Below are 136,966 nucleotides of genomic sequence, written 5' to 3' on the forward strand. Positions count from 1 at the left end.
GTATGCTTACTAGATATGTACTAAGTAAGTACTTAAGAAGTATTTGCTTGTGAAAGAAGTAACTCAAGCTAGTAATTTTTTTGGAATGGAAGTCAAAAATTAAACATGTGGTTCTCTCAAGTTGTGAAGCCGTGGTTAAGATCCGATCTTTGGATCAAGTCTAGCACCAAAAAAAAAGTCCGGAATGCAGGTTAAACCTACTAGAGCGAGCGGACAACCTTGTTTAGGTATTTCTTTTCGGTAGAATTCACGCCGTTGATATACGTAAAGTACACATGTCCATTCCATGCATGAATTCCTTGGGGTTTGCCGCCGAAGAACCCTCGAGGCGGGTTTGGAGAAACAGCGAGCCGTGTCGATGCATCATGCTAGGTACATATTTTAGAAATTTAAACTGAATAGGTAGCTAGTATTGCATCTGACCGGGCTTAAAGAGGATCGAGATTTGGCTTTTTCTTCTTCTCGGTTTCGCATTTGGTGGAGTTGGTGGATTGCAATTTTTTTCCAAGATCTGGAGACCCCTGGGAGAGAGACGTCATTTGCAGGGTGAGATGTGGGAGATTGGATCATGGACTGTTCTGTTCCTTGTTGGATTTTATAGTTGCATGATGCAGCCGATGCAATCTTGCGCGATAATCGATAAGTTAACTATGAGTGAATTCATGAATTGTACCATCGACTAGCACTCCGGTGTCATACTCGGGCCATCATGCGAATAACTAGCCCGAGGCGTTAGCTCAAGTCCTCGAGGAACCAAAAGTCGTAATATTTCCCGATACCACCAAGCTCAGCCAAGACTATTAGTATTGCTTTCTTGGTATTTAACAAACTGTGGCGTCACAGTTCCTAAATGTTGGTTGACAATGCGAAAGTGATGACATCATTGGGAGGCGGGCAAAGCCACAACCCTGCTTTTGATCAACTACCACACACAACAACACAGTATAGTATCGACGTCAGGGTCCAAACCACATGGCCAATATTAATCCGGGGACGTCATGTAAGGACCCTTTTTTTTTAATAATAAAAATACGTTTTATTGGTTTACGAGATAACCGGTCTATGTCGTCAAGTCGGTCATGCTAAGTGGATAATAATCTGGGGGAAGGGTCTGGTCCGAGCTTGTATTAATATTATAGAAGATCGTTCCTTGTTGGTTAATATTAATGCAGGGCCGACGCAGAGGTTTCGTCATATCTGGATTTTGATTTGATATTGATATCGATATCGACGTCGAAATGTCACTGTCAAAATGTATATTTAAAGAGTCCCATATCTCTCGGTAACTGATCCGAATTCTATATAATATTCTATATACATACATATCTATCAAACCAAGATAACATATCTTTAACCCTCAAATCAAATCAAATCAAACCGATTATCCTTTTTAAAAACTATAAAAACACCTACCAAAATGCCTTACAGAAGAACTCATCGTACCCGTCCTGTCGGTGGACACACTGCCGTTCGAACCACTCGCACTAAGCCTACTTTGATGGACCGACTTACCGGCCGTCGTCGAGGTCACACTACCACTACAACCACAACCACTCGCTCCTCGCGTCCTCGTCGTGGCCACCATCACCACACTCATGCCACGACAGCCGTCGCACCAGTTCATCATCAAAAGAGAAGACCAGGATTGGGTGATAAAATTAGTGGTGCTTTGATGAGAATCAAGGGAAGTTTGACTAGAAGACCAGGATTGAAGGTAAGTTTCTTATGATTCAAGAAGAAAAACTACAACATCCGAATTAAAAATGCTGATGAAAATGTTCTAGGCTGCTGGTACTCGTCGTCAGAGAGGTACTGATGGTCGTGGAAGTCATCGACGTCATTACTATTAGAAGACCTTGTCTCGGTCTGATTATTCATGAGTGTTTCGACGATGATAGAGAAGGCTACTGGCTAGCTTAATCACCCGACTTTTCAAGCTTCTGCATTTTTGTCTCCTCTTCATTTGTCTCTTCATGAGTTCTTTGCCTTTCTTTTAGCCTTTTATTCTCTTTTTTTTTGCACTGGTTTTCTGTTCAAATTGCAATTTACGAAACCTTAATATTGCCACCGAGATCGATGAACCGAAGACACGATAGTTCATTTAATGTGTACTTAATGACTCTCATAATACCATTTACTCTCATATCTACCCTAACAATATCCATCAGGAAAATAATAATAAGAATAGTACACTCCCCCAGTCGATAATTTGTACCATCGGTATACCATTCAATCGAGAAATGGGGGTCGTGTGCAGAATACAGTTAGCCCAGGCAAATTTTATGTAATAGAAATCCATTTAGGCGTGTTACACAAGGCTAGCTAAAAGGTAGTTAGGTACTATCTTTATTAATCCTATCTTTTCTTTGCCCAAAAGAATTTTAATTATATGGAAGAAAAAGACTGCTAGAACAAAACGCATGGTGGTATTGTATTTAGGCTGTTATACCTGAAACCCTTGAACATATGCGTCTTTTAAAATTTTTGGTACTTTTGTGATATCACATTTTTTTTTTCTTTCTTCGTTTTTTTTTTTGTTTAAGCTCACATTCTACCTATCGGCAGGCGTGGAATCGCGATCGCTACCCTGCCGTCCGCTGCAAGATGAGCACATCCCGTTCCCGCTGACTTTCCCGCCGGGTACTTGCACTTGATGCTTGTTATTCCACTAGTTGCTTGTTAATGTTACCCCGCTAGCTGCTGTATTTCTGTACACCATTGGTATTGTCGACTGGCCCCGTAACCTCAGTAAAAAAAAAAAACCTCATATAATGTAGCCCTAGGCTTGTATTTCCGAAATCCGAAATCCAAAATAGAAAAATGCTTGTTTTCATTGTTCCCCCACCTGATTTTATAATCCTAGACGGGTGCTCTTGTGATCATATTATTTCAGTATTGCTTTAAAACCATGATCGTATCCTGTATGTTATACAAGATTACACAAAATTTAAAAAAGGATGCACTGATGAGCTGGACTTTTATGGTTATTCTGGGTGCTGAAATACATATCCATATCAATATTCCCCCCATCTTTAGCTAGTACGTATAAATGTGCAGGTAAAAGTCAGGAATGTACGGTGATACGGCATAGACGAACGTGCAGATCTAGACCATGTCCAAAAAACTAACTAAATAACTGCAAAGAAGACTTTCCGGAATAGATACTGCAGCGTGGGGGTGTCCCATTGCATAGACTGTACAGTGCATTTGTATCGCAGGAGAAGGGGCATACCTATTGCATTACCTTCCGCCTATGTACTCGAGTACATACTTACATGTAATATTATGCGTGGGGGAAGGGGAAAAAAAAGAAGGTTGCCTATGTATACATGTAATGCGTGGGAAGATTTGTCCGCTGGACCAATGATTGGAAGAGATGATGCATATAGAAGGGGGGATGAGGGTTTTTCTCTCCCAAGAATCTGGGAAAGGGAAAGGGAAAAGGGTGGTCAGAAGGTTTCGTGTAACGTAACCCTAGACTTGCGCTTACAGCCCGGAGGTCCTGAGGCCGACGGCTACGGGCCGAGGCCTGGTTAACGGCAAGTGCGCGGGTCGCGGGGACAGCAAAGATGTTGAACTGGACAGTTAGATGCAAAAATCCGGCAAAGGTTTTCTGCGGCAGTGGGGAACTGTTGGCTTTGCATGATGCAACTAGAGGTACATACTTGTGATATCAATTATTTATTTTTCTGAGAAAGGTAGATACAAGTGACTTTCACGTGCAAAAAGTATGGTAATGGAACCCGTGAGGTACAGACCTGCCCTGCTTGGCTTGATTTTCTCTCTATTGGCGCTCAAGCGGTACGGTTCACTATTCTTTCAACATCATCGATCTCCTTCACGACGTTAGTCAAATTCTCGTACCCGTCCTTCGTAACCAGCACATCGTCTTCAATCCTGACACCTCCTACGGTCCAATATCTATCCAAAACCTTCGTGTTTATGTACTTGTTGTGCTTTGGGTTTTCCAAATAAGGCTTAATAATGAATTCGCAAAAGTACACTCCAGGTTCCACGGTGATAACGGCCCGCTCCTTCAACGGTATGCGAACTCTTAGGTACTTATACATCGGATCTGGGTCGGAGTAGTTCGGGTGACCGCCAGTGTCGTGTGTATCCATTCCCATATGGTGACCTAGGCCATGTGGAAGGAAAGCACAACTGGTACGGTTCTCTAGGATCTCGTCTACAGTCCCATTCTGGAAGATACCGAGATCGAGGAAACCTTGGATGAGGATTTTGTGGACTGTCTCGTGGATTGTATCCCAGAGAACTCCAGGTTTGATCATGGCGAGAGCATCCAGTTGCATTTTGAGGACAAGCGAGTAGATTTCTCTGGATTCTTTGGTGAATTTGCCGTTTAGTGGGAAGACACGGGTGATATCCTAAATGCCTATTTAGTTTCCTGATATAGCCTCAAGTGGCGAAGGAGCGGGAGATTACAGATGCGTAGAGATCGTACTCGCAACCGCCGTCGATAAGGATATTCAACCGATCGCTGAACGCCTGGTTGTTGTGGATGTAATGCAAGGTTGCAGCATTGGTGCCGGAAGCAATGATGCTGTCGTAGGCCTGTCGTCTAGCTCCACGTCGAATGCAATTCTCCAAAACTTTTGAACGTGGTTAGCGACCATATTTCTTCGATTTGGATGTAGAACGTACATATTCCTTCAAGTTCATGCTCAAACTTGCAAGTTTTCGCTGCCTTCATCAAAGCCACATGTGCGCTACCACTGATTTCGTTCGCATGCTTGATAAGTGCGACTTCATAGTCATCCTTATAAACTCTACACTCGTTGATAGCTTCCTTCAAGTCCTTCGAGAGCTTCACCGTCACACCCCCATCTTTTAGAAGTGTAACACTTTCCGAGACCTGGCCTGGAATGACCAAAACCTCGCCCTTCAAGTCCGCCTCTAGTTCATTAGAGTACTTCGCCGAGTCGATGTCGAACTTATTTTTTGCACCCTCAGCATCCAACGGTAGTCCACTCCACATAACCTCTTCGGGGTTAATAGGCGGGATATAGAGCGTCAAGAAGTCCTTAGCAACATCATAAGTCAGATAGCAGTCTGGGAGGGCACATCCTGACAAATAGAAGAAGTATCGGCGCTGGTGAAACGGCGCTTCTTGGTCTTTGTCTTCCTCCAGGCGAGACTTTTGAGATTCAAGGTAGATGGTGCCACTGGTGAGTGAGAGGTGTTTGGCGACAGCACGTGCGTGGGCTTTGGCGGGGTACTTGTGGGTGGAGAGGTACTCCGAGACGGAGGTTGGATGAATCGTCATCTTATCGGATCGTGAAGTTAACGTTGCAGTTTTCCGAGTGAAGGGCCGTGAAATATTATTCACAAGGGCTTGAGATTTGAAGCTTGGTCTATCTATCTGATATCTTACCCCGCTGAGCACTTATATAAACCGGATTTGATTTGAGACGTTAGTAAATTTACTGACAATCATCACGGGGCAATCGAAGGCTCGCAACATGAACGTGCAACATGCAAGGGGCCAGCTACATGTGTGTGCTCATGTGCACGCAGACTGACCTATCTAGAGTTGTTAAGATCCTGATGCCTATTACACCTCTAAAAGACCTTCTGCAACAGGAAGTAGAACGATAGAGCGATAACATACAGCTCGAAGAGATTTCGGGATGATCTGAAGCTTATCGCTATCGTTCGAGGTCACATCCCACCAAATTAAGCCGTTGGTTGCCGCTTTGGGCGGGATCGGTAGACAACACGCATTTTACAACAAGCGCCCCAATGTTGCATATGTCGATGCAATGACTAGTCTCCGTTCATGCTGAAAGAGAAATCAAGAGGTCTCGGTAGATATATGCAGAGTGACTCTTTTAGAGTATCTATAGCACAGAAGACTATAAGTAATGAGCAAACCCAAAGTTCAAGCAAACTTGGGTGATGTAGGAAGTAGGCTTACAGTCTGTCGCTAGCCGACATCTGTGGTAGGTATGTTAGTGTATAGCTCGCTTGTTCGTTCCTTTCCTTTGTTTCAATTCTTGAGCTTTAAGTCTATGTATCGCTAGAATACCAATGCTTTGTTCCGTTTCATATGCAAGTTTCAAGCCTAAAATGTTTGCTACAGATATACATCATAGCTTAGTAGTGTCAAGCTTCTTTCTCTTCTAGTGTCCGTTTCGCAATGTAGCTTTTGCAATCCCAGACATATATATCGGCAATATGATCGTCCCTTTAACTAGAGGTCGGAATATATACGCCCCATGAGCTACTGCAAGGGCTTAAAGTGATAGCTATGAGGCCTAGAGAAAAGATCTTCACATATATACACCGTGATATTCAAATACCATATTTTGGTTCGAATTAGTACTACACAAGGGACCGCCAATTTCATGTCATTCTCAACCTGAGTCGCACTACTTGAGGAACCGTGGTGGCTGTGGTGGTTGTGGTACGACCAACTGCAATACATATCTTGGATTAAACCCCGATTAGAATAGGCAACAATGATCCGAATAAGGAGTAAGGAAGACTTCTTCATTGGCGGTACATCTCCATGGCTTAGTCAAAATAGACGTCGAAACCGTAAACAGTATATCGGTACATGGCAAGAACAGAATCAGTTACAGTTCCTTAAAGGAACTGGCGTCCCACAATTAAATACCTGGGTTATTGAAAATATTGAAAATTTGGAGGTTAAAGAGGCCAGGCTGAAGAAATCCAAACCGGACGACGGAGCTTTGATCGACGAGGCTGACGTACCTAAGCCGTCACCTCTTGCTCAATATCAGGTACCAGAGCAGTCGATTGATGAAAGACAGAATGGAGGCGTGAATACTATCATCCCTCCCCGGGCAGTCTCTAAGCAAATGAGGAATGAAAACGAGGAGGACCTAGGGATTTACTTGACTTTAAGTCCAAAAGAAAAGGACAGAAACGCCATTAATAAAGCATGCTACGAGAATAGGAGCCTGCCAATTCATGAGGAGCAGGATGTAGAAGAAGAGGAAATTAATGCTTTGCAGCTCAGCGAAAGTCTCATGGAGAGCCACAGGCAAAGCATCGGCAAACCAGAGGGACCTGAAAATTCACAGGCAAGGTTGAAAAATCGTTCCCCGTTCAACGATTTCAATAGCATAGAAGGGTGTTTTTGCAATATTGAACCTCACACACCCCCCACAAATCAAAATCCACAATCATCACCCTCATCAACCAAATTCTCACTTACTAAAAATATACACCCCTCATCAAGTATCCAGAAACACCCTTGGTTGTCCCCTCGGGAATCAGAAATGCCCGTTACTCGCGCCTACAAAAGAGCGGCCGAGGTGGCCGGCGTAAATTTTGAGGAGCATGTGAGGGCCGATTTCCAACCGAAGCGAATCAAAGTCAATGATGGGCAAGACAATTATAACCCCCCAGCTGCCACTAGCAAGCTAGAGAAGAAAACGCAGAGGCCACAAAGTAAGTACTGGCTCATTAACTCGGGGGTTGAGGATATATAGATATATAAGTACCTAGGTACGTATCCGGAATACTGACCAAGTATTGCTTAGGGGCGAGCATGCATAGAAACCAGATTAAAAGGACCACCTATTCGCCCTCCATGGTGCATGTTCAGAGTGATGGTGTCGAAGGCGGAGACAACGGCATTGAATGGGCTATTGCTCTGAGCAACAACCTAAACTTGACTTACACGCACGGAACCCCTCCCGCTGCTGCGAATGAAGCATCTTCCCCCATCAATATTCTATCTAAGCCACATTCAATCATGCCCCGTCGACAACCCAAAGAGCTACTCTCTAGCAGACAGCCAGCTGTGCCAGCTGATGTTAAGGCTACACATCAACCAGCTACTGCCGCTTCTGATATGTTACCTCCTTCGTTGTCAGTCAGTGGGACTCCTGAGAATTCACAGCAGCAACAAGCGAGACACCTCCATTCGTCAGAGAGATCCACGACTATATCAGAAATCACCGACGAAGAAGAGGCCAAGGAGAGGAAAGTACTTGTCCCGGATCGTGCTGCCGTACAGAGCCTAAACCGACTTTTCTTCACCCCTCGCCCCGAAAGACTTCTTACTCGCGAGGAGATGTCACGCTTCTTGGACCCAGATCTCCTCCCTCGGTTCAACCCAGCATTAAGAAGGCCTACAAAAAAGTAGAGCTTTGGCTGTGATTTACCAGTACTCGAGACAATTGCAATGATAAACGTGGATTGATGGTTTCACTTTTTGCTATCGCTGTCACAAACCGGGTTTATACACCCAGCTTCAGCAACATGCAGAGGATGCTGTACAGCTTCTTTATTCTTTCCCTTGACTAGCTAGGTTTCACGGATTGGAAACTCGGTAAAGGATTTTCACAAACATTTCTTTCTAAAATGCAAAGTCTTGATACTGCTCTAGAGGTGGTGTACGGCGTTTCAAGCCCTTCAAAGGTTTTCGCAAATTATTTGTTTTACATAGGAGCAGGGGTTTTCGCAGTCTCTATATTTAAAGACGGCCAGAAATTAATTAAGCCCTCTCCATCATACGCATATTCGTATCTACGTAGTACTTTCACTCCTTTACAAAAAAAGATAACCGTAGATCAATGGCGTTTCCTATAATTGCTAAAATATTTACCTTTTTCCGTGCAATATTCTCTTCGAACGAGCCAAAACATGCGGAAGAAGTTACGACCCCGAACCAAGAAACGGAAGCACCTATCCCACAAAGACAACGGGCACCGAGACTCAATCCAGTACGCCTATCTAATGGGACGATTCCGTTTATCCCAGCTCTTCCCTAGAAAAGGCAGAGTCCCGAAGAAGCAAGGACCCTAGAGTTTGCCTAAGTTGCACAATGCAAGGGCTTCTATGTAGATCTAGATATCGTCCTTCTAGTCATAGACACCGGTACCAGTATTCGCTTATGCAGGCACAGCATCAAATGCAAAGCTCCCAAGAGAAGCAAATGCACACAAACGGTCTTGGCTAGCTGCGTCAGAGAATAAGTAGTACTTAAGTATGTACAGGAAATGGAGGCCAAATATCATATAAGTCGCCCAGTTATTTGTTTTTTTAATAGATCAGCCCTACAAAGATAATACTGGCTGTTCTTCATCACTTAGGATTCGTACGTCAATTGGATGTGTTGCACATTGCATGGCCCTTGACGTCAGACCGTCGATGAACTCGAACCCAACCTGAAATTGGACTGTCTATCTTCACTTAATGTATAGAATTTGCCCTCGGTATTTTGGTGGATCATGTACTATCATTGCTCAAGAAGTGATTAGTGGGATAGGAACACCTTAGTAGGAATACGTTTACATGCAGAATGGTACTCTGTATACGAACTTTTATAAGTCGGCTGTTGCATATTAGGCCTGGCCAGACGGCGCCACGGCACTGTCCGGGGAGAACCTGTGACGTTTAGCTTACAACATGCATCTTGTATTCATGAGTTCGATCTCGACGTGTTATAGGTCTATGACTCCGTATATCTTAAGACCTTCAAATGTAAGCTACTCTTCTCGAGATGATTCGTCTTTTGAGTACGGAATTTATCAGAATTATCCTTTCATATTCAACGTAAATCGAATATTCAAATACGATATAGATTCGTAAATTAAATTTATGGATTGTTACTAGTTCTGTTTCGACATCCCGCTACCCGAATCCTGCTTTCACCTTCTCGAACTAAGCTATCACCCACCAACTCGATCACCAATATCAATACGTAGTAACTTAAGACCGGTAGACATCTATGTCTAGCCGATAGGTATCATGAACCCCTAACAATTTATTAATATCTGTGGCCAGTAACAAAAAGGGATAGATACATATATCAACAAGAGTTAGCTCGGGGATATTTATCCTAACTTGAAACTTGACAAGGCTTTTCTTATTAATATTTCCGATCTTATTCCAGTAGAAAGAACTTGTATTAAAACGTTGCATCAACTCCGGTACCGGTTTGGCGACGAAAATACAAAAATGAACTCGACCTGCCCTCCAGTAGCAAGGCTCAAGAAGAAGCGACGTACTCCTACGAAACATCCTCAAAATATTTTACTTACGAACGGGAGATTTCCTGTTACGTTGGATTTAGCCCGACAGCTCAAGAAATGCGGACATACCGTCTATGTCGTTGATTGCATGCACTGTAGGTTGTTTGTTTCTTGATACACGCCCCCAGAGTTGTACCTATTGACCCTTTTTGAAAAGATATCAAAGCTGAAGCTTACTTGGTTCCATCCTAACAGACCATGTCGCCAAATTCAGCAACGTCGTTCGTCAGTCCTTTCGAGCTCCAGCTCCTCGTGACGACGAAACAGGCTATCGAAAAGCTGTTAGCGAGATCATTCGCAAACATAACATACACTTAATTATCCCCATGCACGAGGAAATCATACATCTAGCGGGGTCCAATGACGTCGAGATCATAAAACGACTACTATCACCACCGAAGCACATTATCCTACGGTTACATAACAAATGGGAATTTTCACAGTGGATGGAGAAACTAGGGTTGGGAGTACCGAGACATTATCTCTGCGAAAGCATAGAGGATGTCAAGAATCTACCGAATTTGGATAAAATCGAATACGCGTTAAAACCAGTATTCGGAAGAGCTTCGCAGTCGGTATATCATTTGAAACCTGATAAGGACTTGCCGTTGGACAAATTGGATATGAAAAAGAAGTGGGTTGCACAAGAGTGGATTTATGGGGAAAGATATTGTTCGTATTCGGTCATCAGGGATGGCGTTGTAGCTGCTTTTTCGTTATACAAGGTTTTGGAGACTATAGATGGGAGTTCATGTGTTTATTTCAAGAGCGTGGAGCATAGAGGGATATATGATTATGTTACTAACGTTGCGACGGAGCTTAGGCTTGAAGGTATCCCACCTGTTACCGCTCCTTTTTTTACCCAATCATCTAATCTGGTCAACCGTTGCGTAGGGATTAAAGGAGTTTTTCAACTAGCATTCGATTTTGTTGAAGAGCTTCGTTTGGAAACTAAAGACACTGCGGAAGAGCCAAAGCCAGGCGACACGCGGCTGGTATCAATTGAATGCAACCCGAGGAGTACATCAGGAATCCACCTCTTCGCAGGCAAAACAGACCTCGCGCTCTGTTTAACAGATGATAACCCTAGAACGGTGGTAGCGCATCCTAAAGCCAAACGACAAGTATTTCCCGGCATGATGATGTGGGAACATTCGGATGCAAGTGTAAAGCAGTGGCTTCGGCATATGGGAAGATTGATGGGGAGCAAAGATGTTGTGTTCTCCGCAAAGGACTTGCTGCCGACGTTGATGCAGCCGTTTCTGTTGACATCGTATTATGAAATTTGTCGTGAGAAGAAGTTGAAGTTGCCGGATATGTTCCAATTAGATGTTACTTGGGAGCCTGGTAGTGAGGAACTCAAGGAGGTTTATCAATTGTCAAGAGAGGATAGGAAGGGTTGGGGGCATAGAAGGTAACTGGGATGGGAAAAGGGCTATATTGGGAGAAGCGGATGGGGTCGGAGTTAAGTACTATTATCCTGGGACTAGATAAATTTTTATACTCAAAATGCCTAGTACTTCAACGAGCATTTAAGCGGCATACGGTTATCGTTAGTTTGGTTCAAGATGTATTAGACTTGATCTTCAACCCTCTTGTAAGTTTGGAAATGATATATACCGAATACGTGATACCTGGCTCTAGCTCTGTGATGAACATTATATCGATAACTATCAAATGGTAGGCGAGAAGTCATAAACCAATTTTGAAATAGGTATGATGAAAAAGTGTGATATAGAGCTAGATAGAGATTTCATAAGACATGCTCGTGCTGGCATCTTATGCAGGAGCTAAATATAGCTACTAGCTAGGCCTTTGGGTCGGCAAGTATATCAAAGAGCTCAGCTAATATATGAGGAGATGTTAGATTCGGCCTCCATTATCCCACCACATTGATTGGCCAATTACAAAATCCGAGCTTCCGCAGCAGCAATTAATTATGGTTTACGAGATAAGAGCTTCGGCTCTCTCTCTCTCTTTTGCTTTTTTTTTTTTTTTCCTTGGGGGGGGGGGGTAATCAAATAGGATTAGTTACCAGAATACTGGGAATAGATAAGGGTGGGGCCTGTGCCGACAGTGGGTGATGCCATTGTGGTCATCGATGTGATGATGTCCGCGTCAACCAAACTCGGGTTAGAAATCAGTGCAATGTATGTAATCTGATGAATGGACTGCAGTAGGTAGCACAATAATACAACCTGGGCACTGACCTGGTCTCAATTGGAATGATATTTTATCACAAGGTGAAGAAGCTGAACCCTTGACTTTTCAGGACGTCTTTGCTAGGTAGGTTCCGCTCCAAGCTTCTGTCCATCTTAGCTTTGAATATGGATACCACCCATGAAGTAGTGTGTATAATCATGTTGCAAGGCTGTCGGCATCGTGCTTTTTTTTTAGGAACCCCATTATGCATTAACTTCTTTTGGAAATGATATTGATGTCTCAATTACGAAGGGATCCTTGATCGTACATGACAAAGTTCTCATGCATCCTTCCGATAAAAAAGAAAAAGAAATAAAAGGTACTATGTACATTGGGCATGCCGGCTCAGCACCAGGATTTGAATGGAAAATCTTCTTGTTTTTGTGTAGACGGCAGAATCGATCATGCAGGACCCTGCTGTATCATGGAGTCGATGTAAGAAACCCCTACAATACTCCGATAAGAATTCATTTGATAAAAACATCAAAAGGGTGATATCCCCGCTCTTCTGATGCATCAACGGGTTAGATATAAGGGAAAGGGGCAATGCAATGAAATGAACGACAGTAATTTCCCGTCCTCGCACTGAGGTACTTGCGGCCTGAAAGACGCCACGAAACTTAAGGGGGACGCGGTATGGTTGGATCTGCAGACACGGCTTCATGTGACTGCGCTAGCTACTAGAAAGAACATCGGTGTTCCTTCTCCTTGGAGGGCTAATCCTGGCCGCCTTGAAACAGTTGGTTCGCTTCGTGCAGCCAACTCAGGAAGAAGAAAATGTTGTTGGCTCTCTGACGAATATCCAATCAGAAAATCTGCCCTTCAAGCCCTGTATTTGGTATGCAGTGCATGTTACTTCAATTGAACGTTTTGTCCCACCACGCCGGCATTCAACATGCTCGGAGCGGAGCATATTCGGGGTATGTCTGTAAAACTTCAGGTTCGACAAGATCGAACGTAAAATCCCTTGAAGGAAATGTAATCTTCATGTAGATCAAGTGACGGACTGAAGCTCCAAAAAAACCGAGTCATCATGTGCGTTCGCGTTCTCAACTAAGTGGAACGCGTGTGAGAACGCGTATCTCACAATCCCTGTAAGCACAAAAGGTGGGAAGCCGGAACCAACAGGCTTTGTAGCTAGTGTGTAAGGCGCTCTAATAAATTAGCTACTACCGAGGGGCTACCATCTGGTGGGGGATCGAATTCAACCATATGATAACTTGTGTGTGCGAGGCATGGTGCGTAACCACTGAAGACAGCACCTAGAAGCATCCACAACTAGCACCAGAGCTCGAGCAGCTTCTATTCTCACTGGCAGTTCGTTGGCTTCTTTCCGCCATACTTTTACCGACCGAAGCAGAGGGTGATTTGATGTCATTCTTCGATTTTCTAAACGGTTGAGTTTCATGGGCTCCACAACCGCCGATGACATTTCCAATTAGTTTTCCGGAAAGGGCATGGAGGCTGAATATTGAATATGGGGATATGGGGAGTTGGTGCGGACCGGGACCAACCATGAAGCAAGAAGGCACCACCATATCACAAGCAAGGATTTAATATTTGTTTTCCCCACCCGAGAAAAAAGGAAAACAACCATGAGTCTTGCAATCGTAGGTACCACTCCCGCCAAAATGCAAGGGAAGGTACCTTCGTGTAGGTGTGTCTGTATATATGTCACTTTCGACCATCCGAAACTCTTCTTTCTTCTTTTCCTTCCTTAAGCTGTTTCCCTCCAGCCAACGCGCCATAAAAGTTCCCTTTCCCTCCCCTTCAAGCTAATATAAAGGGTACCTCTCGAAAGTGGATAATAGGAGCCGGTTGCCCACTTCCCTGGAAAGCTCTAACGTCCTGGAGAATTAGACATATATATCTGATTCCCCGATGTCGAGCCTGGTATTGTGCTAACCTGCTACTATCGTCTACAGTCGGGAGACTGTTGCGTTGATCTTGTTTTTCTATCCATCTTTTTTCACGCTGGCTTCCTAACCGGCCATCTGGTTTCATATCCAACTGCCTCTGAACTTGTTCAGAGCATTCACACTCATTTGCGAGGAGAGCTACGACGAGTCTGTCTAAATAAAATAAAATAAAAATAACATACATCTCCAGAAAACCCCGTTCATCTCCCAAGTAAGTCGAGTCGATAAACAATCTCGCGATGTGGTATTTACATATTACTGTCCTGTGTAACATGCCACGCGCCCCTCCAAAATCCTAACTGGACCTCCAAGTTTTATACGTTTAAGGCAAAGTCTAACTCGGCTTGTACCGGGCTGATATAGAATCCGCATACATGCCTCCAATAACCCCCCGTCAGTTGAAATCATGCCTGTCATCGTCGTCGTCCCCGTCGGACTTCTCATCCCCGGCGGACTCATTTTTGGCGAACACCCCGGCGATCACCGCGACTCCTCCAACCCCATACTCATCAGGAGGTAGTCCATACTATACCACACCAACGCCGGCTGCAAGGCGGCAGAAGAAGTCTGTCCGTTTCCATCCTGAAGCAGAAGTTAAGGAGTTTAGACAGGTTAGAGAGATCAAGGAAGTTAGGACACGGACTTCCTCGTCTAGTTCCACTTCCACTTCCACTTCCACGAAGCGCAAGTTTAGGGAGGAAGTAAAAGTAGAAGAGAAAGTAGTTGATCATGTTGAGAGAAGAGTGTCGAGGAAGGTTGAGAGGAAAGAGGAAGTCATAGAGGTTAGAAAAGGCAAAAAGAGAAAGGAAAGCCAGGATGAATCCTATTACTACGAGAGCACTTCGAACGACATCATGAAGAGTGGTATCACTGGATTGGGAATCACAGTTGATGGCTCTTATGGACCACCGACAAAGGCACCACCAAAGGCTCCTTTACCCCCGCGGCCCACAAAACGCGAGAGGACAAAATATTCCCAGTCTCCGATCGTCAAATCCGAGGAACCAAAACTAACATGTAGCTTTGATGATTCGACATCAACATCGTCGTATCCAAATATGAGTTTCGGACAGGCCCCTCCTGCTTCCGTACCGACGGAGGAATCATCTTTCACCGAGCTAGCTAGCTACCCTCAAGTCCCACGAATCATGAGTGCTGGCTACTCGTTTACAGAACAACCAGAGCAAGCGGCATGGTGGGCATACCAGGAGTTAGAACCGCAGCCACCTGTTGTTGCAGCAGCGGCATCTAGGCCATTACGCCGAAAACGTTCCTTCGAGCCTAAAAGACAGTCTTGCGAAGGCGTTCCACCTACTAGCCCAGAAATTGTCGATGTAGAGTCCATGCGATCCCGTCGTGGATCGACGATCAAAACTAACTACTCATCCACAATTCCCTCTGAGTATGCGTACAAGGAAGCCAAAGTTGAAAAACCGTCTCGGGTACCTTCTCGCCGACGAAGAGAAGAGGAAAACTGGGAAGAGCAATACCGAATGGAAAGTCTCAAGAGACAAGCACGCCAAAAAACCCGTGATCGCGAGGTCAAGAAACATTCCCGCTCCGACCGGTTTGGATCTTTTGACCGCGATGCTGGGTCCGGATACTTTAACAACACGGTCCCAAATTACTCATTTAATGCCGGTGATAGCAACGAAGGTTACTTTTAACCTTGCTCGAATCCCGTTGGGACTATTTGGGCTTTTTATCTCCCTCTGTATATATATCCTAGGTTGCTGCCATGATACTTATCTTTGATTGTTTTTCAGGTTTCTCTCGATGTTCCTTTGAGTTTTGATTCCATCCCAACCCTCAAGTTTAATATTTCTCCGGTGATTGTGCCTAATTCGCACGATCTACCAGATAACTTGAAGCAGGGTATATTTACCACAGGGCAATTATTCTCGTTCCTGGTCTGTCTGTCACCTTTTGTCTCTTCTGTTCTTTCTCAAAAGCTCCGTTTTGCAGTTATTGGTCACCAGTTTACAGTACCGCCAGTCTAGCTTTTGATTCACATATATCTTTATGTCACGACCCTGAATTCTCTTGTTAACTTTGTTTTTTTACGGTTTCTTAAAGTTAAGTCCTTCCTTGATGTCTCTTCTATCCTTTGCTTCCACAGCCATTCACTCTCATGACAACTTTTACATCCTTTAATACCCTGGAGGCTGGTCTTTCTTTCCTCTAGCCATCTTCCTTTCTTCCAAGCGGCGTTCTTCTGACAAAAGTATTTCATATTTCTGCCTTCTTCCTTAGTCATGTCTCCTTGTTGCGAATTCACATGTATCAGTTGGCAAAGTTCATTAACTACTAACCTTCACAGCGACACAGCATCATATTCTGATCTCTCTCGGGTCTACAAAAAAAAAACTTGATCCCTCTATTTCTTCCCGGAATCTTTTGATATTCTACTGTCATACTTTTTTTTTGTTTTGGCAATCACGCAAACGGCGTTTCTAACTTTGAATAGTGTTCTCATTGAATCCTGCCGTTTTCCTGTCCCCGTTTCTATATTTGTCGTATTTTGCTTTACCTGGGAAGAATCCTTCAACGAGTTTCCTTATTTCATAACCTCACAATCATATCCCTGCGTTAGTCTGTTCTTTCCTTTCCCCTCAATTCCCCGAGCCTCTGTTTTCCTTATGGATCGGTGTCGAGCCAATAGTTCAAGGAGGGATAAACGATCCAGAATAACCAAAGAGACATAAAACATCTCTTCCTCAACAATCCCCCCCTCTTCTTTTTATATTTTTTTATGGTGGTACTTCCTACTTCCCAAGATACACGAGAGTATGAAAATACCCCACACATATGACCAAGCTTGTCTGAAACCGATATGTGGGGTATATCATAGTATTTTAAGGTGGTGAGGAAGGGTGGCAAGGATGTGGAGAAGCTACATCTATTCGTACAGTTGGTAGAATAGAATGTGAGGCGATGGGAGTGGTGTGCCTTTTTCAGTTCCCTTTTGCAAATAGAACTTGGCTCGTAGGTACTTTATGGGTCATCTACTGTAGGTCTTTGACCTAGTGGGAATTGAATAATAGGGCAAGCAGTGGTGGTGGTGGTGGTGGTGGTGGTGGTGGTGGTGGTGGTAGTAATTTGGAAGGCAGAGACAATTATCTTATGGTAGTTTAGCTTAGCTTAGATACAATACTATCATCATTCTGCCTTTTAATTATTTTGCACCCGAAGCAAACCTAATTAGTGAATGATCTTTGAATACTAGGTATGTTTTTCCTGATTCCGTGGGGTGTTTCGACGGCTTAGCCGCATAGACCTTTCGTATTTCTCTGATTGAGATAATCAATCAGTTCCACATATTATATATATATCGGGGCGCCGAACTAAAAAAAACGTGCTAGGAACGAGACCGGTACCGACCGATGACATCGAATTTCGTCCTATAGTGGATTTTTAGTCGCTTTATATTCATTATCCGGCCTTGTCTCCTTGCGTCAAAAGCGAAGTAGCACATGTCCAGGTGTCTCAGTCAGATGTTGGGCAACTATACAGAACTAACCGGATCTGGTACAGTTGTATTTCCTATTTAGGATAAGTTCCCGTACCCTTTTCCATAAGAAGTATGGTTCTTACGATCTTTGTGTTACCAAAACAATACCACACTGCGTTGACATTTGACGGGTGCCAATTTTAAATCTGCAAGATCAGGTCACAGGGCGCGCCTGGGTTTGGATACAAAAAAGTAGGTGTCCTAGCGCCCTAGGAATACGAATTACCACCTACACCTGGAAGGAGTCAACTGTGGCACAATACTCTAAATACAGAACCTTGCTGCTATATATACACAACTGATGTATATTTTATACAGCGATGAGACCGCATTGCTGGCATGCTAAGATTGACCATTGGGCTAATAACTCGGCTTTTTCTGAAATAGTATTAATATATAGGTTTTTACTATAGTTTGTAGACTTAGAAGAATTTATTGTAATATAGGTTTGAGAACGCTTTGAAAAGGGTAAATGCGTAGAAAGGAAAAATACCAATCTCAATCCAAGATAATGGTAGACTATGGCTTCACGAAGACTATTATTTAATTTACGATAACCCAAGATAAGGATTAAGCGAGAAAGCCCCTGTTACAGATGGAATGAAATTCACCCGCCAGGCTCAACAAAAACAAACTGCCCGTACCCGCTAGCCTGTCTAGCTTCTGCAGCGGGCTTGAATATCGAGTAACTCGTCTATTCAGCTCTGTTGTGCTTTCTATTGGATTACCATTTTCTGGCTGGGTATTTAAGGCCGTAACGCGTAGGCTGGTCTGGCTTGTACTACGCAATAGGTAGGCAGGCTTGTTAGAAACCGTTACGATGTGCAGAGGACGCAATTTTAAGCTTTGTTGGCCCATGTTATAGAAAATAGAGCCCTGTATGATTTCCCAATTGGAGTAGTTCGTTCGCACTATCAAAGCGGCTGTGCTCGACTTACATGGATTTTCGAGCCGAGACCTGCATATTATTACCAAACAGATCATTTAACGGCGGGATCATATGTTGTTCGCAGATACGATACACGGCGAATGGTGTCAGAAAAAATCGCCTTGGCGAACTTATACAGTAGCAGCTCAGCCCCTGGAATCCCGAGCGGCAAAATATACTTTCTCATGAAAACAGTGGTTCTCCTTAAGACATTTTCGAGTGAGAATAGTCTCCAGATTTTCGTTCTTTAAAAATTTAACTACTTAGTATCGGGTTTGCGGTTCGATCTTTAGATTCATTTACGCCTACGACTACTTACCTTTACCCCCCTGGACCAAACGAAAGTTACCTGGATTCGAGGAAACGTTTTACTCGCACGATACTATTCTCGTGGATCCTTCGTGTGTCGTACAAGATTTCTTGGGGGGGTCGCCGAGACCTTACCGCGGCGGAGAGATACAGGAAATTGAAAGCTTAAGTTTCGCTTAGGGCGGAGGCCACGAGATGCCAACATCTGATGTTTACACTGAGGCCCCTACGGCTGATTGGGATCTGGAGATTCTAGACGCAGGAAGCGGAGGTAGAGGTCGAAGACATTCAGAAGAAACACTGATAGCAAGATCGAATAGAACTTCTAGCGGCCTGGGGAGTTCGCCCGACCGTGGAAGAAAACGGTCGTACGGAGCAGGGACCTTTAGCTTTGGTTGTCTGACTGGCTCGGGATCTATACCTAGAGGGTACGATGTCTTACATTTAGCACGCCAAAAACTCGCCGATTTCATTATTTTTCTCATCCCAAGTTTCATTTCCTCGTGGTACGCTGGTACGATCACCAAGGCCACAATTTCGCCGACAGCATGGCTAGATGGTCTTCGTGGGGTCGCTTGTGTTGCTGTTGTTATTCACCACTACGCCTATGGGTTCTCCAAGAACCTAGAATACCCATATGACGGAAAAGGGCAGACTGGCTGGCTTCAGTTGCCCATCATCAAGCTCATTCATCACGGACCGCCAATGGTCAAGATATTTTATATTATTTCGGGATTCGCTTTAACCGTAAAAGCCGTTCGGATCACTAGAGTCCCAAGGAAAAACACACTCGACAGCCCAGCGCTCCTACACAATCTTTCATCGTCAATATGGAAGCGCTTCTTGCGATTGTTTATCCCATGTGCCGGTGGTTATCTTCTATGTTGGTTGATGGTATCCGCAGGGTTGTTTGAGATTTACCCCGCGGACACTCATCCCACATGGATCACAGGAACTATTGAAAGACGGCCTCCTATGAAGGGTAGTCTATGGGGTCAACTAGTATATACCTTCTGGGATTTTTATGCATTTGCTTTTAAGGTTACTTTCCTCGGTGCTAGCGATGAAAGTTACAATACCGATGTGAGCTAAGAATACCCCCTTTGATATATATATATATCAGAATCGCCAGCTTTCTAGCTATCGTGACATATACGAGACAGTTCGACAGCTAATAATGCCGATACGCCCAGGTTCACCTCTGGACTATTCCCATTGAATTCCGATGTTCACTTCAACTTTTTATCATTGTAGTGGGTGGCTGCACGCTACAACGATGGCTACGTGTTTTCTGTCTCCCGATCCTATGCGCCTATACACTTTATAACAATGCATGGGGACTGTCGCTTTTTGCATTCGGCTACTTCCTCGGTGAACTACATAGCGACAGGGTCATCGCCGTCTCTTCTCCTATTCCTGCCTCTACAAAGGAGATACCGGAACGCTTCCTGCGGCTTAAGGGCATTCTTCGAACGTCTCTACTTACGTTTATGGTTACGGCGGGTCTATACCTCGCCAGTTATCCACGTAAGATGGAAGCCGGTCAAAAATCGACTTCGACGGGGTACCAATTCCTTTTCCCTTGGACGCCGTCTAAATACCCGATAGGCGGTGTGAACGCCCGCTACGATAAATCCCACGACTTTTGGCAGAGTATTGGGGCCATATTGATTTCTTGGGCATTGTTGTATATGCCCCGTGCTCAGAGGTTGATACTGTCTAACCGTCCCGTGCAATATTTTGGGAAGATCTCGTTTGCTCTATATGTTATGCATGGGCACGTTCACCGGTCTCTCGGGTATTGGATCGTATTGACGGGATCCAGATTGACGGGGATAGTTCGGTGGAATGATAAGTCTGGGCAGTGGGATTTGATATCTGGACACGATCAAACCCACTCTATGATCGTGGTTATTGGGTTTTTCTTTATTACTTTTCCGGTGACGGTCTGGTGGGCGGATGTTTTCTGGAGAGGAGTGGATATGCAGAGTGTGCGATTTCTACGGTGGTTAGAGTCGAAGATCACGATTGAGAAGTAAGAAACAAACGACCTAATTATATATTTTAAAAGGTCTACGGTAGCACTAGTACTGTTTATTATTATAACTATTTGGCTTAGCTTGGTTAGGGCGATTCGATTCATGTACAATTTTAGATTTGGAATATGTGTAACGTTGACGTTCAGTGGTTGGGTGGTTCACATGGTTTGGTTTATGAGACAACGTTATCCACTGTTACTTACATGACGTTGATTCTTAATTTTCGTTAAAAGTGCCCGGGTTCGCTTTGGTGCATACGAAACACTTTATAGTTAAGTTGGACGAGCCAATTTTTTTCTTTTCCTTCTCTTTCCTTTTTTCCTTTTTTGTTTTACGGGCATCCATTGCATTTTGGAGATGTTTGGATCTATATACACAAAGGGAATACTAGCTTTGTAACTGGCTGGAATGACCAACTTCCGCTCATCCGGTGGATTGCATATATGTACTGTAATAGTTAATAAGCTATTTAATCAAATAATATTTTTTGAATTCGACATCAAATTTCAAGACCATAACTGTGCCTGTATGCCATTACCGAGTAGGTAATTCACCCGGCCGGGCTTCCAACCTCTAATTAAGACGCGATAGCTGCCCGGTAACACGTATACTTACCAATCCGAATAATCCGACAATGTCCGCATGCATATCCGATCTAAAAAAAAAATATAAAGAAAAAACCTAATTCCACAAAACCGGAGATCTTGAGTCCGAGTTTTGCATGGGAAAACGTGGTTCCTGAGCTTCCATGCAGCGTACCGGACTAATCGAGACCATGGTTTCAGGTTCAACGGCGCCACGGCCCGCAAAATACCACAACGCCACCCATGCCATTGACCACAAAGTGGCCCTTGCAGGCCCTCGTTTCCAATCGTCTCCACTGGATAGCTGCACTAGGACTACCAGATCCAGATCGTGGGCATGCTTTTTGTCAATGCATTGGGTTCCAAATGTGGGTAATCGGGTCTTAATATAAAACTTGCTCACTGTCTCCGGTGCGTATAGCTCCAAATTTCCCAAAAAGAGAGATGGAAGCAGTGGTTCCGCTCGCGTTCTTGATAACTTTGTCTGTATGCATACATAATTGCTTAACAGGTGGGACGGTTTAAGCCTTCAGATTTTCTATGGCGCTGAGGATCTCATGGCCTGGTCGGATATCAATCCGAGCGGGAATACTTCAAAGGGGACCGGATCTGTTGTGACGAATATTAGAGACCTCTAGCCACCTAGTTTAGTTATTTAAGAGCAAAAGGGCCCAGGTTCCATACCACCGGTTGGCCGAAAAGATCAATATCCTGGATTCAATCAAGACCTTGCGCTAGAACAGCATCAGTTGTGATATTCGACAATGAAGAGAAATACTCTTGCGGCTATCGCCCTTGGGCTCACCGCCTCAACCGTCTCTGCTCAGAGCGGAGCATGGCAACAATGTGGTGGTGTGCAATACACAGGTCCGACGACTTGTGTCTCCGGTTACAGCTGCAAGTATCTTAACGATGTAAGAATCAATTGCTTCAAATAAAAATATAGATGGGATATTAGGCTTATAAGAATTGTAGTACTACTGGCAATGTATCCCCAGCGATCAGGTGGGAACGACGACCACCACCACTCGTGCAAGCACTACCCCCGCCACGACAATCAAGACAACTACTACCACGACTACCACATCGTCGGTACGAACTTCGTCGTCGTCCTCTTCGTCTGTGAGGACAAGTTCGACGACTACGAAGTCAACCACGACCTCAACCAGAACCACTACATCCTCGAGCGCCACCGCAACATCGACTGGTACTCCTGGAATTAAGTACTGGTTTAGTTTGTAAGTTGCATATACAAGATCCCTGCTACGGTGCCATCTTCGAATATCTTAAAACTAACAAGATACAAGTGGTGACTCCTACACCCAAACCGGATTTGACCCCAATGGTGTTCAACCAGCAATTGGAAACCCACTTGGAAACCCCCCTTATCCAGGTTGGACTTCTGCAAATGGTCCAAATTGGATCGATGTTGCTACTGTTAAATACAACCGCTCCTTGGTTCTTACCTATAACCTCGCCTACGGTGGTGCCACCATCGATGCCAACCTCGTTCAACCATACGCTAGCAATGTCCTCTCGCTCACCGACCAAACCAACCAATTCCTCACCTACTATGCCAACAAACCCGCTAGCGCTCCATGGAGCTCGTCGAACACACTATTTTCTGTATTCATTGGTATCAACGATATTGCCAACTCGTGGTGGAAGCCCGATTGGCTTACTTTCGTTGATACCTTGTTGACCGCTGAATTCGCACTTGTCGAGAAGATGTACAACTCCGGTGGTAGACAATTCTTGATTTCCAACATCCCTGCTATTGAGAGGACTCCAATGATGTTGGCAGATACCCAAGCCGCAAGAGATGGACTTAAAGCAGCACTTGCGCTGTGGAGCACCAAGTTGCAGACTTATATTACCAACTTCAAGGCTACACACTCTGGGGTAAGAAATAATTCTCACCGTTGCCCCCCCAAACTTTACTTTCCAAGGGATACAGCTGACATAAACTCTGCACGTTTGCTTTTTTTAGACTACATTCTGGTTCTACGACTCATACGCTGATTACAACACCGTCTTGAATAACCCAGCTACCTTTGGAATGAACCCCGATGTCACTCTATACGGAAACGACCTTACCTATGCTTGGTCTAATAACTTCCATCCGGCAGTTATCATCCAGGACTATATGGGTAAGAGGGTTGCCGACCTCCTTGCCTCGTGGTGGTAAACACACAGCACCCAAGTACCTGGCTTGGTCGCTTCAGATTGTAAATAATCACACATTTATCCAAAATTTGTACATACATACTTAGGTACTTACTTAGTATATATACCCTTATTAGCACCCTGAATGAAGTTCATGTTGTCAACATTGCATTGTTTTTACAACATGTTGCATTTCGTTTTGTCCTTAGCTTTTGGTGTTGTGAAAGCGCCATGAGGCTAGTAAAATTAAAAGCCATGGCACTGAACTGGCCTCGTTGTGATAGCTTTCGGCTTGCAACCTTCATATTTGATCAACCGAGACAGATATTGGTTATTGCAATATCGATTCCCGAGTATTCATTCAAATCCTTCGTCGAGAGTAAATAATAATTTTTCCATGCTTATTTTTAAATAAATCTATGTACTCAAATAGATAAGCTGGTTGACCTCCTCGTGTCATATATTCCAAAACGATTAAGTGCTGTAACGTATGGACTTATATTATGCATGTATACGCTTCTCCCGCAAGGATGCCATGCGCTTGCCCACTAGCTCTTTGCTTCTGCGCTATATACATCAGAATACCTACATTCCATGCCATCCCCAAGGTTTGGAGGCGAAATATCTTTGTTTCAAAGGTTCAAAGATGCGCGCGCCTGCTCGCTAAAATGTTGCACCCGCTGAAGGGGGTTCTACTTGCATGTAGGTAGTTATAATAGCGCACGATCGATAAAAGTATATGATTCCCTCCCACTTTTGTTCCTTTTGTTACTTAATTCGATTCATCCACCTCTTTCCCTATATTATTCTCGGAGAACTCTTTTACTCTCTCTCTCTCTTCCTCTCTTCTCGTCGTAACATATACCTTCATATATATTTGATACAAAACCAAAGGCCTCTAAGATTCTTAAACCCCATTTCCTCCTGGTGGAATACCAAAAGTACTCGTGATCACAAGCAAACATGGCAGCCAAAGTCAATAACAAGACTCCATCTAAACCCCGGGGTAAAACGCCCAAACCACCTGCAAAAACTCCATCCAAGACCTCAGCGAAGACTCCAGTAGAGACTCTGCCGAAAACACCAAAGACTGCCACCCGTTCCTCTACAAGAATTAGGGCCCTTAAATCTACTTCAGGAGTTGCAGGAGATAGTGATGAAGAAACCACTGTCAACAAAGAGCATGAGCGAAGTGAAACTAAAGAAGATACCGAAGATGTAGAAGAAGAAGAAGAAGAGGAGGAGGAGGAGGGGGGGGGGAGGAGGAAGAGGAAGAGGGGAACGTGGAAGAGAAGTCTAAAAACTCGAGAGCCAAGTCGAGGCCCAATACGAAAACTGTACCCAAGGCTTATGCCGGCACATCTAGAGTAGCCTTCAAGAGAAACGGCAGAGGCATCAGAACAACAGGGAATGAGGAAGCTGAAGAAGCTGCTGCTGAAGAAGAAGAGGAGGAGGAGGAGGAAACGGACGACGACGAAGTAGAAAAAGTTGTTACTGAGAAGTCTGTTAAGTCAAAATCAAAACCGAAGACAGCAAAACTCGATGGGGTCTACGGTCGTGCTCGAGACCTCGCTAAAGCTGGTAAGATTTATCCAGATAAAATTGCCGTTCATTCCAAACAGACACTCAGAAATTTGATTCCTACAGACAAAGAACATTCCGAGGCTAGAACGACCCAAGAGTCTAAGCGAAAGCCCGACGAAGTCGATGAGTCTGAGGTAAGGAAGTCGAAGAGGAAGAAGAAGGGTGACTCCGAAGAAACAGAGGTTGATGAAACCGGGACCGTTGAGTCCAAAGAAAAAGAAGAAGGTTCAGAGGAAATAGAAGAGGAGGGAGAAGAAGAGGAGGAAGAGGAGGAGGAGAAACCGAAACCGAAGCCAAAGGGTAAAGGGTCGAAGCCTAAGGCGACGTCCAAGAGTACGACTACACTACCAAAGCCGACCACCAGCACATCCAAAGGGGTCAAGAAATCAAACAAGGGCAAAAAATATCGCAGAATGGTTGACCGGCTCGTCGAAGAGGCTAAAGCCACTAACTTCGGGACCAAAAGCAAAGGATGGCCTGCCAGCAAGACCCTACGAAGTGGCAAACGTTATTCCAAAGAGTAGGGTTCTGGCTCCGTCCCCCATTTAAGCTTCCATCTTGTCAGACTTCTACATCGCCTCACTTCCCATCACCGCCATCTCCTATGTCGTCTGTCACGTTTCCTTCGCGAAGCTTCGTCCTCAGCCATTCAACCACGAATTTTGCATCTTCGTCAATTTGTTCGTTGCCATTTGTAGAAACTCCGGTGGAGCTCTCCCCATTCTGGTCAGCGACGTCTTCGCCCATTTGACCGAATAACCAAGCTTCCTTGAGAGCTCTGGTGAGAGTTAATAGATCCTCGACTGTCTTGATCTGAGCGAAAGAGAGTAAAGTATGTTAGTACGACATGATACCATATCTGGTAAAGTATAAAGGTCCTAGATATAGATATGAAAACCAAAGGATTGGAAATTCAGAAGAAAATGCACGAAAGCTACGAACCATAGCAGCAGTATGAACTTGGATTTGGTGTGTTTGGGTCGCAGCCATAGTTAAATCGGCGGTATCCTCCTGTTGCAAGTCAGAGTCTCAGATGTACTACAATAAATAATAAAGAGATCCATACCGTAGCAAGCTCAATGATATTCTGAAATTTCAGGATCAAGGTGTTTTGGTACCCGTTCAGCTCTGTGAAAGAGAAATCTGTTAGCAAGATAAAAATATCAACTGGAACGCAAACAAGCCGTTTGCCTGCTTGTCTGACTAACTAGATATTCCGGCAGCCGATTGCGACGGTGCGGTATATGTTGGGTTCTCCATCGTAGCGCGATCCAACCCCTTGATCCCTTTGCAGTATCTCCTTGGGAGTATATTTAATGGTTAAGCCGTACCTAGACGATATTCGTGGTGATGGTGAGTGGTGGATGGTGGTTGACTTGTGGAGTGGCTATGGAGAAGAAGGTTAGCTGCGGGAGTTCCTAGTCTTCCTTAGCTTAGCAGAACCACACATTCGGGACGACCCAAACCCATCCCAACCTCACTTCATCTTAATCATCATTCTCGAAATTCGCCTCGAAAAAAGGAAAAAGAAAAAAAAATAAGGGAAGAGAAGAGAGGGGAAGAGAAGGAACCTTTCATATGAAGTTCGAAAACAATGTCGACCGATACCCCGATGTAGGTTTTTCCATAACCGATGAGCTCTGTCGGCGCGATTGTATGGAATCATGTACTAACATCCGCGCTAGAATCGCGTCTGCCATCGTCATCCCTCCGAACGCGACACAACCCTCACCACCTCCTTCCTCCCGCCTCAAACGCCGTGAATCATCCGATGATACCCCTACGGACTTCGTAAACCCAAAGCGTACCCGTCTAGCTCCAGGTTCTGGTCAAGATGAGAAATCCCGCAGTCAACGCCTGTTCGGCTCCTTCCTCGGCAACCTCGGTCGAGTGTCGCAGGATTCTCGAACTAGAAAGCGACAAGAAGTCGATGCGAAGATGCAGGAGAAGATGAGAGTGCAGGAGGAAGAAGATAAGGCTGATTTAAAGAGGAATAGGGAGTTAAAAGAGGAGGAGAAGAAAGTATTTGCTAACCATGCTGTAAGGGCGCCGCCCCAACGTTCGGTTTTTGCAGTGTACGTGGTAGCTTACAGTGCTTGGTTATCGCACAGGCTCAAATCCGGCGAAGGAATGAAAGCCACATGGCGAACTTTTTGGCTACAAAATCAAAGTCTAAGATTGTACGAGAGAGAGACCCCCTAAATATGGTATGTGACCTTTACTCTAACATCTTCAATAGTATTACCGTCCCTGGAAACTTCTCCGGTCGCAGGAACTTGTAATCGAAAAACAAAAAGAAATGGCAGCAAGAAACAGACCCTCGCCGACCCCACCCAACTCCGGGCACTTGATGGACGTATCTACAGCCCAGCCCGTATCACCCACCACCATTCGCGACCAAAAACGAGAGAAATCAGACGAGGAGTTAAATAAAGAAGATGTAACAATGCAGGAAGACATTCCAGCAGTTCCCAGCAATCAATATCAGAGTTCACGAAGACATTCAAAGGATCTGGGGGCTCCAAACAAAGAACCGTCACCTGTTCCAAGTGTACGGCCGGGGGGCGAGGAGGAGGAGGAGATGGTAGAGTATTAATTTATTCACGACTAATGAGCTTGTTCATGTCCCAATAATCCATCCGTTTTACTTTTATCTGGCATAAGTCCAGCCTCGTTCGCAAGTCCAGCGGACAGCGGACAGCGGACAGCATAATTTTAGGGTCCTCCAAGTGCCAAGGTGGTATCCAATCCACACCTTGTTCACGAGCGATGATTGAAAATAGGAAATATGGTGTTTCGGCGAAATTTTTTACATTGGTTTATTGTTATTTTTCCTCACACGTTTTCTATATCACGGGGAGGGGTGGAGTTTTAGTGTATGTACCTATAGTCACCAGTCGTAGTGTAACTGAAGGTCTCTTGGAGCTGCGAAACTTTCGGTGAAGTTTAAAAAAAAAAAAAAAATTATTATTGTCGAGTCGTTCTCGATATGCGATCCAAGCATCGTACAATATGAAAAAAGAACGTGCCCATACGCCCCTCCCGTCCCCGCCCCTCCCGCTGAATTGTGGTATCTCATACACGATATCGATAACAGATAACAGCAAACACCCGCTGAATGATAATGTGATATAACAGGCCATCCGATATCCCCAAACTAAAGACAGACATAAGCAAGAACCTAGGATAAAAACTACATCGAAGAATATTTTCCTTGACGCCCTCTCATAACCCGTTCAAGAAATCCAAACCGCAAGAAGCATTATTACGATAATGATAGATTACTCGGAGAGCCATCTATTGATTGCATAATTGTGTTCCTCGGGGACTTGCTTCAGGTGCTCCTCAGTAAGCGGCACGGTTTGGGATGGAGCTTTAACCGCTGTGGTCGAAAAAACCCGGTAACAGAGCTGAAATCCATGATTCGAGGTGACGGTACCATCCTAATCAACAAAGTATGTAATGAGTAAACGATAGAAATGTATAGCGATGGAGAGCAGTAAGATTGAAATCAAGAGCCAAACAATAAAGGAATCGAATCAAGAATATGGCTTACAGTTCCGACGCCAGCGACGGGGCGGCCGTTGGCGGAACTTGAAGGAGGATTTGCAATTGGAGCAGCCTCCTGGTTTGTGGGTTGAGCCTGCACACTTGGCATCTCGTCGAGTCTGATAAAAATACCGAGATACGTATTATATAGCTATACGTTCTTTGTTTATAGGACCTCCAGGCAGGATATATAAGGTGGCCTGGCTCGGTTGATTGTAGTTAATTAGCCCGAGTATATATCGAGATAATTAGATATTGTCCAAGTTTTCAATATGGCTTAGAGGCTATGAATAATATAGTGGGGGTAGATATAGTTATAGAGAAAGGGAGCTGGAAGAAGATTCGAATTCGCTGTACCGGACTTTATATAAGTTGATGTTGATGCTGATATCGATCGATGGTGATATCGATCGATGGTGATATCAACACTGGCCTGGAGATGTACGCAGCAATTGCAAAACGACCAGAGGCAGGTCAACCCCCCCAAGCCGATCGATCGATCTCTCATCGTATCAGTTGATTTAGGAGATTATCAGGAGAAGCTAGGTTCATGAACGCCGTGAATCATGAACCATGATCAGATGAAGAGTGCGAGTTACTCAGAATAGTGCAAAACGGAAAGAGCCCCTCTGGACCCGTCAGGGAACCCCAGCTGCAGCGCTGCAGCTCATCTCGGACGGATCCCTCGAATATTCACAAATGTTATCTTTTGGGACTGAAACTGTAACCGATATGTCGACTCGATATCATGATGACTTATGACGGGTTTTATATACCCTGGCGAGAACCGAATTATTAATATTGGCTTCGAATTCAGCTTTGGCCCTGCTGTACAACCAGCCGGAAATATGCCGGAATGCAAATATCGATACTTGTGCTGCGTAAGTACTCTCTTCCATCTGCATCGGGCTTGTCTCGTCTTATGCTGCAGTCGCTAATTATAATGCGGCCGGGGGGGGAATGCTCAACGATCATCAAATTTTGTCTCCATTAAACGATTTTACTGGGAAAGTTGAACGTGTTGAAACCACAGCGCCAAAACCCGCAGCTGCCCAACGACGTCGAGCTTCGAACTTGCAAGCTAGCAATTGCATCGCGCTCGCAAAAACAACAAATGTTTCTATTCCTCGAGCGCCTGGGTTCGACTCGAGGCTGGGTCGGGTAAGTAGGTAATTAATTACTTTCTTGCTTGTGTATGTATATGTAAGTACTTACAAGAGGAAGTTCACATTGCATTCAGGGAACCGAATATATCGAATAGGTCACATTTCGAACACTAGTGTCGGTTCGCATCAGCGTCTGCAATCTGTACAGCTGTCTGGGTTCGACTTTCGGTGACATCGTACCGACTGTACCGTTCCTCAAGTTGGCCATTAATTATGATATTCCTTGTTGATATCCACTGTGTGGGTGCCACCCGCAGAGTGAACCTAGGTGCCTGGGGCCGGTGAAAAAGGGTCTCATTACGAATGATCATGGCTGCACAGTTTGCAAGCAACCGACCCACTTCTGGTGGTGGTAGTTTAATTTCGGTTCAGCCAGCCCAACCAGCTGGGCCTTCAACATTACACCAACTTTCCTTCGGGTGGCCCCTTCGTCATCTTCTAATCATATTTAGGGAACTCTTTGCAACGGGAGGGGAGTTGATCGTGAACCAACATTCGACTGATCCTTCACTTATGACTCCGAAGGAACTCAGGAGGAAGAGTAAGAGAAACCCTCGGAACAGTCCCTCTTTGTTCTACGAGACGGCCATGGCCATGGCACGCATGGCACAGGATCCTCAATTTCCCATGCTGTTGCTTCCCGCCATTCCCAAAACCTGAAAAACAGAGTGATGCTTAACGTTAGATGCTTGCACACTTGCACAAACACAGAGGCAATCGATTAATTTGAGGCACCGAAAGCTGTATTCGTCTGATCCGTGGGACATGCCCCAAATATCAGGCTGTGGCCATGAATAGAGCTCTCTTGCCTACCCTTACCGTTCCAGCCGCCAACGAATCTAGAGCTGAAACGACACACCAAAGGAACAAGTTACACGTCGTGAGCCTTGGGCTGGAAAACGGCTTCAAGTTTTGTGGCACCCAGGAGGGAGCACTAACAACATAACGGAAGCTTAGCCTCGAATACAGACTGAGGCGGACTTGCGAATTTCCTGCACCGTTGGTGTCCCGAACTAACAGTCATCTCTTCTTTAATCTTCCTGAGAAATTGATTCGGGATCGATCGATTCCGGCCAGATCCAAGCACCTGGACTTGGTAGAGGCCCATTCCACAAGCTTGTACTTACAAGCGTGATACCGCACATGTATGCCCATACGGTCGTCACCATGATTATCGCGTACTGTATACTCTGGCCGGGTGGGTATTCTGCCCACGCTCTATCCAGTGACGCTAAAAAATATGGAATTTCGACGGGACCAACTGTATATACGTATGGCCATCCCTCAGAATCGGACCGAACCAAACAACCCTAGCGGCACGAATGAACCTCAAACTTCGTTATGGCAACAAATTTGCGCACAGCGAATTTAAGGCAAAAAAAAAACTCGCCGCGTACGCGCACGTTTGATCTGAAGCTGAATGTTGACTTGGAGGCTGCCAACCCGTAATTCTGAAGTGTTCGATATCAGAATAGCCACCGCTCTACGCATATATGTGGCAGATGAAACGATATGTTAGGCGTTGTAAGAATACTCTCAGTGCGTGCCAACTAACTCTCATGTCAGTAGACATATCACACTTAGATGTCTGCACCATGAACAGCTCGACCGAGCGCCGACGATGCCAATTCAGTATACCTCTGCAATATAATATAAGGATCCTACTCTCTCCCTCTGCGAACAGCATTCGTTCCCCAGGTTTCGAATATCTAAGGCTAAGCTTGTTCATATGTCTATTGCCCTAGTCGCAGAATGCATGCGCAATTACGCCCTAGAGGGCTAATTTCGCCATTGCTACTCTTTTTCTTGACTACAAACCTCTCGTTCATTGAAACTATAACTATTCCGGAACGGGGCGGGCCCTCACCTACGTCTATCAAACCCGTCACACATTTCGTAGGAAAACCAGAACCAGAGCCTACTACCATCAATGTTGCCACCACTTTATCGAAACGCCAGCTTCCACCAGAGGCTCTCAAGGAGTTAATGCAATCATATGGTGGCGAGGATGTATCATCAGTTCGTAGTGCCACGAAATCCTCAGCTGAAGCGCAGCACAGCAACAACACACTAGCGAAAAAAGTCGACGTACCTCCGTCGTTCTTTTATGGCGAGAAGGGGTTGATTGTCCGATGTCATACTCGTCACTTTGTGTACAACCAAAAGCCGTTTCTAGATCCCCAATTCCCTAATTTTGAACTGAAGCACTGGACAGATTGGAAAGCAAAGGGAAGTTTTCAACGTATGGACGATGTCATAAGGGTGCGGCAAGTTCGATGTTATACTTGTAGCTGTACTGGTGAGGGGGCTATGGTTACTAGTGACCATAAGTATTGTAGGGGGGAGCTTACAATAGCACGATGCATTTTAGTCTTTGGTAAGTTATACACCTCTCCTCCCTGCAGTAAGCTCTTTGCCCTGTTGCACTCGGAACCTGTTTCTATATATTAGGTTACTGCCAATTCAAATGCTAAATTGGTTAAAACGGCAACAGCCTGTTTTTGCACGGCTTATCTTACACGGCCGGCGCCTATCGAGGGTGCTGACGCCTCGGATTACCGTACCGCCCTAGACAACATACCTGCCACAGTTAGGAATCACAATAGGCATTTCAGTTATGAGTTCAATGGAGAAAGCCTTGGTTTCGATCCTAATACTCTAGGTCCCCCTTTACCCATGCTTATGCAAGATGACCGAAGAAATATCTGGCAACCCCCATTAGACGAACGATATGTAGGTCGACGACGACCAGGGCGGCCGGGGCCGGACCAAAGCATTCCGCCGCTTCCGCCGTTACAATGGGATGAGCCACCTTTGTCCCCGGGCGATGAATTTCAGCCACTCCCATTTGATTGGGGCGAAAACGAACCGTTCCCCGACGTTGCCTGGCTTGACCGAGGTTTCGAATTTAGTATGTACGATGGTGTACCCGATGAATATGGATACAATTACGACAGAATACGTCCCGAACCGAAGGACACTCGGCCGCCTAAACCTCGTCCAACTAAGTAGGGCCTTAAAAAATGACTCGGTACGCCAATCTACTTAGCATATCTTTTCCCTACCAATTCTCTACCCAATCCAGACTCTATAACATTATTAGATGTACATATAAACCTGAAACTAGAAGGAGCCGAGAACACTCGGATATCTATGATAAAGGTCTATGCTGATGGCAATATAGGAAGTAATTATATAACATTTGAAGATATCATGATACAAAACGGCGGGCTAAACTCAAACATACACCAAGTTACCCCATTTTACGGTTCATGGGTGAGCGAATATTCGAATGGACTACTGATAGTATAAGATCACGCAAGTTTTTCTTTCTTGCCATCCGATTTATTCGGTTTTGTCAATCTGATCGTATCCATGTGTCTTCGTTGGTTTGTGTTCATCCATTCATATATCCTCGTCGGTTCGCTTTCATCCACTCGTGTTCATTGATTCGCTTTCATCCATTCTGTTGCGCTATTTTCATTTTCCTTGATTTACTTTCATTAATATATATTCTCATTTATCGTCAGTCGCGAACTAATTTATATTAGCTGGTTTTTTTTAAAATAAATAAATAAATAAATAAAATACTATCGTCGTATCTTGCAAGCGCACATTGAAAGGGCAATCGCCCGATTCCTCCTAAGAGTCAATTAATTAATCAAGTCTTTCAGCATCATTGTACTTATGATTTCGACAACCACTTGAAATTTGGGGAATATCATACCTAGGTGGTATATTCTATTTGTACACTTGTACATACGTGGTCTCGTAAACCATATAAAAGACACGGCGTACAAACATACCTAGCTTCCTAGCTTCCGGGTACGGGTTTTAGTTCTAATTACAAAAGGCTAATCTCGAAGTTCGAACGTTCGTAGGTCCAAAAATGAAAACAAGTTACTATCGGGTTCCCCCCCCCCAAAAAAAAAAAAAGAAAAAAGGGTTAGCTAGACGTATATTCATACCCCCTTCAAACACCATGTAGTTTCAGTTCAGTTAGTTTTAGAATCAAGTTGAGCCGCTTGGAATCGAAAGCACCTGTGCATATATGCCCACAGGCAAGCCAGGCCTGTAAGTCATTTTTGCGGCTCGAGTGAATTCGTACGTATGTACCTAGGTAGATACTTACTTACAACTACTAGTAACACTATGACCGCAAACCCAAAATATGGGGAAACGTCCTCTTACATGTACACCCTAACTTTGCGAACAAACGGGAGAAAGAAGAAACGAATATCAATACCGTTTCGATGGTGTTAGTACCACAGCACGCAGGTTCACCCCCAGCAGGATCAGACTATCGATTAAAGAAATTGATGCTATATTCGCCCAGGAATTGGGTGATATCATCCCGCTTAAACGTTTCACGACCGGTTGTACTGCTTGTGCCCAAGCTAGTGTGCTTGAACCTGCCACACACTTGTACCTACGCTGCAATTGTTGGTCATGTTGCACATTCACAGAAAGGAGTTAAAAAAAAAAGGGATCTCACTCCAAGCCTCCCAAGTTTCGAGACTGTATCCCGCCAGTTGATCTATTTTTGAAAAGAATGCGTGCGTGCAAGAATTGGTTTCACGGGATCAGTTGTGCGGATTCGAGGCTATGCTCTTCCCTGCATCCGCAGGCCGCACCCCATCTCTAATGCAACTACAATGCAACACAATCGAGGACCTCGCAACACAAATTTGCTTCAAGACTTGTTGTATTTTTCTCGCTCCCAATTGGTCCATGGCTCCGTGGTCGAGGTAAATAAATTATGTGCTAACATGACCACTCGGAAGGGGAAAAAAGGCAAGTTCCCTTCATCCCAGGTCCATCACCCTAGAAGTTCTACTAAGGAGCAGTCGAAGCAGTCAGATTTTTCAAATAAATAGATTGAAGTTGTGTCTTATCTTACCTGACCCTAAAATATGTTGCGTGAGGTTCGCAACATTCCGTGTTGTATCTGTTGTAAAAACGAAAACGGTGAACAAGCCGCCCGCACGCAAGAGACCATGTCGATTAAAGCGCTTTGAAACCGCCCAACCGCGCGGAGAGGTCAGAGATTCTGTGTTGGCTTTGGGAACCGGGAACCAAGACCCGGAAACAACTTCGGTTGTTGGATTAGATTCTCTTTCGATATCGATCGCGAGCAAGAAGAAAAAAAAGAAGAAGAAAAAGAACAGGTGATATACTGAAATCAGCACCGAAGCCCTAAGTAAATGTATCTATGTATATCGATCTCGTGCCCCAACTAGACTAAACGACATGAACCACCATTCCCTCGGGGCACAATACATCTCATTTCGATCAACACCTCTAGCTCTTGAGGCTATCAGTCTTTGTCTATGGTGTACATCTCCCCACATATCTAGGATACAAACAACATTCCCTAACTGTCCAACGGTTGCACAGCCATGCCAAATACCTCTCTAGACCCAACCCATAACCTCCGTGTGGACAAGTTCCGTATTTCCTTTGGTCTGTAAACCAATAGTAAGGTGCAGGATCGATCCCCTCACGTGCATAACCTCCCATCAACTCCGTAAGATCATCCATGCGCATTGAACCTCCTACGATTTCGCCGACGCCAGGCATCAGGACACTGTTGCAAATCCAGCTCGTCAGTATCAAGTTTCTTCATCAAATATAAACAGTCTTATCACTCAAGAAAAAAAGGGGGGGTTGAGTATACGTACTCTACACTCTCCGTGACCCTCTTATCTGACTCGTCCCTCTTCATGTAAAACGATTTGATTTCTACTGGGAAATGTGTCAAAAAGATGGGGCGGTTGATCATATCGGTCATCCTCCTCTCCGCAGCTTCAGCGATATCGTCTCCAAATTCATGATCTTTACCCTCGTCTGTCTTGATGTCGTGTTCGTTCAACCACTTAATCGCATCCTCGTATTTCATTCTCATAAATGGTCTCTCAGGTACCTTGAAATCGGGGTTGAGCTCTTTGATAATATCCTTGCAGCTAGGATCTTCGAGAACGTAGTCGAGAACACGACTGATCAGTTCCTCAAGGTGGGAGAGCAAATCATCGAACGAAATAAAAGCTAGTTCACCTTCGATGTGGGTGTACTCGGACAAATGTCTGCGGGTAACGCTACGTTCTGCTCTGAAGCTCTCTTGGACGCAGAAAACGTCGCCGAGGGCAGGAAGGCAGGTTTCGAGGTACAATTGCGAGGATTGTGTCAGATAGGCCTTTTCACCATAATAGTTGAACTCGAAGAGGGTTGAACCACCCTCGACTTGAGTTTGAACCATGCATGGCGGGGTAACTTCGAGAAGACCTAGGTCTTCGAATGCTCGGCGGAAAGCACGAAGGACACCAGCACGGACTTTAAGAACTCCGGAGGCTTGTTCACCACGGAGGACTAAATGACGTTGGTCAAGTTTGATTTGTTGTTCCGCATCTGGGGCGACGATGTTGCCAATCGCAGCGTCACCACTTGGGGCTTTGCCAACCACAGTATAGTAATCCGCAGTCAGTTCGTGACCTCCGGGTGCGGTCTTGCCTTCCGGTAGGGTCTTGATAGTCCCGTAGATTGTAATTGTGGTTTCTTCGATAAATTGAAGTGCGTCGAGGGTTTTGATCAAATCACCTTCGAGAATGCACTGAAGGTACCCTGTTCCGTCTCGTAGGACAATGAAGATCATATGTGCCTGGACTCGGAGACGGTGAATCCAGCCGGAAACTTTGACACGGGTGTCGCGGTGGGCGGTAGAATCCCTAATTTTGATAGATTTGGCGATAGGAAGGCTAGCATCTTCCTTCAAGACAAAGGCTTTAGCAGCTTCAAGCTTAAGTCTTTCCTTTTCAGCCTTTTCGGCGACTTCTTTTTCTCGCTGTGCAGCACCGGCCGCTTCTTTGGCGGCTTTTCGGACAGCTGCCTCGTGGAGTTTCTTGGATTTCTTGAGGGCGGTTGGAGAGACGGGTTTGTATTCCAGCGATGGTTCCTCTGCAGGTGGGACTACAGTCTTGGACTTGCGAGTGTGGAAGGTGGTAGTTGGAGGCGGAAGTAGGGACAATGCGAATAGAAGAGTCTTGTAAGGGGTCTCCTGGGAGTTTGGAATGTCGGTGGAATCAACGCCGCCGTCTTCGTCAATGTAAACTTGGGGGGAGAAATGAAGCGTTAATGTCCATCGGCGACAGTGATAATAGTGGGGCTAGCAGATGAGTTTTCATACTTATTTCTGGGTGGGCAATCGAAAGGCCCTCGAGAGCCGAAGCTACAGTCCCGACTTCAGCCATTGCGAGGGTGGGTATGAGCCAGAGGTTGTGGTTGTGGCAATAGAGATGAAGTCGCAAAAGAAGGTGGTGATGGTTGTAGTGGTTATGCAGGGAGGTGCTTTAGGAGCAAGCTGTGGTGGGGCAGAACAGCAGCAACGGCAAAATTGTTGTGGTTTTTGACTCAACTCTATTTCACACGGTGCAATCCAAAATGCAACGACTATAATGTACGGCAGCACCGACGACGACGAGGTTGGTTATTGAAAATATTGGTTGATGGGAAGAAGTCAAAAAGAAGAATGCAATTATTTTGTTTCCCCCTTGTTTTAAAAGGTTGCAATTGAGTCACACGCTCACGGTTTCGAATGAGAACTAGCTCGATGGGTAATCTATTACGGGAAGAACAGCCAGCAGCCGCCAAAGATAGGACCCATGCATATCTTATCTTCTCAAGCCAGGTAGTACATGTATGTGTGTACCTACTTCGTTAGCCAGGTCTATTAATGGTATTCTATCGTACAACCACCTCGTCTTTCGGTTGGTATTTAAACCGAGAGTTTCACGTCAATGCCATATCATATTGTTGATACCACCTCTCCTAAGTAGGATCGCCTGACAAATACCCCTAAGTACTACGTATCCACTTGTAATGTTAAGGTACTTGGGCATAGGTAGTAACTACCGCACATACTTGTTCTATTCTGGAGTCAGTATATTGATTGTGACGGGCTTCCGATTTAAATGCGATAAATCAAGAACTCAATGAATGGAGGGAAAGAGAAACTCACCATGAACTTCTTATGAAAGTCCGACCTCAGAAGGTCATTTACAAATTCCTTCTTCTTCCCCTTCTCTTCCACCCCTCTAGCCTGGTTCCGAAAAATCACGTCGTCGTCCCACCGCCTCTTCACATTGAATGCTTTCGCATTTAATAACGGATTCCCCCTTGCAATATCTATCTCCCTCTGTGCCTCCTCCTCTTCCGCCTTTTCCTTTTCCTCTTTCTCCTTTGCAGCTGCCCTTTCCTTCTTTATTTTCTCAAGTTCTCGCATTAATTCCGCTGTTTCATCTTCACTGTCTTCGTCTGAATCATCCGAACCTGAATCCGAACCGTCGTCGCTGTCTTTATTCGAATCTTTATCCGATCCATCGCTGTCGGCATCCAAATCGCGTGACTCTTCTAATATCCTCCGTCTCTTCGCTTCAGGTGTTTCTTCGTCCTCGTCTTCATCGTTATCTATTCGTCCCTTCCGTGTACTCCCTGTTACCACACTTGTAAGATCGTCGTCGCCGTCGGCCCGTGAACTTGTAGTTTCGCCGCGAAGTTTGGCGTAATGTGCTGCCTCGGCTTTGAGTAATTCGGCTCGGAGGTCGCGTTTTCCATCTGCAGTACCACCCTGTCCAGGTTTTCTGTTGATGATTAAAAAAACCCCAAATTAGGAATCATCAGGTCGCACGAATAACCAAAGAAAGGGAAGGAAAGTAGGGTTTGAAAGGAGAGTGTCGTACGTACCGGACTTTTAGAGCCGTATGTGCTGGGAGAAGACGTTGATGATAGGCTGGACCGCGCTGGGTTTCCTTCCCAACTGCCTGTGATCAAAGTTTTTAGCTTGTCTGGATTGTCTAGGAGTCGGGAATCGGGTGTCGGGGGTTCCTTACAGGATCAAACGTGGGACGATGGGCTGTCGTCATTTTCGCAGGGGTTTAAGATGGATACTATTCGGAGGAGAGGCGGTGTTTTGGATCCGGAGTGGTGATGGTTCAATGGCGATGAATGGAATAGGCTGGTGGAGTTTGATGCGCGAGTCGATGGGAAGTTTGAGTTTCAAATAGCTCCAAACAAGCAACCAACCTCACAATAACTCAATGGCTTCCTAGTACAAAATCCCCAAGTCTATACAATGGATATAAAATATTTCGCTACCAGGATCAAGTTATTTATTTACCCTGACGATTTTCTCTTTCAAAGATACGATACAGTGCAGTGCGGTGCTAGTTGGAAGAAAAGTGGGCCAGAACTGCGCGACAACGCATTATTATGGCCAAGACTGGTCAAAGTCCAACAGAAACAACAACAGCCTCGGCTCCAAAACTTGGTTTAATTTTAAGCATGGAAGTACGTAGTACAGTTAGTTCGATATATACTCGAATTCGAAAAATCAATATTTCCAAAGAACTGCTCTGTTTTTTGATTCAGATTGATATGAAAAGAGACCATACACTGCTTTAGCTCTACTGCGAAATTCTTAGGGTATCGTATTACCAGGTATCCCTCCATTTATTTCAATATGTACTCCAGTTGGCCCTATCGGACGGAGATACATCCTCACAACGTATTTGCCATGCAATCATTTCCCCCCTTCGGTTTGGTTACATTAAAGCAATCCGTGTATATTATAGTACTACCCTAATTAAACTAAAGATTGGACCTGAAACCTTATAAGTTAATATGAAAGAATATATATTCATCGTCTAAATCAACCGTGCTAATATATTTATCTATATACCATGCCCCTAACCTCTTCTCGATCTATAGACAACCATATCTCCTGTACTTAATCACATCGCTCGCTCTATACATATACATATACATATACATATACATATACATATACATATACATATACATATACATATACATATACATATACTCATCTCGTGTCATAAAAAACCTCGACGAACCATCATACCCTTTAATCGTAGCCCATCTCTTCAACTTCCTCCGCTGGGGGTTCCTCACCTGTCTTGCCACCTGCCTTCTGGTCTTCAACCGCCTCTTCAAGTTCCTCCTTGGTCTTCTCGTCAATCTTCTCGTCCTTGGCTTCCTCAAGATCTTCCGGATCGATTTCTTCTCCACCCTTGGCTGCCTCGACTTCCTCAGGTGTGGGAGTCCTGGTACCCTCAGAAGTAGGTTCAGCCTTATTGGCATCACCATCTTCGGGATCGGCAGTTGGTAGAATAGTGGTAGTAGTTGCCTCCTTGGTAGTAGTAACAATTTCTGGGGCCTTGGTGATGGTGACAATGCTATCTTGGGTAACAGTAACAACAGACTTGTTGTCAACCGTGACAGTGCTCTGTTGGGTAACAGTGACGCGGGACTCGTTGGTGATGGTAATAACACCCTTCTTGGTGCAAGTTGTGGGTTTCGCAACACCCTTGACGATGATTGTGATAACTTGGCCTTGGGTGACGGTGAGAACTTGAGCGCGGGTTATAGTAGAGATCCGAGTATTGGGGACGGCAACGACATCACCCTTGGTGACAGTGACAACATTGCCCTGCTTGACGGTGACGGTGACTGGTGCGGGTCTAACAGTAACAACAACTGGCTTTGGTGGTGGTGGTGGCTTTGGCCTGATTTGTTGGATTGGGACGCATCCTCCGAAGGGGCCGTTCTAGTGAGTGAAATGTTAGTAAAATGACTATAGTAATATGTATTGTTTTTTTTATGGGGGGATGATGCTATTTAAATTACCCTGGCACTGTTTTCACATCTCACGATGCAAAGATCCTTGAAGGTATTCTTTCCAGTTGTCGAGCTTCCGAGGCAGTTCAAGTTTGCAGGCATTGCTACTTTGAACCAACAGGTCTTTTGAACACCTGCGATATGGATGGAGGCTTTGGTACCGCCACAGTTCTTGAGAACCTTGAGGGGGACCGAGAATGCCTTTCCGTTGGCCCAGGTGTCGAGGTTACACTTGAAGTGTCCACCGCCATCGGCATTTACCTGCCAGGCCAAAATGTTCAAAACACCACCAGCGGTGACCTTAGGAATACCGTTCTTGATTCCCTTTCGTCCAGTAGCGATATCAGTTCTCGTCCCCTTGGCCACCTCCGAGTTAATCATCCAATCAATATTGCCCTTGATAGAAATGTATGCTCCGGCGTTGGCAGCCTGGGCCCAATACCACCTCCTCTTAGCATCGGTGATACCCTTTCCGCTCCATTTAGCGGGATGGAACTTTTGATACCACTGAGTGACGGAAAGAATGGAAACACCGCAAGTGTTCTTAAGATAACCCTTCCACCAACCAGTATGCACAGGTCTCTGGTTGAAAACTGCGATATCTCTTTGTTGCGGGTATTGAGCAAAACCCTTTCGGGTAGTGCCTGCGTGATGTCCAAGACCGAAGCCGTGAACATGAGCATTGGCGTTTCCGTATGCATCTACAAACACGACGTGGGCAGTTGTGACATCGCTGAAGCTGACGACAGCGACAAGGGCTGCGTTAAAAAGAGTGGAGAAATGCATGTTTTTCAAGAGAATGTCGTTAGATTCGTTTTAAAAAAATCCCGTTGAAGAGGAATAAAAATAAAATAAACCTGATCTGAAAGGATCGAAGGAATGAATGAATGAAGTTTGGGGTGTAAATGAATGACTATGACTCGGTGTGCACCAGTGAAGGACTGCCGTGAACTACAGCTGAAATCGATGGTGGCTCCGATAACTCCTGGGCGAAGAACCCCTTTTTATATGTATTTTTCTCCATGTATATCCAGATACCCTTATACACCAACTTACTGTTCTCGAGATGAATTACTTACCCGCTGGCTACCTATTGGATTTTTTTGGTCTAAACTGATATCGACATATTGTGCAGCTAGTTCGTAAACGCTCATCATCGCAAATCATGATATCGAACAACTAGAAGAGAGAAAAAGAACCGATACGAAGCACCCATTCGAGGGGTATAGGAGATTTCCTGATATCGTTCCAGGCTTATTCAAGTCAAATCAGATCATCGGGGCGTATTTTTCAGTTGTCACAGCCGAATTCCGGCAAAGACATATACTTTGTATCCAGAAGAAAAAAAATGATCCGAGTATACCAGTACTTGTGACCGTTGGCAAGTTCCTGCCCCCCCCCCCCCCCCCTTTCCACCATGTAATTCATCTGATCTATAGCTAATGATTAGCCCCAGCAAGATTTCTAGACTTCTAGATGTCTTCGGCAAAAGCAATATTCATCAACATTGACAAAAGTGCAATCCGGATCGATGATGCCAATAAATCCAAAGATTTTGCCACCCACTGCTAGGATCAGAAATTCTTCAAGCGGCGCCATGGCCAATAGGGATAAATACGTCGGTTAGTTACAAAAACTCGAGCTGTAAGATTACAGTATTCTGATAAGATATATACCATTTTCAGAACTTCGCGGGAAAGAGGCTCAAGCTAAACCACTCCGATACATCCATTGCGAAGTGGCGTTAACCTATGTTTTAAGATCTTAAGAATAAACCCAGAGGTATAAAGCAAGTATTCATCCTGTGCTAGGTGGTTCTAGCTTTCAGGCCTTGCTAATGCCGGCTAGCCGATCACCGAGGCCAGCAGGTTATCTTAATTAATTTGAAAACAGGATCGCGCTCGGTTATCATGCCATCTCGCATACATTTATAAAGAAGAACCTTCCCACAAGTGGTTGCCGCTGATACAATTTCATAAAAAATGCCAACTTGGTGCCTTATAAAACGCTTAGCTTTGAAGCTTAGATCAGACCGGACCTTCCGTCCCCGAATTTAGAGAGAGTTGAGCACCTAAACTATTATGTATACGATTGCATATATGCGTCTGTCAATCATATTTCGGGTTTAAAAGGGCCATTCTGTTGTGTTCGGCTTGTCGTCTCTAATTACCCAAGACGGTTAGTATACGTCGACCTCACTTACCGGAAATCGAACATTCTTCGCGATGGAAGCTAATAGCATGTAGTTTAGTAGTAGCTAGTGCATGTCAAATAGGCCACAAAAAAAAAAAAAAAAGATCACCAGAAAACGTTATCACGAGCCGCGGATGCATTGCCATGCATTTTCTCTAGATAGCAACCTGTTTAATTTAGGTAAAATACATTGCATCTCAATTTAGTAGTTACCCAAAACACAGATACGAAAGCCACGACAGATCACATTCTCGGCTTTCTTGCAAAGCTAGCTATAGACTAGTAGCTACCCGAGGACCGACCCGATATGTATGTATGCAATGTACGCACATGTACGTATCTCTGGCCATATCGGTTATTTACACCCAGGCTGCATACGTTCAACCGAAGTTGAGCAGATGCGCTGCGAGATAGAGTTCATGAATTCACCATCAGCCCTGATAGTTTGCCGACTACCCGGTTCAGCCGTCATGTTGAATGATGCCTACGAGTACAAATTGGCAAGCGAGATTTTGAATCAGGTAACATTTATAGGGGGTACTGGCCACTGTTTCTACCGATTGCGACACTGTGGGGAACCTGTACGTAGGATGTCTAGGTGTTCTTTTTGATACCAAAGTCTGAGCGCTGGTTTATTAATTTATATCTTTCCCACGACGCGGACAATTCGATTTCCGCCATAGACGGGGGTATATATGGCCATGGGATGTTGTACAAAATGGGGCAGTTATAACGTTACGCGTGTTTTAGTCATGACTAAATCCTATTTACATAACAGGAATATCGGTATGCACCTTATAAAGGGGTTAGAGGGGAGAACATCTATCATTAGACAAGGTCAGAAGGGGGGGTTAGATCTGGTTACCGCCGCCCGCATCGGCTGGTCCATTTTGGGTTATCGACGTTGGTGGTCGTCACGTGAGAGTCTTCTGAGATCCGGAAAAATGTACTTCCAGCCGTTCGCGATAGCATGGTAAGGAAAGCTTTGTGTCCACTGATGCACAGGCGTCTTTTTCCAACGTTCTTCGTGGATGGAGAGAAGAGTCTTCTTTCTTTTTCCCTCTTCCCTGTCCTCTGTTCTTGGTGTCAGTTCTTTGGTCTTCCCGCAACAGCCGTAAAACAAGATTGTAGCTGTGGAGAAAAGAACCACGAAATGTCGCGAATCGATGTATGAAGCCGTCAAAGGTGACGCTTCCAGCCGTAAACGCCTCCCTAGGTTCTCGCGTCGAACCACCGTGATAATACCGAAAACCCCCCCCCCTCGCCCCCCCCACATTTCCTCCCCCCGAAAAATCCAAGACCCCCTGTCATTAATGATTTCGAAAATTTTTCTTCTGGTAAAACAAATCCGTCCTCGAACTTCCCAAGTTGATAATCTTCGGACATCCATCTCTATCCTTCTCTAGACGTGTACATTCAAAGCAATAGAAGGCATCGGATATACCCTCGCCACCACAGACGATGCATTTATTTTGATAGTTGCCGAAGGAACATTCGTCGCAGATTCGGACGAGGGTTGTGGGTCGGACGTAGGAGTCGCAGACAGGACATTTACCGTCGCATTTATCGCAGAGACGGCCAATTGCTATGCCTGGTTGTTTGCGGCACATTACTAAATCACTATAGTGTTTTTGAATGTTAGTTTATATTCATTCATGTTTATAAATTGTGGCTGGTGAGGCGTGGGAGGTGGACTTACGGGTGATGGCGCGACATTGTGATGAAGAAGTCGTGGCGATGTTGGTTTAGGCTGTGGTATCGCGAGTAGTAACGTTACAATTATATTTCGTACTATGAAACCTCCGAAGCGATATTATTGACAATGAAGATGCGTGTGCACTTGGGTATATTGCAGAGATGTCGTGTGGAGTGGATTCAGAGGATCGAGAGCTGGTTGGTGGTTGGAGCTTTCTTATACTTAAACGAGCCGACCAAAAAATGAGTCGCGAAATTTCGGATTTCTAATGCGCCTGAACTCGAATCTTCCTCCACACCCCCGCCACTCCACCATCGCCATTACCACCAACTTCAACGTCACCGATACTACTCATCGGCACCGTAATCACCAATTTCCATCCACAGCTTAACCGGCCCACTCACTTATCATAATCCACCATCGCAATGCCAAAAGAGCCCGAAATTTCGCTCGCAGAAAAAACCTTCGTCCTCGAAGCCCTCAAGCAAAACCTACGAGTCGACGGCCGGAACATCCACTCCTTCCGTGACATCCAATTTTCCTTCGGCGATGACTATGGTTTCGTAGACGTCAGGCTGGGGAAGACGAGGTAGGTGAGTTTCCACCAGGCCACAGGCTACACACATATACACTCCCACAGTACCGGACGACTCAAACCTTTCGACATAAAAATCTAACAAGCCTTTAACAGAGTCCTCGCAAGGATCTCCGCTGAAATTATAAGACCTCGTCCGGACCGTCCGTTCGAAGGTACTTTCACAATATCCACCGAAATGGGTCCAATGGCTTCTCCATCATTCGAGGTGGGACGGTAAGTCCCCAACCATCTTCATCCACCTATACCAACCACCGAATCTAAACATCAATATCATCTATATAGTCCCACAGACCTCGATAATACCCTCTCCCGCCTCCTCGAGAAGTCTATACGCCGTAGTACAGCTCTAGACCTCGAGTCCCTTTGCATAGTAACCGCCCAACGCGTCTGGTCCCTCCGAGCCGACCTACATTTCCTCTCCCACGACGGAAATCTAATAGATACAGCCTGCATAGCCACTATAACCGCACTAGCCCACTTTCGTCTCCCTGTCGTCACCGTTTCGGGTGAGGACATAACAATACATCCAGTAACCGAACGAGTGCCTGTACCCTTAAGTCTACTTCACTGGCCGATTTGTGTTACATTCAGCTTTTTTGGGGAAGATGATGATGGCGAGATGGTTTGTGTGCTTGATGCTACTGCTCAGGAAGAGGCGTTAAGGGAGGGAGATATGACGGTTACCGTTAATAAGAATGGTGAAGTGTGTCAGATTTCAAAGAGTGGTGGTGTGGCAGTTGAGGCAGAGACGTTGATGAAGTGTGCGAGGAAGGCGGCGGAGAAGGTGAAGGGGATTGATAAGTTAATTGCGTCAGCATTGAGGGGGGATGAAATTGCTAGGAACAAAGGAAATCTGGATTGGTTGAAGGAGGGCAGGTCGGAGAATGAAAGGTAGACTCTGAATCCTAACACCAGATGACTAGGTTGATATTGAGTGGTAAGGGTTCAAAAAGAAAAGAAAAAAGCTGTCTACTTTCGAGGGCGTTAAGGTTTCTATTTTTGTCACGATATATGAAGATCTAAAAGGCGTTTAAGAATGATGTTTCTATTGAGCTCGCGCTATACAGTTTGATAAACCCAAACTATACGAGGATTGATAATGCATATGAAGAAAAATGGGTATGAACGAACGTCAAAAAGCTAACCCCATTAAAAGAATATGCCAAACGTGAATGAAAAGGGAACAGAGACAATGCAATAACGGGTAATCAGACGACTGAAACGATGCAGAAGCGACATGAAAGAAAAAAAAACATAACTCCCGCTAACTCACAGTTGACCCACCCTCGTTAGTAAACGCAATCAGTTAATCAAGAATAAGAAGCTGCTTTTAACCTCATTAACTATGATCACTCAGGTGGAGCCAGCTCCTCCTCATCCCCATAGAAGATCCCTCTCAGTTTCCTACACGCCTCCGTATAAAACCGATCTCTCTCTGGGTCCTTCCCATTCGGACTTTTATCCCATGCATGCGGTTGTCCCTCCACCATCCTCCACGCCACATTCTTATTCAACGGCTCACTCTGCAATCTATCCCTAAACCTCAACCCTTCGGCACAAAGCTCGTCGAACTCGCAGGTGTACAATAAAATATCCTTGGGTAAGCCCTGTAACAATCCATCCGATGCAACACCAGGAGACAAATATGGCGATGTAACATCTATTGTCTTTGGAGGGTATAAATAACTTGCATCGAAAAGGTTGGTGAAGAACTCCGGCATGCCCTTATCTGGTCGTACATTTGTCTTTCTGCGATCGCACCGCGGGCTCGTGAAGTCGAGGGAAGGGTACCAAGCACAGATCGTTACGATCTTTCCACCATGACGGCTCATGCTGAATGCACCTTCGGATGCAGCATCTGGAGGGAGAGGTGTACCCCCCGAGACATCAGTGGGGATCCCCATTAATGCACGACACTCGTATTGCCATCTGAGAGGAACGGTGAATGCCATGTTACCACCGGCTGAGAATCCAGAGACGGATAAACGGTTGATGTCGATTTTAAGTTCCCTGGCGAGATGCACGATATAGAATATAGCATCGACACCGTCTTCAACGGCTGTTGGAAACGGAAATTCAGGTGCTCGTCGGTAATCCACACTGACAAGGATACAATCCACTGCTCGTCTGACAGCATCTGCCCAGCGACAATCGTCAGTGGCAGATCCAATAGTGAAACCACCACCATGAAAATTGATCATAGCAGGGAATCCTTTGGTGTCGTTATCCTTCCCACGAGGTTTGTTGGGCCATCCGATCGGACAGTAGAATTGAAGTTTTATGAACCCTTTATTTGGTGACAAAGTAGCCGGAATTGTTCGAGTAAAAGTCGGCGATGGAGGTCGAGGGAGAGCAACGGTGTGTAAGTACATGCCGATATTCATGAGATTGCGCCATGTTACAGCTTCTAGATGAAGCGACCATCGTGAGCGCTTGACGATAGCGTCTGTTGTCCTGCTAGATGTGTTGGAGATGGAACGACGAATAGAAGGTCGTCGAGGGACAGTGAGGTTTTCGACAGTCCCTACTGAAGGAGATGATTGAGTTCTCTCGAGAGAAGGGAGGTTACAAGGAATCTTGAGGACATCGGTCTGATCATTCAAGAGTTCCACAGTGGGGTCTTCAGAGAGAGTTGTTTCTGAGGTGGTGATGTGGATTGTTGGAGGAGGCGAAAGAGCAGCCATGGTGACGGTTTCGGGCTGAAGTTAATTTGTTGGACAAGAAAGAGCCAGGGCTGAAGGAAACAATTCAAATGAAAATATTAATGCTCGGTGCCATCCAACTTGAGCTTCGAGATTATATTCTGATAATTGGTGATAGTAAGTACTTAAAAGCTTCTTCTTCTTCTTCTTAACTGACGTATTTGGGATGCGGTTAATCAAGTCCTTTTCAAGGAAGTTGTTATGTAATGATGAAAGAGAGCAGGATTGAGAGGGATGCCGCTCGACTCGACTCGAGATCTCACACAGCCGAAGTCCAAAGAAGCAGTTGAAAAGAAACGTTTCGATTTTAAACCTCGCAAACAAGTAAGAATAAAAAGAATAATAAAAATAAAAATAAAATAAGAAAGAATAGGAATAAGAATTGGAGAGAATAAAATCGAATAAAATCGAATAAAAAGGAGGGATTTCAAAGAGGCTGTGCAGGAATGCCTAGCTAATATTAGTCGTTACTGTGAAAGAAAATGGAGATTCGAACAGACATAGGTACTTACCGACTTCAAGGTATCTTAGGTAAGTAATCATGAAAATGACCCGTCTTCCGTGGGTCAACTAACTAACCTTTGCCCCGTCGACAGATTACAGAAACAGATACGGATACAGATACAAAGACAAATACGAATACCAAGACCTCCTGCTTGCCTCCTGCTTGCCTGCCTCCTGCTTGCCTTCTATCGTGCGACAGCCTAAACTGAAGCTAAGCCAATCCTCGTAGATAAGCGTCGCCAAGCACCAGCTAACTAGCACTAACAGGCCCGGCCACAAGGAAGGAGCGACTTACATAACTGGTGTGACGATGGCCGATGGACCTTTTGACGTCACCGCGAGGTCCCAAGACGACAGTATTGCCAATAGCCAAGTACCAAGATATCGTCTATGGTGTACTTGAGGATATAAATGTATCGCCGTTGCCATCATAGAGGTGTCAGTATGCAATAACATGACAATGCAACTGGTAAGGGGTACCCAGCCCCGGCGCCCCGGCCTGATCATGTTTGTTAATGGTTGCATCTCGGTGGCAAGCGTTTAAAGCTTCGATTCAAGACAACCTCAAAGGATAAAAGAAGAATCTTCTCGGGCACTTCGGGCCGAATATACCTTCTTCTCGCTCTCATTCTCGTTCTCCTCGTCGTCGTGAAACGTATACATTCCTACGGAGGATTCCTGCAGATACAATCCCGCCATATTGTCATATCGGCATGTTTTGTCTGATATTGCGTGGCCTGACGATACGATCTGATAAATCGACACGATACGATATGATATGGTATGGTGTAGTATAGTATCTTGGGGCACGAGGAAGAGAAAAAAAGGTTAAACAACTAGGGTTTTCTCTCCAAGCACACTATGTTAGGCAACCAGCGGAGAACGATATCGAAAGAAATTTCGAAAGTCCCGGAGAATCTTCGGCCATTGCAAGGTTTGCAGAATATTTAACATTGGACGAACAAGCCCGCCTACGGTTCAAAGTGGTTCGATATGTAACCAGCCAAGGCCATGGCCATGTTAGTCAGCACCGACGCCTTCCGACATTCAATCGGGTTTTACGCAAACAGTGGCTAAAGTAATAAATGGTTTGATATACTATATAGGTAAGTACTTACTTAGGTGTGCCGAGTGAATGGAAGGTTTGTAGCGAAATCTGTAAGCAGGTGTATTTATAATACTAGATTTCATGGGCGTAACTACTTTTTTGTACCGGTGATGCTCGAGGTCTCCTCAAAACCAATACTAGCAATCCTCAGCTCAGTATATTAATAGTATCAAATTGAATAACTCGTTCTAGTTTACGGAGATTTCGTATCTTATTATCAATCTTGAATTAAAATTACATCGAAGGACTTGTACAATTGTATAATTACCCATAAATATACACTTGATAGACATGGCCGGCATAGTTTCCATGTGTAGTTTCCATGCACGTCCCAAAGCTGAGTACGATTTTTAATACTAGAAGTACCTATCAAATTATATGAAGGTGCTCGGATCGAGAGTTTTTAATTATATGTAAAGTATCCTGGAGGATGCAATTATAGCTAGTAGTTCCAGACTAGTTCTAGTATCCCAGTACTATCTGCCAGCTACGCTATACATATCCTTAAATTTGGAGTTTTTAGAATGACTAGACGGTTGACGCCATGAAATACCGATTGCATATTCGGAATATTTCAATTGGCTAGTAAATTAGTAGCCACATAATAATGCTCTTGGTCTAATCTCACTAAATTTATAAACGGTGCGCGGTGGACCCGTTTAATCTTCATGAAATTGGGATCGATACTTACCAGTGATAGATACTTAACTACACGGAGTTAAAAAATAAAAAAATAAAAAAAAAGGAGCAAGGAATATTGGTTACCTCGAGAGCATGAGCAGGGTATAAGCAGGGAGCAGTAATTAAGCTCAGGCCTGTCGCACTGTCGCAAGCTTAGCTTGCTGCATCTGTGCATACCCGGCTTCAAAGCTTCAACCTCCCGTATCAAGATACGCTGCAGTACTGCGGTTTATAACTTACCAATGAAATAGACGTATAGACTACCAGCATATCTGCACGATCACAGAGCTCTCCAAATCCCAACTTCTCCTCATTATAATTAATTCCAGCTCTCCGCGGCATTCCAGTTATCGCGAGCGCCGAAAGACAAAGCTTTAGGCTTGCAGGTTTACCAGCCACCATTAATATAACGCCACCATTGACATAGCCACAAGAGAATGTAATGATCATGGGTCTTGGCTGGTAAAGCTTCATGCTTCAGCCCTATTAAGTCAGTATTTCCTACTATATATGTATACTTTATCTTCGCCATTTGACCGTATTTGCCACGATTTTGACAATCTAGACCGCCACCGCTAGACCTGACAGTCTTACAATCCGCGCGTGGCGAGTGAACTACATCCATTGGACTGCACACTGCATGTCGACTGAAAGCTGGGTCCATGCGTAGCATCGAATCGATCTCGGGGTTAACCAAATTAAAACTTGGCCCCGCCCTCCCCGATATGATAACCAATTCGATGCCCATGCAATGACCTCTTGCATGCATGAGAGCGGAGGGGGAGAAAAGTTGGATGCCTCGACCTCTAACCGACATCATCACCATCATCCCTCCACTCGATGCATAGACCCATCTCCATCGAGGCTACCCATTCTTCGCTAGGAATATCAATTGAGAATATATGTAAGTAAGTAAGTACCTACTCAAGCAACTCGGTTAAAAATGACAAGAAAGCAGGAAGAAGGAAAGAAGGAAAAGCATTCCTCGCATCGACGCGATTCATATGATCCATGGCTTTTCTCAGCCCGTACGTACTTTAAGTACCTAGGTATCCATACTTACCTACAAAAATGTAACTCCAAAGTACCCGCCCACCGCGGACTTTTACCAAAGATACATAACATCTACCACGTTTTAACTTTCCCGCTCTTCCCCGACCCTGCAGCGCATCATGTTAAGAACAATCCAGATTTTCTTTTCTTCTGTGGAAGTTAAGCTAGCTAGCCCCACACCCCTCACCGCGCTGGCGCTGGACTTGACATTTCTAGACATCGCTAACTAGACTATTCTTCTTTCCCCCTCACCAGGATTGTAGCGTTCTATGTACGTACAGTACCTACTTTTGGCAAGGTCTCAAGAACAAGCTTAAGGTACAGCCTCAATTGGCTTGCATATTGCATGACCGATATTCCCTCGTCAACCTGTTCAAGCTTCTTAGCTTTGCATTCTAACCTTGTTACACGTTCCTTTTTTTATATTTTTTTTATTTTAATTTTCTTGACTTTCAAGTTCCTTTAGAGACCTTGTGTATATGCTTTTTCCCTTCTCTCCTTCTCCGTGGATACCCCATCCCATCCATTGATATCCACGCTTTACACTGGTCTTGCAGGTACCAGTAGTTGAAGTGAATGTAAAAGCGGGGTTCCCACCTTAAAAAAAATAAATAAAAAAGGCTAATTCATGTGACGTACGCGCGTTAATGCCGACGAAGAAAGGGACGGTGGGACCTGAGAAGGGGGAAAAATAAAATAAAAAAAAGCTTGTAAGTTGGGAAATTCAAATGGCGCATCATACGATATAACAGTTTACAACTGCATTCAGATGCATACATTTTTTTGAACCCACGGAGTTTACCACCTTATTTTGGAGAACAGGATGAAAAAAGAGAGAAGAATACTCAGCCCGCATCTCAAATATACCAATGATCATGGGTGTATGGCATCATGCATCCCTTTTTTTTTTCTTTTTCTTTTTATTTTCTTTCTTTTCTTTTCCCGTAAAGTCCTTTTTGATCGATCTTCGCAAAGAAGAGAAGAGGAGGGGTTGTTTCGTGATCAAGAGAGAGATAGGAAGCGAAAGCAATGATCTCATCCAAATGCAGCGAGCCAACATATGTACATTTCCCCTCTTCTCCAAAATAACGCGCATACTGCGGTTCCACGGTGGGGATAGCTAAGTCCTGATTTGCAAGAAAGAGAAGAAAAAACTATACAACGTTCTAGCCTACAGGAACTATAACTCCTGCGGGTTTATACATGGTATGGATTTGGTAACATGCCATACTACTCGAGCGTGAAAGTTACCTACCCCGGTATTCATCGGACACCGATTTTGAAACCCACACCCACATGGCTTCTTTTTTTTCTTTTAGAATTTCATGCGCGATGTGAGGCGGGCCTTTGGAAGGGATGGGATGGGAAGCTGTAAGCTGAGCTGCTGGGGTAGCTAGCTGAAGCTAATGTAATGCGGATGGGAGGAGGGGGGGCTGTATATGCGTCTGCACCAGATACTCACAGTCGTACGATCGAATGGTAATGAAGTCAGTAAAAGAGTAAGTCCATCGAGAGGGAACTAAGCAATCCGGATATAAATTGACCCGAATCCCCAGCTTTGATCCTACTTCTTTTTTATATATCACTATCATATCATCATCATCATCAAGCAGTAGTTTTTCCTCCAGGCTAAATCTAAAACCAAACTTCTCCATCAATACTTTTAGTAGTTTTCCATATCTTCCCTTCATATCAAAAATGTCTGGCTACGGTGACGATGTAAGATCTAACTATGATCCCTACATGTATATACATACTAATCCATATACATCTATAGTCCTACGGCAGCCGCCGCAACGATAACGAGGACTCCTACGGCTCCTCTAACCGTGACGACTCCTACGGATCTTCCAACAAGAAATCATACGGAGACGACAACGAAGAGACCTCCTATGGATCTTCGAACAAAAAGTCCTACGGGGATGATAGTGAAAACACTACATCCTACGGATCCTCGAACACTTACGGTTCCTCCAATGATGACTCCTACGGATCCTCAAACAAGAAGTCTTATGGAGACGACAGCGAAGAGACCTCCTACGGATCTTCGAACAAGAAGTCCTCTGGAGACGACAGCGAAGAAACCTCCTACGGCTCCTCCAACACTTACGGTGGCTCCAAATCCAACCGTGACGACGAAGACTCCGGATCATACGGCTCCTCGAATAAGAAATCCTACGGCGGCGACGATAGCGAAGAAGCCTCCTACGGCTCCTCCAACACTTACGGCAGCTCCAAACCCACCCGTGACGACGAAGACTCCGGATCATACAGCTCCTCAAACAAGAAGTCTTATGGAGACGACAGTGAAGAAACCTCCTACGGTTCCTCCAACACTTACGGCGGTTCCAAATCCAACCGTGACGACGAAGACTCGGGATCATACGGCTCCTCGAACAAGAAATCCTACGGCGGCGACGACAGCGAAAACACCACATCCTACGGTTCTTCAAACACCTACGGTTCTTCCAACGACGATTCTTACGGTTCCTCGAATAAGAAATCCTATGGTGGCGATGATGAAGATGGTGCTAGAGTATCTAGCTATAATCGTTCATCAGATGATAACGAGACCGGTACCTATGGAAGCAGACGTTCCGATGACTACTAGACGTTCCTTTTTTCTATCTTATCTGATTAGGGATATAATAGCACCTATCTATTTCCATCTAATTACTATTTTTTGTTGGATGTGATATATATATAGGCAGAGTTGAATGGGAATCTGAGAACTAGGAATGCAAAATTGGGGGAAAGACACACACAAGCTAGGCTTAATATTGAAAGTAGCCTTTTAGTTTTATCAATTTTGTTTTATTTTTAAACTGAAATGAAAAGACAAAATGAGATAACATCTTTTTTTTCATGGAGTCGATGATAAATGAGTATACTGGTACAAGTGATTTCTTTTTAATAGCCCCCACGGCAATATATATATATAGCCAATCCTTACACCCCGAGACTGCATCCACCCTAGCAGAGTATTTAAACCTTGTGGAGCTTAGTATACCTAGATGGTTCCACAAAAAATAAGTTCGAATCCGAATAATCCACCGCATTCGTCAAAAAGACCAAAGCAATTAATCATAAAATAAATGTGTGGTCCCAAAAGGTTTGTGTTATTTTATGTGTTGTCCTCGACCAAAAAATCCCACTAACAGGTACCAAGAAACCCCCTGTACATGATGGCAAGCAAGCAAATTCAAGTTCGAACGACCTGTCGACAATACAATGACATCAACAGCCACGAAAATCACGACGTCAACAATCTACTTTTAATTACTTTTCAATATAGCGAAGGGATATGATATCGAGCTACTTAGTTGTTAGTTTTATTATTTTATTTTTTCTTTCATTTACACCACTCTTTTTTTATGTATATATGTATGTAGAACTACTTGGGGTAAACCAACAGGTAATCCGCTTTACACAATGCCCAGGCTTAGCATTTAACAGATTTTTTTTTGATATCATGCAAGTGCAATGCTAGCGAGTCAATTCGATCGAGCCAGAAAAAAAAAAATCCACAGTTTATGGAGTGCGGAGGGTATATGAATTTCATATGGTGTGAGAGGTGAGGTTTGAGATACAGGAATTCTTGAGCATGACAGAAACGAAGAAAATGAAAAAGGTCTTAAGAAAAGAAAAGAAAGAAAGAAAGAAAAAAATCTCAAAAAAGAAGTGAAAAGGTTCGATAAGAATATCATATATTAATGCGTTAAAAAAAAAAGAGCTCAGATACTAAGGGGATTTGTGGGTCGGGATTTCGGTGGAGGGAGGATCCAAAAAGATAAAAGCATTTACATAGAAACGAAGATGTGGGGAAGAAAGAGAAACAATATCATGATGATGACTACAAATAAGTACGTAACAATAAAGATGTGATATTATAGCATGATTAACTTTCGGAAACATTATCCGTACTCTTCGTCCCCTTTCCCTTCCTTTTTTCCTATTCTTCAAATCGATAGAATTGTGAAGATGTGTATGCATAATTAAAACAGAGTAAAAAATAAATTTTGCTTCCTGTATCGTTCTTTCGGGGTGGTGTTCTCTCTTGTTCCCTCTCTTATGCTGTTGAGAACGAGGAGTTTAGATGACTCGTTCTTCTTTACTCGTTCTCGGGCCAGGCATTGCCTCCCATGGACATACCGAAAGAATGTCCGTTTTGGTTACCATTCGAGTTCCCGCCCATCAAGCTCAATACTGGCAAACTAACGGCACGGTTATGAGACGAAGATCGGGGGAGTCCGAGGTTGTTGTTGTTGCCATTGGCGGGAATCTGGCCGTTGCCATTGGCGACTCCGTTGGCGGCGCCATTCTCGGGTGGGTAAGCAGCGAGCTGCTGGATGGCGGCATTATATGCGGCGGCTTCCTGCTGCTGCTGCTGCTGAGCGAGATAGGCATGGAGGGGGTTGGTGGTGATGTAGCTGGTCTGGGCTTGTTGCTGCATCGAGTTTGGGGATGGGGAGAGGGCTGGTTGGGAGGTCGGGGAGCCAGAATGGTGGGATGGAGGTCCGTTAAGTCCGTTTGGGGACTGTTCAGCACCATTGACCTGGACGTTTGGAGCGTTCTGCCTAGGAGCGTTTCCGCAGCGGTCCTTTCCAAAGTTGATCTTGAATTTACGGTAGTCCTCCTTTCCGCGGATGGCTTCGATTGCTTTGATGGCATTGGCAATGTTGGTGAAGTTAACGAAAGCGCAGGACTTTTCACGGAGGGTGTTGACGAGTTCGATTTCGCCGTACTCGGAGAAATCTTGTCGGAGACGCTCTTCAGTCCATGTTTCGTCCAGGTTTCCAATGTAGACGTTCCTGGAGGCTCCGCCGGAGACAGCGAGAGCAATTGCTGGTGGGAGGGCACCAGAGTGCTTTCCCCAGCCAATCTTGAGGCGTCGGTTATGGATCATAAGACCTTGCAAGTTGGAAAGGGCGTAGAAGGAAGCGGCAGCAGTAGGATCAATAAATGTAACGAAGCAGATGTGCTTGTCAGCGATATATCGAATGTGATGAAGAAGACCGCCTCGAACAACGTTGCAAATTTCTTCGATAGTGGTTTCCGGATGAATATTGCCAAGGTACACAGTACGATTGCCAAGATTATTATAACCACCAGCAGAGGTAGCTACAGCGGCGGCGGCGACAGACTGCTGGGCAATGGCGTTGGAGATAACCTCGCGGTCCTGACCACTAAGAGCGTGGGCCATACTTGGGTTGATTCCAAGGTATTGAGCAGCGTTCTGCTGCTGGGTCTTGGAAACGTAGGCGCATCTATCTTTGCCGTAGTAGACACGACGAGGAGCTTGCCATTTGGCCTCCTGTGGGAGTTGGGTAACTGCCTTGATTGCATTTCCAATCGACAAGAAATGTACGAAACCGATATTCTTCTCCCTCACCAATTTGACTGTGTCAATGGCACCGAACTTGCCCAACTCGGTTCTCAATTCCTCTTCACCGATGTCTTCTGGGAGATTGCCCAGGTAGACGTTCCTGGAGGCACCGGATTGCTGAACGGCCAGGGCAACAGAAGTTGGCACCTGAGATGGCTTTCCCCAGCCAATTTTGATATCCTGACCCTTAATCGAAAGTTTCTTCAAGATAGCGTCAGAATGGAAGTGGGTTGCTGAGGAACCATCCAAGAAGGAAATGAAGGCGCAGTTCTTATCTGGCAAGAGCCTGACGGACTCAATAGGACCAGATCGAACATGTCCGAGAATTTCTTCAGCAGAAGTTTCGTCTGGAATGTTTCCTAGATATACAGTTCTCGAAGTGCCAGAGACCATACCAGCGGGGAGAGGAGATCCGACAGTTGGGGATTGTTGAGGAAAGAAGGTCGCGTACTGAGGAGTGAATGCGGTTGGGGAAACAATACCACCAGAGTTGTATGCCGTTGGAGAAAGCGCCGCGGCCGGGTTCTGTTGGTTGAATGCTCCAGGGAATTGGCCGAATCCGGTTTGTGGGGTGCCAGTTTGGAAAGGGGATCCAAGCAAAAGCTGGGATGGCAGAAGAGGCGTGAATTGCATCTCCATTCCTCCAGGGGAAGCTATATTGTTATCCCCCATACCGTTTACACCGGTGATGATGGAAGGAACTTGCATACGACGTCTAGCCTGGGCAGACATGTCGTTTCCATACTGGCCGGCCTGAGAGGCCGCCTCTGCGGCAGAACGGTCACTCATATTGATCGACTTGGACAGAGGGTGAGGCTGACGAGTGGAAGCAGTAGCACCTGAGCCGGAGTCTAAGTTATGGACTCCTTGCAAGTGCGGTGGAAGGACAAATTTGTCCGATGCTTGAACCTGAAGGACGGCCGTGGTGAATGAGTGATTTTGGTGTTCGGGTCACTAAAAATGACCAGAACAACAAAGACCGCGAATTAAGGGGGTAGACAAGTAAAGCCTATAAGAATGTCGTAGACTCTAAATTGTCGTAACCAGTTTGCACCTTTCGTCCGCCAATCGATCAATACTCGACAGATTGCACAAAAAAAATAAGTATCAAAGCGACCACGAATTGAAAACCCCGTCGAAATTCTGTAATTTTAAAATGTACGGTAGAAAGGGATAACCAAGGTTGCCAAATGCCCTTTCCGCCGACGTTAAAGACAGCAAGAAAAACGAAGGCGAAAGACCGTGAACGTCAAGAAGGAGAATGAATCTTTCAAAGTTTCTTGAGCCGACTATCGAAGCTACCCGTCAGTATCGATGAGACATAAGATAAAAGTAATGTATGTCGTAGGAAGAAAGAAATAAAGTGCACTGTATAAGGGGTCTCTCCAAGAGATCGAACGGGAAAAATCTAGTTGGAATCGAATCGAACAAGAATCCAATCAAGCAGAAAGGAAGGAAGCGGAGAGTAGGGATATCTCTCTGCCTAAGAACGAAAGATAAAGATTGACGATGAAGAGAAATATTCACACACACACGAGACCAGTGCGGATATTGAAAAGAAGAGAAAAGAAAAGAAGAAAAAAAAACTAACGAACGACAGAAAAAAGGCGAGGATAAAGCCCCAAAAGAGGTCAAGGCTAAAGGAGGAGGAGGTGCGAGAAGAGGAATAGTGCGGGTTATGTCAGGACGGTAGACGACGGGCAAAGGTAATTAAAATTTGGGGGGGAAATTTCTGATAAAGAGACAACCACACACAAATTCAGAGACACCAACCCACACAAAGCGAAGCGGTGAGCAAGAAAAAAAACCCGACTGGGGGAATGAGAAGAAAAATAAAAAAATAAAAAAATAAAAATCTTAATCTGGCTGCAACCAACTCTTGTTAAAGCTGCTTTTTGCCGAAGAGATCAATTGTGAGGATACAGGCGCAAAATAATTAAGATACTTGCATGCGGCAAGATTGCGAGCAGATGCAGCTATAATTTCCAGATTACAACCCCAGACCTGGCCTGGGCCAGCTCCAAGGGCAATTGGGAAATTACCAGATGTCTGGTATTGCGCCCATCCAGGCTAGGACAAACCATTCTAATGCGGTCTTTCGCGCTGGGAGGAGAGCATGTGCAATGAGATTAAACAGAAGGCGCACATTTGACGTCCATAACGCCAGACTTCAGCAGTCCTTCCGTCAATATGAGGATTGAGACCCTGGCCGTCTGGTGATCATGACGCTCTAGAGCAAAGGTTTGCCAAGCACTAGAGAAGTCTAGAATATGAGGTTTGTCCCAAGGGTAAGAAAAGGAGACTCTTTGCAGGGTCTCTCTTGACTTTGGTTACCAATGCATGCCTGTGTCGACAGGCGGAGACCTAGGGTCAGCAAGTTTCCCAACATATAGGAAATTGCGGCCTCATAAAAATGCCCCCAGCTGTGCAACATCGTTCAAACAGAGCCGAATCATGCGGTCACGTACCTCACCAGGGAAGATACGTTATATTGCATTGCAAATACGGGTAACGAAAATCAGACGAACAAAACCACTTACGTCGTCACTAGAAATAATGTCGTCTCGTGTAGCCAATTGTATCTGCTCTACGCGGGAGCAAGGAACAAAACGATCCACCTTGAAAATTCCCCTTTTTTTGTCGTTACAGCGGAAGTCCGAAAAGGCGTGCGTTGGAAACGGAACCGAACAGGGGCCTGTTAAACCGAAAGTTCGAATTCGAAAAATTGGAACCGAAAAAGAAAGTCGAAAGAAGAGGTCGTCAAAGGAAGAAGTTGAAACTGAGGATTCCGGTGAAAGAATCTACAGAGCGAAAGAATAGAAATTACAAGAAGTTTGTTAGTGGAGGAAGTCCAAAGAGGTCCAGGAGCTGTCCTGAGTGGAAAGGGGTCCAATGAGGATATATGTACAGGCTCAAGGGGAAAGGGCTGGGGTGGAGCAGCGCAGAAGAGAAGCTCCCATTTCACATACCTACTGGACCCCTACATAAAAGGAATGAGCCCAACAGCCGCACAGGGAAAGCGGTTTAGCATTGGTCAGATAAGCTAGAGCTTAATCCCCCCTTTAGCGATCAGTAACAATGTTGCTACGCGCTGTCTGCGATGCGATGTATTTTCCCCGGGAACTCGAGCTTTCCTCACATCAGGACTGTACTAATCGAACCCTTTTCCTCGGAATAAAGAGTATTCATTAGAGACCCAGCTCCGGGCGTCAAAGCTCGAGCTCCAGCCTTAACATTCAATCGTAATAAACGTTCGAAACTGGAGGATAGCGAGGGCTTGCTAAAGGGCAAGGCGACAAGGCAACGGAAATGAGGAGCGCAAAGCCAAGGACAACGGTTAAGGGGGCAATAGAACGAATGTCGAAAAGAGCCAATGTTAATTGTCAGAGGGGTCCCGCAACTTATTTCGGGCTAAATGATAGCCTTTGATTGCAGCAAAAGAACTCTAGTTGTGGAGACCTATAGTTGACGAAAAACCCGTACTGACGAATTCGAGTCTTGCACGCGCCAACCGCCGACTTGGTGATATCTTTCTAGAATCTAGGCGGTCGAATCGAATCCGATTGAAAGTTGGGACGAAGTGCACTGTCGGCCTGCATGCAGCTGTTCCTTGTGCATGCAGAAGCAAAAACGCCATCAAACCTCACAGCACAGCACAGCACAGAATCAACGGGCAGACCAAACGGCTGGGTGACATCTTGTACCTGTACAGGTACGAAGACTTTCAACATATCGATAGCAATCCGACCAGCTCCAGGCCGGTCCAGAGTTAGGTAAGCTCGAAATTCCGCAGATGATCTCTTTCATCAGCGCCACATGGTATCCTTCCGCAATATCGGAAAAGGGGTTTCCCTCGAGGTTTCATTCATTCCGCCCGGGCCTCGTGATACGGAAATATATTAAGCATCAACAGTGGAAATGTTAAAGTTGTTGATATCATATGATAATAGTAATGGCTCCGGATCTATATTGATTGCTGATATTAATATATTCAGCAGCTGCATTAACAACCCAAGCATTTGATTCCCAGAACCGATCAAAGGATCATCTTATTTCAAGAAAAGGAGTAGATTTGATCGGGGTACATGTACATACGTTTCGTCGCCGGAAACTTACCTATTCAGATGGGTCAAAGCTGTAGTCTTAATTAACAGCCAATGGGAGGGGTTCGATGGTACTATGTCGCGTCGAGCGAGGGACTAGCTGCTGGTTAGTCTACAGATACATATGTGACCCACATAAGACGCAACACCTCAATCTTAGATCTACAAAGCAAGGGGTTGTTTATGCTTGAAATGGAATTTTAATGAGATATTTGGCTAGAGAGACAATCTTAAGTACACCATACGAGCTCAGTGCCGTTGATACAGTACTTCTCATGGTAGATTGTAGTAATTATTTAGTGTTCAAAGGCTCTGTCGGTAAAACAAGTGTATTGTAACGCTGTTCCTGCAGACTGTAACTACCGACCAGCAGTTCGTCAGCGGTTTGACGGGTACCTTGCATAAGTGCCCTGCTAGTTGCTGCAGGGTTAGAACAGGCACTTTGAAACAAACCTTGGCCTAAAGTCTCCCTCGTCCTCGTAGTCAGTTACTTACATGTACAGTACACAGGAAGCTACAAAGTCTCAATAGGAGAAACGTTATTTTCACGACAAAATAGTGTATTTTATTCATGGAGAAAATTCAGTATTCGTATATTTAAATCGTCGGAATGGAAAGAAATGCTAAATGCTTCAATGCAAGGAAAACACTCTGACAGCGAAGGAGCCACTCATAACTAAGCTACGTTAGGTCGGTTAAGATCCCTCGAAATCATGCTCCGAATCTCTTTCATGAAAAAGCGCCGGGTTTTCATGATAAACTTTCAACTTTCAGCTCTGCCTCCTCAGCCATCAATTCCATATCATCCTCATTGATTTCCACCAACGTAACATCCTTCCAAAACATCTCAAATTCCGGGCCCACAAGGCCCTCTAGACCATCCAGTGACTTATCCAAAGACTCGTCATCGCGCGACGGGTAGATCGCCCATATAGTCTCCCTAAGCCTCTTATGTCTTTCGCGATCTTCTTCCATTCTTTCTTCGATAACTTGTTTTGGCGGTCGCTTAAAAGTTATTGTCTGCGATGAAGACTGCCGACGAGCATCATTGGTTGGAGTGCTGCCGATTGAGCCACTATCGACGGGGTTCACAGCTGTCGGGGAGTATGGTATCGCTGAAATGGGAGCTGATGGCGACCCCTTCGTGCTATCTGGGTACTCTGGGTCCTTTCCTATCATAGTTGCAATGCTGGTACCATTGGGTACCTGATCAACCTCTTCCAGCTCCTCGGACTCTGACTTATTACTTTCATCATCGGAATGCTGGTGTTGACCGGCTTTTTCGCGTGTGTCCAACGATGATATCAATTCGTCGTATATTTCTGTACTCATGAGCTTCTGGTCTCTGATCTTCCCCAGCACCTTCCGAGTACTCGCGATATTTTGAAGGCCAGACTGGTCAGGGGGGCTGACGCAGTCAACGATCGTACGGAACTCGGATTGGATCATGGGAATGTAGTTGCTGATGCCTTTTGAGACGGACATCTCAAGAAGGTGCTCGATGAAATAGAGAAGATTAACGCGGTTGTTCATACTAGACTAAACCACCCAAGCATTAGCAGTGATAGAAATACATCCGATCTTAGATATTATCCTACCTCTCCCAATTGCTCCAATATGCAGCTGTGAAGATCTTCATCGAGGTCTTTGTGCTTGAGAGCAAATGCTGCACAGCTTTTGGAGGCATTCACCGAGGCATTCAGCCTCTGCAGCATTTTGGTAAACTGCAACCGGATCTCGAACGGATCACCCATCGTGACTGTCTAGTATATAGGTACGGTAAAGCTTCGCGGGAGTCGGTCAATGATGATAGTGATCACACGATATGGATGGCAGCAGCAGTTCCGAATATTTCGCGGGGGGAACAAGAGAGGTGCGTGTCTTCAAGTTTTCGGGACGGTTCGCGGTCTTGGTCTTGGATAACTTGGGAAGGCTTTTGCACGCAGGCTCATGTTCGGGGAAGTAACTTCTAGTCCTCTCTTTATTGGGCGAGCAAAAGGATCAGGTCTTTGAGGTCAGAACGAGTGCTGCACTGGCCGGTGTTAAGGTGGACGCGGGGAATTCAAGGTGTCGGCAATCATCTCGTGTCTGGAGCTTAGGTTGGTCGGCTGATTTACTTTCGAAGGAGGCTTTTGTGAGGTAGCAGAGTATGACTGCCAAGAAAACCACAAACACCAGCCAAATTCAGCATCCACGCCAGGTACTATTAATATTGAGTAGACAGACGCATTATCAAGAACTATCTCTAAAACTTCAACGTTCGACACGAAAATAAGAATACAACTAGCACCCTTCAATGGGTCGCATCCGTATCGGCAGGTTTTAATTCCGGCTCTCTACCCTTTATAGCCTCGGCGTCCTCCTCGGAAAGCTCAATCCCAAAATACGTCCTGAAGGCCTTCACCCTCTCCTCTTCGTTTACCAATGGGAAATATTCTAGCTCGGTCTGATATTTCTTCCTAACTATCCCATTCCATAGCGTATACTTCCCCACCGGCTCATTCCCTTCCCTGATAACCATCGCTACCAAGATATTACTCCTGAAGAGCGCTTCCTGGGTCGAAGACCAATTGGACCAGATAACACAATCATCCAATATCGCTTCGACCTCAAAAAACATGTAAAGATCCGTCCAGTCCTCCTCAGAGCTCAATTTATGCTGTACCAACCAATGTAATTCCTTCCTTCTTGCTTCCGGAACAGTCGCTTTGATCAGTCGGTGTTGCTCTTCTCCCACCCCGTCGATTAGAGTCCCTTCAATAAGCTCCATAGGTCGCACGATAGCAGCACCACCGTACCCGACATCGACTAGGTATTTCTTCCCATCTTCAAATTCAACGAGGTTCACGCAGTGTGAGATGCCATGGTAAGCACGGTTCTTGACGTCCCCGCCATGATTGCTAGTAGCTCGGGAAGGACAAAGCCATGTGTTGAATCCGAGGGTAGCAAGCAAGCATGAGAAAAGATTGTTGAGTTCCATGCAGTAGCCGCCTCTTTTGCGTTTGACGACTTTGTCAAAGATGGCATCGATGGCGATGGTTATGGTGTGATCTTTGGAGTAGTGGATGTCTAAGAAATCAAAAGATTAGATGGATGTTATATATGCTAGCTACCGGGCCAGCTCGACTGGATTAAGGGAAGCCATGCGTACCAACACTAGAAAACGGTGCAGTAGCTAGATGTCTGATCACAAGGATTGCGAGGTTCTCAAACGTAGGTTTTTGGATATTTTCGATTTCATCTTTTGTAAATTGAAGGAACTCGAGGTATTCCTGAACTTGTGCCTGAGAGAAGGTCACAGGGTAGTTTGGAGTCGTTTCTTCTGCCGTCATTATTGGAGCTTTGGTTTTGAGAGTAAAGGTATCGCAAATATCGTTCTTCTATCGCTTCCTATGATAAAGTTAAGGTCTGGGTACAGAGGAATCCTCGAGAAAGCCGGGCCGGTCGTGGAGCTTTAAATATCCAGGTTTGAAGCCATATACAACATATCCAAACTCAAAAGAATCCCTCACCCATACATAAGCTAGTGCGACCTACGGACCGATACTACACCTTGCGGCAGAAAACTTTGGGTCGTATTCGTAGCTTAGCTCAGCTAAGCCCTGAAATTGACCCTGAGGTTACTCTCTTCTGTCAGTTAGGTACTTACGTATACCCGCTGCCCCGCGGGTCCGAGACCCATCGAGAAGTCTAATCTGCAGAACATGTTCTGAATTACGCTGAATACGATCCATTTCGGGCAACGAAGCGATGCCAGGCCCACAAATCTGGGCTGCCACCAATGAAATCTCAGCTGCCCAGGTTAATATTCTAACACACCAACGCCGTATCAGTCCCGAGTCATTGCATTGTCGGCTCTCTATATCCCCCCGAGTCGGTCGGGCCTGAGTCCATTTTACTTATAAAATTCGATTTAAATTATCCGTATTGCTCCGTTGTCGTACACTCTGGATTTATATGAGACAAAAATCTCGGTTCCCCTGAACGTTTATAACGCGCCTGATAACTGATGTCGTCATTGTCAACAGCTTCCTACGAATATAATACTAAAAACACCGTACAAATTCTGGAAATCGGCATATGTTCTGCAGATATACAAAACCAGATCTATTCATATCGATATTGCATATATATTGCAATCCCTAGCTTTACTCACGTTCTCATAGTTGGTGGGTGTGGCAACTTCAAGACAAGACAAATCCTACCGGGCCTACTTAAGTACTTACTTAAGTAATTACTTAGATGCGTGTCTCCAGACCTCTATTAAAAACATGAGGACTAATATCACAATCGATAGCTTCTAGTACACATTTATATCTAAAGGTACTCAGTTCTTGCCTCGTCGCCAGACTCCTCAACTGTGACCCAGGTCATAGGCTATATTATATTTACCAATTTGGATTTAATAACTACTTACATACAGCTGAGTCGGGATCTATGTACCTGGTAGTATATGATATTCATAAATTTACACTTGGTTTGCACTGTTGAGGTACGAATATTAATTAACATTGATCCTACAAGGCTTCCATATACCATTCAACAGGTCCGAAAGACAGGGTCTGGAGCGGCGCTTCCGGCCCAGGTGATAAAGTTGCTGCTAACTCAATTGCAAAAGATATAAAAACCAGGCGTGGTCCTGTAATTGGAACCAGAAATCGCGATCTAACCCGGGAATGTTCAAATAGAGACACAGATCTAGAACCAGCCAAAGTTACGTAGTCTAGATAATCGACGCGATGGCACCGTTGAGCATGAGGTTCTATAGCTATACCTAAGTATCTATATATTCCTAGCTCCCGACATGTCCCCGTTACACAAGACCCCATGTTCCCTCAAATCCGAATTCAAACCCGCTGCCATTCCAGCCGAGTTGTTATTGGCTTTCAGATGTTGTATTTTAGCTTGGAATACTAACGGCTCGGGGTTGCCTTCCAAATATTGTAAATTGCATGCTCGGAGTGGGGAACTCGTCGGCGTGGCCGAAGAGGGCTGGGCTGGGGTAGCTTGAAGCAAGGGAGCAAGGATGACATCGACATACATAGTACATCCTTTCTTATCAAAATTTAACAGATAAACTCCGAGTAAGTAAGTACTTATTGATATCTGCCTCTGAAAAATTCTGTCTTAAGATATATATACTTGCCTTGTTGCTAGCTCGCCGAATGTTTAGAAAACTTCACTGATCAAAACGAGTATTTCAAATATAGACATGTTGAACTAAAGATCTCCACGATAGTATAGTATTTTTTTTTTAAAAAAAAAAAAGAGTAACTACTTATATCTAAACCCCAAGCCCGAAAGGTTTTACGATCTCCCCCATTTGTAACCCAGAATCCGGGGTAGCTCACCTGTTTCGAACTATAATTTAGTTGCAGAACGGCCGGCTTAAAAATGCTACACTAACGGCCCAACCGCATCAAATCCCAATTCCATGGCACAGGCAAGGCAAAGCTCCCTTCAAAAACCAACATCCTTATTGATTGCACACAAGCAATCGGCATTGCATTCCACTTTTTTCGGCTGATCATATGCGAGGCAGTCGGGGTTTTGTCTGTCAGCCGTGTTTTTTTGTTTATAACCAGAGGCATCCTCAATTTTTTTTGTAAAAAAAAAACATCATACCTGAAGATTGAAGCCTTTCTCAACTCAAAACGAGCCGCCAATTAATTGCTAACTATAATTACTGCTTTTGACGATATCTCCGCCCCAGCGTCCGAACCAAAACCCCATTCTCGAGGATCATTAAAATTTTTAAGTTTTTTTCATACGAACAGTATTCAAAAATGCCAACTCCAAATCGTTCAGTTCAGCCCATTCATCCTACGGATGATAATAGAGTCAAGCATGCATACGCGGATGTTAATGGACACAAGCTTCGTAAGTCGATCAACACCAAAAATACCACAAATTTCACCATACTTTTTTTTGGCTGATATAATACAACAATATGCAGATTATGTGATCGGAGAGCCAAAGTCTGGTAATCCACGAGGAACAGTACTTTGTGTAAGTCTCTCTGTGATCTATGGTATATTTGTCATGATCGATGTTGAAATTTGACTAAACCGTGCATACCTACTATATTTATGGTGTAGATTCATGGATTCCCTGATATGTGGTGTAAGTTCTGACTACTAATTCAGTTCAATTAAAATCATAAATGGGGATAAGTCAGTGTTAATAACGTATATTCTTATGCATAGACACATGGAGATATCAAATCCCGATTCTATTGGACCTAAATCTCCGTGTCATAGCTCCAGACTGTCTGGGCTACGGTGGAAGCGTAAGCCCTTCCTATCACCTATATATATACATAACATCCAAAGACTCAACCTTTGGCATATTCTATATAGTCAGCCCCCAAACATCCGGAAACCATCTACAGTCTTAAATCCAACGCCGATACCCTAGCCGCCCTCTTATCCCACCTAAACATCCAATCCACCATCCTCCTCGCCCACGACTGGGGTTCCATGATCGCCTGGCGTTTCTACAACTTCCACCCAAATCTAGTCACCCACATAATCTCCCTCTGCGTCCCCTACGACCCACCTCATCCGAACTCACCATACCTCGATCTGGAAAAAGTCGTAAAAAGGCTTCCGAATTTCACATACCAAATCGCATTAGCAGATCCGCAAACGCTAGAAGATATGCAAGGTAAAGACCCCATTCGAAGGTTTTTGAAAGCGATGTATAGAGGTGTTGGTGATGGGAAAGGGTCGAAAGGTGGGAATATTAATGTCCGGAAGGATATTTTGAAGAGTGTGGGTGATATGCCGCGTGGGTGGATTATTGGTGAGGAGGAGTTGGAGTGGTATGTTGAACGGTTTTTTGAGACGGGGATGCATGGTCCTTTGGCGTATTATAAGAATAGAAGGAAGAATTGGGAGGATGAGCAGATGTGAGTTATATTCGGTATTCCCTTGTGTGATTTTTGAAGTTATATTAGTTCTAAACTTGTGTGTGTGTTTATAGGCTACAAGACCCTATTGTTAGAGTCCCGGTGCTGTTTATTGGTGCGACGAGGGATACAGCATTACCGCCGTCGATGGCTTTGGGACAAAAGAAGTTTATAACGGATTTAACATCGAAGCAGGTGGAGGCAAGCCATTGGATGGTCTGGGAACAGACTGATGAGGTTAATTCCATTCTGAAGGACTGGATTGGAAATGTAGTTTTTGCATCCAAAGCAAAGCTATGAACATCATGACTGACATTGCGAAGAACAACATAAATGATTCTGAATTAATCAGCTGCGCCAAACATATTATAAATTATACGAACGAATTCAAGATCAGCATCGAAAGTATACTCGTTCAAACAGGAACAATCAACTAAAATTAAAAAAAAAAACCAAGAATACTCAAAGCTCCCGAGCATCGATTTTGATACCGGCACCATCCAATCTCTTGAGGAAACCTTCTCCAAGACAAATAGGCGTGAGCAAACCACCTCCAATAGTTTGTCCGAGACCCTCTTTCTTCGACCTCCCCTTCTCCATATCCAATAGATGGAGTGCAGCCTCCACAATGAACAATCCCGTCAACGCATAAGCATCTCCCCCGTCGTAGGTAAAAGTCCCAAGCACCTTCTTACCCTTATTCTCTCCACCATCATCATCAACAACCCCCACAGCCTTCCAATCCAAATTCCCCTTTCTATTGATATCAAAGTTTTGGTCCGGTCCGAACCCGGGTTGGGTAATGACTTTTCGTGCAATCCATCTGAAGGGTTTGATAAGTACACCGACAGAAAGGAGACCGATAGTAATCCAAGTCGCCAGCCCTTCGAAAGAAGATTTTACACGTTTATACTCTGTGAACGAGAAATTGTTTCCCCAGGATTTTTCTGGTATGTGTTGTTGCGTGAGACCCCATGAACGCATTACAGTCGCGCGGTCTGGACTAGCTTGAATCCATGGCGTGAGCTTGCCGAGGGTCGGATGGGTAAAGACGGGCAAGTGGGAGGGTGCGGAGTATGGGCGTTTAATGGGGGAGAGAGCTAATGGTTTTGTGGCGTGTGCAAGTCCGGATAGACCGTACACTTCAATTGTGCTGAAGAATGATTCCATGGTGCCACCGGAGGCTCCGCCACTAGAAATTGCTTAGTACATGGGAAATAGGTTTGATAGTCTGCTTTTGTTTTTTTGACTTACTTGAGGTTGTGGAGCGAGAAGGTGAGATCTTTGGTACTAGCTTTATAATTTTCGCGAATAAAATTTGCGACTTTATATGAGACTATATCTGCAGGTGCAGAATCAAAGGCGCATTGTGGGATAATCTATTAATATCAAATTAGCATCGGACCTACTACTCGATCCGGGGATCGATATCGGTATAATCACTTACGAATGCACCAGTCTGTTTCGCCGTCTCGTGGTGTTTCTCTATCATCTCCAGAACCCATGGGTACTCTCCGGTGCCTTAATTGTTCAACATGTTAGCAATGGCTCATGTATACACATGCACATCTAGAACGGAGAAATATTAACTTACAATCAACATAATGAGTTCCTGCTTCGGCACACGCCTTGACTAATTTCGAACCGTATCTGCAGAACTAATTTTTTTTGATTATATGCATTAGACGGTGTCCCAGTCGAACTCGTGAGAAAAGGTTTCGGATTGCTAGACTACTAACCGGTCCAACTGTGGTAACAACGACTTTACTAGAGCTAGCAAGCTTTATAGCGGAGACTTCGTCCAAACTCGCCACAATGGTTTCTATAAAAAAACCAAAAATAGTTAGTAAAACTTCATCAATCCATCCACAATTTATATATATCCGATCATGCATATGACGAAGAAATTTAAAACATGTAAATCGTGTTGTGAGCACCAATTTCCAACACGTCTCCAGGTTTTTGTGCCACCTCTCCGAGCTACACATGCACAATTCAATTGCACAATTGCACAACTGTACAGACATATCATGTTTCCGGATTTGGACCAGATATAAAATGTAATACAGGTATCTTGACATTCTGGAATACGTACCAGGTAAAGCTCTGTCCGGATAGTCTCTACGGATATCCCGCAACTTCGCAGTCAATTTGTCCTGCGAACGGCCGGCAATGGCCCATTGGAGGTCGGGGGGTGCGTGTTTGCAGATATACTGAGCTGCGATCCAACCGGTGAAACCGGTGGCGCCGAAGAGGGTGAGATCGAGTCTGCCGTCTTTAGGCATTGTGAATATTGAATTCAATTGGTTTAATCTATATGTCGAGAAGGAGGTTTGGGAGTCGAGGGGGGGAAGTTTGTATTGTAAAGTTAAGTTTTATAGTACGTAGGTAAGTATATTATACTTGATCAGGTTTGCAAATGTTTGTTTGGTTTGATATTTTTTGTGGAGAGAATGTGATAAATTGACAGCTCAGAAGAGTACGCGGAGATGTATTTATACTGGTGCAATGCAATGACTTTGGATTGGATTTCTCTACATTGCATTGGCCGCTTTCGAGGCTCTGGTGATCGATTGGATTTTTGTGAAGGGGGCAATTGATGTCGAAACTACATCACGAATCGATGATGAATTCGAATTCGAATGTCGAATTCAAAATCTCCAAAGCTAACTCTCGTATACATTTCGTATTGCTTCGAACAGCTCGAAATTATATTAGTCAAGAGGCATATTATGCATTTAAGCCTCGGCTGAACCGACAATCACACTATCGACAAGGCCAAGCTAGTTTGTTATAAGGCAAAGGGGATCGTGATAATGGGCTGCCTTCACGTTTTACACACAGAACACAAATTAAAGGAGAGGTAAGTTAACGTTATTCTATTTCCCATTCTTGTAGACTTGAATCGAAAATGTTTGAATCTATCATGATCATGCATAAAATATTAAAATCTTGCAAGGGTTAATTTAGTTAGTGCTTCGGCAGCGGGGTTTTGAATCGTCCCGTTCGGAGACACCCATTTGCGGTACACACGCCACAACAGAGTCGACGGATGCACTGTACTGCACGACCTTATCGGGATTGAGATCCTGAGATCGATTTGATCTCATGGCTAAATATATATCTTGTGATGCTAACATTTGTTTTTTTTTTTTTTTTTCCTTTCTTGATTATCAAATTTTGATATGGGTATTAATTAATGTCAGAAGACTGTTTGACATATTATAATATTATTAACCTGGGAGCTCCACTTGGCTTAAAACTCGAGGACCCTGGACTTTATCGACTGATCCATCGCTCTCGCCTTCCTCCAAGGCGGGTTTTTACATATATACCAGGCTTGTCTCAGAGATATCAATCGAGTATGTGTATATACGTAATATACGCGCGGAAGACTAGCCGACGAGTCTTCTATCCTTCCGGCGGACTGAACTTCACCCCGGGTCTTTCTTAAATCCGATATGCCTGCATATGTCATATGGTCCGTGCTCTTCGAAGTTCTATGAATCCTTCCTGTCCCTGTGAGTATGTAAGTACGTATGTATATACTTTTGAGACAAGGTTGTATATATCTTTTACTGTACCATTGATCATGATATCTAGTGTATATTCTCTGGTCCGATTAGGACTGAATAAATAGATATATATAATAACGAATTTTTAATATACACTGGCTGTAATATGTTCGAGACGGCTTTCTAATACAAGAATTCGAATTTAGAGCGGTCGGAATTGGAATTATATTAGAAGTTTGTATGATCTAGATCTATAGATTATCTAGCGAATCATCGTGTATCGATATCGATGTATCACAAATCTTCACCATTGGACTTCGAATCCTTAGAACTTAGTTTTATATTTGTATTATATGATTTCTAATTTAAACCACATCTAGTCCATTTACTAGCAGGCTATATAAGCTTAAGCTTGTAGACACTGAAATTATAATCGATTCTGTTTTAAATTTACCTTTTTATTAATATTCCCCGGTCATATATGAAGTTTAACTTTACTTGTTTGATTTCTTCACATATTATTTATAATAGATTAGGATAGTAATTAATCTATTGGAATTTCAAGATTTTTAACTTCAATTATTTTAATACAAAATATTATTGTCAATCTTATCGTCGGAGCAGTCGCATCTAAGAGTCGCGAATCGTGACAAAATGGCTGACATCTGACTAGGGTCAAAAACATGGGCTAACAGCTCTGCCGCCAGCTCGTGGCTTTGCATGTCGCCTCATCAACACTCGAATCAATCCTCAAACATCCTCTTCACCATTCACACCATCCACGCAAAGTAAAAACAAATAAATCCTAAAAAGGGGACTTCACGATGGCATTGGTCTCCTACTCCGATTCAGAAGGTTCAGATACCGAATCCGCCCCCTCAGCACCAACTCTTCCACCTCCAAAGGCCAAATCCTCACTCTCCGGTTTCCTCCCTCCGCCCAGTAAAAAGCGAAAACTCGTCGATGATACCAAACCCGACGCCACTTCCACCGGTCCTCGAAAGATAAAGATCGAATTACCAAAAATCACACCGGATATAGACGATGTCGATGCATCATCATCTTCTTCGTCGCGTGCAAGGATTGGGAAGTCGACGGGTGGGAGTGGGATGTTAAGTTTCTTACCCGCGCCTAAAAGAACCGGCGCGGAGGCAGCGAAGGTCGCGCAGGAATCTGAGAAGAAAGTAACTGCTGCTGTTACTGCTGAAAGTGATAGCGCGCCTAGAATGCTCGGTGGTGGTATCAAAAAGATGGAATACGCGGGAACAGGCATGGATTTCCAACCTACAGTCGAAGATGATCCCGAAACCTCAAATTTTACACCACCACCACCAGCCACGGAAGAAGTTCTTACAAAACCACCGGTGGAAACAAAACCGGCGGGGCCGATACAAGGACGAGCAATCCAACCATTCTTTAAGAAATCTGCGACGAAGAAGAAGGCTACCACGAAACCGACCGGTGCCACGAAAGTGGAGGAAAAGAAGGTGTCGTTATTCTCGTTAGGGTCGGCGTTGAATGAACGGCCCCTGGCGGCGTCTACAGCACTGACCGCTGCTGAATACAAACCATTATTAGTCGAGGAATCGGCTCCAGCGGTCGAAGATGAAGTCCCGGTCGAGGCATCGTATCAAGAGGAGGTGTACACCGAAACATCATACCAGCCTGCGCTCGGCGCCCAAACCTTTCAGAGTATCAGCGAGGAAGTGGGTATGGACGAAGCGGAAATGCGAATGTTCATGGGGCGACGAGGTCGGAACGCAGAGATCAAGCTTGTGGACTTCAATGTCGATAAGGAATATGAAAGGAACGAGGCGGCTCGCGCGGCGGGAGAACTGGCACCGGAAAGAAATGTTGTCAGGAGTATCAAGCCCGGAAAGCACCAACTTACCAGCTTGCTCAATGGTGCGTATACTTTCGTTCATCTATTCATTCACCATCCGCTTTTATGTTATATGCTAACGAAATAAAATAGCTGCACAAAGCCAACGGGCAGCCCTGGAAGAGTCCTTCGCAGAAGGACGACGGAACAAGAAAGAGGCAGGATCAAAATATGGCTGGTAGTCCACAGGCCAGGAAATCAAATTGCCATTTTGTTGATATAAAAAGAAAGAAAGAAACAACAATGGTTCATATTAATATTAATATTACGCACCCTACTGATACAAAACTCCAGATCCATGCATGCAAATTACGCTCACTTGCTTCCAAGTCCCGAAGCCACCCTTGTTGCTTCTTGAATTCCTCTAGCAATCGTACTTCTCAACCTTCCATCTTCCAGAATCAACAGTCCACCAATAGTACACCCGGCTGGCGTACTGACCTTCTCACGAATAATAGCTGGATGCTCTCCTTCCAAAACCATACCAGCGGTACCTCTCATTGTTTGCGCAGCCATCATCTGGGCCTCGACTCTTGGAAGTCCCATCATCACACCACCATCGGCCATAGCCTCCAACACCAACGCCATAAACGCCGGTCCGCTACCACAAAGCGCTGTTGAAGCGTCCATATGCTTTTCTGCCAGGAAAATAGCCCGTCCGATCTGTGAAAATATCCAGAACACCAAATCCCTCTCTTCCTGGGGGATAACAGCTGGGTCGCACGAGATGACCGTCATCGAATCTCGAATTCTGGAGGCAGTATTCGGCATAACTCTGATAACTCGGGTGGAAGGATCGACGAGGGCGCCAAGTTGGGCGAGGGTCACACCGGCACAGATGGAGATGAGGAGCTTTCCTTTGAGAGCATCGCGGGTAGCTTCCACCGAAAGGATTTCAGAAACGATTTGAGGTTTACAACCGAGGACGATGATGTCGGAGAGTTGGGCGCCACGGGTGTTATCGCCAGCGATGATTGTGACTGGTGGAGATGTTGATGGGGAAAGGGTTGCTTGTGGGAAGATTTTCCCTAGACGGGTAGCAGATTCATGACGCTTTACACAGGCGACGAAGGAGGTCGGGAGGTGGGTTGGCGTCGATGGTGTCGAGGGGAATGGAGAGGGAGGAGCGGTTTTCGATTCTGTGGCGAGAGCGGCGAGGATGCCTGAGAGAACGGCGACACCCATTGTTCCGCAGCCAATGAAGCCGAGGGAAAGACCCGATACCTTTTTCTCAGACATGACGTTGATGCTCATTTTAACCGACAGTTTATTATTAGTTTCTGTTTTTTTTTGCAGAATATCGAATTGAAGGTGAAGATGTTGAAAAGCAAGTAGCTGGGACGAGGGATTTTAAGGTGGGATGGATTGGTCATAGTTTTGTGAGGCCGAACTCCGGCCCAAAGTTTTGCTTGGCAGCACATGTCGCCCGATGACATTCACACCTTCCCCAACTTTCCCCCCAGCAACTCCTCAACTATTATAACCCCACTACTCACCAAACCCCCCGGCTATCAAAGACTACTAACCACCCTCGATGTCACACACCGTCATCGCCATCGTCGCGTCGACCCCGCGGCCGACGCTTGCCATCGGCAGGTCCTTGAAAAATGACATGCCCTGGCCGCGAATCAAATCCGAAATGTCCTATTTCTCCCGTGTAACCCGTCGCGTACCCCCCGTCCCCACCAACTCTCCATTCAAATACTCCAACGCAGTAATCATGGGTCGAAAAACATGGGACTCCCTTCCGCCAAAACACAGACCGCTCCCAGGGCGCATAAACGTCGTAGTCTCACGGACCGCATCGTCTACTACACCAACATCCGATGAAATATGGGTAGGGAGTATCGAAGAAGGTGTACGACTTTTGAAACAGAAATTCCCGGTCCCGACGGTGTCGTCTTCTGAGGAATCTTCGTTGTCGGATTGTGGTGGAGAACCCGTGGTGGCACTTGATAAGATTTTTATCATCGGTGGGGCGGAGATATATAAACTGGCTATGGAGTTACCCAAGACGAGCGACGCTTATTTGGCGTGTATTCTTCATTCTACGATATTACAACCGGATTATTCTAGTGAGGAAGGTGTTGATGTGTTCTTCCCGGCTATTGATGAGAATCAATGGACGAAAGGGAGTGTAGACCGTCTTATTGAAGTTACGGGCGAGGAATTGGAGAAAGTAGAAGGGATTCAGGAAGAGGGGGATGTAAAGTTTGAATTTGGGATCTGGGAACGAAATTTATAAACGACTATCTGGATAGTGGGTGGGCACCTTGAATCGTCCAACATCGGCCTTTTGAGGTTCTAGGAATTTGGATATAAGTTTCGATTCCAATACAAGCCTTGGCTAGTAGGTATGATGATAGCTTTGCGTCCGATTCCAATATTCACAACCAAAAAAAAAAAAAACGAAAGCATTGTGTAACAGCATGATGATATTTTTTTCTCATAAATACGGATGTGAAAACCACCGGATGTCCGTTTATAACGTCCAAAGTATTCTTCGAGAAACACACCAAAATCCTGCTAGCAGAGACGAGGGATTAGCAGAGACTAGGGAAATACGGCGACACCTGCACTCATAGAGAGTTCGAGTCTTCAGATGATTCAGGCAATCCAGAACATGGATTGGCGACTATATATAAAATGCCATCACGCGTATACACCGTCATCCTACTCATGGTATCGAATTAAACGAAATAATTCATGATTATGGATGTCATTTCTTGTATAATAACATGTCTAATAGTAGTAATAATAAAGGCGCCTAAGGGAAGGGAAGGGGGGGGAAGTCGCTAAAAATCAAAATGCAGTGTCCTCCCATGTGTAGTAAACAATTGGAATATAAATGTAGAGCACGAAAGCGGTTATCGTGTGAGTATTGCAGGCTGTTAGACGGGAGAAGAGGAAAATAAAGTGAGGGAAAAAAAAGAAAAAAGGGGTAACGGAGGTAAAGGAGAGGAGATGATTGTTGGAGCGCTAAGGTCGGGGTAGGAGGTTCTCGCGACCCCCTCTTCCCCTGCTACCTTTTCTTCGAGAACTAGGCGGCGACGAACTCTGGCTGCCGGTTGGGAGAGCTAGTAATTGGCCCCTATCAGATCCGCCGGCCGCAGCTGTAGCCGCGGCGCGTGTAGTCGAGCCACGACCACGACCACGACCACGGGGGCGGCCTCGTCCTCTACCTCTCAGAGGTCTCCCAACGACTTCAGCATTCGCAACGTGCAAGCCACTTTTAGCTTCATAGATAGGTAAAACCGTTTTAGCGCGTTGAGCGGCCTCTTCAGCCCGTTTTTTCTCCTCTTCAGCACGTACAACCGCCTTCCTACCCTCCAAGATCTCATCAACCTCTTCCAACGTCAAGTCTTTCTCAATTCCTTCTTTATCTTTAAACTCCTGTTCCAAAACTTCTTTCATCCTTTGCAAACGTTTCTCTTTCATTGTCTCATTTCTTGACGGCCAGTGGACTGTGTTTTTGTAATTATCTCCGATAGCAAGTACGTCTTTTTCGCCAAAGGGGTCGTTGGCAGCGCGGCGAGATTTGAGGGATTCTTGGTCGGCGGGGTAGAATGGGGAAGCGAGGTAGTCTTGCGGAGTCATTTTGACGGTGGACATGCAGTCGAGCCGGATGATGATATTTGACGCCTAGTCAAAAATCTTTCCGCAGGAGCAGCAGACGTAGAAGAGACGCTGTGGATATGACCTGTTTTAGTGATTGAAATGATATATCTGCACCCCATTCCGGGTAGAATGGTAACATACCATCTTTGTATCCTCTTTTCTTTGTTGAGATTGGAAAAACACTGCTTCGGATTCGTGGCAGCTGGGACATGTACGATTAGAGCGTGGGAGCTGTGAATCATCCAGAGCTTTAGTTAGACCCGTTTTCCCCATCATCATCCTCCCGAGTACCATCATTCTCTTCAATAAGGGACCCGCAGAGTAGACATACTGTAGGATCACTGCCGACATCCGTAGTCACACCAGCCGTTTCTTCAGCAACAGAGCTCAGGACGTTTCGAAAAACACATTGGGAGGCAGCTTCGTCTTCGAAGCCACAGTTTCGGCAAACGTAGATGAGGCGACGGTGTTCGCGACTTTCTTTAGGGTACAACATGTTGGAGCTAAAGATTATCGCATCGAGTCAGCATGGGAGGGCAAGGTATAGTAATAGCTATGGGTCGGATAGAAGGGGAGCTTACCATTCGCGACAGAAGCGGAACGTGATCTTCTCGGCGGCCTCTCGTTCGCGAGGGTTCTGAAGGGCGGCGCCGTCTTCTTCCATGGCTGTGATTCGTGATTACCGTTGATGATGTTGGAGAATGGTTTGATCGAGTACTCGAACGGAGATGATGATGGTGATGGAAGTTGAGATGGAGATGGAACTTGAGCTTATGAGCAGGTAGCAGCTATAGTTAATTGTTGTCAAGAGAAAAGAGGTAATGGTCCGAGTATCTAAGTAAAGTCTGTATTTATTCGATGATTAAGTGGCGACTGAAACAAACCATCAAAGATCCTCGCTTATCAACAGCCGATCTTTGAAATTTTGACGACGTCCAACACAAAAATCCCACAATTTCGAACTTCCCAACTTCCTCTCCCTCACAGCAGCAGCAGCAGCATTGCCGTGCCGTCCTCCCCATCTCCAAATCCAATCGATATAAACTTCCAATGGCGGCCCCGATCCTTCGACGCTCCCTCGCCAGGGCAGTATCGACAACATCCACCCGACCCATCTTCCACATCCAAAGACCCTGCCAGCGACGGTGGGATTCCACAGCTGCTGCTGCAAACCCAAAGCTCACACAGATCGTTGATCAGATATCTACTCTAACATTGCTGGAGACTGCGGATTTGGTTGGTCTGTTAAAGGTATATTTATCCCTTTGCATATGTTCAAAGTCATCAATTGGAGCAAAAAGAGAGAAAACTGGGTTCTAATCAACTTTTCAAACAAAAAAGACCCGCCTAAACATCCCAGATACCCTTCTCGCCGCCCCCGCCGCCGCTCCATCAGCCGCCCCCGCAGCAGCAGCACCAGTAGAGGAAGAAGCAGCAGCCGAAGAAGAAAAGACCCTGTTCAACGTAAAACTCGCCTCTTTCGATGCCGGTTCCAAACCAAAGATCATTAAGGAAGTAAAGGCGCTTTTGGGTTTATCGTTAGTCGACTCCAAGAAGTTCGTGGAGGCTGCACCGAAGATGTTGAAGGAAGGGTTGACAAAGGATGATGCCGAGAAGATGAAGAAGACTCTTGAGGCTTTGGGAGCTAAGATTGATCTCGAGTAAATGGAGTATGAATAAAAAAAAGTAACGAGGAAAAGGAATGGATGGGTGGGGGGTTAATGGGGGTGTGGCTTTTTTGTGTGGATGGTGATTAGAGACTGGCTGAAGATATGGCATCTTTTGGCTTATCTTGGAGTATATATCCTGTAAATATGACTTACTTCCCGTGAGAATTCCTTCCCCTTCGTTTCTCTGTATAATACTACAATATAAAGGAAACTTCACACGACAATGCACTATGGCTGCAGAAACAGGAAAAAGGGAGAGAGTACACGCGTAAAATCAATTAAATCGCTAAATGCGCGTTATCATTAGTGAGAGAAGAGTACAAATAGTATACATAGTATGGTCTCAAAGGGAAGCAGCCATCGATGCTGGGTATCGGAGTACGAAAACACCAGACTCCATAGGAATGGGCGGTGTCGAAAGTGTCGATACCACCCGTCGAAATAAAAAACGCCATAAAAAACACCCTTCAAAACGCCATCGACAAATGCATCCACCCGCAAAATACCATAAAACCCCTTGCCTGCACTCCAAAAAGATAAAAAATATCACACAATTATGTAGTTGAGTTTATCCACAAAGAGGCACTAAGCTTCAACAGCTGGGGAGCCCCTTGCCTTCCGCTCCTTCTTTCTCCTCTTCTCCAACTTCCGGTTCTCCCTTCGTAAATTCTTCTTAAACACCTCCTTCAGTATATTCTCGACTCTCCACTCCTCAATCATCCTCAGATCCTTCTTGTGCTGTGCCAAATTTACCGACCTTTCCACATCTTCCGGATTCATGACTCGAACCTCGGAGTCGTCGGATTTGAGGATGGTCTTCGGCCAGACCAATCCGTAAATTTTGGAGTGCCGTTCGCAACGAGGACAACATCGCGGAATATGGTTAAGAAACCGAAAATCGTCTTCGTTTTTGTAGATGAACGGGACATTGCAATTGGGATTTTGGCAAATGCATCGCATTTCCATCTTCGGGTCAATGAAGGTGTGCTCGACGAGATGATCATTTGGCCAGCGAATCCCTTCGGGGACCTGCGGAAGAGAGAGGGGGTCGGGATTGATGGGCTTCGGCGGAATTTCGATGGCCGCAAACCACTTGTATTTCCCATTGAGGATCTCCATGTCTGTATCGGAGTAGACGGTGAGATCGCTCTCGTAACCGTCATCATTGGCAGAAGCTGTCAGCTGAACATCCTCGGCGAGGGCGGTTGTGAGGTCCGGGGTAGTCTCAACGGAGACTGGGGTAAGCAGACTGACCCCCATTGGGTCAGTCTTGCTTGTTTCCAATGGTGGGACAACCAACACGATCCCGGCTATGGGCTGTGGGGTATCGGCTGGTTCCAACGGAGTGACAGCTGGTGTCACCTCCGTGGTAACCGTGGCCAGGAAATTTGGCGCCGGCGGCGAGCTTGCTTTTGGTGAGGCGTCATCGCCCGTGCTAAGGGCTGGGGTTGGTAGGGACTTTCTGGCCCGCTTCTTCGCGCGGCCAGCATAGTCATCCTCGTCCTTGGCCTCCTCGTATGCTCGCTTACTAGGGGTAATGTTGGCCATATACCCCACACTCTTCGCCCACCCACCCCTCATCTCCCTCTCACAGGTATGGCACAGACACTCGGCATTCTTGTAGCCGAAGTAGTCGTCGGAATAGTAGACCGTCAGCTCCTCACCGGGCTCAATATCCCGGAGGGCCTTGAACATTACCGTGCTCTTGCTGGCACTCTGGAATCGGCAATTTGGCGAACAATCATGGTTCACGAATCGGGCGGGACCCAGGAATATCTGGGCCCCGGCCTTTCGTGAACTATGAATGATCGAGAAATCCCGATTCGAGGCTTCGTTGAATTCGGCTTCTTCTTCCTTGGTCATCGTGACCATGACGCCGGAGAGGTATCTGATGGTATCCCCCTTCGGAATGGGGACCCGAGCGAGGACACTAGCCTCATGGGTCTTCAGCGTATACCGATTGGTGGTGGTGACCTCATATGTCGCGTCCGGGTGGTATATCTCCACATATCGCTTTACGTGCCTATGTATATGTTTTCGCGATTAGTCGAGGAGCCTAATTGATCCATCCGATGCAGAGGTGCCTACTTTATGAAGTCTGCCTTTTCCTCGGGTCGGAGCTTCTGACAGAATTTTTGAATGCCATCGATCCTGTCATACAAATTAGCCAATCTGTTCTCCTTTTGGTTTAGATTCCTAGAAGGTCTAGGAAAAGATAGAAAATTTGCATACTGAAGCAGCCTATCCGTTGCCGCCTGAACGTTTCGCCCGACGCAAACATTGGTGCGAATGATATCCCCAACCAATTTGTCCTTAATAGTTCGATTCGACTGGTACCTAGGGTGAACCTTCCGAATAGTTGTCCAATAATAAAGCTACCACAAAGCGACCATGTTAGCGATGTTTATGCGACGAATAATCGGTAAATTGTAGTTGTTTGTTTTGAAGGCGCGCGAGAATTACAGGGGACAATTGGAAGGGGAAGAAGTACTTTATCAACGAGAACGTCTGTTAAAATATCGTCAAAACTGGAGAGAAGACGGAGCGTAAGCGCGTACGGCTTTTTAGATTTTGTAGGCATCATCGAAGATATGGGTGGGTAGTTTTGGTGGAGTGAGCGATACGATGGGGAGGTGATGGTGGTTGTGGTTTGTTGATGTCGAGGGAAGTGTTGATGTTGATGTTCACCTGGGACACCAAGCCAGAATCAACCTTCAGACGACCATATCAAATTCGACTGAAAACTGCGACAACAGATGGAAGACAGCGGAAGAAAAATGTTGGGACCACGGGATGTTGGTGTTTGAGTTATGATATCGACTGGTGAGTATTGGTGAGTTTGGTGGTTAGTAGTTGGAAGTTGAGAAGGTTGAAAGGTTGGTGAAGGTTGGAAGGTCGAGGTAGCGAATTAATGGGAGGGAGAATAACAATAAATGTTTAACAGGACCACAGGCATATCATACTAACTGTAACTAGTCTCAAGACCACCTGCAGGATAACAGCCAACCCCGACCTGAAACGGGTAGATTTAAAACAGAACAGTCAAGTTGTAGACTGCAGATTGTCAATGTTGAAATGCACAGTTACAGTATATATAAGATAAACCAAAATATACAAACTATTCGCACAAAGTACATATAAATAGGAGAGAGAAAAGGGGGTCAACGTTGGCACAATATGGGAATTCGATTCCAAGTGAGGGGATGCTCAAGGACCAAATGTTCCTGAATATCCATTTCTAACTAAAGCAGCTGTTCGAAGTATACCAAATAATACTGTAGCCTGTCCTATCATGGATCAGTCGATCGCCTAGCCGAAGGTTGCCATTGCATTGCATTGCTAGCTAGAATGCGAATGCGCTATGCAGTCGCGGGAAGGGTTGAATTCTCAAGGTTGAGAACAGAATCTGACGGATTGAGGACCCGAGTGATCTCAAACTCTGTGTATTTTCCATTTTGGGAGCATGATGATTATCAATAAAAACAATCATATATGTCACTGTATATCCAAGTATACATACTTTATATATGGTATCGTCTGGCTCTCGGGTGGTTCGTATGTTAATCTTTATAGCTAGCTCTTTTGACATGTAGATCTCACACTAGGTCCAATTTGAGGGCTCTCGTGCATGTGTCTTGCATGCCATGGCCAACGACGCGATGTCGACTTCGATCGACAGCGGCTGAATCGATCCAAATATAATCCGCGAATCAGCTACCAGATGGCGCAGCGCGGCGCCATTGCATTGCCAGTGCTTGTAATGTATAGGCAGGATATATAAATATCTATGTATACATCTGCAGTACACATTTCTGGGAAACGAAGCGATCTGACAATGCAAAACCTAGCCGTACCTGATGCATGGTGGTCTGGCGCTGGAGAGATGTTGCCTGATCGTCGCTACACATAGCATCTGTCGGGTTAGCCACTAGAACAGGGATGGAACATGTCTTTCGGATACTAGCTTTTGCAAATTTTGTTGCGATCCTCTGGGAGGGAGGCAACGGTGGCTAAGGTGGATCCGGAGTGGTGAGACTGCCTGTGTGACCTGTAATATAATCCGTCTAGGGGTGTCGGTCAGCGCTCGTCGACAACTGGACTGGGGGTGCCGCCATATGGACCAAACCCAACAGAATCGGATCATCCACTCGATCCGGCCCAGACACCGGTATATGCCTCCAAGTTAACTGAGTTTTCTTGGGGAGATGGACCTCGATATCATGCAGGTACATGGGTTCAAATGGCGACATGCACTCACCTGTCACCGGAAATGTGAAGAACTTTCGAAATAGCCATTGCATGGTGATGCATTTGAGATCACATAAACTTTTTTCGGCTGATATCCCTAATCCAAGTTGGTGTTCTCCGGACCGCGCGATCGATTGAAAACGATAGTTCTCCCCCAACCAGAAATTTGAAACCTGCCAATGAACACAGCTTGCTGGGGTGGACTTGGTTGCATATCTGCCGCTGTTCGGGTCGACCGGATAGGTCCTTAGTAGGCCATGAGGTGCATGAAATGCATGCGCTGGCTGCGGGGTTTGGACAGAGCGACCAACGTTGGTTAAGAATTAATATATTCATGGCAAGATCCGAGGAATTAGCACTTTGCTTTTTGGTATATCTCGTATCTTGTATCTTTCAATATCGTATGCAAATATTATCAGGATATCTAAAGATTGCAATTGTAGTATCTCATTCAGATAATATAACAGGGCCAGCCACCTAGATACCTAGTTAACTTAGCGATGCAATGTGTGTAATATGCGAACACGATATTACCGGATATCAGTAGATTTGAGCGCTCAATGTAAGGGTATCGTACGGGTTCTAGTTTGCCAGCCAGCCACAGGAGTTTTGCCGGGACCGACACCATGGCAGGTGTGGATGCAGCCACGAGATACGACGAAACATCTAGGCGGCGGGGCGTTCAGTTCCGGAAGCCGTCTGAGGAAGCTACCATAATATTATACCCTGCCGGGCTGACAGTATCAACGGCCGCGAAGGCCGCGAAGCTTAAGGACTGGGCGACATGAAGGGACTTTCTTCTTTTGGGGGGCGGTTCTTGGTATACCGGTAAGTAAGCTAGGTAGTAGGTATAGCCTCGAAGAAGAGTACCTGGTGGTGAGGTGGATATTACTTCTTACAGGCCACTGTCCTCCTTACCCCTCTTGCATTTACCAATACCAAGATACCACCACCACGACCACCACCACGACCACTACCTCAGCTGTTATATCATACTACCAGTATCCAGCTAGTATACTCCTGGAAGCCTAAAGATGGAGAGGCATTGATTGCGGTTTATACTATACGCATATATACTGCAGTACTGCTTGCATGCATGGGCTTATATAAGTAAGTAGGTGTAGTAGCTAATAGCTCAGACCTCCAGCTCACTCAGCTCACACGATAATACTTCTTTTTCATCCCCCCCTCCCCGATACTTACAGTATTTTCGGCTGGTCTTTTCTCTCGATTGATATTATATTATATGATAACTAATATATTTAAGATATCTAAGATATCAGATATATAAGACAGACACACGCTCAGCGTCGGACATAGATTATTACTACAACCATTCGATATCCCAACAAACTGAAGGATTCAAGTAAGTACCTGGTACATGTATAAGTACCTACATACCTCCTACGTATGCCTACTATATATTTTTTTATTTAAAAAAAAGGTACTCTCCGAGTTCAATTTCCTAGAAACCCACCTGGCTGGCCAGGCAGTTCGAGCGGTTCGAGCGGTTCTCCAGCGTTCCGAGACGGACATCGAACGAGGAACGAGGAACGGGAAGCGAGAGGTCACTTCACCGCACTGCTCATGTAGCAGATTAGTAGTGTCATAACATGATACCTACTCTTTCTCGAGGCCAAGTGAACTGAATTTAAAGTGAATGAGGGTGGTGTGAGTGCAAGTGAAGTTTGAGAGTGTCTGTCCGTGAGAGTCTCTCTCTCTCTCTTTCTCTCTTGTTACCTGTTGTCCCCCACTCTTATAAATTATATTATAACATGCATCGGATCTTCTCCCTTTGATGGATCCCGTCTACGCAATCCTTTTCTTGGACCTGCCCTTGATATCCTAAGAAAAGTCCATACATACCTGGTTCGCCTCTTTTACTTTTGTTTTGTTCTATTATTATTTTTTCTTTTTAAAATTTAAATTTGACTGTTGGCTCTCTCTTTTTTTTTTCTATCAGGCTGGCTGAAGGCTAATTTTGGCCGCAGCTGGCGTATTACTCCTTTCACCTCAACTAACTCGGGCCAAACGCACGCAGCTAAACGACATCCTCATTCCATCATCCAACCATCCATCAACCACCCATCAACCACCTGCCATCCACCTGCCATCCACCTGCATTCGCATTCACTTCATCTGCACCTTCTGCACATTCATCTTCCCATCAAACTAATCAATCGGATTAAATCGAATCAAATCGAATCGAATTAACCAACCGTTCAATCGTGTGTGCTTGCACATGCAGGCTACTTACCTGTCCTTCGCTCTCCGTCGGGCATTTTAATCCTAGCGCAGTGCCATCCCTCGTGTTCGTTCCATCCGGTCGCCGTTCAACTAGGTAGTTAGGTCAGAAGTACCCTCCGCGATTCAAGCCGCCATGCGATTATTGCCTTGCTTCGTCTCTGCCTTCTTCTCCTTCTCCAGCTTCAGCTTCAGCTCGTCACCGTCAGATTGATTGACATCTTCTCAACCTTTTCCGATATCCGTGAGCCGGCCTCCGACTACCTCTACTATCACTGTCATCATTGTCATCATCAACTGTCGACACACTCGTTCACAATCTACTATTACTCTTACTGCCACCACCACCACCGCTACCACTACCTCGCGAATTAATTAATTATTACTGTACCATATCTGCTTTTTCTTGAATTGTCCGGCATTTTGCGAGCCTATCCCTTTCTGCTTCCGGTTTAGCATCCATTATTCGCGGCCCTCATATCTCATCCTATCGATACCATTCACTACTTGGTTCACTACATACAAGCTTGATTATTACCACACTGGAAATTTCTATACTTCTATCCTCCGATCGAAAAAACAAAAAACAAAAACAACTCTCGTAACATCTGTCACGTTCTGCAGCATTCCGGGTCGCACAATTATTTCGATCATTACTTTTTTTCCCTCTCCCTGCCTTGTATACCTCGTATACAAACCATTGGCATCACCTAGTCGGTTTTGCAACTGCCATAAAGGGTAGTTTTCACGATGACCGGCCTATCTTGGAGACTTCGACCGGCGAACAGTAAGAAAGACGGTAGTTTGAGACGACAAAGTGTGGACGTGGGGGCTCTGTTTAGGCAACAGGAAAGTAATGCTTCGACTGCGAATGTCAACGAGTCTGAAGCAATAACGGCTGCTCCCCAAGAACCACGACCTCCCACGCCGAAGAGCATCACCACCCAAGAAACCGCGTCGCGAGTCTCTACGTCGACTGTTCGGCCGCGGCCTAGGAAGTCTGAGGAACGAACAAGATCGAATAGGTTCTCCATCTTGAAGTTTCGCAATGCTTCCGACCCAGCATTAGGATCGAAAGCTAGGGCTCATGAGGAAATCCCACCGCTGCCAGACCCGCCTCGGACCCCAACTATCATCACAACAGCCCCGACATTTGATATTGCCGCTGCGCCTCCTCTTCCACAAACCAAATCAACTGGTGACATTACAGAACTTAGGACTGGTTCCGCTACGGGATCGCGTACCAACCTCTCTGCAACATTAATCGCACAGTCTGCATCGATAAGTCGAGAACAGTCGGTATCACCTGCTCCTCGGCCAGCTTCTGCACCACGTCGGGAATCGTCGAAAAGGAACATCGGGAGCAACCCGTCTGGTCGAGCGAGTAGAGTTACGTTTGACGAGCCGGAGAGAACCTATCCGAATAATGGATCTACACAAAGTTTTGCTCCACCTCCATACGACGAACATGGTCTCCCGATTCCACAACCACGGCTGTCCGAATCTTCTCGATCTGAAGCCAGTTCCGCGGATATGGTTGTCACTACAACGACGACGACCCATACCGTCTCCACAACGTCAACTTTCTTTCGATTCTCTAGGCGCAAAAAGGATACGCCGTTGTTCCCTCTACCGCCAAAGGTATCTCACACAGAGCCTAGAGTAAGCACAGATGCAATAGGCGGTGGTGCATCTAGTTCGAATGTTTCCGTTCGTTCGCGCCCGTCGAATACGCTCTCTTCGGCCCCTGCCACTCCTCGGCGAGTACCTACGTCTGATGGAATGCCCATTCCTGCTACAAGTGCCCTGGCAGCCTCCGTACTAGGTACGATGGGAGGCTCGGCGACTTTGGCGCGTGCTAATTCTACAGCCTCAACCCATTCACTACGATCTACTACCTCTAGTCCTTTGGCGCCTCAAACCCGGTACAATAGGGCGAGGAGTTCGACGGCTGGTTCAATGGATAGGTCTCCAGCAGATAGCACTCGGACGAGCATGGCTGTTGGTCGAAATAGTTTTTCGAGGCTGTTCTCATCGAGATCTAGGCAGAATAGTGAGGCCAATCTCCCCGGGATGCCGACGCGAACAACATCGCCCGCCCCTTACCTTGCTCGTGCTTCAACTTCTCATCCAAACTCAATGGCAGTTTCTCGGGAGAAGTTAATAATACCGGAGAGATTGGACGACGACACACCAGACCAGTATCTAAGAAAACTGGAGGAGGCTGTCAATAAAAGCGTAGTAGCCAGCCTGCTAAGCAAAACTGATGATGCATTCCATGTAGAAGTACTGAAGCAGTATATGAGCACTTTCAATTTCTATCGGGATCCGATGGACATGGCATTACGAAAGCTATTGATGGAGGTCGAATTGCCAAAGGAGACTCAACAAATTGACAGAGTTTTGCAAGCATTTGCGGATCGATATCATGAATGCAACCCCTTGATATATTCTTCGAGTGGTGCGTTACTATTTGCCTTGCGATTGGCGCAAATTGCGGTAAACTAACTACGATTTAATAGAAAACGCTTACTTCATTGCCTTCTCGTTGCTCATCTTGCACACTGACGTCTTCAACAAGAACAACAAGCACAAGATGCAGAAACCTGATTACGTCAAGAACACCAGTGGGGAAGGAATTACCTCTGACATTTTGGAGTACTTCTATGACAACATCAGTTACACGCCATTTATTCATGTTGAAGATGATCTTGACATCAATGGCGAGAAGATCCTTTCGCACATGCCCAGACGAAATATGCTAACCAAGGCGAACACTGACTTGAAAAAGGCGAGGGAGCCTGTGGATCCATACACATTGATCATTGACAATAAGATGGACATATTACGCCCATCATTGTCTGACGTTCTCATGGTGGATGATCCGTACAGCTACCTTGGGACGACTCACACGATGAATATGAAAGAGCTCCACGAGTCATTCTTCAGGAGCTCTGTGCTTCAAATCGTGTCTGCGAGGTCGCGGCCAGATGCATTTTTAAACCCAGCCACCGCCCAAAATCCCCAAGATGCCAGTCCCGGTGTCGTGGAGATTAAAGTTACAAAAATAGGTCTTTTGTGGAGGAAGGACCCAAAGAAGAAGAAGACCAGAAGCCCTTGGCAAGAATGGGGTGCACTGCTCACCGGATCCCAGCTTTACTTCTTCAAGAATGTGAGCTGGGTCAAGAATCTAATGTCACAGTACGAACAGCACGTGAAAGCCGGCAACGTGGGAATCATCCCATGCGTATTCACGCCACCGCTATTAGAATTTAATCCCGACTCTATGCTCTCCACCGACGACACAGTCGCCCTTCTCGACCGCACTTACAAAAAACATAAAAACGCTTTTATGTTTGTTCGCCATGGTGGATTTCAGGAGTACTTTCTTGCAGATAATGAGGCCGAGATGAACGACTGGCTCTCGAAGCTCAACTACGCCGCCGCCTTCCGAACGGCAGGCGTACGTATGAGAGGAGTTGTAGGTGGACATTACGATGGCCAGCGCAGTAGAGGCATTCGCAGGATGGATTCGACTAACACCAAGTCTGTGCAGACCGCGTCCGGGGAGGTGTCCATTGTTTCTGGGAGAATAGATCCCCAGCTCGCAGCACAAATCGCTGCTGCTCGACGTCAAGTCATTGATCGAAAGATCCACGATTCGAATATGAAGTTGAAGGATGCGTTAGACCAGCTAGCTATGCTGTTGAGGAATGCACATCATCTCAAACTTTTGACTCCAATCCAGCCAAAAACTAGAGATGCTGTTATCCTCGCTGCAGGAAGTCTAAATGCAAAGCTCCAGTGGGTCCGTGTGGATATTTGGCGGCTCAGATGTCACCGCGATATTCTGGAGTTGGATCTTGAGGAAGAACGAAGGTCGGCAAAGGATAAGCTCAGGAGACTAACGTTATTGCAGACCCCGCCCGAGACGCCAGCTCGTGGAAGCAAATCGCCGAGCCTTGCAGAATCTCCACTCTCTGCTAAAAGCACGCCGACTCAAGCTACTGTCAACGCTTCATTCAACAAGCCGCTCTTCGAAAATGAGATCGTTAGGCAGTCTACCAGAACAACGACGATTAGTAGGACGGCATCGCAATCTACGGCACGACCATCTACATTAGGATCCCATCAAGGCTGGGAGATAGGACAGCTGCCATTTGAGCTTAAGAGGGGATCCGTCGTCAGTGATATCAACGGCGATATCGACCTTAGCCAGCTTGGGGAGCCATATATAACCAATACGGAATCTCGTGAGTATGTCAGTATTACAACTAGCAATTCCAACGAAGAAATACCACGACGGCCAAGCAATGGGTCTGTTATTTCGCAACAAGCGATTGTACAGGCTATTAAACCAGGCGGGGATCCCGAATCCGAGTTCCTAGAGCAGATTACAGCCAAAGATGAAAAAGGAAAGGAAGTGGAGGATTCTGCTAGTCATCGAGAAAAGAAGGACAAGGAGAAGGAGAGAAAAGATGAGAAGGACAAGGTCCGACGGTCTTTACACCGCACCCTCCGTGAAGGATCTCAAGTCATCCAACTGCCACACCACCGATCTCGCAAAGGGAAGGACGGAAACCCGCAAGGTGAGAAGGTCGATGGTGAGGTCGATGGCGAAAAGAAGGAGAGCGAAGGCTTAGCTCGAGGTGCCGGTAGTTTCACGGTCCATGGCAAGAAGGCTAGTGTTATCACATTCGGAAGCGATTGGCACACCATCCCCGCTGAGGATAGGCTTAAGCGTCATAGGAGCGCCGCTAGCACTTCTTTGCCTTCTGCTGTACAGGGTGTAGTCGGAGATCGTGTTCTTGACGCCTCGAGTCTTGGAAGGGTTACTGTCACGGAGACTAGCACTGGGGATAACTCCGATAATGAGGATAGCGGATCCGGGAGCGGTGCTACGAGCATTAGCAGGAGTCAGCTGAGCCGTGGATCCAGCGCTGTTAGCGGCCGTTTGGCAGTTGTGAACCCAGATAATGAAGGAGAAGGGACCGGTGCAACAGAAGAAAAGGAGATTAACGATGGGGAAATCAGTATCATGACAGCATCGGCGGTCACGGACGATGATATGTCGAGTTTCATCCCCGATGCAATCACTAGCCCTGCGCTCTCTGATGCTACTATCACACATTTTGGAGATACTGAAAGTTCGTTGACAACTACCAGCCGTGAAGCAGAGGCGGTAGTTGTCGAGATTGCTAAGGAGAGCGACGAGAAGAATATTGAGGAGGTCATTGTTTTGATTAATTCGCAAAGGAACCTCAACGACCTACCGACTACCGCTGATGATATTCTGGCAAAGCCAGAACCTTCAGTAATGGTTGGGGCGTCATTGGATGCAGGCAAGCCAGACGAGGAGCTAAATAAGTAGAAAGGTGATTCTTTTGATTTTAATTGTTTGTAGTTAGAGCTTGGGCTGGCGTTGGAGGGCTTCTTTTTCATTCCTAACTACTACTTACGTTATTCTTTGTCATTCGTCTTCGTCTTTCCTATCAGCTCTCACTTCGGTTTGGATTCATTATCTTCTTGATGACTTTGATCGGATAAAAAAAATTTCCTTTTCATTTCGTCCGTTTAGCTTTTGAGCAAAAGTAGCGACGTAGCGAGTCCTTCTTTCTTCTTCTTCTTCTTCTTCTTCTTCTTCTTTTTGTATTTTACCTGAGGATTGCAGATTATTGTGGATTATTCAATCGCTATTGGAGGATTCGGGGAGATCAGAATTAAAATTGGAATTGAGGTGGTACTAAATATATCCGGAACTTATGGTTGCACCTCGTAATGGTTTTATTCCCCTAATACGATTTCTAAAGATGCAACTTGGTGAAGATTCCCGAAAGGAGTCCTCGATATCGATATCGATATCCTGATATTATGGAATCTGCGTCAGAAATGATATACATCAGATAAACTTTTATGGTGGTGACTCGTTAATTATAGTTTTAATTATAGTTTAAAATATTAATTTAATTTAGTTCACTATAGTCCCGTTCTTATCTAGATCTAGTAGGTCCCTTAGTGCCTATACCTAGCTTCCTTTCCTCTTAGGGCCTGTAACCGTCGAGTCTAGTTAATCATCGATTTCCTAATCTCTGGCAGTCCGAGTGTAATTCTGTCATACTCTAAGCTCCACTCCTTTTATTACTACTATAAGTGCTCTTTGACAATAACCGAAAAGTGGCGGGTTCTTATGGCGATATTTTAATTTAACCCAAAAATACAATCTCGTAACGAGACTTTTGTTCAAAAATCAGTGGTTACGTCGATTTTTAATTTTTTTGCGTTGTTCCATCCAAAAATACAACAACCCAACCAAATTGGGATATAGTTCGTGGAAGCTGCTTACTTACCTATCTAAATTTATATGTAGTTAGAATATAGACCTGGGGTATAGCTAGGTAGGTAGGTAAGTAATTTCAAGGTAGCACATCCGCATAAGCTTACACGCAGGGTAAAAGCCTAATGCAAGGGAAAAAAGGGAAGGGGAAGGGGAAGGGAACCAACGTGGCCAACGGTTTGCTCTTGGATAGTTAGTATTCGTTTTGTGTAACCCACTTCCCAATTGGACGGTATTATATTATATAACATGCACTTCTTAAGTTAAGTAAGTACTTACTTGTTTTTCTTACTGTTACATTTTTTCCTTTTGTAATGTAACGGGTGGTACGGTCAGGCGCTTATGGTTTCCTGTGGAAAGCCGATCCCTGACATCATATATGCATGACTATAACCTAGTTGTGGGCTGTATGACGAAACTTGGTTAGGTAGCTGTTTATGGGTGTGCACTGGTTCTTACAGGCTTGAGGCTTGAGGCTTAGAATACATCTTTTTTTTTTTGTTACGCCTTAATTTTGATGGTGTAGTGAACGTAGCTTATTTCAACGCGATTTAGTTTATTAGATCTTTAAAAAATCAATTTCCTTAGCTCGAAGAAATGGGATAGTTCCAAACGCATACATAGTATCTTAATTGGTATTATAACATCATCTTTGAAGATTTTGGACTCCCTCGAGTGGTACACCGTACTGCCTTGGCCTTGGAGGAGCCGCATTCATTCTGGCCGATCAATCGCACGAAGCGAAGGAGGATTGGAGTAAATAAGACGTCGGCCAAGCTTTTTTCCCTTTTCTAAAAGCCGGATCTGCAGACACCGGGACCATATGTATACCGGATAGGACCTGAGGCTTAGGCGTTAATTAATTCAGGCTCTTCCCGCTTTTTTATATGTTCGTCGCAATGATCGGAGCTTAATACATTCGTGTTTTGGGGGAGGGATTCGGCAGCTGAGAATACGAACTCTTCTGGGGGTTTTTTGAGGAATAATCGGCGTACGAAGTTCAGGATCTTGTTAAATTTCGTAACGTTGTGATACTTGTGCTTGTTTAACGGTGAGAAATGGTAAGCTTCTCTAGACGGATAACCGGAAAATGGGGTTGAATTGACGGTACGAGGTACGGATATAGGCCTTTGAATACATATATTCGTATTGAGGCCGGGTTCATGTATGTGTCATCTGTAGACCTATATATTGGACAGACTTCTTCCAATTCTCGAGATAGTTTGAGTAAAGAAGTCAGTCCAGTCAATTGCAATTCCTTCAATCTAAAGACTTATATCATCCTTTTTTTTCTCCTATCCTGAGAATTCATTTTTTCGATAATACCTATACTTAAATAATTACCAACAAAACACTTAACCACAATGCGAACCATAATTATCACATCAATCTTCCTCCTCTCCTCCCTCGCATCCGCCTGCAACGGCCCTCGCGAACCCGGCTCGAACCCAAATTGTATGGGCGGGAACTACCCCGAATGCGTTCGTCTAAGGAACGTACTTTGCACCGGCACCTGCTGGAACCAACCCGCCGGGGAGTGTAGTTCTAGCTGCGTGCTTCAATCTCAATTAGATTGCAGTGGATACTGTGCTGGTATTTACAGTTGTGAGGATTGTATTAGGGCTCTTCAGATGCAGTCGCCTGATTTGCCGGAGGAATCTGCGAGGGATGCTTGTTCTCAGCCTGGTGAGTCGATACTATTTACTTTTATGGATCATATTGGTCTTGTTCCCAGCTACACTTGGCGGAGTTTGTTCTTGCTGCCTTCTTTTTTGTTAGGGTGATTGATAGTCAGAGTTTGCTAATAAGGGTCATGATTGGTGAATATAGGTGATAGCTATTACTGTAATTGTGGTTAAGGTATAAGGTTGGCTTCATGGAAATGGTCCGTTGGTTTGTGAATGCGGCTATATCTCATCTGTCTATGCAAGTTCTACTGGCTTTTTATTCCACTGACTAAAGTATACGGATCGGTTTGAATAAAATATTCTTGTACTATAGGAAAATATTTTTTTTTGTTATTTGAAGTTGTGGAGTATACGTATAAGCATACTATGAGATCGAGATGATAGTACATCTTGCTTGTAAAATCCAGTCCAACTTTATATCAGAAATATGGTAGTCGAGTTTGTTATGAAAAGTACATGATTTAGATCAGTGATAACTACACCAAGTAGGAAACATACGTAAAGATAATGAAATCGCCACAACATCGATATGCATCAGCTAGTTTCGCTTCCTCCTCGCCTTGTCTACTCCCTAACTTTGATAACAACTTCATAATTTCCAGGTGATCTACTACTAATATCCACCACTGCCATATCCATCTTCTTCGTCGTCCATAGTTGGCTTAGGCGGCGGCTTCGGCTTCAGCGTTTTACAAGCCGCAGGGAACTGCCACGTAGTTGAAGTCTGACATCCGCAATAGTCAGGACACATTATTGGTCCTAATGTAGTACCCGTAACCAGTGCCTTGGCTCCGATACACGAACAGGCACCAGCAGATGTGACGGTAACTGTTGACGTGCAAGGTGTTTTACATTTCTTCTTTCTCTCTCCCAGACAGGTTGGAGAAAACTTCTGTATTTTGGACGGTGGACAACCCGTTCCTTTCCCGTACGGTGTTGGTTTTGGAATCATTGCAATCGGGGTCGTAGTTGAATCTTGTCGAGTTTTCTTGATTGGGATTGGAGATCTAGAGACAGAAGTCTTTCGGTCAGGATAAGGACAAGCTGTTGTAACCGTGGTGATAGTTTTCTTGTCGGATACTATTTCGGTGGTCCTAGTTACGCAAGCGCCGTCAAGTAATACTGTAGAAGTAGGGGGTTCGTCGATAGGAACCTCGTCGGTGGGAACTTCTTCGTCGACAGGGGTTTCCTCGGTCGAAGGCTTCCCGGTTGGAGATGGATCTGACTCCTTAGGGATTGTAAAAGTGAATGGGGGGTAAGGACAGATTTTGACAGACGTGGGGGACTCTAATATTGTTGATTTCCGTCGTAATGATAGATGTCCTACAATTACCCGGCCGTGGCCTTGAAGAAGTGGGGGGCGGGGTTTCTATGGGGACTTCGACTTTGATTGGGGCCGGGATTGGTCGTATAGTACTCGAGGTAGGTTTTAAGGCGCCATTGCAGAAGATTGACTCCACGGTGACGACGGTGGTTAACACGGTGGTGATGGTTTGAGTCTGAGTCAAAGTTGCCAGTCTGCAGCCGCTACGGACTGAGATTGTCGAGCGGCGCTTAAGTTCGTGGTCATAGCCAACGAGTGCATTGGCAGAAACCCTGTATCATGATGCATCGCAGATGCTTGAAGAGTTAGCCATATGATATCGAATATATTAATATGTAACTAAGTATACCAGTCGATAATATTAGATATTCATAACTGAACTTACGTCGCAAAGACAATAGGAAGAGCAATTAGATTGAACTTCATTGTAAACTCTTATTGTGTATATACCGATCGATAATATATATATATATGTTCTGGTATGGTATGCAGTCTATACACCAGTACTCAATTAGCTTCCTTGGTTCGAACTATTCAAGATCTATAAATCAAGAACCTGAGTATATACACCGGTATCGGTATGTAAGATATAGATAACCACTTACCAGAGTTTCAAGGAATCTTAATGATCCAGCACTTGAGGTTAACTGTTGTCTCGTACCTAGCCCCGGAATCACCCAATGTATACGGTATAGAAGGCGGCCCAAGTTTTCACAAAGAAACAGGACTGACTCAAATACGTACCGAAGTACTTGATCTAGGGAATGAATAATAGTTGGTAGGAGTACTATACTAGTCCATTCAAAGGAATAAATGAATGAAGTGGCCTAGAGCTCGAGGCGCTCGCGATGTATCTGAAGGAGAGACTGGCGAACGAAGCTTGAAAACAGGTCATCTTGCTGGGGTTCTGGGCCTTCCTTTATACTTTTGGGCTTCGTAGAATGAACATATTATCAATCCATCTTCCGTCCATAAAAAATCCAGCGGTTAGTCCAGTTGTAGCGATATTAATTCTATAGCCAGTACAGCCGGCCGCCCAGTCATCATCGACAAATCAAAATCCTCTGAGGCTTCGATTTCCCCAAGTAAGGGAATCCGCAAAGAAGAATATGCACTCTTTCGCTGATCTGCGAATTGGTATACCATTGTATACTAGTTAACGTTCACGTTCACTCTGAAGTTGTTGAGTCTTCGACTCCTAACGTTATAACATGACGAAAGATTGTTTACTGCTACAGCTATATCATGCGTACCGCTATTTACCCAGCAGCGACTTTGGCCATTCTCGTATCTTCCAGCATATAAACCGGGCTAACTGATCCCGATCTGTAATATTTGTATCACCATCTAACCATCACGATCATAACAGCCACTCGCGTACTCATATGAGCTCATTAGCCGAGGAGATGGCCAAAAAGCTTGTTTGGAACTAACTATTTGAGCGGTAGCTGGGTAGTACAAGCTTAAATGCAAGGTTGGAACCGCCCATTAGAAATATTCAAAATAAGGGTCCAGCAATCCCGGCCGGTAGCGCATGCTCCACCAGGCACGGGGGAATTCACTTGCATACATCTACATACACCTTTGCAATTGATTTCCCGATGTTGTTAATTGTTGTATATAGGACTTTTCTGCGGTATCCAGTTCTGTCCCATATACCCTTGTCGTTGTCGAACTGTCGGAATTTACCATCGATCTGCATATTTACCATCTATATAGTGTGGATGATTCCTAAGATTTTCCATGCACTTTCAATTGGTCACACTTCAGATTGCAGATTGCAGGCTGCATTCAATTTCAAGTAGGTGAAATGAGGCGAGCTGTTTGCTACAACTTGATTCTTATATATAAATCCTATGCTTACACGTATAGCTACTAAGTATACGCGGGAACGTTTCCGCCTAAACTACCGCATCATATGCATGGCGAGGGGGCTTTCGTGGAATATATCATACTATATATTATAATTATATCAATATGCTAGTTCGTAATCATTTAAGTTATACTCTATCATAACTACTAAATAATAAAATGTATAAGAATCCCTGAATAAAAGGCCATGGAATCGGAAATAACTTAAGATCCACTGAGTCGGGTTCGAGGTCCTTCCGTGGCTTCTAGAATCCTCCAAGCCGTCTTGACTACCTCAACATCCGTTTCGTACGAAAGTTCCCCCAAGACATCATCATACTCCTTCCATTCAACCCTCACACCTTCCTTGACTTTCCCATCCCATCCCACTTCTTCCTTCCTTTCATAATCCTCCTCGTCAACCTGTGCAATAAACCACCAAACGATCTTTGCTCTTCTCTCCTCCTTCCTTCCAATACTTCTAAGTTGCATATGAAAGCCCTCAGTGCAAGCATCACACTGCCTAACACGATCTCTAACATCCTCATCATCTTCTGGAAGAGTCAACCTAGTGCCCATCTTGACCGGTAACAAGCTACACTTGTAGCTAGTCTCTTCGGTTGTTTCTCTGACGGCAGCGTCTTTTCTCGTTTCGTTAATATTACGACGTCCCTTTGGGAGCGTAATGAGAACGCCTCCGTTCGCGTTTTGTAAAGTAATGCTTAGAAGACATATTTTACGACTGGGGAGATGGAATAGAACACATCCTGCGGATTCGGTGAGGTGGGTTGAAGGGTAATGAGCTTGGTTCGCCATTAATCTGCGGGTGAAGTCTAGAGACTGTTTTGGTGACTGTACAATATAAAGGAAGGGTAAGAAGTGGTCAGTTCTAGATCCTTCAGCTTTCTCTCAAGTGATCAAGTCCACCGCACTTCTCGAATTCCCCAGCATCCAGCAACACAAGTCCTTCGAAAATACCACAAGTCTCCCCGATATTTCATGGAAACTCTGAATGTTCTCATAACATAAAATGTTACTACGCCCAGGATTTTACACATCCTGAGCGTCTAATAACTAGATTTACTATTCCCCAGATACCTTCAGCGTCTATTAAGTATCAAAGAACAATTTCGATCTTGTCACATTAAACGTTAAGGCAAGCAAGTTACACAGTTATATATATCGATCAGCAGCATCACTGCTTGAATAACCATATCAATGGACACAACGAGCACCCATATACAAATTATGCAGTTTCTATCCCAAGAACTTGTCGAGGGGGGGACGTATGTGTTGTGCCCGCATGTAAATACAGATAGATGTTAGTCATTTAGACTTAAAGAATGCAACCATCATCAACCATTATCAGTTAAGAGGTTATGAGCCCTACCAACGAGACCATCACCACATCGTAATACTCCGATTTCGAGGAAGAGAATACCGAAAGAAATCCCTATAGAAAAATTCAGGACGAAAATCCTTGCCATTCGCCCGATTAGAGAATACAACCATCATCATCAACCATTATCAGTTAAGAGAACTTTCCCTAGATCGATTTCCGGGAAGGAGCTACCTATGGTCGCATGCGTCAGCGACAACATGATACATCCGCCAAGCGAGGTGAGTGAACGATCAGGGTGATCATGATCGGTGAAGGTCCTTAGCTAACCATTCTTTAGCTTGGGTGATCCAAACGATGAGGGTCTAAAGCCATTATGCCTTGTGAAGCCTGTTCCGAGGAGAAGGGGGCCTTCAACATGTGTAAGGGGGTACTTTGAGGAATCTCAAAAATGCTTGTGGGAATTGTACTATTGACCGTCGTACATACATGCAACGGTGCTCGTATGCGCGCTTTTATTTCTCCTCGGTCGAAGGGCGCTTCTCGACTGAGTAACAAAATGTCCTCTCTCCCGACTTTAGCTGAAGATAATGGAGAGGAGGAGGATACCAGCGCCTCATCTGACGAGGAGGGTAGCTTTGATGACGACAGCTCTGGCGAATCATATATGATTCAAGCCCAATATATATATATATATATAGGGGTATATATACACTCCAGGTCTAGCCTATCATGAACTTAACCCATGAGAAAGAGAAGCCATATCGTGATTTACCACAAAGCCACTAGTAATCCGATGGAGGAGCATTTTATGGATTCAAGACTCGAAGCCACCAATCGAAGAACAGTAAGGCCTGTGAAGCCTTAGCGAGAGCGACACATTCAAAAAAGTGGAAATATGTGACTTCTGAAACCAGCTAGGGAGGTCACGATTTCGTCTAGTTCTCTCTCTCCCATCTATATCTTTATCATAATATAAACAATATTACAGTCCCATCGCCAAGGCGGAAGGTAAGTAACTCCCAACATCAACATTAAAAGACGCATCTCATGATAATTTAAAATATATATTTACAAATCTAAACCAACCATATTCCGATCTAAATTGATCGTTAGTATTTATTCCACACAAAGCGCACATACATTTTTGAGCCCCGGGTACATGAAGATTTTCCTCAAAAAGAAACATCTTAAGTACTCGCAGGAGGTGATATATTCGCGGCCAGTGAGACAGATTCTTCGATATAATATAACCCAGAATAAGTAGAGTAATCATACAGACTGTCTCCCCAGGTATATGACAGCTCAAGAGAAACACACCTCCGGTGGCATGCAAGTCGCATCATTGCATTGCATCAAGTTAACACTAGTACTGTAAAGAATTTAACGTTACATATATCAACAGTGACCGAGAATTCAAGCCATGAGTAATACATATAGTACAGACCCCCAAAACTTACTTATACAGAATGACAAGTATATATACATAAATAAGCCCCTTTAGAAATGCCTAACAGCGCAGCCGAAGGCTGTACGGGGGTCCTGATTTCTTTGAATATTATTGTTTCCTATCAAGGTATTATATAATTATAAAATACTCCCAAAAACCTCATGAATGGCGACATAGTTCATACATGCGATTACAAATACCTAGCTACTCAATTAACTAGAATGAATCCCCCCCCCCCCCCCCCCAAATAATCAATCATTATTCTCATACCAAATTATATCATGGGAGCAGTATCACTGATAAAAAAACCCCAAGTTCCACTCGAAAACCAAGCATATTAGAATGCGACATAGGTTCATAACAAAATTCAAAAAATGCTAACGTTTTGTGTGCGACTCATATATCGAATATGGATATGGTGGCTGGCATATTTACAAAGCTACTATACTGTCTAAGGACGGGTCTAGTTTACGAGACAACCCCAGGGCCCCGATATATATATACTAATTCCAATCCACCATTATTCGAATTCTCTATTCGAAAGTCGATCTGGATGCTTCAAATTAAATTTCATATACAATAATAGTATAGCATGGTATAGTACACAGCCGGAGCTAACTTACGAACATTTCATTTATCCCCAACAATTGTAATATAATATAATATGATTTCACGACCTTTAAATCGATATTAATATAATATAATTATAATCCTCAAATAGGTCCTGCTATATATAACACCATCAATTCTTCCATTCTATAGTATACTACCAATGACATTCAAAAATGCATGTAATTAGAGTTCAATAAAAATGTATACATCCACAAAGGACAAGGACGGACCCGCTCCAAAAAAAAGCCAAAGGAGGAGTAGGAGGAGGAGGAGGGGAAGGCGGCAACCAAAAATGCAAAAGCAAAAACAAAGACCAATATGCTACAAATAATGATGTGAATATGCCCCCAAAATATGTTAACAAAAACCGCCTTAGTACTAAGAAAAGCAATAAAACGCCAGAGTGTGTTATGGTATACAACTTTATCCGTCCGTCCTTAAGTCCCAAGTGAAAAGAAATTTCAACCCCCTGTTCAAAAACCGCATCATTAACCACCCCTAGCTCCGAAAGCTCAAATAGTAAAAGGCAGTTCTGAGGAAGGTAGGTGAAAGGTAGACATCGGCGTGCGGCCATTCGCCCCCCTACTCACCCCCTCCTCTCAAAACCACCTTCTCCCTAATAAACTTCCCTCAACTACTACCCCCCCCTCACCTACTTTTACAACTTGTCATCACCAATCAAGAAGTTACCCAAGCTCTTCACCATACTTTCGATCTCCTGTCCAGTTGGCTTGATGCTCTCCTTTGGCAACAAGAACCCATAGCTTCCCTGATCCCTCAACTTGATCTGGTAAGAATATGAAACCCCAATTTCCCTATAGAAATAATCGAGAGCAGACCCGCCGCCGCCTGTTTCTGTGAGCATGAAATCATCTCCGCTGGATTTTTGAGACCTCTTCGCCTTCTTGGCGTCTTTCTTCTGGTCCTTATCGGATTGTGCGAACTGTCCGCCGCCTTGGCATGCTGATGAAACTTCATAGTGTTCGCCGTGACGGATACGAATACCCTTTGCTAGAACCTCTGCAAGTTCTTCGAGGTTCTCGAGGTCTGGTGGACGCTGGGTGCAAGAATAGGAATATGGGTAAAGAACTGTAGCATGTTAAAAAGGAAGCCCCATTGTTGAGACGGAAGTGAGAAAGACTTACTCTGCTGGGAATAGGAGTGTAAATCTAAGAAGCCCATGATACGTGTGTTCCCCTCAGTTGTGAGATTCTGTGCCCACGCCGCAAAATTTTTTGACTCGAGAGCCTCGAATTCCTTCTCTCCAGGGTAGTCTATCCAGTAATTAGAATTTTCGATCCCCATGAATAATGGATGACGACGACAACCACGAAAGCATAGATAGTACTTACTCTCACTGCAAGGATTATTCTGGCTCTGTCCACCCCATTTGAACGAATAACTCCTGTCCAACTCAATCCCCTTGCAGAAACCCAGACTTGTTGGCTGTCTATTCTTCCTCCATAGTCTATCCTCCGTCCACGTATATACGTATCCATCAACATTTAATGTCGGGATAAAATACCAATCAAAGTTCTCAACAAGTCTTGTAATCTCTCGATCCCCCAAATCTGCCTCCGCATTCTCCTTGTTAAAAGGTCGAGGTCTATATCCTGTGATAAAAGCATGTGCAAGATAACAAACAGTAGACACCGAAATCCATTCTCTAGCATGAGAGGCACCGGTAATAACGATAGCCTTTCGTTTGCCCGAGCTCGGTTCTCCCGTTTTTGAGATTTTAAGTCCCTTTATTTCACGTCCTTCATACGTCTGTCCGATGGAAAAAAGTTCTACGTGGTCGGGAAATAGCGAACGAAGTAGCTTCATCCAAGGATTAATAACTGATATTGGTTGGTAATTCGAAAAGAAATGTTCCGACTGTGCCGGTCGATACGGACCGGAATATTGCGACAAGGAGTGAGCCGAAAGCGGGTTTGAAGGCCCTTCAGATGACCCCGGGAATGTTTCTCGGACAGTAGCGGCAAGATCATGCATAAGTCTTGCATGTGAAGACTGAAGGGATTCCGGTAGAAGACCAAGAAGTGATTCGACAACGTCCTTATCAACTCTAATATCCGCATGATCCTTCGTAGCACTCCAAACGTCTAAGAACAAAATCTCGGCCGCTTCAGCTAGTGCTGCGGCTTCGTCTGTCGTCGTGATATTAAACCTCAAGACAACTTCATTCTGATACCTCGAGTACGGTGCCTTGGCCGGTGTATCTCCTAACGGCTTTTGAGCACCCGAAGAAGAAGACCCGGAAGAGTAATGTGGGTGGCTCCGTACTCCATGATGTCTCTGTCCACTGCCGAATATCTTTACAACAATCTTATTGCGAATTTTTGACCATGAATTGCGTGATTCCCGGGGAGCGGCATGGAAGATATCGGAGAAGGTATCGGCGGTGTTGGAATGGTTCTCGTCGTCATGGATGGGTAGGCGTATTACGGATTCGGAGTTGGTGGGAATCGTGGAAGACAGTGAGGTCGTGCAGAGATGAGCTGCGACGGCGCAGTAGATGATGATTGAGCGCATGGTTGTACAGTGATCGCTAAGCCTGTCCCCTTCCAACGGGCAACGTCGACGGGCCGGATTGAAATGGTAAGCGATTGAATTCCCTTCAAGAGGGTGGATGAGTCCCGCAGAGTCAGATTGATGGGTCGGAGCTACTCGCGGGGGTTATCGGGTAAGCTGGTTGTTAGTCAAAGTGGGTTATTCGATCCTACGGAATGATGCTGGAGAAGAATAGTAATATGGTGATGGTAAAGGAGAAGAGAAACAAGTCCGGGGTGAGCGAGCGAGTGAGAACAAAAGGCCTCGTCTTCAAGTCGATTTCTGCGCTCAGCTAAAAATCCCAACGACCTTTCTTATCCTGTCCGAACTTAGCATCTTATGACAGCCAATTCGTCGCATGGTCCCACCATCCCCTTTCAAGCATCTGCACTTTTGCCCTGTTCGCCCGTCGTACCTTGTAGGCGAACTCGTAGGCTGAGGGTACTTGTCCCTGTATGGGGGACTTGGGCTGTGCTTCTCAAACAGGCAAGGTTTAGAAAGAACCGCCGGCGAAAACCGTCTCAAGCGAAAAACTTCCTCGAAAGACAGTTATCGACAGATGCCTGCCCGGTGACAACAGGCCCCACAGATATAGCTCATCATGATTCAATTAAAGGTACATCGATCCAATTTATCTATTTCTATCCATTGTAATGGCAGATATGCTAACACATGTGTTATAGACGATGCTCAACTGCATCGACAATTCGGTAGATACACACCCCTCCACAACATCATATCATGGTCTCTCGGTATTCCATCAACCATCCCCCACCACCGTTCTAAACAGTATGTGCCTAGGGCGCCTCCATTGTCGAATGCATCAAAGTTCTCGGACAGAAGCGTCACGCCCGTATCGGTGACCGTATTGTCATTGTCGTCCAACGTCAACGTGCCTTAGGTCTCTCAGATTCCGGCCATAGCAACTCCGCGGCTGCACAGAAGGTTCGAAAGGGTGATATCAGACACGCAGTTGTCGTCAGGACGAAGAAGCAGCTGCAGAGGAAAGACGGAAGCGTCGTCAGGTTCGACGATAATGCGTGTGTATTGGTCAATAAGGCTGGTGAGCCTATTGGAACGAGAATGAACGGTCAGTCCACACCATTCCATACGAGATAACCTGAAGCATATGCCGTTGAAATCAATACACAGCATCCCAAGGACCACACATTGACATTCTATCTTTACAGGCGTCGTCGGGCGAGAACTTGGCCAGAAGAAGTGGAGCAAGATCCTCAGTTTGGCTCCCATGCACATCTAATGTGTATCTTCATCCCATATTCTTCAACAGTGTAATATATCCCCAGTCTGATTTCCAAAAAAAAGACTTTGTACATATAAAATGGAATTCACGATGCTCGGAAAACCAGAGAATATAAAAAAAATCCAGTCTTCCCATTTAGGACCAGTTGCTGATAGACCCCGCATCGATGTGGAGCCCTCCCTCCGAAGGCACCTGCACCTGCACTCGTCCATATCCGAAAGGAATAAGTGCAACTGTGGCATCTTGTCTTCAGAGTATCCACAAACAAATCCAGCACTGAATTGCGGAGTCAACGGCCAAAATATGGCAAAAGTGTGGTCAGAAGATATCTTTTGTTTATAGATTTGGTCTAGCTATATCGACTTTTCTCCTTCGTTCCATGAATCTCACAGGTATCAACCACCAACTACTCTGTTTAAACGCCGCCACCAGCTTCCCACTGTTCATTTTTTTTGTCAATTCCGGCTCGAGAAGGGAAACGGTAGTAATAAGACACAATTCGCCAAGGACTCTCAAAAAAGAAGAATAAGACACATCCACAATAGAGATAAGAGAAAACGAAGAACAACGCCTAAGACGGTATAGAAAGGGAGTGTCTGGGTGGCTCTGAGAGAATGAATGACTCGCAAGATACACTTATTACATATGTGCTCGCCTTTCATCGGTAGTAGTTTAAGAGGGAAGGAAACAGAGTTGAGGGAATAGTAAACCAAATAAAAGGGAAAGCAAGCTACTATCGTGTCCAAGGCTTCCCCGCAATCCAGTTTTCTTTCAAAAGGAAAAAAAAAAAAGTAGAACCGAACTCATTGTGCATCACGCTCGTCATAAGGATGTTAAACAATTCAATCCTCGCTTGCCTACTCGTTATTCCGGATTCGACCCTTCCCTTTGGACTTGATAAATCCCATAGCACCTTGCAAACATCAAACAAGAAAAGTATCCATATACGTTTAGAAATCGGTGAAGAAATGCCCATACTGATCGGGACCATCCTTGCCGTATTCTTCCGTCTCTTCTGGGTACTTGTCGAACAGACTGGCGTCTCCTATGCCGCCACGGACCGGTGGAACGTAAGGGGGTTCGATTTGCTTGCTAAGTAATCGTTCCCAGTTGACCTCTGCGAACCATGGATGCTCCAAAACGGATCGAGAACCGTGGTACAAGTTACCTAGAAAACAGGGTTAGGATGAGACCAAAACCAATAGAAAACACACTGTGACATACCCAATCGTTTCGTTAGATCCGGTGTAATCAGCTGTTGCAGCAAATTCATTGCGTCAGGGTGAATATAAGCTGGATATTTGACCCTTCCGCGAAGAATGTTTTCGTAGATCTTCATCGGGCTGCCTCCATCCCAGAATGGAGTGTAACCGCAAAGCATTTCGAAGATCAAGATTCCCAGCGACCACCTATACACACCAACCATGTTGTTAGCGTTTAAACTGCTGTTTAGGGAAAGTGGTCTAAGAAGCCACGTACCAGTCAACTGATTTATTGTAACCCTTTGACGCAACGACTTCTGGTGCCAAATAATCGGGTGTACCGCAAAGCGTCCAAGTGATATCCGGAACCTCTTTCGCGAAACCAAAATCTGTAATTTTCAAATGTCCATGTCGGTCCAATAGCAAATTTTCAGGTTTCAAGTCTCTGTAGATGATGTTCATCGAATGTAGGTAGTCCAAGGCCAACGCAACTTCAGCAGCGTAGAACTTGGCAACAGGATTTGGGAATCTCTGGAGAGCATCATCGTCATTAGTATAACCAAGTTTCCCTTCACATTCCATCATTTCAAAAGCTCACCTGAGACTTTCTTAACAAGCTAAACAATTCACCACCCTCAATGAAATCCATAACCATGTACAGATTCTTGGCGTCCTGGAAAGTCCCCCAGAGCGTGATCAAGAAGGGGTGCTTGACTCTCTGGAGCATACGACGTTCGTCGTTTGTGTGCTCCACCTGCTTCATTTTAACTACCTGGGCTTTCTTGAGCACTTTGACGGCATAGAAGCGTAGGTTGTGTTTCGACTGTACTAAATGCACACGACCGAAACTACCTGTACCCAATGTCCTTTGGAAGTTAAAGTCCTGAAGGGTATATTTGCCCTTCGTAGCTCGTACTGCATTTTCGGCCTTCTGGAGAGTCTGGCTGTCTGATCCTATAGAAGCTATATGTCAGTATAACCCCTCCTTCCTCAGAATATTCTCCCGAAATATGCTACTTACTGCTATGACCAGCAGATTCATTGACCGGAGTCGTCATAGGGTGATCCTTCTCGGCTTGGCCGCCGGTGGCAATTGGGGAAGTGGGTGTTTGGGAGGTAGCAGAAGTGACTGTTGATAAACCACCGTGGGAATTTGCAGTCGTCGCCGTCGATGGTGCGGAGCCCAACGACTGACTGAGGGATCTCTCGGTCGACGGTGTGACTGGGGAATCCTCGATTATGGTATCAGGGTTTCCACTTGAGTCTTTGAGGCGGGTAGCCTCTTTGTCCTTCTTCTTTTTCTTGAAAACGGATCCTAAAGTCGGCATAAAAGAATCCTGCTCGAGGCCGCTAGCGCCCTCGACTTTACTGCTACTTGGTTTTACGGAAGGTTCCCAAGGAACTTTAGAGACGGTCGGATCGAGCTTGACTCCTGTGTAACGGCGAAATGCGTTAGCCTTCCGTTTCGTCTCCACTGGGTAGTATCTCGCTTGGACACAGAGCCAGGGCAAGGCGAGAAACCGATTCGCTGCAGCCCGCCTGAAGACCCAATCCTCATTTCAAACAAAAGGATGTATTGTTGAAGAATAGATCCTTTATATAAAAAATAAAATAAAATATGAAAAAAGGACGCGAGGATAGAAACTCACGCTTATTCGCCGTCGAATCTGTAGTTGGGCGGTCCAAAACTGGGGTCGGACGGGGTACTCGGAGGGTCTGTGATTGGGGTGGATCTGGGTTTACCGCTGTAGTGAACGGACTCCTACACGGTTATCAATGAAGTCATCAGTTAGCCAACCCTTCCAGATAACAATTAAATTCATGAAGTTGAATAATGTCAGGACAAAATTCCGGTATCAGGTAGCATTCCGGGGGCGATAGCCGGAAAAGTATAATGCCAACATACCTCTCTGCGAGCGACCGAACCGGAATTTTAAAGGGCAGAGAGAGGGAAAGAAAACAAAAAAAAATAGGCAGATAGAATCGAAAGGAGCGGGAAAATGCAAGTTGGTTTTCTTTTGAATACGAGATTTTTGGAGGTTTGGCCTTTCTCGATGGAGCAGGGGCGATCTAACGTGGAGACGGCAGCGGGCAGGCAGGTGGCAGGTGGCAGACAGACACGACAATTCAATGCACCACCAAATAACAGGGGAGCATGGGACAAGAGCAGCGATTTCTCAAAAAACCGGTATAAAGCAGCAGCAAAAAAAACAGCTCCAACAGACGCGCACTGTTCCAGGCCACTCACCGGGTGGAAATCGACGTTCACGGACCAGCTGGTCGTCTGAAATCGCGGAGGGTGCTCGTTAATGAGAGAATTAATTTTTCGGACTGTACAAGCTGTAGCCGGTGAGGAATCTACCCCGCATTTTGGCTCCAATTGTCAGTTCACCGGACTATTAAAGGCTCGGCAGAAGTCAAGGCCAGCTGGATCGGGTCCGAGGGGATACAGGGAGTGAGGTATCGGGAGGAACGGGTACGGAGAGGAGAATGAGGAGGAGGAAAGTCGAGCCAGGCAGGTCCTAGCCATTAACTTTATTTTGGAAGAACATGATTCGTACATTTGGAGGGTTATATATCTAAGATGATATATATATAAGTCTCTGGGTATATAGGGACTGCTGTCGATAGCCGAGTTCCTCAAGAATGTCCAAGTACTTATATATCCACAGATATGTGTATATATAAGGGGAAAAAGGCCTAGGTAGGTACCCCCGAAAAGATTGAATGAATCGATGAGATCAAAGGTAGATAGATAGGTAGATGGGTAAGATGATGGTGAAGATGATGGTGAAGATGATGATGGTGAAATTGCACGAGACGGGCGACGGAGTAGATTATTGATTATGAAAGAAAGGGAGGCAGGTCTAAAGACAACCAATTGACCATTTTGTTAGCAAAGAAGTCCTCCTCCCCCAAAAGAAACTGACCCGGATGAGGTTGGTGGATGTTCTTTTCCCCCAGTGCAAATGCAGACGGAAGATTCAAAGCCAGAAAAGGAAGGGAAAGAATCGGGGAGACCTTTGGAGGGGCCAGGTAGCTTCTTATTCGAATTCTTTAGCTAGTACAGTACTTGCTGTATATCTGTATGAATGGAATGGAATCAAGCAAGACGGGAGAATATCATCTTAGTAGAATTAGAAAGCGACCATTTCCCGTTCGTAGCAGGGCAAAAAGACAAGGAACTAAACAGCTAAGCTGGTATGATGCCTGTCTGGGGTTCTGGATTCGAATCGATTGTGGGACAAACGACCAGAGCGAGGAATCTCAAAGAATGGACAAGACGGACAGCTTGGTTAATTCTGCCTGGTGTCGGGTATGGGGCTTCCCAAAACGTGAATTGACGGGGTCCACACGGGTGCAATGGGTGGAGATATTAAAGCAAAGCAAAGCAAAGCAAAGCAAAACAGCAAAACAAATCAAAGGCAGATGGTATGTATTATTCTTAGGTAGGTAAGTAGGTAAGTAAGTAAGTAAGTAAGTACCTAGGGAAGTAAGCACCAGATGGCGAAGGAATAAGGGCCAGGAGGGTATGTGTGTGTGTGTGGGTGAGGGAGAGAGGGTGTGTGTGTGTGTGTGTGTGAGTGAATGAGAGTGAGGGAGAGATAGAGAGAGAGAGAGAGAGAGAAAACACAGGAAGGGGTTACTCGTTCTGCATGTATAGTGTAGATGCTAAGTACTTAGTAGTATCCTAGCATCGTATACCATACTATACCAAGTACTTCTTAGATACTTAGCTAAGGTACCTAACTTACCCCGAGTTTAGTGTAATGCAGAGCAGTCTCGTATATATATCGATATACGACTCAGTATTGACGTTCTTGATAAAACAAATAAAAACAAAAACAAAAAATAAAAATAGATAAAAATACTGAAAACGTCGAAAGTGAAGATAAAACAGATCAAGATCAAGTAAATAAGATTCAAATCCTCAGATGTTTTAATCTTATATATCCCAATTGCATGTAGTCGTGGTACGTACTCAACTTCAACTTCAACTTCAACTTAAACTCGATTCGATCCTCGTCCCACCAGTGTAAAAAAAGTAGGTAGTAATTTGTTATTATTATCACCCTACACGGGGACGCGGACGGAATAGTATAAATAGAGCTAGAGACCACATATCATGACCACCATGAACACCATGAACACCACCACTTCCCTCCGGTCTCTTCCTCCTCCTCCTTCTACTCCCCTCCATTGGCGAATGGATCATGGATTGATCGAGTTAAAAGCTCGAGGTGGAGCATAAGAAGGGGGTGTGTGTATGTATTAAGATATGCAATAAGCCCAAAACCTTTCCAGCCAGGTGGAAAGAAATCTCAGACATGTACATTACACCCGGCCACGGTACATGGGGTTTGAAAGGTTGCTAGTTGGACGCTTGGGACTTCGTACAAACGGGATGTTTTTATCGACACCTTTGTGAACGAGGACCTCGAGGTTCCCATTCATGCACAGGCCGGCTCCGCTCTACCTCTATCGGCAAGGATTCGGATTGAGCTGCAGCACCCGATGACGAAACAACCAAACCTGCTTATTTGTGGGCCAAAAGAGGAGGGGGAAGACGGACAAACATTGAGAAATCAGATTGGCAATACTTACTCCGATTGATTGATTGACCGAATGATTGACCTGATTGATCGAATAAAACGAATTTAAAACCGTGGCCGACTAGGTAGCTAGTAGAGTAGCTAGTTTGGAACCAAATTATCTGGCAGGATCGATTTTCGAGGAGGAGGAAGAAATTCAGAAGAGCCGGATCGAAGGGTAGTGTTATTATTAAAGGAGCAGGATCAGGGAAGGATGAAAAACAAAAGGTCTCGCTGGCTCTCGAGCTCTCTTCGGTTGGCAATGCTTTTTGCTGTTTTGACGCTTCAGCTGTCCGGTAGAATCCGGGACCTTTCGATCTGGTTTAATATGAGTCGAGGCAGCTTGGATGAGTTTTAAGTTAGAGAGTGCCAGGAGTAGCAGTAGTAGCACTCATTTGTGAGGATTAGCTGATTGAATTGGATTGGATTGGATCGAATTGGATTTAATTCGGGATTTGACGACAAGTTGATTAACGTATGACTTGGAGACAGGGAAATATAGTAGATGTGTGATCGAAAGATAGATCTAGATCTATAATAGGTAGTTACCTCTGATGTACAGCGGAGATAGTTGATTAAGGGAAAGAAAGAAAGAGAGAAGAGAAGAGAAGAGAGGGAGAGGGGAAGAAAGGAAGGAAATTTAATTAATTCAGGAACCAATTGCAAGTTAAAAGTATATCATATTATTACCATTCCCATTACCTACAATACAATATAATACAATACAGTACAGTTCAGTACAGTTCAATATCTTATGAATGATTCTATCCTATTCTATTCTCTCTCTTCATGTAATGTTAATTATAATTCATTATCCAATCCGGCCATTAGGATCAATTGTATTTCCCTGGCTTGCATACTGTACAGTGCATCTGTGCATCTGTGCATCTGTATGCTTCTCCTCCCACCCCCAAGCATGCCCACATTTAACCAAATGAAAAATTAAATATTAAAATAAAGTAAAAAAAAGTCTGTTTTGCATGCGAATCGGAATTCACTTTTAACTGGTCTGTTTTTTTTTTCTTTCTTTCTTTCTCTGTCTGTCTGTCTGTCGGATTTGCAAGTTTGAAGTCGCCTTGAGGCCATGGATGCTTTTTCCGACTTAAATTTAAACTCCAATGCATCATATTCCCACCTCCCACCTCCGCCCAAAAGCCCAGCCTCATTGCATTGATAACAACCATAGCTAGTATAGTATTCACTCCATCAAACTCTACTTTCTTTCTTTCCTTCTCTTTTAATTCCCTTTAAGAAAAGAAATTCTCCATTCCTTCAACTTTATATATAATATGTCATCAAGTCTATCTTAAATATATAAAATAAAATAAAATAAAATAAAATAAAATAAAAAAGTGAATAGAATGTCCCCGCAGACGACGAACCTGGCGATCGACAAGCCGCCACTGGTCTCGAGTCGACTGTTTTCGGCAACTGGACACCGACCAGACGCTGCCTTCGGCCGGTGCGCTCCCCACGACTTTTAGTCAACTGTTTCCTTCTTGGAAAGCAAAATCGTGAAACAGATATCTCAGGATCCGGCCGGCATTTGTAAAACGCATGATGCAGTGTCGCGCTTGCCCTCAGAGAGCTAATTAACTGCTACTGAGGCCAAGGTATGAGTATTTGCAACTGTGGGGCACCTTCAGCTTGCTCTTTCCTTATCCCCGTTTGCATACGGAAGGTCCTGCGAAACATCAATCAGGTTCGACCAAACGCGGCTGGCAGGGCAAGGTAGGCCATGGACTGGCTGGGCTGGCTGGGCTGGGCTGGGCTGGGCTGGAGGGGTTTAATTCCCGGTAGTTATCGTTATAGATTCGATTTAAATCTTATTAAGCTTATCGATTCGCAATTGATATTTTATAGTATTATAGTCCTGCTGCAAGTGAGTTAAATATTATATCAGGGTTATACTCTCTTTCGCTCTCTCGCGCGCTCGGTCTCAGTTTCATCGTCGCGATCGGTTTACTGCATCAAGCTTTGACGAGTCGGCTATATATGTCTCGATATTTGTGGAAGATACCGAGGTAGTATCGCGTCCTTTATATCTGAGGCTCCGACGCCTTGGTTTCTCGGAACAATCTATAATTGGCGCCTTATGGAACCCGCACCTTGCTTATGTAGCAGTAGCAGAGCTCAGAAGTTCTGACCAAAGCGAAGGATCTCGATACCAAGCGAGCAGTCCGCCTATTATAAACCCGCCCAGGAGGCCCTCAACTACGTATCTACGTATCTATGTATCTATGTATCTATGTAAGTACTACCACTATACAAGGCAGGTAGGTATGAGGCATAAAGACCAGAAAGAAAAAAAAAAAATACGGCGAGACTTTGGCGACAGTTGCTAGCCAGCCTGCAGGAATGAGATGGCAATATGTTATATTTCGGCTGCCTCCTGCCTCCTGCAGACTTGCATGCCTGCATGCTTGACCTGTCGCCGTCAGCGTTTCTCACCTTCGCGCTCTTCTGCCCATAACGAGTCGATAATTTGAAAAACGGCTGTGATACCCTGCAATATATCATCACTGATTGCTTCTCTTCCCCATCGCTGCAAGGCCTTGTCCGGGTGCCACCGCACTCTTTCAAGTCGCAGGATATCAGCATAAGATTTGCTTTCTGAACCGTCAGCACCGCTACTCGCTCCCGGTGCCGATTTGAAAAATTCCTCAATGGCTTCCTTGGATATATCCCTTCGACGTCCCGACTCCACGGGCCACGGAACCTCTATCCGGCCCGACTTCGGTCTCTCCTTCTTTGTAATATCGTCCCAAATACCCGTGTAAATCGCCCATGCTTTCTTGATCTTCTCGATATTCTTCCTCGACCGTCTTTCTTTCTCAAGTAGTAATCTCTCTCTTTCCCTCCTCTGCCATTCAGCCCTATCTTCCTCCTCTCGCTTCCGTTCTCTTTCTCTTTCTTTCTTAATTCTCTTCCTCTCCTTCTCTAAGAACTCATCTGTTTTTTCATACATCCTTCTCCTTACATACTCTGCATATTCCTCGTCAGTCATCATCTCCAGCTCTCCCCTCTCATTCTCCACTTTCGGCCTTTCATAAAGATGTATCGGCTGTCCATACACGCCTTCCCAATAAGATGCACCCTCATCATCAGCCATCGCCTCGAACAATGATTCCCTAAATGCGGCTTCGGGATCTTTATATTTAAAACTATTTTGACCAGGTAGAAAAACATCATCGTAGAGTGCTGGATCATCTGTTTCGGCTACCGTTGGTTGTTGTTGTTGCTGTTGCTTTCGTTTCTTGCGGCTCGGTGAAGCTGAACGAGAGCGAGATCGAGATCGAGATCGAGAGCGGGTATGGCTTCGATATTGTCGCCGTTCCCGCTCTCGGTCACGTTCTCGATCGTTGTGGTCATGGCGGTGGGACCGTCGTTTAGATTTGAGCTTTAGCTTGCCCTTTTTTGCAGTTGAAGTGACGTATGCATTGTCGATTCCGGAAGCCGTAGTTATATCTTCCATGCTGTTTAAGATTTTCGTGATTTTATTATGACATTGTCGAAGATCTAGAGGTAGCCATAAGAAATGGGATATGATGGGCTGGGCTGTGATGAGGGATGGTGCTTTTTATAAATGTCATGGCAAAAAGATAGCTCTGCGCGCTGCAGCAGATCATTTAAGAAGAGGCGTCGCTTAGTTAAGGAATTGGTCAACGAGCCACACCAGGCCTTCCAGGCACGCGCCGTTGAATCATTCTGCACCGACATAAAATGCATCTTCTGTACCTTCACATTCTATATCTACATCACCTCCCGGGACATGATCAAGACATACATCTAGAACAGAATGGATAGTTCCCTCGAAATACGGCGGAAGCAAGCTTTCGCAGAGGTATAGCCATCCTACACAAGTTTTCCCCCGCTGGCCACAAAATACCACACATATAAGCCACAGTTTATAGCTAACTTATCCCCACCACCACCATCCTATAGCTCAAACCCCGGTGTATAGCCGTCAGTCAAATCGTTCTCCGATCCGAAATCGATCCTCAAAGGTCTCGTCAACTCGTAGAAGCACTCGAAAGTCTTTTACAATGTATCACAAAGCTCGGCGAGGTGGAAGGGTTAATAAACCCGGCGACTGGAGACTACATATTCTTCCCGTTATCACACATATTCGGTCGACAACAGATGTTTATCGATAGAGCAATCGACCTGAGTTTACAATGTGTAAATGTTCTGTTGTTGAAATGCTGGAATGTGAATATCACGGGAGAACTGGCGAAGCAGTTGATGATTATGGTTGCTTTCATAATTGGTGGTCCGCCTGATGGGAGTAAACCGTCGAGGGCGTCCGAAGAAACGAAACTGGCAGCTACGAAGTGCCTTGAGAGCCTTTTTGCAGCGGTTACGAGGTCTACAGCTGCTAGGAATCAGTTCGCGTTAATCGAAATGGCACCGTCATTAGGTCATTCCCTTACGGTATTGCTGGATATCATCCCAGCGACATCATTCACAGACCTTCAAGTGGCCGCTAGCAGCGCCGTTCACCATCTCTTTACTGGATGTATCAGTGACGACGATATCCTCGCAAGCTTTCTACCTGGTACCGTATCCACGCTTTGCAAATTCCTAGATCCCCGGAACAGCGGATCTCAAAAATCCAAAGCTCTAGTAAAAGCAATCGACACATTGTCAGACGTAATAAGACTCGTCCTAATGGATATCAAAACGTCCAATCTACCAACATCAAATGGAATGAGTGGTGGAGCCCTTAACAGCGATTCTATTACAACAATACGAACACAATCCTGGCTCCATGGTACTTCGGAACAAGTAAGGATGGGACTTACGGGCGTATGCGCTTTACGAAAGCACAGGATGTTGAATGTCAAAAAGTCGCTCCTAAAGTTATGTCAGGCGATAGCACGAGACTGTCCCCAGTCTTTAGAATCCACTCTACCCGTCGTAATCGAAACATTAGTCAGTTTATCAGCAGACAAAGAAGAGACATTTGCTTCGCAGGCCCAGGAAACCCTCACGACCCTCGCTGGGTATAACGATAAAATAACCCAAGTTCTACAGAAGAGTCTCCACGGCTGGATCTTATCCCTTCCTCGAGTCCTTCAAAACAACGATGAAGTCAAGAAATCACATCTCCTACGTGAAATCGCAGCATCGTTCAAGATAATCTCGAACCTGGGCCAGACATCCGACATCCTATTAGACCTCTTCTCAAGAAACATGAAAGGCAGTATCATAAACCTCAGCGAAAGCAATGCACCCACAATAGGACCAGAGCAAATCGTATCCACCATCTCACCCGCATCAATGGAACTCATAAAACGAGAAGCCCAGGCCGAAGTGATATACCCCGCCGTAATAATCCCCGGAAAAGTCCAAGAAGGAACCTCAAACAATACCTTATCCCTCCTCCACATGCTCGGCACCACATCAACCGGCCTCCAACTCGTCCACGAACACGTCCGAGAAGCCAGAATAGGCACCGACCTAAGCAAAGCAATCTCACTATGGATGGCACTAAACATCCTCCGCTCCTCCCAATCAGAACCCTTAGACGACTTCTTCATCACATCATTCACACAAAATACCCCAAAAGCACCACAACTAACAGCAGAACTATACTCAGTCGCTTTATCATCATTAATCAATACCTACGACAATCCAGAAACTCATCCACAACTAACCTGCATCTCCCTCGAAATCCTTGCCTATACAGCAACCACAATGTCCACCTCCTTCCGTCCCGAACTCGTGGACTGTCTTTACCCCATCGTCCACCTCTTCGGATCCTCGGTGTATACTATACAACAACATGCAATTCTTACCCTCGAATCACTGGCAAAATCCTGTGGATACCTCTCAACCCGTGACTTACTAGTCGAAAACGCAGACTACCTCGTCAACGCCGTATCTCTCAAACTCAACATGTTTAACATTCAACCGCAAGCGCCACAGGTGTTATTGATGATGATCAAACTCACCGGCGCGGAGTTGGTACCATTGTTAGATGATCTGGTGGTATCAATATTTGCGGCATTGGAGAATTATCATGGATATGAAAGATTAACAGAAAGTTTGTTTTCGGTGTTAGAAGGGATTGTGGTTGAGAGTGCTGGAGGGGAGGAGAAGCTTAGGTTGATTACCGATGGGAAGGAAGTTGAGAGCGGTGAGAAGAGGAATAGAGTGAAGAGGAAGCATATCATGACGTTAGACGACGTACTAGGGGATTTAGACAACTTGATCCAACGGGAGAATAAACCTCTAGTACAAGAACTCAAAGAAGAAGAAGAAGAAGAAGGGAATACACCACATAAACCCTGGGGTAGAAAAAAACCAGAAGAACCATACGCCAATAACGAAGAAGAACAAGAACAAGAAGAACCAACAGACCAATCACCCACCAACCCGCCAGAACCAAAACCAAACCACACATACCTAATGATCGAATCAATCACCCGTCTCTCCCAAAACTTCCTTACCTCCAAATCCTCCTCCCTAAGGCTCCACCTCCTCCGCCTAATCTCCACCGCATCCCCACTACTTTCAAAACAAGAAGATAACTTCCTACCACTAATAAACCAACTCTGGCCCGTCATAATCGACAGATTACAAGATTCAGAACCAGCGGTAAAAATCACTACGATTAATACTATAACAAGGTTATGTATTGACTGCGGAGATTTTTTATCATCGAGGATTGAAGAGGTGTGGGGTGTATTAATTGGTATAGCACGGAAAGCGAAGGTTGGGGTTGATCATGATCATGATGATGAAAGACTTAAAAGATCAAAAAGGAACGATGGGAAGAAACAGGTTGTTGTGGTACGCAAAAGTGTAGGTGCGGCTGTGGTGGGGGGTTATGCAGTACACACCCAGATTTGGGGGGCATGTTTACAATTGTTTGAGGCGGTGATGGGGTATACGAGGGTTAGTGACAGGATATTTGAAGATGTGGTAGGGATGGTGGGGAGGGAGTTTGTGAAAGAAGAAGGAGAAGGAGAAGGAGAAGAAGGGTATACAAAGTTGAAGGAGGTTTTGGAAGAGATGGATGGGGATGTGGTGTGGCTGGAGATGGCGAGATGGGGTGCATATGCGGGGGCCAAGGGGGGGAGTTTGTGGGGAGAGGTGCCTGAAAAGGTGGAGGTGGAATTTGGGGGTGGGAATAGGAGGGTGGTGGAGTTTGAACCTGTGGTGTTTAGAGGGTGTGGGGTGGTTGTGTGATCGTGAAGTATCATACATATATCATCAAGGCTGTAATATATCATTGGCGAATCGAAGAAGGAAGCTTGGAGCTTATAGATTTAGTATGATAAAGTGATTAAATGTGAAGATATCAAAAAATCATAAGTCTATAGGTAGTATGTAGGTAATTGGATAGCAGTTTAGAAACGAAAACTAACTATCAAAGCATGAAATCTTGGAGCCAGAACATGCCCCCCAAATCAAGCACGCTAAAACCGAAGTAACCAACGAGCAGACCAAAAAATTCGATCAAAGACCATCAAGGCCTGTCATATTGCATCATTAGACAATAAACCAAAATATATCAATCAAATAAATCAAAAAATCGCTTGCTATCTATGCTTACAAAAAACACAAAAACTGAAAAAAAAAGCAGGCTGCACAAACTCCACCAGTTGAAAAGAAAGAGCTATCAGAAATGATGAAACGATGATAACACAAGAAAGAATTAAACAAAGATATCATTATATTATGAAAAAATAAAAATAAAATGAAAAGAAAATGAAAAAAAAGGATGACGAAATCAGATATTGAAATCGATCAAAAGAAATTCGTGATATAATTATCATCTTCCTCGTGAATCTTGTACCATTGTTGTACAGATTAACATAATCTCTCTCCCCTCATGGAAAAGAGAATATGATAAGCTTATCATCAAAATGATATATGATGCATATCAAGATCGTAGCTGCCGTAAATGTAGAATCCTGTATAAAAAAAAAGGCGTACGACGTTCCAGATTCAGACATGTTGATCGAGATAAATCCATATAGGCAACCATAAACCCAAGAAGCCTGCCCGGAAAGGGTACTCCGGGCCCACAAATCTTGTGTCTCGTGCGTTTGCGTGGGTGCATTCGTGTGTGACCGTCGAGAAGAACGTGTGTGTTCGTAGGTATCGATGAACAGAAGTGGAAGAATTAATTAAGAAATGCTATCCCGGGAAGGGGGGGAATGGATGATAAAATGTATACGGAAATGGTGAAAATGAAAAACTTTGACGCAAGGGGATTCGTAGAACGTCGTGAAAAATTGTTGTATGATATAGTCCCGCGCGGTATTCCTGGACGCTAAAATTGCATGGAGATAGGACTAAAGTGCAAACGAAAGCAAGACGAGAAAAAAGAAAACCGGCCATTTCCATCCCAATATTACTATATGCTGATAACGAAGTTTATGCTGATGTGTATCCAAAAGGGTATATTGACGGATAAAACAAAGTATATATGCTGATTAATAGATATCGGTCCAGGTGCTTCTAAGCTTTGTGCTCTCCCCAGGAGTTGGGCTACTCGACCTGCTAGTCGTCATATAGGGGCCCGGGCTAGCTGCTCGACTAGCCATCGGCGAGCTTCGCATCATTGGCTGCGGTGGTGCTCGCATGCCCTCGAAGTTGAAGAGCTTCTTGAGGCTTCCTTGACCCTGTCCCTGGTTGTAGACTGCTTGTTTTTCGTAAATTTGCTGTTCTGTCAATGCAGCAGGTGGGCCCATAGAAATCATATCAGCCGGCTGTGATGTTATGCTGTTGATCGGGGTTACAAGGTCGATAGATCGTGGCGAAGAGTTGTGTGAGTAAGCATAAGGATTACGAATTGGAGGTAGTGGACGAGCGAAGTTCCCCTGGTATGGATTATATGTTCCATGTGAAGATGTACTACTTGCCGCAGGCGAATTTGTAAGACTGGGTATTGATGTGAAAGTGTTATTGCGAGGTAGATGGTGAGGGCGTTTGGATGGCAGAAACACCCCACTGCTGCTTGTAGGCGAAGGCGGCGCAGATATGCTCGGGTATGATATTTCATATGCCGGCCTTCGATGGAGAGGGATGGGGTCGGATGGCGGAGAAAAGGATACATGGCCATAGTCCCCCAGAGGATTGGATACAGTTCTTGCCATGGGTATCGAACGAGCGGATGTCGGCGACGATGGAGCAATTAGATTCGGCGGGGCAATGTCGGCATAACCCAGTCTAGGAGATATTGGAGGAGTACTACATGATCCGAAACCACCATGGAGCTGAAGCGGAACCGAGCCGCTGACAGGTGCAGAACTTGGATTTGACTTTGTATCTCGATCCCGTCGTCGACATCTATATATTTAGAAACGGAGATATTATTATATTAGTTTTGGATGAAGTTGGAAATAAGTCCGAGGAAAGGAGTATATAACATACGCTTCACTGCAATATAAAATCCCGTTGTTGGGAATTACAATTTGCTTCTCGCAAAACGAACTATCATAAAAAAAAAGAAGGCCGAAGTCAGTCAATACATTCGCAGAGATTCGATATCGTGATGGTTGTTGGTCTGGCATGTTGGTTGGAGCTAACACGATGTCGACGGGTATTACGTAAAACCCCAAGATACGCCATTCGCATCACCAAAGACGAATAACAATAAAACAGAATGGGATAGAGAAGAAAAAAAAGTACTCACCAGAATGGTAGAAAACTGGCCGCCATCAATGGATCTATTTCTGCTCCTGCTGATCTGGCGGAAGCCTTCTTCTCACGGGCGGCGACAGCTGAGGATGTTGGTGGTGGAAGGCCTCGAGATGAGGAAGAAGAGACAGTGGCAGACTTTCGAAGGGGCGGTCTGATGGCCTTTCTTCGCACAGCAGCAGCCATTGTAAATGTAATAAATGATATTAATGCCTCGGCCTTGAAAAAAAAAATCTTATTTCTTATTTATGCTTTTTGGCTGGTCGGTTGGTATGGCTTGGTTCCTATCTGTCTGAGCTGATCAGAGTGCTGTGCAAGCCCCAGGTATGTCTGGTAAGGACGGTATCAATGCTATGATATCAGTTGGGTTGCAACTGCAATTGCTTTCCGCTTTTGGTGCAACCACCAGCGACAAGACGGCGGCGGAAATCTGAATTTCGACGACGAGACCGGTCACTTTATCTCTAGTAATTAGAGAAATGTAATGACGACGACGATGATGATATCAATGATACCTCTCACTAGTTTTTTGTCCTTTTCTTTCTTTCTTCTTTCTTTTATTCTCTTGAGCTCTGTTCAGTCCGTCCTTTATAGAGTCGCGCGTCTGAAATTCTGCTGCCAGCAGCTAAGACAAATTGGAAGCCCGCGAGCGATTTATTCCTCAGGAACTCTGCTTCTTCCTGGGGGGATCCACCTGCTAACACAGCAACGAGCGAGCGAGCACCGTCGGCCGACGCTGCACCTCACTATCTGTGACGCAGAAGCTAACCAGAGGCAAGACCAACTTGGGGTGGTATCTGGAGCTGGCCCCAAAACGTATCCTGTCTCGCAGCCAGGTAGCTTTTTAGCCTGTCTTTATTTTTGGTGATTGGCTCCCCCTGCGCAGATAAGGCGAAAGAGAAGGAGTGCGAGGAAGGAGGAATATTGAGTGAAAGATAAGCTTGGTCTTCACGCAAACAGAATTGTCAAAACAGAAAGCCAAAGTCAAACGCTGTCGTTATTTGGTTATCCTCTCACTCGTAATTGCCAGCCAGCAAGAGATAATAACTTAACCGTTAAACTCCTAGTTAGCTTAGCGGTATCCGGGAAGTGTATGCGATGCCTGATGTTGGAAACTTTTTTTTATTTTTTTTTCTTTCTCAAGGTTTCCTTTGGATCGAAGAATTTTCCCCCCTTCCCTGTGATCATGCACAAGCTGTTGCAGATGCTTGCTGCTTGCTTCACAAGCGATCCTGACTAGCGGGACTGTCGGGTTGTCGTTAGGGGAAAACAGCTAAGGATCCTGGGACTTCTAGAACCAATTGCAGTTCGCCTAAATTAACGCACGTCTTGCCTGGTCCAGATGGTGACAGCGACAGCCGTTAGGTTATTCCCTTGCAAAGATGGGTATGCAGTCTGTAGACCAGATGGCTAAATGTTCGAGTCCTTCGAAAGGGGTGTGTGATTGTATGTGTGTGTGAATGTCGACAGCTATTGAGCGGTCGATCTGTGGTGGTTGATTGATTGATTGATTGATTGCGTATTGTCCGGATGCAATTGCAGAACCAGAACTCGTCTATCACTGCCGCTAGATTAAAGCTATCCGCGCGAATTTAACTTAGTGCGAAGACTACCCGAGTCAAGCAAAAGGCTTAGCTAGGCAGGTAGTAGTAGACAGTTAAGTTGAAGATAGTCTGTGCTGTTGTTTGGGATGTCTGTTGGATCGATGTCCTTTTGTAGTAGAACGACTCGATTAATATACTATCTTGTCGTCATTCAATCAAACAAGACCGTAACCTTTCCGTTCGATGGAAACGAATGTAAACGAAAGAGGAGAAAAAAGGTGGAGAAAGAATTAATAAAATTCTTGAGGGATCGGAATGGAGAAAGACAGAAAGAGAAGAGAAAGAGAGAAAAAAGAACGGTAGATGTTCGAAGGGGAAACCCGAGATGAGCATGCAGGCTTCTTTTTAGAGCTACTGCTTCTGCTACCCCCATCCATCCATCCATTAGAATTCATACACACACTCCTCTCTCTTACATATGCATATCTTGGCCAGTCAAAAATCCCCAGAGTTTCGTGGCTTTTCTAGAGTGGTGAACTCCGACAATGAGATGCACACACACAGACATGGTCTTCGTTTCGAGAGTAATCCGGGGTAAAAGGGTATCTGAGCACGATGCCAATGTGGGGGAGGCGTACGGCACTCAATCTTGGGCCAATGCAATTGCGAAACATCACCACCCCGGCCGGCTTCAATTCACTTAGCAAATCGGAATCCGAAGGGGAAAGACAAGAAAAGAAAAGAAAGAAAGAGAAGGAAAAAAATCGATCTGAGACGTGGAAAAAAGGAGATATACACAGAACACTCAGTATGTACTCGATTCGATCCATCTCGACTCGAGAATATCCCCCACTGCAGTACTGAGGAGGTATGTGTGTATACTATCACACAAAGCCCTAGCGCTGCCGGTTCCCCATTATCACAGCGGAATCACTTTTTTCTTGCCCGACATATGTAATGAAGGTATATTATTACTTCAAAACAAGCTAAAGTCCATCACGCGGGAATCGGGAGGCGGGTGGTCGAAACCGCAGCTAACTAGGCCAGTCACTCACTAGTCTACATACCTTACTTAACTAGCAGCAAGCTATCACAACGGTTCCACAACTAGCAGTCGACCACGAAATTTTAAAACAAGACAAGACTAGAAGATTACAACCCTTTCGCCATCGGTTCAACCAAGCTCGAGCTCAAAATTTCAAGCTCCAAGTCCAAGCTCGTGGGTGGTGTGGTTGGATCATATCTGCATCTTATACCATCCATGTACTGTACTGCATGTATGCATCTACCACGAGCTCGCGTGGGGGGACCACTACGATCCAGCGACATAATGCATATGCATTGGTCATGGCAATGATAATGGAACAATTCGAAATGTCGGCGCTCACTTCTGAATGGGTATTTTCAAGGGTCAGAGCGAAAGAAACTTGGAATATTTCCGGTTTGAGGGTATTCGGAAAATATGTGATGGTGTTATGTATGGAGTACATACATACAGCATGCTTCATACATACCCACATAAATCAGTGTGTGAACGTGTTCGACCCGACTCGTGGCAGTACGTGGCTAGTGGACTGAACAAAGACAAAAGGAAGAGAAGAAAAAAAGTATGAAGAGAATTGCTTTTGATCCTGCGAAAACTATGAAGCTCGACCTTGGCCTTGGTTTGTTTCCATAATAAGCATTCAGGGTCCTAGCCCAAGCATCCGTCTTGGAATGGCGCATTGATATTTATAATTTTGGAAATCCGAGTTTTCCACCCTACCACAACCTCAAGGATCCCAATTGCAATCCACCGCTGTTCCCATCGGAATCGAATCGGAATAAATCTCAATCCATGCAACCCGCGGCCCTATGGGTCTACGTATATAGCACACACGTAGTCCATACATCACCTTATCTTTAGTTTAATTATAATTAAGGTCCGACTTGAAATCCACATCGCTTAGAAGCAAGATGTCAGATTTTAGCCTACCTGGAAAAGACATGTCTCAATTGAGGCTCTAAGACCGATACCCATCGGTCTTGGGACACGAATAAGGCAAAGCTGCCGTCTGGATATCGCCTTATATCTCCTCAGCATCCAAGTTCCTACGTATATTCATAGTACACATCCGCATACATTGCGCTTCTGTAACCGGGTAATGGGAGCGGACGTCTTTCTTTCTTTGGGAACCTTCCCTCTCTTTCGTTTATTACTGCCTCAGCTCAGTACTAAGCTTAAGGTCTACGAATTTGTAGCGCCCTTGGAAAAAAATTAAAAGGGTTCAGGAACCAATTATTCACCGCCTTTTCATTGTTATTTTTGTCGTTTTCAACTGATCTGATCCGAAAACTCGTAAACAATTGAGCATGGGTACATACGCGGGATCGCGAGATTCGAATTTATCGAATCGGAAGGGCAGCTTGAGGTAGCACACAGTAGTCAGCAAGAGGTACTAGCGCTCACGTCCCGAGGGTTGACTCGACTCCTGAAACTAATCTCGGAAAACGTGAGTTTCCGACGAGGCCAAGGAAGCCGCAGCATAGTAATTAGGTATAGTATCTATGGATCCTCAAAGGGCCAAGAGATATGGTGAGATGCATGTATACGTATGGTGATGATTTGACAGGGTAACAAAGCACTCAACTTCACGGATTTGAATGAAGTTTTTTCTCCCTTTCCCGTCAGTCCGAGTGCACGTGGGGGGGGGGGGGTGTTTATAATACTATATAAGGAGGAATGATGGTTCCCAGAATATTTTGGAATTATAGAGAGGATCACCAGGGATCATAGATATATTTTTCATAGCTTCAAAGTTTTTGATTACTACAATATTAATATATTAATACGCCTTTTATATATTTAACATCTTTAAAATCAACTATCAAAAATCCTTATACCGAAAATATGCGACCAGATTTAATCCTCCTCGCCCTCGCCGGCTCTGCCTTCGCCGCCCCAAATGCCGTAGCTGAAGCTAGACCAGCCGTGACTGAACGTCCTTCGATAGCAAGACGAGGGAACGTCGGTGGTGTATGTTTCAATATTTAATAAAAACTGTAATCGAGATGGTATAGGCTAACATCCAAATCAAGGTCTACTTCACCCTCGACATCAACTTTGCCGGTTCCCCATCCTACAACGTCTACGCTCTCAATACCTGCATCAACCTCAGCGCTCCATACCTTCGTAAAATCTCGTCGTTCGGCCCAGATGAAGGTACCATCTGCACAATTTATGGGTATGTGTTCTGAATAACCCCCCTCTCCTTATCTAGAAGTTGGAGACGACAATGAGGCGAGTTATTCTATACTAACAAGCGAGTTCTTGGAACCCTAAAGTGCTTCGAACTGTGGTACCCAGGCCGGTGTGGCGACAATTTACTATCCAGGTAGCAAGGACTTGAGGTCATTTGGTAATAACTGGAATGATCGAATTGCAAGCTTCAAATGTGTGGCTGGTCGACGTAAGTCACATAAACATACTTTTTCTCCTATGCTGGCTGAGCTTGCGACTATTCTGTTGCTAACGAACCATCTAAAATAGCCGCTTCCTCGGTCGGTAGCATTCCGTGGTCTATTTCTCGACGAGACGAGATTGTAACGAAGGTGTGAATTTGATGTGTCTAGATGTTCCTAAGTATTAGAAGAAACTGAGTGGCGTTGTCGTCTAAAATTAAAGCTTTAAAGTTTATAGATAAAAATAGATATTTGTGTTAAATATTAACTTCTGTTGAAGAATACCATCTTAATAGAAACTCCATTTGTCCCCATTCGCGGCCGTTAGACTATGAAAATTTTGTTTTAGTAGCAACCCCGAAACGACCCCGTGAGCAAAATATACAAGTAAAGGATATTACCATTGTGAAAACTCACACCAAACGCCAGTGATGCATATAGATGTCGGAGAAATATGTAAAAATACACGCTAAAAAAACATCACAAAGGAGGAATGAGTTCGATTTTAGTCATTGAACCCTTCAGGAACCCCGGACGCAGCTTCTTGTACGTCGAAGAAACACTGAAGTTCGTTGTTCCATTGAAGACCACCCGCTTTAACCCTTTGGATCTGCTTATATGCGAACAAACTGGCATATGGGAGTCCAGTTGACGGGTCCTTGTAGCGGGCTGGCAGACTGGTGGTAACGCACAATGGGCGTTCGGGTTCTGGAAACAGGTTAGAAACTTCTTGATGTTTGGGTAGCTAAGGTAAGGGTATAATTGCTTACTAGGAAGTGGGCCATTATTGTGCGGGAAGAGGACTTTACTGGCAAGCTCTTTGTTGTTGAGTTCCCGCTTAGTGAACCCTTCTAACACGATGTAGGTTTGGGAAGAGACTTGAGGCTTTGAGGGGAAAAGGGAAGCGTCAAGGTCTCCTTGCAATTGCGCAGCTATTTTATGCTGTGTATCATCCGACGAGCCATCCGCATCAGAGGGAACCAAAGCATATGTTGGAACTTGAGAAGTTGTCGGCGGTGAGGAAGGTTGCTGTTGGGTTGACGGCTCGGCGCTAGCGATTGGCTCAGGCAGGCCTGTGCCATTGGTGTCGAGGCCCCTAGGTTTTTCTACAATAGCTGGAACCTGAGGTGCATCTTCCATTACAACATCTTCATCCGGTTCTTTGATACCGATGGAGGCTGGGGTATCCGTAGACTTTGAATCTGTATTCTCATCCACAGGCTTCTCACTTATAGGCTTTTCACCTATAGGCTTCTCAGCCACAGTCTTCTCCTCCATGACTTTTTCATCTGTGGCCCTCTCATCCGTAGTCCTCTCATCCGTAGTCCTCTCATCCGTAGTCCTCTCATCCGTAGTCTTCTCCTCTGCAGCTTTCTCCTCTGCAGCTTTCTCCTCTGCAGCTTTCTCATCTGTAGCTTTCTCATCTGTAGTCTTCTCATCCGTAGTCTTCTCATCCGTAGTCTTCTCATCCGTAGTCTTCTCATCCGTAGTTTTCTCATCCGGTTTCTTGACTTCAACAACGTCGGGGAGTTCTTCGACCATTTTGCGCCTTCCCATAGTAATAAGTTTACCATTAGCGCCGTATTCTGCCCTGCCGCTGTAAAATCGGATATACGGGCCTTCAATCTTCCTATTGTGCAGGGCAGCTAGTTTAGCTCGTTGAGCTTCTAAACGGGCCTCTTCAGCTACCTGCCACTTGTTTAAACTCTTTTTATTTATCTCCTCAACTTTTTTGGCTCTCTCTAAACGCATTTCCTGTGTCATTTCCGTCTTTTCAACCTTCTTCTTTTGGGAGGCCTCATTCATCGCAGCGATAACTTTGAGTCGGCGCTCATTGCTCTCTTTCATTCTTTCATGGATCAATTGCTTGTTAGCCACGGTTTGACGCCGTGTAGATTGCCGTGATGGTAAATCTTCGGCCGTGGGGATCCAGGAGATACGCTCGCTCTTCTTTCGCGCACGGGGAGTATTTTCGTCATCCGTGAGCGTCTTCGTAGCTTGATCAGGCTCCTGAATCGTGACACGTTTCTCTCGGAGATTCTGCTGTCTCTTAACCAGCTTATCAAGCTCCTTCTGTCCCGGAAAAGCCCTCTTCTGCCGTTTGGCAGCTCGTTCTTCCTGCTCTAGTTTCTTCTCGCCCGATAACTCGTCCTGATCTTGTGGCTTGTCCTCTTCATCAGATGAGGAGCCGAGGTCTACGTCGGATTCGTGCTTTGCCTCAAAGTCGTCATCATCGCCGTCCTCTTCGAAAAGTAAGTCGATGTCATCTGGTTGTTCCTGTTGGAGAAGCTGGGCAAGACGATTGCCAGCGGTCGAACGGCGTGCACGACCTGCGATCAAGGTCTCTGGGAGTTGTAGACCTTCCTCGCCGCTAGATTCGGCATCGCTTTTGCCGTCTATATCCATCTCCGCCATGGTGTGACTGCTGGTATGACGGTGGATGGGGGGTACGGATGTAGCTGTAGTTGTTGGGTGATTGATGTGGATTTGAAGTTTCAACAGTATTAATTGATGAAACGCGACGCCGAAAAGTCTTGGCACAAAGGTTGCGCAACACAGAACACAAACCACGTGACTTTAACACGTTTCGACGTCTTCTGCTTAGATCTTCCCAATGCAACATGACAATACCCGACATTCGTTTCAATTACATTACAACATTCTGTTCGGAACAACTGTTTTTACGGATATGCAACATATGTCCAACTGTTGCAAGTACAGTTGGAATTTGTAACGGCTTTGTGTAGCTGAAGATGGTGGGGTCGGACTTGCTAGGAGCTTGCATTTTCCCTCTCTCCGGTCTGGTCGATCTAGCCGGCTGAATAACCTCAGACGTCCAAGTGCATTTTTGGCAGGCTTCTCGAATCTTACGAAATTGGTCGGTAACGATAACTGTTTCAGGTAAACGAGCACCCTTTTTGACTGCATGACCCCCGGATCGATGTTGTGATATAGTTGGTATCAAGCGCAAGTATGCATTTGCATTGACAGATTATTTTTTTTTGTTGAAAAATAATAATTTAAATTTGGGTTGCAATTGATTGCTTGAATTTGTGCAGGTTTCCTGATGTATCAGGCGAATACCACGGCCCTGGTAACAAGCTGGTGCAAAGACAGGTTTAAACGGTTTCAGGTCATGATTTTGAGAATGGTGTCACGATGAGGAAAGAAGAAGAAGAAAAAAAGGAAAGGAAAAAAAAGGAAATGCCTCCCCGTGAGCAGCCTCTTTAAATTTATTTCGAATGCGAACGCTCCTTTGGAAACATGACGGCCAAAGAGAAAGAAATGTTTGGGCACGATCGTTAGCGCGGAAACAAAACCCAGGCAATTGCAACTTGGAAAATCTTCAAGCTGCCTTACTAGGCACGGAAAGGGAAAGCATGAAGAGACCAACTTTCCCTCCCGTTCGATCGAGTAGCAGCCGGAGGCATGGGCTAGCTAGCCAGTGAACGAACTGTGTTCGGATGCGGGCAATCGACAATACATACATGGAGTGCGCATGCATACAGCTAGAGATGTTTCATGCGGACATCTGGCATTACCCTCCATATCACGGCCGTACATCTCGGTACTTTCGAGCCGAATTAATCCACAACCATCGATGGTGAATATGTACTTTCATGTATACGTATGGAGGTACATGTACATGGAAGCTACATCATTGCATAAGTAGCGCGCTGTAAGGTCCGGACCGACAGACAAACAGACAGACAGACAGACATCTACATTACATAGGATCGATGAGACGACACTCGAGATAATTATATCATCGAGTAGGTAATCAATTGGCATTCCCCTGTTACCTCCATGGATCCAAGGGGGAGAGAAAGGAAAAGAAAGAAAAACGTGGCCCCAGGGTCCGGATATGCCATCATGAATAATTTGCATCAACTGAAATTTTCCCGGCCGCATGCCGTGCCCCGTATGTAATATATGTATACATGTATGTATACTGTATGTACTGTATGGAAGTAAGTACATACTGTCGATGTTCAATACATACATACATTCCTGTCTGTTCCAGGGTCCACCGTCCGAATAATGTCAGTACAGTTGATATTTGCCCGCACTGACCTGCCTCCTTGCCGACAGGAAACTAGTAGATACTCTGTACGGGAAGATGTACCCTTTAGCGCATGAAGACTAGCAGTCTGGCCGGCTCTTGTGCCTTTGCTCGCAGGACCTCCGTGCTCGGTAGCTGTTTAAAAGTCGAAACAAGTCCAAGTTGGTCTTTTGGGCCAAAGTTGCTGACCTGTTTTTTCTTCAGCGGTTTCTTTTCCCATCTTTGTAATCCTTCCCGTCTGTCTGTCCAACTGATCTCTTCGTCTTCTTCTTCACTCTTCCCCACTTGTTAATTCCTTGCCACGGCCTCTTCTTTTGAATTGAACCTTTTTTACCTTGCTTGTTTAGTGTGAGTGTAGTGTGTCTGTGTATTGGCTACCGGTATACAAGTCACATCGTAATAGTAATATTCCACATACTCCCTCCACCACCATACCATCTATACTAGACTCTACTAAACCATACCGGTACCATTCTTCTTTCATTTTTTATTTTATTTTTTTCCCTTTTCTATTGTTTCCTTTTTTGAAAGTTCGCCCATTGTCCATTGTCCATTTTCTCTTCAAGCTTCTTTTATAGCTAGCTCGGGACAACTTGTCAATATCTTCGGACTACTGCCTTTATAATCGATTATCTCCCTTCTCACATAGCTGGTTGCGAGCATTGCATTGCATTTTTGCAAAGCGTTTTCCTCCGACTTCAATTCGGTTTCCTCCCTCCCTGGACTGGTATAGTACTCTCTGGTCTTGGACAAGGACAAGGACGAAGACACGAAGACACAGTTGAAAGTCAAAGGTCGAAGGCTAAACAGCGAAGGACGGTTGATAATTCTTTCTAGAATTCTCCAGACACGGGCAGCTTAACAATTATTGCATTCCTGTTGATATCATATCGATCTATCATACCATATCATCATATCATATCATATCATATCATCCCTTCCCCTCCATCCTTCGAATCCGCCATCCATATCCATTCCCCTCTCCTTTTTCCTGTGCCTTTGCCCGCTCTTTCGTGAGGCAGGTTGTCCGAATATAATTGGCCTGCAACCGCTAGAGATCCCGTTCTGCTTCTCCTGTGTCTCGGGTTTGCTCAAACGACGGTTCAAGGGGAACTACCACTGGTCCCTCAAAAGCTCCTGGCGCTGTCAGCCCTTTTCTCTCCAAACCAAACTTAACTCCCGCAAGGCAGTCACAATTCATTCATCCGTCGAGTCAATTGATACGGATCTTATTATATTCATTCCCATTGATACTGCTCTTTTTAATTTTTTCTCGAAGCTTGAATCAATCAATTCGAGAGAGGCCCACACACCTTCCTTTTTTCTCGGCCCGCCAACAAGAAACGTTAACGAGCCTCACCCAGCTCAGGCAACGTCAGCCTTTCCTTTCCACTTCTTCTACTTCTCCGCCTCCGCTTTCTCCTCCTCTGCTCCTCATCTCCTTCATCGTTATCATCTACCTACCCACCATAAGGACGGGCTCTTTATATCGCGGTTTATCGAAGAAAATTGAAGTGCCTGGTTACAGGTAAGTGTCGGAATTGATCCCCTTTCCTCTCTTTTTCCTCTCCCTTCCTGTCCCGTGCGCGTTATTTTTTTTTTCCCGGGTCGAGTCAACCTTCCTAACGATTATACTCTGGCCGTGGTAGTAGCACTCAGCATGCTCTTCGCATAACCGAACGGATAATCGCTTAATGTGTAAAGGCCTCTTACAGCTCCACGATCCTTATTTCAATATATCTCCAGATACATATACACTCCCCGCGACGGGCTTTATATAACCTCGTGTTTTTATATTGGCCCTTGACGGCAGCCTTTCTCCGAAGATCCAATCCAAAAAAGAAAGCTGCAATTGTAATTTTTAACGAGCGTCACCGGTTGGCTCAGCTTGTTGATTTATTATAGCGATATCGATATCGACTTCATCTTCATCTTCTATTGCGCGAAGGAGTCCCTAACGTCTAATTCATAATACTTTACCCATCTACCTGCTTCCATATACAAAATCCTGCAAGATTACGATTGCCGTTACGCCTTTAGATTCAACTTTATCGGACTTGATTGTTACTGCTGATTTACAATTCCGACGAATATCATCATGTTGACTACGCCTCAAAACGCGAACTCGATGCGACGAGGGGCTGGGTCTCCTTCTAATTATGAAGGTGGAAAATTATATAGCAAGAGGTAATTATCTAGCCACACACACGAGCTTCGGCCCCCCTTGGAATTCGGTGGAAAATGAAAATAGAAAAAGTGAGAGTGGGAGGGTTTCTTTTGTTAACTTTGGGCGTTCCATATTTAGGGCGAGGGAAATCCAGGCTGAAGAAGGTGTCACATCTGTCATCTGGGGCCCTTTGAACACGACCAATTCTATTCGCGAGCATGATACCATCCAAGAAGAGGTCACCTCCCCTACCTATGGCGAAAACCTCACAGCTCCGACCACTACTACCAATGCCCCACCAGGGTTGGCCCCACCAATTGGCCGTCGGGCCCGTGCTGGTACGATGCCATCGAGGCTTCCACCTGGTGGTGGGTTGTTGCCTCCCCCGGGGCCTCCTATGCCGGTAACCAGCCGTCCGAGCCCGTCGGTGAGCCCTTTTAAATCGGCATCGATCAACAGCAACTCTGAGTCCGATCTCTCTAAAAATGGGTCAAATCTCTCGACCTCCGCTGTGGTGTCTAGATTGAGGTCCGGATCTTTGAATCTACCTCCTCGAGCAAATTACGTTTCTCCCTTCGGCACCTCTATCTTTAATACGAGCCCCTGGCAGCCTACTGCTCGCGAAAGAGGCATCAGCACATCCTCCACCAATGGACCTACCAGCCCCGCCCAATCATCTTTTTCTAGGGACGATGAACACAATGGTCCCATGCGAACATTGGACTACTTAGGACTAGCTGACCCTCCTGTCACCCGTATAAACACTATTCCTCTCGGCTATGCGTCTATGGCTGACCCCCAAAGGGTTATCCAAATTCCTCAACAACAGCTTATGACCGATCCCGCTACCCTCCAACGTAACCTTACCCGCCTCAGATCTTATTCCGTCAATGCTAAGGAGAAGTACGCGGAGGATGAAGAGGAGGAACTTAATCGGGAGTACGACGCTAGAAGTGGAAACGTTACTCCTAACACTGTCAGCGCAACCGTATTTCAACAGGCACAGGTCCAAGCACACATTCAAGCTATGACCAGCCCTTACTCTGCCGGTAATTTTACTGCTAATCGTCCTCGAGCGCGAACTGCCGGAATCTTAGATAGTCCGGCCCCCCGCACCATGAAGAGTTATATGACCACTCCTTCCAGATTGGGTGACAGTGTCTCAGCTTCTGATATGGGGGTGGAAAGAGATTATTTCACACTTGACAACGGCCAGCTCGCTGCCAATGGGTTGCTCCCCCGGCCTTCCAGTGGCGGTGAAGCTGCTCTTTTAAGCACTGTGGAAGAAGGTCTTGAAGGCCCAACTCGAGCACTGTGGCTCGGAAACATCCCAGCATCAACCACAACTTCATCCCTTGTTGCCATCTTCCAGAACTACGGACCGATCGAGTCGGCTAGAGTCCTGACTCACAAGAATTGCGGGTTTGTCAACTTCGAACGCGTCGAGTCGGCCGTACAATCCAGAAGCGTCCTCAATGGGAAGGAAATCTTCCCTGGCGCTGGCCCAGTTCGTATTGGGTTCGCCAAAGTACCCACCACTCCGAACTCCGGTACCCCGGGACCGATCGGTACTCCAAGCCCTGATCCGAACGCTATGGCCAACGGAAAATCTGCTACCGATGCTGGAGCAAGCAGCCCTCAGGATGCTACCGGTGAAGATGCTGATCTAGACGCCGCCATTGCCGTTCCCGACCTTTCCGATCTCAAGACTGATATTGTTAAGATCGTCCAGGAATTTGGCGCTACCGAACAGGAAGCTGAACGTATCGGCCAAAGTGTTGACATCTCCATCACTTACAACAGCTTTGCCGATGAGATTCCATCTATCCAAGAGCCAAGCCACAATAGGGTTCATGATGCCCCCAAGTTGCGTGATATCAGGAAGCGCATCGACAATAATACTTGTTCCCAAGCTGAGATCGAGGAGATTGCTGAAGGAATGCTGGATGAGATTTCTGAGTTAGCAAGCGATTATCTTGGCAACACCGTGGTCCAGAAGCTCTTTGAATTCTGCTCTGAAGAAGTCAAGATGAAGATGCTTAAGCAAATCGCCCCACATCTCGCTGAGATCGGTGTCCATAAGAATGGAACTTGGGCCGGTCAAAAGATTATCGATGTCGCTCGCACTGATGATCAAAAGAATGTCATTTGCGAAAGCCTTCGTCCTTACACCGTTGCTCTCTTCTTGGACCAGTATGGCAACTACGTTTTGCAATGTTGCTTGCGATTTGGTGCTCCATACAATAACTTCATCTTCGAGTCCATGCTTGGAAAGATCTGGGAGATTTCTCAAGGTAGATTTGGTGCTCGTGCCATGCGTGCCTGCTTGGAATCCCATCATGCCAACAAGGATCAGCAGAGGATGATGGCCGCTGCTATCTCGCTACACAGCGTTCAATTGGCAACCAATGCCAACGGCGCCCTCTTGCTTACCTGGTTGCTCGACACTTGCACCTTCCCAAACCGCAGGACCGTTCTTGCTCCGCGATTGGTTCCCCATCTCGTCCATTTGTGCACTCATAAGGTCGCATACCTTACCGTGCTCAAGGTGATCAATCAAAGGAACGAGCCGGAAGCCCGTGAAGCTATTTTGCGTGCGATGTTCTTCTCCGCAGGTGACAAGACTTTGGAAGCTATCCTCATTGATCACACCTGTGGAGCGACCCTAATTTTCAAGGTGCTCACCACACCGTTCTTCGATGAGGCTCTTCGCGCAGAGGTTGTCCAGAATGTCAAGAACGTTTTGATAAAGATCAAGGCACACCCTGCTCAGGGCTATAAGCGACTCATGGACGAGGTTGGGTTACCGACTAGGAGTGGTAGCACCAAGGAACATTCCCGCGAGCGTCGTGGACATAGCACTGCTTCCCCAAGCCGAGGTGAACGAAACCGCAGCCGTGACCATCATCATAACAGAGATCATCACCACAACCAGCACCAATCTCACGGTACCCCAACTCGTGAATTCAACCAGCCTATCAACCCCGCCGCCGTTAACTTTGGCGCATATGAGCAGGCCGCTGCTTACGGTATTGTTAACGGCCAAATTCCCCGCAATGGAGGAATGGACCAAATGGCTCAGACTATGGAGCAACTCAGTTTGTATGGACAAGCCCCTATGGTTACCCAACAACAATACCAAGCTACTATGATGGCAGCTGGCCGTGGGGGCCGACAGGTTCCGCAAGCCTATTATCCGGCTGTTCCGGCCCCGATGCCAGGATATGTCAATCAGCTTCCACAAATGCCGGGAATGGCTTCCCCCGCCATGATGAATACTAGCCCAATCACACCTCAAGGTGGAATGGCTGGTTCTCCTATTATTCCAGTCGGAATCCCACAAGGCTTTAACCCTATGTTGGCCCAGAACATGATGGGAGCATATGGAGGCTACCCAGCCATGAATGGAGTTCCGAACATGCCAGTCTATCAGCAGCAACAACCACAGCCGCAGGCCAACCAGGCCACTAGCAATAGAAGGGTATGTATTTACTCCTAGCCCCGGTAGTCGCAGTGTCGGTTCTAACTTTTCTTTTCTTTCTCAACAGCGTTAAATTGATCTTATAACTAGACACACCAAAACGGCATGTTAAATCATGCATTTAGTATTATGTGATGGCCAGACGAGCCAAAGAACGGTCTTCGAGCACATCAAAGTTATTTACTTTATGCGGTATAAATGCCGAATAGATCAATTAACCTCATTATCTGCTGGCTGGATATGAGGACTCGAGATCTTTCGACCCTCGACGTGTAGCTCCATGGGCTCCACTCCCCTACGCTCCCTTATACTCCCTTCCACTTTCAACTACTTGATCACTTCCCGACACTCACAATATGTGGGCATAAAAGCAATTTTCCCTCCAGAAAACATTTCCTTATGGCCAAAATTTTGATTTTTGTCTGTTGACCTTTTACTTCTCGTAACGACCAAATAACGACTTTCAACTAACTGCATTTTCAACGATTGGGCGTTAACATTGACCTCGTCTCTTCATACACTTGTGTTTTTTATACGAAGGAGCAGAAGAGGAACAAAACTGTTCACTGCCTGTCACATTATCTCACGTCTACTTTTTGTCCTCAGTATTGAATTGAAATACGTTTTTACATATTCTTTTTTTTTCCCTACCGTCTTCTTATTTAGCCATCTTTTCTCCTATCCGTTAGTTTGAACTGCAAAATGGGGTTTCGAAAAGAATGGTTTATAAGCATGCACCTTCGCTGTCTATATTTTGATTCGCTTATTTCTTTCTTTCTTTCTCTATACTCTTCTTGACACTCGTTCGTTTGACCACCATCTATCTCTCTTTATATATACTATTGTTATTTTTTATTTAGTATCATTTTTTATATCTTTTTTATATCTATTTTTCATCTGTCATGTATAGTTAGTTAGATTCACTACGGTTTGCATCTCGCGAGCTGCGGCCTGACTTAGTCAATAGTTTATATTATTATATGTATATGTTATATCAAATCATCAATAGTATCACGCATGATACCATACCGTGTGAACTGGATTGGTCTTGAAATTTAGAATTTCAGTCCTTTTAAGTAGACCTTTTTGTGTGTTTTACTGTTGGCGAATTCGAATGAATTCGAAGCGGGGTGGTGATATGATTTGTTGAAGAGGCATCATGCATCATGCATTAACAAATACACATTTGGACACCCTTTTTTTCTCAGGCGTGCATGAGTCTCGATTGACGAAAGTAAGTAGATTAGCCATGCCGCTTTATACCTTCTCTTGCCGGTCGTCCGGAGAGGGAGGGGACAGAGAGAGGCTAGCTGCAGATAGGCTGAGGAAGGGGAGGGGAAAGTGAGTCCGGGTCGGAAACTAGCTTAAGCTTGCATCCCAAACGACATCCATCCCTGGTTAAATTTCTCCGTCAGCCGGGTTAAATGCGTACCTTAGTTTTTTTCTCCCTTTCCCTTTCCAATTGAACTTTGGGTTTGTTATCTTTTGCGAGGTTTCCGATTGGCGTCAAACGGCGGCGGGTTTTTTAATCAAAATCTAAAAGTATTGATTTGCGAAGCGGGGCAATTTGGGAAAGAAAGTGAGCGACGGCAACTGCTGTGGGGGGAAGATGTTAACTTAAACGATGCATATGTTAACCCCCAATCTATCTGTCCGTCCATCCAAGATGATAGAGATTTTAAGTAGAGGTATAATATAGACTAGAGCTGGATGTTATTTTTCTTATCACTTGGCTTTTATTAAGCTTGTTATGTATCGATTGGAATTATCGTTGGCCAAGATGGTGGCACCGGTCGAAGGTCCCCCTTGCTTGTGGAGGGGTTCGTTAGTATGTAAGTACTTACAATATAGCTAGCTCAGTGACCTTTTAGTTAGAATCTTCAGCTCTTTGCCGCCAGTCTTTTTTTTTAAAAAAAAAAATGAACATTTAGACTATCTGCTGGGTGCTTTGAGTACTACTGACTTACCTAAGTAGCTAAGTAAGTAAGTAGGTAGGTATCTGTGGAGGTTCGCAATTGATGGGTGAATACTTCCTGTTCTAACCTCTGACCTTCTTCTCTTCTTTCTCCTCTTCTACATTCAACCTTCTCCTTCTCCTTCTTCTCGTCTCCTCCCAGGAATCTGCCAATCGATCAATCATATACCCCGAAAGGCCTCTCTCAAGAAGAATGGCCTTCAAACCCATTTCGCGAGCTAAAACTCGCATCGAAACGATCCATGCTCGTACACCGTATCTTCGAAAGTTCCCGCTCGCGGCTATATGGATCATTGTACTGTTGATATTTATCAACATACTCGTCTGGGTCGGTGTCGGAATTACATTGGTATGTCTTTTTTCCTCTTTCTTCCTTTTTTTTCTTTTTTCCTTCCTTTTACTTTATATATATACTGCGACCTCGAGATTTTTATATCTTGGGGGGTTTTTAGGTTTTTTTGTCGCATGAGGAGTTTAAGCTAACTGTTTCATTTTTTTATGTAATGGAAATTAGCATTTTGAACCGTATGTCGCAAACTACCTAAGTGCTTAGTCAAACTTCACGATATCATATGAATTCAAACCCATATAAACAAAGAAAAAGAGTCAATTGGTCGAGAAGATAATGATAAAAATGATATTTATATCTATATCTACTTCTACTTCTATCAAGGGCGCTTTCCCTTCGAAGATCTTCTCAAAAAAGATTCAAACTCCGAATTACGTTTCTAACTCGACCATACATGGATCTATAGATCATTAACAGGAACGGCGATATTATCGTACACTCTTGGATTACGACACGCTCTCGATGCGGACCATATTTGTGTATGTTTGTATCTTGATTTTATTTTATGCTATGTTACTGCCCTATTGATTAGAGATATATATGGCTAACAGATTCTTCTATAATCATAATATATAGGCCATAGATTTAATGACCAGACGGCTGGTAGCAGCTGGTCAAAAACCCGTTACCGTATGTCACAATATCAATTATAAAACGGTCCTGTTATCGACGCCATTGGTCTATATACAAAATCCCCAACTGACGACTATCTCAATCGACTTCAATGCATAGATCGGAACCTTCTTCTCCCTCGGTCATTCAACGTAAGCCTTCCCAATACCCCCCTCAAAAAATACAACATCTCCAACACCATCCACCTAACCCCTCCTCTACAAAAAAAACCAGAATCGTAATAGTAACCTCCATAGCCGTCGCCGCCACAGCCACCGCAATTTCCAATGATTTCGACCGTTACTCCCGTATCGGTGGAACAATCGGTACCTCAGTCTCCGCGGCATTTCTAATAATCCTCGCCATAATGAATGTCTACATCCTAGTAACATTGGTATTACAATTAAGACGTATACAACGTGCCGGTCCTGGGAGGGAAGGTGAAGATGAAGTGTTCAAGATACAAGGTGGAGGGGTTTTATTCCCCTTGTTTAAAAAGATGTTTAAATTGATCGATAAACCGTGGAAGATGTATCCTTTGGGGGTATTGTGTATGTCCTTCTCCCCTCCCCCTTCCTTAATAAACCCCCCCCCCCCCCCGTCCCCCTTAAACGGCAAATTATACTAAGAAAGAGGGTGAAAAAAACAGTCGGCCTAGGTTTCGACACCTCCTCCGAAATCGC

At 45.1% G+C, this 136,966-nt stretch overlaps 44 protein-coding genes across 44 annotated transcripts in view; 21 read left to right on the forward strand and 23 right to left on the reverse strand.

Annotated features, from left to right (window-relative positions):
- Positions 1–1,417: 1,417 nt before the first annotated feature.
- AOL_s00043g444 (uncharacterized protein) lies at positions 1,418–1,850 on the forward strand (the record flags this gene model as incomplete). The annotated part of the gene is made up of 2 exons (XM_011120930.1): positions 1,418–1,714; positions 1,785–1,850. The coding sequence occupies 2 exons, from the start codon at positions 1,418–1,420 to the stop codon at positions 1,848–1,850; spliced, it is 363 nt and encodes a 120-aa protein (XP_011119232.1).
- A 1,944-nt stretch (positions 1,851–3,794) lies between these two features.
- AOL_s00043g445 (uncharacterized protein) lies at positions 3,795–5,284 on the reverse strand (the record flags this gene model as incomplete). Its single annotated transcript, XM_011120931.1, has 3 exons — positions 3,795–4,385; positions 4,444–4,610; positions 4,663–5,284. The coding sequence occupies 3 exons, from the start codon at positions 5,282–5,284 to the stop codon at positions 3,795–3,797; spliced, it is 1,380 nt and encodes a 459-aa protein (XP_011119233.1).
- Positions 5,285–6,479: 1,195 nt separating this feature from the next.
- AOL_s00043g446 (uncharacterized protein) lies at positions 6,480–8,137 on the forward strand (the record flags this gene model as incomplete). The annotated part of the gene is made up of 2 exons (XM_011120932.1): positions 6,480–7,437; positions 7,530–8,137. 2 exons carry the CDS (start codon positions 6,480–6,482, stop codon positions 8,135–8,137), a joined length of 1,566 nt encoding a protein of 521 aa, XP_011119234.1.
- Positions 8,138–9,954: 1,817 nt separating this feature from the next.
- AOL_s00043g447 (uncharacterized protein) lies at positions 9,955–11,446 on the forward strand (the record flags this gene model as incomplete). Its single annotated transcript, XM_011120933.1, has 2 exons — positions 9,955–10,123; positions 10,224–11,446. 2 exons carry the CDS (start codon positions 9,955–9,957, stop codon positions 11,444–11,446), a joined length of 1,392 nt encoding a protein of 463 aa, XP_011119235.1.
- Positions 11,447–14,523: 3,077 nt separating this feature from the next.
- AOL_s00043g448 (uncharacterized protein) lies at positions 14,524–15,816 on the forward strand (the record flags this gene model as incomplete). Its single annotated transcript, XM_011120934.1, has 1 exon — positions 14,524–15,816. The coding sequence occupies one exon, from the start codon at positions 14,524–14,526 to the stop codon at positions 15,814–15,816; it is 1,293 nt and encodes a 430-aa protein (XP_011119236.1).
- A 3,276-nt stretch (positions 15,817–19,092) lies between these two features.
- AOL_s00043g449 (uncharacterized protein) lies at positions 19,093–20,936 on the forward strand (the record flags this gene model as incomplete). Its single annotated transcript, XM_011120935.1, has 2 exons — positions 19,093–19,980; positions 20,091–20,936. 2 exons carry the CDS (start codon positions 19,093–19,095, stop codon positions 20,934–20,936), a joined length of 1,734 nt encoding a protein of 577 aa, XP_011119237.1.
- Positions 20,937–22,284: 1,348 nt separating this feature from the next.
- Positions 22,285–23,708, forward strand: AOL_s00043g450 (uncharacterized protein; the record flags this gene model as incomplete). Its single annotated transcript, XM_011120936.1, has 4 exons — positions 22,285–22,434; positions 22,496–22,758; positions 22,828–23,422; positions 23,511–23,708. 4 exons carry the CDS (start codon positions 22,285–22,287, stop codon positions 23,706–23,708), a joined length of 1,206 nt encoding a protein of 401 aa, XP_011119238.1.
- A 941-nt stretch (positions 23,709–24,649) lies between these two features.
- AOL_s00043g451 (uncharacterized protein) lies at positions 24,650–25,794 on the forward strand (the record flags this gene model as incomplete). Its single annotated transcript, XM_011120937.1, has 2 exons — positions 24,650–24,969; positions 25,053–25,794. 2 exons carry the CDS (start codon positions 24,650–24,652, stop codon positions 25,792–25,794), a joined length of 1,062 nt encoding a protein of 353 aa, XP_011119239.1.
- A 55-nt stretch (positions 25,795–25,849) lies between these two features.
- AOL_s00043g452 (uncharacterized protein) lies at positions 25,850–26,530 on the reverse strand (the record flags this gene model as incomplete). The annotated part of the gene is made up of 4 exons (XM_011120938.1): positions 25,850–26,083; positions 26,213–26,281; positions 26,337–26,398; positions 26,479–26,530. The coding sequence occupies 4 exons, from the start codon at positions 26,528–26,530 to the stop codon at positions 25,850–25,852; spliced, it is 417 nt and encodes a 138-aa protein (XP_011119240.1).
- Positions 26,531–26,864: 334 nt separating this feature from the next.
- On the forward strand, positions 26,865–27,866 carry AOL_s00043g453 (uncharacterized protein; the record flags this gene model as incomplete). Its single annotated transcript, XM_011120939.1, has 4 exons — positions 26,865–26,884; positions 26,956–27,310; positions 27,382–27,450; positions 27,510–27,866. The coding sequence occupies 4 exons, from the start codon at positions 26,865–26,867 to the stop codon at positions 27,864–27,866; spliced, it is 801 nt and encodes a 266-aa protein (XP_011119241.1).
- Positions 27,867–28,551: 685 nt separating this feature from the next.
- Positions 28,552–28,928, reverse strand: AOL_s00043g454 (uncharacterized protein; the record flags this gene model as incomplete). Its single annotated transcript, XM_011120940.1, has 2 exons — positions 28,552–28,713; positions 28,827–28,928. The coding sequence occupies 2 exons, from the start codon at positions 28,926–28,928 to the stop codon at positions 28,552–28,554; spliced, it is 264 nt and encodes an 87-aa protein (XP_011119242.1).
- Positions 28,929–31,737: 2,809 nt separating this feature from the next.
- On the forward strand, positions 31,738–32,997 carry AOL_s00043g455 (uncharacterized protein; the record flags this gene model as incomplete). The annotated part of the gene is made up of 2 exons (XM_011120941.1): positions 31,738–32,362; positions 32,480–32,997. The coding sequence occupies 2 exons, from the start codon at positions 31,738–31,740 to the stop codon at positions 32,995–32,997; spliced, it is 1,143 nt and encodes a 380-aa protein (XP_011119243.1).
- A 2,316-nt stretch (positions 32,998–35,313) lies between these two features.
- On the reverse strand, positions 35,314–37,229 carry AOL_s00043g456 (uncharacterized protein; the record flags this gene model as incomplete). The annotated part of the gene is made up of 3 exons (XM_011120942.1): positions 35,314–35,572; positions 35,667–37,089; positions 37,166–37,229. 3 exons carry the CDS (start codon positions 37,227–37,229, stop codon positions 35,314–35,316), a joined length of 1,746 nt encoding a protein of 581 aa, XP_011119244.1.
- Positions 37,230–37,945: 716 nt separating this feature from the next.
- AOL_s00043g457 (uncharacterized protein) lies at positions 37,946–38,900 on the reverse strand (the record flags this gene model as incomplete). Its single annotated transcript, XM_011120943.1, has 3 exons — positions 37,946–38,618; positions 38,722–38,798; positions 38,868–38,900. The coding sequence occupies 3 exons, from the start codon at positions 38,898–38,900 to the stop codon at positions 37,946–37,948; spliced, it is 783 nt and encodes a 260-aa protein (XP_011119245.1).
- A 1,001-nt stretch (positions 38,901–39,901) lies between these two features.
- Positions 39,902–41,460, reverse strand: AOL_s00043g458 (uncharacterized protein; the record flags this gene model as incomplete). The annotated part of the gene is made up of 2 exons (XM_011120944.1): positions 39,902–40,603; positions 40,684–41,460. 2 exons carry the CDS (start codon positions 41,458–41,460, stop codon positions 39,902–39,904), a joined length of 1,479 nt encoding a protein of 492 aa, XP_011119246.1.
- A 2,717-nt stretch (positions 41,461–44,177) lies between these two features.
- On the reverse strand, positions 44,178–44,583 carry AOL_s00043g459 (uncharacterized protein; the record flags this gene model as incomplete). The annotated part of the gene is made up of 2 exons (XM_011120945.1): positions 44,178–44,487; positions 44,567–44,583. The coding sequence occupies 2 exons, from the start codon at positions 44,581–44,583 to the stop codon at positions 44,178–44,180; spliced, it is 327 nt and encodes a 108-aa protein (XP_011119247.1).
- Positions 44,584–44,988: 405 nt separating this feature from the next.
- AOL_s00043g460 (uncharacterized protein) lies at positions 44,989–46,056 on the forward strand (the record flags this gene model as incomplete). The annotated part of the gene is made up of 3 exons (XM_011120946.1): positions 44,989–45,152; positions 45,255–45,374; positions 45,444–46,056. The coding sequence occupies 3 exons, from the start codon at positions 44,989–44,991 to the stop codon at positions 46,054–46,056; spliced, it is 897 nt and encodes a 298-aa protein (XP_011119248.1).
- A 454-nt stretch (positions 46,057–46,510) lies between these two features.
- AOL_s00043g461 (uncharacterized protein) lies at positions 46,511–47,845 on the reverse strand (the record flags this gene model as incomplete). Its single annotated transcript, XM_011120947.1, has 1 exon — positions 46,511–47,845. One exon carries the CDS (start codon positions 47,843–47,845, stop codon positions 46,511–46,513), a length of 1,335 nt encoding a protein of 444 aa, XP_011119249.1.
- Positions 47,846–52,907: 5,062 nt separating this feature from the next.
- Positions 52,908–53,820, forward strand: AOL_s00043g462 (uncharacterized protein; the record flags this gene model as incomplete). Its single annotated transcript, XM_011120948.1, has 2 exons — positions 52,908–52,928; positions 52,987–53,820. 2 exons carry the CDS (start codon positions 52,908–52,910, stop codon positions 53,818–53,820), a joined length of 855 nt encoding a protein of 284 aa, XP_011119250.1.
- Positions 53,821–55,320: 1,500 nt separating this feature from the next.
- Positions 55,321–57,384, reverse strand: AOL_s00043g463 (uncharacterized protein; the record flags this gene model as incomplete). The annotated part of the gene is made up of 1 exon (XM_011120949.1): positions 55,321–57,384. The coding sequence occupies one exon, from the start codon at positions 57,382–57,384 to the stop codon at positions 55,321–55,323; it is 2,064 nt and encodes a 687-aa protein (XP_011119251.1).
- Positions 57,385–61,448: 4,064 nt separating this feature from the next.
- Positions 61,449–62,452, reverse strand: AOL_s00043g464 (uncharacterized protein; the record flags this gene model as incomplete). Its single annotated transcript, XM_011120950.1, has 2 exons — positions 61,449–62,237; positions 62,297–62,452. The coding sequence occupies 2 exons, from the start codon at positions 62,450–62,452 to the stop codon at positions 61,449–61,451; spliced, it is 945 nt and encodes a 314-aa protein (XP_011119252.1).
- A 539-nt stretch (positions 62,453–62,991) lies between these two features.
- AOL_s00043g465 (uncharacterized protein) lies at positions 62,992–64,030 on the reverse strand (the record flags this gene model as incomplete). The annotated part of the gene is made up of 2 exons (XM_011120951.1): positions 62,992–63,767; positions 63,850–64,030. 2 exons carry the CDS (start codon positions 64,028–64,030, stop codon positions 62,992–62,994), a joined length of 957 nt encoding a protein of 318 aa, XP_011119253.1.
- A 2,454-nt stretch (positions 64,031–66,484) lies between these two features.
- AOL_s00043g466 (uncharacterized protein) lies at positions 66,485–67,908 on the forward strand (the record flags this gene model as incomplete). The annotated part of the gene is made up of 6 exons (XM_011120952.1): positions 66,485–66,578; positions 66,655–66,707; positions 66,797–66,821; positions 66,905–66,987; positions 67,058–67,608; positions 67,683–67,908. 6 exons carry the CDS (start codon positions 66,485–66,487, stop codon positions 67,906–67,908), a joined length of 1,032 nt encoding a protein of 343 aa, XP_011119254.1.
- Positions 67,909–68,070: 162 nt separating this feature from the next.
- On the reverse strand, positions 68,071–69,893 carry AOL_s00043g467 (uncharacterized protein; the record flags this gene model as incomplete). The annotated part of the gene is made up of 6 exons (XM_011120953.1): positions 68,071–68,800; positions 68,863–68,987; positions 69,056–69,129; positions 69,203–69,266; positions 69,348–69,430; positions 69,704–69,893. 6 exons carry the CDS (start codon positions 69,891–69,893, stop codon positions 68,071–68,073), a joined length of 1,266 nt encoding a protein of 421 aa, XP_011119255.1.
- Positions 69,894–71,947: 2,054 nt separating this feature from the next.
- AOL_s00043g468 (uncharacterized protein) lies at positions 71,948–73,187 on the forward strand (the record flags this gene model as incomplete). Its single annotated transcript, XM_011120954.1, has 2 exons — positions 71,948–73,028; positions 73,099–73,187. 2 exons carry the CDS (start codon positions 71,948–71,950, stop codon positions 73,185–73,187), a joined length of 1,170 nt encoding a protein of 389 aa, XP_011119256.1.
- Positions 73,188–73,320: 133 nt separating this feature from the next.
- On the reverse strand, positions 73,321–74,259 carry AOL_s00043g469 (uncharacterized protein; the record flags this gene model as incomplete). Its single annotated transcript, XM_011120955.1, has 1 exon — positions 73,321–74,259. The coding sequence occupies one exon, from the start codon at positions 74,257–74,259 to the stop codon at positions 73,321–73,323; it is 939 nt and encodes a 312-aa protein (XP_011119257.1).
- A 280-nt stretch (positions 74,260–74,539) lies between these two features.
- On the forward strand, positions 74,540–75,250 carry AOL_s00043g470 (uncharacterized protein; the record flags this gene model as incomplete). The annotated part of the gene is made up of 1 exon (XM_011120956.1): positions 74,540–75,250. The coding sequence occupies one exon, from the start codon at positions 74,540–74,542 to the stop codon at positions 75,248–75,250; it is 711 nt and encodes a 236-aa protein (XP_011119258.1).
- A 734-nt stretch (positions 75,251–75,984) lies between these two features.
- Positions 75,985–76,602, reverse strand: AOL_s00043g471 (uncharacterized protein; the record flags this gene model as incomplete). Its single annotated transcript, XM_011120957.1, has 1 exon — positions 75,985–76,602. The coding sequence occupies one exon, from the start codon at positions 76,600–76,602 to the stop codon at positions 75,985–75,987; it is 618 nt and encodes a 205-aa protein (XP_011119259.1).
- Positions 76,603–76,873: 271 nt separating this feature from the next.
- On the reverse strand, positions 76,874–77,287 carry AOL_s00043g472 (uncharacterized protein; the record flags this gene model as incomplete). Its single annotated transcript, XM_011120958.1, has 2 exons — positions 76,874–77,126; positions 77,205–77,287. The coding sequence occupies 2 exons, from the start codon at positions 77,285–77,287 to the stop codon at positions 76,874–76,876; spliced, it is 336 nt and encodes a 111-aa protein (XP_011119260.1).
- Positions 77,288–77,673: 386 nt separating this feature from the next.
- On the forward strand, positions 77,674–78,288 carry AOL_s00043g473 (uncharacterized protein; the record flags this gene model as incomplete). Its single annotated transcript, XM_011120959.1, has 2 exons — positions 77,674–77,874; positions 77,965–78,288. 2 exons carry the CDS (start codon positions 77,674–77,676, stop codon positions 78,286–78,288), a joined length of 525 nt encoding a protein of 174 aa, XP_011119261.1.
- A 590-nt stretch (positions 78,289–78,878) lies between these two features.
- Positions 78,879–80,874, reverse strand: AOL_s00043g474 (uncharacterized protein; the record flags this gene model as incomplete). The annotated part of the gene is made up of 4 exons (XM_011120960.1): positions 78,879–80,316; positions 80,382–80,444; positions 80,526–80,668; positions 80,785–80,874. 4 exons carry the CDS (start codon positions 80,872–80,874, stop codon positions 78,879–78,881), a joined length of 1,734 nt encoding a protein of 577 aa, XP_011119262.1.
- A 4,661-nt stretch (positions 80,875–85,535) lies between these two features.
- Positions 85,536–90,156, forward strand: AOL_s00043g475 (uncharacterized protein; the record flags this gene model as incomplete). Its single annotated transcript, XM_011120961.1, has 2 exons — positions 85,536–87,246; positions 87,308–90,156. The coding sequence occupies 2 exons, from the start codon at positions 85,536–85,538 to the stop codon at positions 90,154–90,156; spliced, it is 4,560 nt and encodes a 1,519-aa protein (XP_011119263.1).
- A 3,264-nt stretch (positions 90,157–93,420) lies between these two features.
- On the reverse strand, positions 93,421–94,557 carry AOL_s00043g476 (uncharacterized protein; the record flags this gene model as incomplete). Its single annotated transcript, XM_011120962.1, has 3 exons — positions 93,421–94,094; positions 94,141–94,403; positions 94,517–94,557. 3 exons carry the CDS (start codon positions 94,555–94,557, stop codon positions 93,421–93,423), a joined length of 978 nt encoding a protein of 325 aa, XP_011119264.1.
- Positions 94,558–96,207: 1,650 nt separating this feature from the next.
- Positions 96,208–96,798, reverse strand: AOL_s00043g477 (uncharacterized protein; the record flags this gene model as incomplete). Its single annotated transcript, XM_011120963.1, has 1 exon — positions 96,208–96,798. The coding sequence occupies one exon, from the start codon at positions 96,796–96,798 to the stop codon at positions 96,208–96,210; it is 591 nt and encodes a 196-aa protein (XP_011119265.1).
- Positions 96,799–100,041: 3,243 nt separating this feature from the next.
- On the reverse strand, positions 100,042–101,918 carry AOL_s00043g478 (uncharacterized protein; the record flags this gene model as incomplete). Its single annotated transcript, XM_011120964.1, has 3 exons — positions 100,042–100,472; positions 100,529–100,657; positions 100,736–101,918. The coding sequence occupies 3 exons, from the start codon at positions 101,916–101,918 to the stop codon at positions 100,042–100,044; spliced, it is 1,743 nt and encodes a 580-aa protein (XP_011119266.1).
- Positions 101,919–102,537: 619 nt separating this feature from the next.
- Positions 102,538–103,197, forward strand: AOL_s00043g479 (uncharacterized protein; the record flags this gene model as incomplete). Its single annotated transcript, XM_011120965.1, has 4 exons — positions 102,538–102,552; positions 102,620–102,646; positions 102,738–103,026; positions 103,127–103,197. The coding sequence occupies 4 exons, from the start codon at positions 102,538–102,540 to the stop codon at positions 103,195–103,197; spliced, it is 402 nt and encodes a 133-aa protein (XP_011119267.1).
- A 953-nt stretch (positions 103,198–104,150) lies between these two features.
- Positions 104,151–106,269, reverse strand: AOL_s00043g480 (uncharacterized protein; the record flags this gene model as incomplete). The annotated part of the gene is made up of 7 exons (XM_011120966.1): positions 104,151–104,368; positions 104,425–104,609; positions 104,680–104,933; positions 105,001–105,356; positions 105,424–105,834; positions 106,052–106,164; positions 106,247–106,269. 7 exons carry the CDS (start codon positions 106,267–106,269, stop codon positions 104,151–104,153), a joined length of 1,560 nt encoding a protein of 519 aa, XP_011119268.1.
- A 5,162-nt stretch (positions 106,270–111,431) lies between these two features.
- On the reverse strand, positions 111,432–112,469 carry AOL_s00043g481 (uncharacterized protein; the record flags this gene model as incomplete). Its single annotated transcript, XM_011120967.1, has 1 exon — positions 111,432–112,469. The coding sequence occupies one exon, from the start codon at positions 112,467–112,469 to the stop codon at positions 111,432–111,434; it is 1,038 nt and encodes a 345-aa protein (XP_011119269.1).
- A 324-nt stretch (positions 112,470–112,793) lies between these two features.
- Positions 112,794–116,191, forward strand: AOL_s00043g482 (uncharacterized protein; the record flags this gene model as incomplete). The annotated part of the gene is made up of 2 exons (XM_011120968.1): positions 112,794–112,838; positions 112,940–116,191. The coding sequence occupies 2 exons, from the start codon at positions 112,794–112,796 to the stop codon at positions 116,189–116,191; spliced, it is 3,297 nt and encodes a 1,098-aa protein (XP_011119270.1).
- Positions 116,192–117,444: 1,253 nt separating this feature from the next.
- Positions 117,445–118,837, reverse strand: AOL_s00043g483 (uncharacterized protein; the record flags this gene model as incomplete). The annotated part of the gene is made up of 3 exons (XM_011120969.1): positions 117,445–118,300; positions 118,385–118,444; positions 118,647–118,837. 3 exons carry the CDS (start codon positions 118,835–118,837, stop codon positions 117,445–117,447), a joined length of 1,107 nt encoding a protein of 368 aa, XP_011119271.1.
- A 4,248-nt stretch (positions 118,838–123,085) lies between these two features.
- AOL_s00043g484 (uncharacterized protein) lies at positions 123,086–123,792 on the forward strand (the record flags this gene model as incomplete). Its single annotated transcript, XM_011120970.1, has 4 exons — positions 123,086–123,211; positions 123,274–123,419; positions 123,520–123,644; positions 123,725–123,792. 4 exons carry the CDS (start codon positions 123,086–123,088, stop codon positions 123,790–123,792), a joined length of 465 nt encoding a protein of 154 aa, XP_011119272.1.
- A 349-nt stretch (positions 123,793–124,141) lies between these two features.
- AOL_s00043g485 (uncharacterized protein) lies at positions 124,142–126,051 on the reverse strand (the record flags this gene model as incomplete). The annotated part of the gene is made up of 2 exons (XM_011120971.1): positions 124,142–124,344; positions 124,407–126,051. 2 exons carry the CDS (start codon positions 126,049–126,051, stop codon positions 124,142–124,144), a joined length of 1,848 nt encoding a protein of 615 aa, XP_011119273.1.
- Positions 126,052–129,797: 3,746 nt separating this feature from the next.
- Positions 129,798–133,420, forward strand: AOL_s00043g486 (uncharacterized protein; the record flags this gene model as incomplete). Its single annotated transcript, XM_011120972.1, has 3 exons — positions 129,798–129,886; positions 130,005–133,347; positions 133,415–133,420. 3 exons carry the CDS (start codon positions 129,798–129,800, stop codon positions 133,418–133,420), a joined length of 3,438 nt encoding a protein of 1,145 aa, XP_011119274.1.
- A 2,975-nt stretch (positions 133,421–136,395) lies between these two features.
- Positions 136,396–136,966, forward strand: part of AOL_s00043g487 (uncharacterized protein) — a gene marked incomplete at both ends in the record, with an annotated part of 1,217 nt that continues 646 nt past the window's right edge. The window contains 2 exons of the mRNA XM_011120973.1: positions 136,396–136,834; positions 136,933–136,966. The exon at positions 136,933–136,966 is cut by the window's right edge and continues 646 nt beyond it. Of these exons, the coding sequence (XP_011119275.1) occupies positions 136,396–136,834; positions 136,933–136,966 (473 nt within the window). The remainder of the gene's footprint in view (positions 136,835–136,932) is intronic.

Source organism: Orbilia oligospora (assembly GCF_000225545.1).
Source record: "Orbilia oligospora ATCC 24927 unplaced genomic scaffold scaffold00043, whole genome shotgun sequence".
Lineage (NCBI taxonomy): Eukaryota > Fungi > Ascomycota > Orbiliomycetes > Orbiliales > Orbiliaceae > Orbilia > Orbilia oligospora.